The 106968-nt window shown below is 46.7% G+C and overlaps 2 protein-coding genes across 5 annotated transcripts; both read left to right on the top strand.

The window, feature by feature from the left end:
• Positions 1 to 28400: 28400 nt before the first annotated feature.
• On the top strand, positions 28401 to 66696 carry SUSD3 (sushi domain containing 3). Its single transcript, XM_068419992.1, has 5 exons — positions 28401 to 28485; positions 48571 to 48759; positions 50281 to 50428; positions 54057 to 54224; positions 66089 to 66696. The coding sequence occupies exons 1-5, from the start codon at positions 28401 to 28403 to the stop codon at positions 66300 to 66302; spliced, it is 804 nt and encodes a 267-aa protein (XP_068276093.1). The 3' UTR covers positions 66303 to 66696.
• Positions 66697 to 75043: 8347 nt separating this feature from the next.
• On the top strand, positions 75044 to 101201 carry CARD19 (caspase recruitment domain family member 19). Of its 4 annotated transcripts, none has more exons than XM_068419811.1 (6): positions 75044 to 75178; positions 85651 to 85793; positions 88420 to 88573; positions 92955 to 93014; positions 94875 to 94946; positions 96628 to 101201. In XM_068419811.1, exons 1-6 carry the CDS (start codon positions 75160 to 75162, stop codon positions 96738 to 96740), a joined length of 561 nt encoding a protein of 186 aa, XP_068275912.1. In that variant the 5' UTR covers positions 75044 to 75159; the 3' UTR covers positions 96741 to 101201. The 4 variants fall into 4 exon arrangements, with proteins under 4 accessions (XP_068275912.1, XP_068275913.1, XP_068275911.1 ...); XM_068419812.1 differs by lacking the exon at positions 75044 to 75178 and adding an exon at positions 79277 to 79351; XM_068419810.1 differs by lacking the exon at positions 75044 to 75178 and adding an exon at positions 84126 to 84414.
• Positions 101202 to 106968: the final 5767 nt, after the last annotated feature.

Genomic DNA, 106968 nt, shown 5'->3' with positions numbered 1-106968 from the left:
CTCTCTTCTCCACCTGCATTTGGGCCTTTGGTACTGTAATAACTGAGCTCTTTATACCCACGCTGTGATCTTCACAGCTTGGACAAGACCCGCTGTCAGCACCAAGACTGCAGAAAATCAATCACTGAAGAGGTTTTTTTTCCAAATCACTGTCACCACTCAAAATGATGAAGAAGGAATGAGAAGCGGTCAGGGTAGAAGTTTTTTGCTAAATGATGTGCGACCTTTTAATACCTCTGGCCCCAAATTACTTGATGGTATCCACGTGATCTGATATATCGTGCGCAGGGTGCAACGGGGCTTGGGCAGGCACAAATCTGATGAGAAATGGGAAACGTTAAGATGGATGGTCCCTGTCTACTGTGCCAGCTGGGGACCATCAGCACAGGGTAATCTGGCCCAGGTTTGATGGAGGCAAATGGGACTCATCCATTCAGCTGGATTATTTAGTATTCACCTTCATCTTTTGTAAAATGTCTAGATTTCAGTGTGCTGCTTTGGTTTATTAATTCTCCAGCCTCTGTGTTGCCTACTAGGGGGAACACAAGGTTCGTTTGACTTTTTTTTTCCAAAAAGAGAAGAACAAATCTGAGGTTTTAGGATAACTAGTGCCACCATTTCAGAGCTCCGTTGTGAGCAGGTGAGGCCTTCTGCTAAATCTGAGCAACATGAGGCCCCTCGAAGTGAACACAATCACGTAACAGTAATAGCTCCTGTATGTAAAACTGCTTCTAAAGGCGGCCTGAGGCAGGGGGGAATGTGGGTCCCAAATAGTTTCTCCTGTGCTCATAGATTGCCTTGTTACTGACAGATGCTTGTATGATGTGGTGATGTGGTGAATGGAGTTAAATCCAGTTGGCAGCCAGTCACAAGTGGTGTTCCCCAGGGCTCGGTATTGGGACCAGTTCTCTTTAATATCTTTATCAATGACCTGGACCAGGGGATCGAGTGATCCCTCAGTAAGTTCGCAGATGACACCAAGTTGGGCGGGAGTGTTTATCTGCTGGAGGGCAGGAAGGCTCTGCAGGGGGACCTGGACAGGCTGGATCGATGGGCTGAGGTCACTGCATGAGGTTCAACAAGGCTCAGTGTCGGGTCCTGCACTCGGGGCACAACAACCCCATGCAATGCCACAGGCTGGGGGAAGAGTGGCTGGAAAGCTCCTGGTGGAAAAGGACCTGGGTGTGCTGGTCGATGGCGGTTGAATATGAGCCAGCAGTGTGCCCAGGTAGCCAAGAAGGCCACCAGCATCCTGGCTTGTATCAGCACTAGTGTGGCCAGCAGGACTAGGGCAGGGATCGTCCCCCCTGGACTCGGCACTGGTGAGGCTGCACCTCGAATCCTGTGTTCAGTTTTGGGCCCCCCACAACAAGAAAGACCTTGAGGTGGTGGAGCGAGTCCAGAGAAGGGCAACGAAGCTGGTGAAGGGTCTGGAGCACAAGTGTGATGGGGAGTGGCTGAGGGAACAGGGGGTGTTTAGCCTGGAGAAAAGGAGGCTGAGGGGAGACCTTCTCGCTCTCTACAACTGCCTGAAAGGAGGGTGTAGCGAGGTGGGTGTTAGTCTGTTCTCCCAAGTAACAAGTGATAGGACAAGAGGAAACGGCGTCAAGTTGTGCCAGGGGAGGATTATGTTGGAGATCAGGAAAAATTTCTTCACCGAAAGGGTTGTCAAGCACTGGAACAGGCTGCCCAGGGCAGTGGTGGAGTCCCCATCCCTGGGGGGATTTAAAAGCCGTGTAGATGTGGTGCTGAGGGACACGGGTTAGTGGTGGGCTTGGCAGTGCTGGGTTAATGGTTGGACTTGATGATCTTAAAGGTCCTTTCCAACCAAAACGATTCTATGATTCTATAGCCACTTCAGAGAGGAAGACGACAAAACTGTGTATTTCTTGTTTCAAGAGAGGAAATACAGCAGTGAAAATGAGGAATGTGCCTTTGTGTTCATTATAAACATCTTTACAGATGGAATGGAATAATTACTGTGCACGTTGGTGCTGTGTTTGTGCCGGTCCCCCTTCCCTGACAGTGATGTGGAGATGAGTCCAGTGGATTTGAGAGGCAAGCACCAGCGTCAGCATGGGGCACAAAGCACAGCCAGGTGAAGAACCTGTCTCCAGCCGTGGCCAAGAGCAGATGTGAAGGATCATCTAGGGATGCACTTTAGTGCGACTGCCAGCAGCCTGATGTTCAAAGACATCCCAAGCTAGAGGCTGTACCTGGCCTTTAATAGCCCCTTAGAAGATTTTTGTCCTAGAACTTAGCTGATGGGTTTTTTTTTTCACTGTATAATTTTTTTTATATATATATCCACAATATCCCGTGTCAAAGACTCATATAACTAAACTCTGCTTTAGGTAGCAAGTACCTTCCTCGTTTTTTGAGGCTGCTGCACCGGCACCTCCGAGGTCTTGCCTGGGGAGCAGCACTGAACGGCACCCCCATAACCTTCCCCAGGCCCCCGAGGCTATACCAAGCTCTCTTGGGTCTTCCCAGGCATCTCTTTTTGGGGCTGAAGACTCCGGCCTGCTTACGTGTCCCTTGCTTGGAAGCTCTGATAGTATTTGCTTCCTCTCTTTGAATCTCCTTTCTTTGAAGCTGCCTCCGTTCAATAATGCTCTTTTTGGAACCACGTGGGGCTGGGGCAGGGGCTGGGGCAGGAGCAGGGGCAGCTACATGTTTCTGCAGGTGGCTCATCACTGGTTTATACAGTGGCATAAAGCTTGTTTCTCGTTTGTTCTCACCCCCTTCCCTGGTGATTTCTTGTGTCCTATTTGTTAAATATGACCTCCCCAACATTTGCTGACATTTCCAGTCCGAGCTAAGTTACTCCATTTAAAGCAGGCATTGGTGTTTGACCGGGGGATGGAGGGAGAAATGTCCATACCCTTGTGACCCCTGTGTGCTGCTGCTGGCTGAGAGCCCGAGGGGGTACAACAGTCTGTTGACGTGGGGAAAGAGAGTAAAAAAAATATCTCTGTGATTTGATGTTCTGCAGTGTATGAAGTGTGGGAAGTACTTTGGAAACCTCCAATATTTCCCTGCTGGCTGACTGCTGTGGTTACCTGTGTGACTTTCTGTTTTTACGTTCCTGGCCCAGGCTGCTTGTGTCTGGGGCAAAGAATATTTTCCCTTTTCAGCGTCTCATGCCATTTTGGCTGTCTTGATCAATAGTGACGTGTCAGCACTTTGCTGGTTGGCGTTATTTCCCTTGTTCAGTCCCTGTAACAAGCAAGAAGAAGAAATATTAACCAATATCAGCTTCAGGCTCTCTTGAAGTTGATACTAGACTTGTGCTTGCGTATCCTTCAAGCAGTGCCCTTTGCTAAATGAACAAATTGATGATGCTACAAGCATCTGCACCATTATATTTGAATACGCCACTTAGAGACTGTGACAAATCCGTTGCACAAAGTGAAAAGGGCAAAAGGTTAAAATAAAAAGGGCTTAATAAAATGAATCATTGCAATAAGCCATTTAAAACTGCACGAGGGGAATTGCAGCACTGTGAAAAACATAGAGCATTCACTAAGAAAAAAAATAATCCTTATTTGTATAAATAGAGAGTGGGCAGCTCCTTGGCTGGAGGATGGATTTAGTTACAACTGCATCTGTTAAATTAGCTGAGGATCTGACCATATACCTTTGTTTGATCTTTAAGCACGAGATAATTTCTGCCTCCTGCCAAGCCTTAGATAATCAGGGATTTACATCCCAGCTTTTGCTGTCCCTACATGTACAGGAGCCTTGGTGCAGTTGTTCAGTTTCATGATACGGTTTCCCTCTTACCGCAAAGATAATGAGGTTTATAATTTCAGATATTTTTTTTCCCTCTTGAAAACAAATGTGAAACTTTCTGCCGGGAGAGGCTGAGGGTGAGCTGGTACAAGCAGCTCAGAGCAGGGACCATCACTGCTGGAATCCATATGCAGCGTGGTTGGAAGCAGCAATTTCTCCCCTCCTGTACAAGCTCTGGGTTGGCCAGTCACGTTCCCATCAGCTTCAGTTAAAACACACCCCGCTGCAGTTGTGCTGTGGCTCGGTATCCCCAAACCCTGTGCCCTGGTCTTTGGTTTGCTGTGACTGCCAGCAGCACAGAGAGACGGTGAGCTGGCTCCGTGGTGGCCACGGTAGGCGGTGGCTGAGATCAGCCTTGGCATGGACTAAGGAGAACAAGGGGATGGACATTTTCTGAAAGAAAAAAACCCCTACGTAATCTAATAGAAATTGCTAGCGGATGTGACAGATAATTTTTGCATAATCTAATCTATATGAATGTTGGGTTTATCTTGCTCAAACTCATGTCAGTCTGCCAAATTATCATATTTGATAATTATCATGTTCAAATTATCATTATTGCATTACATACCCTATAGAGTGAAATCATGGCTGTTTGTGCTTCAGTTCTTGTGTTGAGTGTAATGGTGTGCTAAGTAAAGCTGTGGGTAGGAGTGATAGTACCTGGATATGAATAAAAATATATTTTAAAAAATTATTACTTCAGTAATAATAATAAAATATTATTTAAAATTATTATTATTATTAAAATATTATTAAAATATTATTATTATTAAATGATAATAATAATAAAAGCTTTTGGGACTAAACTGAGCTGAAGTCAAGCTGAGCTTAAACAGCGCAGCAACGCGCTTGTAGGGCTGAGTGAATTTCATCGTTGTGGCAACAAAAAAAAGCCAGCCTTGTGATTGAATTGTGCTTTGTCTTCCCCAAGAGACATTTAGTTTTAAATTGTGAATAATAATTGGAAAGAAAATGTATGTCCCCCCTCTTCCCATCGTCCTTGGCTCCGTTAGGAAGAGTGTGGCCAGCAGGTCAAGGGAGGTTCTCCTCCACCTCTACACTGCCATAGGGAGGCCATACCTGGAGTAGCTGTGTGCAGTTCTGGGCCCCACAGTTCAAGAAAGACAAGGAACTACTGGAGAGAGTCCAGCGGAGGGGTATGGAGATGGTCAGAGGACTGGAGCATCTCTGAGGAGAGGCTGAGGGAGCTGGGGCTGTTTAGTCTGGCGAAGAGCAGACTGAGGGGGATCTTATCAATGCTTACAAATACCTTAGCGGGGGGTGTCAAGGGGATGGGGCCAGACTCTTCTCAGTGGTGCCCAGTGACAGGACAAGGGGCAATGGGCACAAACTGAAACATGGGAAGTTCCATCTCAATATGAGGAAAAACTTCTGTACTTGGAGGGTGCCAGAGCACGGGAAGAGGCTGCCCAGGGAGGGTGGGGAGTCTCCTTCTCTGGAGATATTCAAGCTCCGCCTGGACACGACCCTGTGCAACGTGCTCTGGGTGACCCTGCTTTGGCAGGGGGTTGGACTGGATGATCTCCAGAGGTCCCTTCCAACCCCAACCAGGCTGGGATTCTGTGATACCAGCACCCACAGCTGCCCCTCAGGATGGGGGTGCCCGCTCTCCACAGGGTCATTTAGAGACCAGGCCTCATCAGATTTCCATTGGTCTTTGCCTGAGAATAGCCCTTTAGTTAATTTTCTCCCTCTTTAGTGAATTGTCCTCAATTTCCACTAACACAGAGATAACCAGACACTACAGTATTATTGCAATACCCACTTTTTTTTTTTTTTCCTGAGCGAGCATTTTTGTGTCATATCTGTGGCGTATTAGGGCTTCTTCCCAGATTTCCAAAGTAAGCACTAGGCTTAGGATAATAACGCATTACTGTAAGTCTGTAATGGTGTCATCACTCAGAACCAGCACGCTAATGCTGCACTGTGTTTCTTAGAGATTACTTCCCGTTGCTGTTTTGAAGGGATAAAGCAAATCCAACACACAGCTCCTGAAAGTTTCTAAAGCAGGCGCTGGTATCACATGGGTTCAATCCTCTTCTGAGTTACACAGATCAAAATCCCCAGGACTCATTTGACCTAGGGGCTTGGCAGTCGCATGCATGCCAGCTTCGTTACACAAACGTTACCCCAGCGCCGTGGTTTGGGACAGACTTGTCCACAGATGAAGCAGGTTCCACTAAGTGAATGGCATTTCTTTGAAAGCAGGCCGACATAACTTGATATTGGGGCAAGTTGCTCATGTGTCACCTTTGGCTCTCCTAAAAACCTCCCCAAAACAGAGTAAAATTTGTAAAAAATTAATGATTCTTACATAAAAGAGAGGAAGTTAAAAAATCTCGTTTCTGTATCCTAACATTGGAACAATACTTTGGTTAAGAATTTCTGAGAAAATTAAGACTAGTTTTCACCCGGAGGAGAAACTTCAGGCAGACACTAGAGTTGAACGAGTTTTAGGTAGATAAAACCAGAACCTAATAACGGCAAGTGTCAGGGCCAGTAGCCTTTGCCTGTGAGAGACAGGACAGGGACTCAGACAGTAAATGCCATGGCTCTGGTGGCTCTTCCAAAGTAAGATGCTCAAGTTTTTTCCAGAAGTATGAACAAGCTATGGTGAGTCTTTCACCGACCCAGACCAAGAATGAGCTTAGTGGGAGTGAAGTGGAAATGTCAGCATGTGGAGGCAACATGGCACTTTCATAAATTTAGCTTTTTTTTTTATCTTATGGGCAATCCATCAAATCATTATTTGTAGAAACTCAGGCTGGAAACAAAATTATAAGTGTATTGGTCCAAGAGACCAGATAGCCTATCTATTCTAAAAATATTAAAATAATAATTAAAAAAATTGACTTTTCTTGTCAGCCAGTGTCAGAATGGTTTATAAAGTGATGGACCATGGCTCTTGAGATGACAAGATGACAACTTTCCTACATATTATCATTATAAAAGCGCTCTGCAACCGAATTTCAGTGGAAGACTGAGGTTGCTTGAGGTTATCTGCATTTGCTTTAGAAATAGGGCATCATTTTAAAGGGTGCCTGTGTTAATATTATGACCTGCATTTATTGAGGAGAATATCATCACCTCACTGTTAAGGGTTCAGTGTGTCCTCATTCCTTATTCAAGGCAACACAAAAAGCTATTTTCAATTTTAATAGCAAACATTTATGAAAACTGACATTAATGCTTTTAAAATGGTACTCAAAAGCCATAGAAATTGGAATGTAGGAAAGCAAACACTGAATAATATGGTTTAGCAAGGAACAAGTGACCTATGTCACAGCACTGCAGGACCACAGCAGCAGGCAACTGGGAATAGCTCGGTCAGGGTAGGAGCACCCCAGCCCAGTTGTTGCAGGGCAGGATCGATATTCCCGATAAAACACTGAGCAAGAGAGAGAAGCGATTATTGTAGCAGTAAAACTGTAACACCTGGGTGACCGTTTGTGTAAGGATTCTCCTGGACTATGTTTAAAACCAGAGTCTCCAGCTCTTTCAGTGCCGACACCATCGTCACGATGTCATTTATACGGAGTGTTTTAAATACGGAAATGCAGAAGCATGGTCTCGCAGTTTTGTGAGGCTGGAAGGGAGTACTATCATCATCTGCCTAGGCAGACACAAACATCACTAGACTTCCCTGAGTTAATTTATCCTAGGAAAACATCCCCTCCTGATGTAAAGATTGCTAGAGTTTGCAAATTCGTCTCCAAAATCGGGAATAAAACCTCTTAACACCAATGTAGCATTAATGAGCAGGCACACCTTTATTGCAGTGCTGGGCAGCACGGGGGGTAGCCCCTCCAAAGCCGTGCGCGCCCCCCTCGATAATTCACCTTGTATTTATGTAGTAAAATGTTACATATTCATCACAATTCCAAGGACTCCTATACATATTCATAACTTCTCCCCGAAAAGGCGGTCTTTATTATAATGAGTTCTGGGAAATCATTTCCATAGTCTTCACCTGTAGCTCCTCCCGATTGCGCACGTGCAGTTTCTTCTGGTGGTCGTGGGCAGGGGTCTCAGGGATGAAGGCTGCATGTCTTCCTCGCTGTGCACTTTTCATCTTTCTTCCTTGCGCAGGCGTAGTAGTTCCTTGGCTCTCAGTCAAACCTCAAGACCAGTCCTGTCTGGTCTTAAAGCAAGAAGTCTAGTAACTCTATTGTATTCAACTAGTGTCCATGACGGTCTCTAATAAGACAAGAAGTCCATAACTTACCTAGTGGGGTTTCCATAGCTACCTGTTAAAATTTAACAATCCTATAGCTAACTTCACAGACTCTAAGGCAGAACACAGCACCCCTTCCCCCATTATACCTATTCTACGAAACTTATTTTATGATTAAATTGAATTTCATTTAATTTCAAATATTTGTAACAAATTCACAGCCAAGTTTGGCAAAATCTCACTTGATGGTCCCCGAGGACATGTGTGAGGCTTTCCAACATCCCTCTGTGGGAGCTCATCTCGGGCCATGCTGTGATATAGTTCATTAGACCAACAAGCCAAATAAATGTTTTGTCCCTCACCTTAGGTATTTATAACCATCCATGAAGTAATTCCCTTACTCTTCTCTCCAGTAAAACTATGAGATCTTATTTTTTTTCTGGTATTTCTGCCGCTCTTCCCCGAGTCCTTTCCAAACTAGCTGTCTGCCTCTCACGTTGATGCCAGCACTAGGCACAGTAGTTCAGAAGCTGGCAAATTTTTGCCAGTTACAGAAATATTAGGCTTTTCCAGCCATTTCTCAGTATTTCTGTCTCCTCAGTCACAGGCACTGCTCATCCTTCTGGCCCCATGCAGTGCTGGGAACACAAGGTCAGGCGTTCCTCTACTTGGATGCCCCAGCTGCCTTCAGCCACAGCTTCCTGAAGTTCCCATCCTGCGATGCTCTTCAGTCACTGAGCTGACACTCCACTTTTGGCTTTTTTAAAATGCATGTTGTTAGCCTACATGCAATTTACCAAATGAACTGGATTTCTCTGCACCAGTTACCCATTTCCTCCTATCTTTGTGCCATTAGCAAACTTCATCCATGATGATTTTCTATTTTATCATCAGTAACAATATTAAATTGTTCCAAGCCTGGCACGGCAGGAATGCACTGGGAGCAATGACGTGACACCGATGATCCCCCAGCTGCGGCTGCATTTTGAAGGCTGTCAGTCTGCCAGTCGTTAATCCGTGTTAATCCTCCTGAAAGGAGGATTGTGATTCAGGAGTACGGCTCGCTGTGAGAGGGGGCACGTGGGAATTCTGTGTGCTTTAACTTCTGCATGCTGACTTCATTCCTTTAATGGGTCTGTCTTCATTTTTCCAAGTGTCCCTACAGAAGTAGACTGCTCTGTGAGATATCTGCCCCTCTGCTCTGCTCTTCTGAGACTCCACCTGGAGTACTGCATCCGCCTCTGGGGCCCCCAACAGAAGAAGGACATGGAGCTGTTGGAGTGAGTCCAGAGGAGGCCACAAAGATGCTCAGAGGGCTGGAGCCCCTCTGCTGTGGAAACAGGCTGAGAGAGTTGGGACTGTTCAGCCTGAAGAAGAGAAGGCTCCAGGGAGACCTTCTAGCACCTTCCAGTACCTGAAGGGGCTACAGGAAAGCTGGAGAGGGACTTTTTACAAGGGCATGGAGTGATAGGACGAGGGGTAATGGTTTTAAACTGAAAGAGGAGAGATTGAGATGAGATCTTAGGAAGAAATTCTTTGCTGTGAGGGTGGTGAGACAGTGGCCCAGGTTGCCCAGAGAAGCTGTGGCTGCCCCCTCCCTGGCAGTGTTGAAGGCCAGGTTGGATGGGGCTGGGAGCAACCTGGTCTGGTGGAAGGTGTCCCTGCCCATGGCAGGGGGGTTGGTACTAGACGGTCTTTAAGGTTCCTTCCAACCCAAACTGTTCTATGATTCTATATTCTCTTTCTGGAGTGGCTGTGATAGACTGGGTCTGAGAGAGGCTAAGCCTGGAGGGGAAAGAATGAAGCTGAACAGGAGAACAGTGTTTGGATAAACTTTTTCTTTTGTCTTTGTTTCTGTTTAAACAGTGCAGCGCTGGATTAGCTCTGAAGGATTAGCTTTCCAGAAAAATTAAGCTTAAAAAAAATTAACCATGCTTTCCAGAATTACTGTTACCCGTGTTTCACAGATGGAGGGGCGTAAAGCTCAAATATTCAATCCCAGATTTGTGGAGGTGTTTACATATGTAGCTCCTATGTAATAAGTATTAGATACTTAAATAGGAATAAGGCATCCAAATACCTTTGTAGAGTTAAGCCCAAATTCTCACCCTTGACTGTAGAAAGAAGACTTCTTTGATTTCTAACTTCTTCACTTGACCAGAAATCTAAGTTTTGAGGTGAAATGTAAAACTTTAATATTTAGACCATACACCAACCCAGCTTCTGTGGGACCCACCAGATGCGTCTCAAACATTGTCCTGAAAGATCTCTGACTTGGAGAAATATTTGGTATGTGTTATTGATGTTGTCCACTACCCACTCATTTGCCCACATTAATTGAAATAATTGTTTCAGCCTGCACCAAATATATTGCATTCTCAGAAGGGGAAAAAAAATGCGTATGTATGTGCATATATATATATAAAAAGAAATATATATCCATAAATATGTATAAAAATTTAAAAATATATATACATCTATACATATATATGTATCTGGTGCTCTGTGTGTTTGTGTATATATTTTATATCTATATATTATATATATAATGTGTATATATCATGTGTATAATTAATAAATATAAACCATATATGCACGAACTCACAGCGCACCAGACAGAGCTGATGCGCTGAAGTGTTTTTGAAAGATTAGCGAGCTCCTGAGCACGGTCCTCTAATGTCTGATATAAATCAACCCCGTGCTAGGCAGATGCAGCCATCTAGAAAAAAAAAAAAAGGGAGTTAAATTGTTCAGTGTCTGTCGGGAGGGAAGGGAACCTGAAAGGTTCCGGATCTTATCTGAACTCCCTTGTGTTCTCCAAGTGCAAGGAGGATGGGGATTTGTAAGGTGGAAAATGGTTTTAAAATGCATTACGAGGTGGTTCTGCTCTTTTGTGAGCCTTTTTCTGAATTCCTGTGTTAAAAACACAAACGCAAAAGTCAACAGCCTCCAGGATGACATGTTGTATAATGCACATATACTAGGGAAACGCCCGGAGGCGTGAGTTAGGGTCCCACAGTATTACGCACGGTGTGCTGATGAAGAGCCTGTGGCTGGAAGCATTTGTGTTCTACATAGACACGGTAGCAAATGAGAAGGCAAACGGGGACAAAAGGAGGCACATTAGTCTTTGTCTCTGCCATTTCCCTGACATTGTCACGTTATTGAAGGACTAGAAGCCTGAGGAGCGATTGGAGCATCCCTAGCTCCGTTTGACTGGTACTTGACCAAGTGATCCTGCTTCTTGCAGCTCTGAGGGTAACGCACTTCTTTGGGTTAGACAGGGGCTTCTGGCTGAGTCAGAGGTGTCTCAAGAAGAACATTTTCCTTCTACCCCCCAGGTAAAAAACCTGGAGTTTGAGGCAAGCGTAAATGTAAATCACAACAGTACGTTCATACACACTACGTCTATACAGACACTGAAATTTTTTCCCTTTTTTTTAAGGAAAAAAGGTCTTTTTTTTTCTTTTTTGAAAAAAAAAAACCTCCCCAAATGAAGCTTTGTTTGAGATGCGTGCAGGCTGGTCCTTAGCTGAGTTATCTCTTTGCTCCAATGTTGCGTTATCGCTTGTGTTTGGTGCAGGCTGCGCCCGTATCTCAAAGCATTGCACATTGTGTGCTCTATTAGAGAAGATAAGATAAGCTGCCCCCGAACACATCTTCCCTAATATTCAATCTATTAATGGAAGAGCGGACTTTGTAACTCCTGCTATTAAAAACCAAACATCTGGGGCCCAGGGAAGGCGCCCAGCTTCCAAGCCTCCATCACAGGGACCTCGAAGCATGGCTGGGATGGGGATCCAGAGGGGCACCTGCCACCTGAACATCCCCGGCGCGAGGCCCCGGTGAGGTTCTCCTGGGTTCTCGCTCCGCCATGGGGGATATAGGAAACCCAGAGCTATCCCTAAGGAGGACAGCGGGGTGGATCAGAGGAGATGATGACAGTACACTTTTATTTTTAGTTTAACTAAAGCAGCGAGAAGGAGTTGTTTGGTGTGTGAAAGGGGAGTGAAATTGCACTCCCCCTTCTCAGTCCCTTTATGTGGAGCAGTTGTAGCTCTGCAGAGGTTACCTGTCACCTTAACTGCTCCTGACTTCCTTAGGAGACAGGCACCTACAATTCTTCCAAGGAAAACACACAGCCAAGCCCCATGCCTTGCCTTGAAAAGTGCAGTTTTCTTCTTCATCCTGCTACTTGTACCATTTTTTTTTTTTTCTCACCCTGCCTGCCAATTGTGTTTTATTGCAGCGATTTGGAAATGGACTCCTTAATCTTTCACATTGTTAAGAGGATGATGGTAACTTCACTTCCCACTTCATAGAGAGCAAGGGGAAAATGATTGCTGCACTATAATGTGATTCTTGCTAAATAGGGACCAGATCAAACCCCTGTCAGCTAGAATTTCTCCTCTTAAGCTGAGGGGGTTGGGGAGACTGAGGCTTTCTTAGCTGTTTTGTTACTTTCTGATGAGATTACTAGTATCTAAAACTATCACTGGTAAAATGCTCAGAGTAAAACCCACAGATTACAATTTCTGTTCCTAAGGTGACTCGGTATTCAGAACAACCAGTGCTTCTCTAGGCATAAGGAAAGCCTGCGTCTGCTGGTGGACTATGCAGAGCTCCTGAAGAAAAGTGGTGTGAAATCTAAATAATTGGATCCACTGTAATTCAGATATAGCAGTTGCTGGAGTGATGACATATCCAGTTGTAAGGAAAGGCAGTGATTTTGTAAGGTAGAAGAAAAATGCCCTCATTTACTCCTTCTCTCCACCTCCAACGTAACCTACTGACAATTTAGATTCCTGACCTGGAACTGTAGATCGGTTCCCAAATAACTGTCTCTGGTAGGAGGGGAATAGAGATGAATCTTAAGTAACTAATAAGGGCAAATAACGCGTTTAGGAAGAAACTTTGTCGTTAGTGTCTTCATCCCATATAGCTGGAAGTAGCTGAGTGCATGCTGATGCTCTTGGGGATATTATTCTTTTTGTGAGGCAGTCAAATGCCTGCCTTCATCGTCAGTAATTTATTTCATTGTTTTCTCAGCACATAAGCACCTCCATAGTGTGTTTTCAGCTTCATTAGCAGAATTGAAACAAGGCTGCCTTTTAAGGCAGAGATGAGGTGCATGACTGGGTGAGGCCAGGAGGAGTAAGACAGTTTACATCAGTTGTGAGCACTCTGGCCGTGGGATACATTGGTTAAATGATACTGGTTTTAGTAGCTGTAGTACATGATATTTAAGGTTTGAATTGGTTAGATTTCTTCTGGCTTCTGTATTCCTTGCACTTTTCTTAGTTTTCTGTAACACTTCATCCAGGTTTGGATGAAGGGAGTGTTAGGGGAATGTTGATCAACTGGAGCAAGTCCATCGAAGGACAAACAAGATGGTAAGGAAATTAGAAGAAGCAACCAAGGGAACTGGACTTGCTTAGAGGGGACCTGATATCCACTTTCTGGTACCAATGAGAAGAGCCAGGCTCTTTACTGAGGTACACAGCAGAAGAAAAACAGACAGTGGACATAAATTGAAGTAAAGGACCAGAGATAAGGAAAAATAATTTTCATTTAGAGGGTAATTAATCACAAGAACAGAAGCCCACAGCACTCCAAAGACATGACTGACCTTGGAGGTCTTCACCTCTGGTCTGGGTAAAGCACTGAGGAACATGGTCTGAAATCAGTGTTCACCCTGCTCTGAAAGCAGGAGGACTGGAGATACCTCAAGGCTCCTTGCAAGCTGGAAGAGTCACTGGTTCTACAGTGGTTTATATTTAAGCTTGGCTCTGTTCAGCGTCACTCAGGTTTAATCAGGATTGGGGTCAGAGTTAGAGCAGAAAGGAAGACAGAATAACAAATGCTGCTTGTTGCTGTATCTCCTAGGGCTTGCACTGTTAGGTATAGGCTGGCTTTTGATACTAATATTATGTGTCTGCCAAAATAAGAGAACTTAGGCCAGTTTGCTTTAAAAACCTTGTGTGGGAGAGTGCCTAGCTGAGCTTCCCACATCAGAATTGACGTCTTTGTTTTGCTGATGGGTGACCGAAATGGCAGGATGGAAATGTCATTACTGATTGTGCGAAGTTACCTGGTTTTTAGAATAATACTACGAATGAAAATCTATATACAAAATACAAGGCAACGCACTGTGGGAGGAGCAGGATCAGTCCAGCGAGTTGCCTTGGTAGAATTTATCTGAATGTTTCAGTGGGATTAAAGAAGCTGGCAAAGTTTACCTGCAGCAATATGGACAGAAGAACTACTCCTGACCTTGCAACCATTTTGCGGGGAGGCTTGGGTTATCCCTGCAGAGCCCTGCTGCCAGCATCAGCAACTGCAACGTGCAGAAACCAGCTAGAGTTTGGGACTTCATCTTTTATTTCCTATCTTCTCCGAGGGTGGGAGTCTCTTTCCCATGAACTCAGGGCAACAGACATACAAGAGTGGTCTTCAGAGAACAAGCCTCCTGAGAAGTAAGTTTCCCTTCTTATTGATTTACATAAGGAATAAAAAGCAGAAGGTCCTGTATATAGCTAGAGCTCAGATCTCCTCTGTCACACACTGTACTACAGACCTCATTAATATTACGTATGTGAAAGTTTGATTCCAGAAGAGATTTTATGACCGTGAAAACTGGAGGTGACTGTAGTCAACAGAGAAACTTATGCTTATGGTACCTAAATACTGCTGGAAAACTGTCAAACTTTGGGACTTGGCAGGGAACATTTCCTGCAGGACTGAACCCACATCTGTGCAGAATCCCGTGCTCCGAGTGAATTCTCTGCAAAAAGCACTCTAGAGCAATATCATATGGGGTCTCCTTTAAATCCCATTTCTTTTAATTTTTCATGTAAATACAGTAAACAAGTGCTGCGGAGCTGCGTTGGTGTGTGCAGAGCACCTGCAGTGCTCTTCCCTCCCAGGAGCAAGAAAAATTATTCTAAATATCCTGTTTTGTTCTTGCATCTTCCAGATGTGCTATCATACCATTCCCGGGGATCCGGAGAAACTCTGCGGATACAAAAAGCTCCCACAGAACTCGCTTTAACATGTGTCCCCTTTGTTTTACTGTAGTGGATTAGTTAAAATCAAGAGAGCTCTTCTGGGGGAAATACACATTTTATGTTCTACTTGGTTTTAAAATAAAATATGAAATCATCTCTTAGTTCTCTCCAGTTTATTGTTTCTTACATGTATAGAACAGCATCTTACAGAACATTCATGCCAAAGTGAGAGGGAATTTGCTTTCATGCTCTTTAAAAACCTATTAATCAAGCACAAACTGCGGCCACACTTATGCATTTAATCTGGATGTGAGGTTTGTATGTGATGCTGCTCTGTGCGTATGTATTTGTATCCATGTGTGTGCATCAAGCTTTAGAGAAAATTAATACTTACCCATTTATAATTTTAGTCTTTCAAGCATATAGGAGTGAGGCTGATATAAAAGCTGAAATTACATAAAGAAACTATCTGCCTAGATTTGGGATATAGATTGAACCTCCTGGTCTAGAGAGACTGTGCTGATAAGGACTCTGATTTTGCTGTCATGGAAGCAGCATGATATCTTGCCCAGGCTGATGGTCTGGTACAGCAAGCAAAGACTCTCTGTTTCTTTCTATGAGAAGAACTCTAAGGTTTGTAATTTGGACTTTTTGCTGCACTAAATTTTATGCCAAATATTGAATATGGAGGTTAGAACCACTGCAGAAACTCCTAAGGAGAGCATTATTGTCAGACACAGGAGACAGACTGGCTGCAAGCTGGAGGCAGCCTGGCTATGTCGAAATATTTGAGAAGTCAATCTCCTGCTTGTGCTCAGTACTCAGGCGTTTGCATTCGGTGGTGAAGCTGCATCATCTTGAAGGTTAAATGCTTCACCAGTCAATAAAACATCAATATTTCCAGAGTTCATTTACATCCATTGATTGTTTTTATACTCCTCTCAGACATTAAGATCCTTGGGTGGCAGCAGTGGGTGACAAATGTACCTGTACAGTACAAGAAAATGGATAGTCTTGTGTTTTCTTGGGAATACCCTCAATCCCTTCTATACCTTATTTTAGCTCTGATTAGCTGCAAAGGCAGACCTCTCTGACTTCTGATTTGCACTGGTCAGGGCCCATTTTTTCTCAGCTGTCTGTTGGCATTGTACTCCCCAGAGCTGCCCGCTCTGACCCGCCGGCGTTGAGGAGCTGAGGGCTTTGGTGATGGCTCTGCACAAGCCATGGCTGTTAAGGGCTGCGTACATTGAGGTGGCTGAAGTTTACTTCTGTTACAGCTGAAAGAGCTCTTTCCAAGAAAGCAATGACAGCAAAAAAGAAATATTTGACCAGGGGATAAATGAATTAAGGTTTTTTCCGTCACTTTTTCAACACAAGGAGGAGACATGCTCTGGAAATCCTCTGTGGACTTTCTCATTTGGTGAAATGTTCCCTTCCCTGTATTTTTTATTTGATCATATGTACCCTTTCTATTTTTAGGTTATGTTTTACTTTCATTACTCTGCAGGTTCTCATCTTTTCCTGAATTGGAAGACTAATTTAAAAGAACAAGACATCATTAAACTCCATTAGGTCTAGAATTCTGGTCAAATAATTTTGGATTTGTAGGAAATTATGTTTTCAGCTTTAACTTTCTAAGTTCAATGGCAGCAACAAGTCAAATACTTCTGACAGCTCTTTTCAGATTATGTTTATTCCCTTTTATGTAGTTATTTTAAAGATAAGCTAATTTAGGAGATAGGGATCTCAGCCTGTGATCATAATCCATCCTAAGATGAAGTCACTGTGCCATTCAGTAGTTCTTTCCCTTCCAATTTCTGTTGGGCCAACACCTGAGGAGATAACATATGGTAGCGTTGGGTACCATCTATTTTGTTGGCTAAAGAATACATTGGGATTTTTTCCATGTCCAGCAGCTAGAGCAGAATTTTCCTTCCAGCTGTGTTGATCATGTAATAGTCCATTGCGGTATTCGTGGTGATGGTGTTATGATGGGACATCACGGTGAACTAACTCCTACACAGATCAACACGCATGGGGGTGGTTTTTAGCAGAACACAACCCACAGTACAACGCAACTTAGTAAACAGATACAGAAATTAGAAAGTAAGCTTCGGATTCTCAGAATTTTGTGATCGTGGTATCAGCAATTTTAGACAGTACTTTTTGGATTTGAGCTATAATTCTCTGCTAATTTGGAGTCAGGTTTCTGAGCTCCAGCAAGCTTGATTATTTATATTTTTTTCCAGCTAATTGCTTGCTAGATTCCTGATTTAGGAGGATCATAATTTATGGTTCACCTGTGTGAACCCAAATTATTAATTTGTAGGAAAGTATGAACACGTACGGTGTTTCCACATACTCCATTGCCATAATGGTTCAGTCCATAGACAAGTACTCGGTGATGAGGAACAGGCTATGATGGGAATTGTGCCATTGCCTTCACTGAGTGCAGGATCTCACTACATAAAACTTCAGCTTTGTCATTCATGTGTCTGCAGAACGAAAGGAAGATGAATGTGCTACTTCAACTGTACATGGCTTTTAAATGGCAAGTTTATCATTTTGACTGAGTAGCCTGAAATGTGTCCAGTTCATGGTATTTTTAGGACATATTCACTTACCGCTCAGCTGTGAACACAGCCTCCAAAGATGTGACACAGTTGTATTGCTTTTTCGCTTAATGATGGATATTAAATACTAAAGCAAAACAGACACCAAGAAATTATGTGTTCTAGTAACCAGATAGCTGTGTGTGCTTAGAAAGCTCGCTTGCAATTTTAATATATCATAGAGTAAAAGCAATTCGTAATTAATGTAAACTGGTGTAAGTAATTGCCATTAAAGATCACAAATTGTACATGGGCAAGTTTCTCTCCCTTTCTCATCTTTTTCTCCCTCATTTCAATAATTTCTAGAGCTAGTCTCCTTATTCGTTGCTAATAAGATACCTTCGTTGTCAGTTAAGCTGCAATGGCTCTTCATGGCATACTCTGGATTACAATTTTTACTAAAAAAGCTTTTGTACAGCTTCAAGAACACTGCACATATCTACAGATACCTTCACAAAGCTCTGCTGTCTGGGGAAACCCTCGCCAGCAAGAGTAGGAGCATTCTCCATGCTTCAGCCCCCTGAACTCTGTGCTTTTCACATTCAGGGAAATATTTTTGTATTTGTTTGTGTACTTTGCTACTCAACCAGCTCCGGCTGACATTGACCTCTATAGCAGAGTGTGGTTGAGTGTGGTTGATCTGAACCCCCGCGTAGGAAATGAAACAGCAAACCATGCATGATTTCACATCCTCATGCCTCTTTTTCTCTCTCTTTGGCCAAGTGACTGGGATCCTCCAGTCTATGGGGCTGGAGCAGTTTTATGCATCTGCGTACTCAATAGCTGTGTTTGTTGTCCTTAATTACTGTGGAGCACCGTGCTGAATATCTTGTGCATTGACACTAATTTTCCTCATTACTGGTATTGTCTGAAATGTAACTTTTCCTCCTGCCTGTCAATTCTGTCATTGTGACAACAGCAACATTATTTCTTAACTATTTCAGAGCCTTGAGAGATGCCCAGCAGGAATGAGTCACTCCTTCTGGCTAATCAGTTTAACAGGATGGCCTGCCTGCCTTTTGTGGGGAAATAAGTTCAGCAAACAAGTTCAGTTTTCATTTTATTATTTGATTTTCTTAACTTTCTTTTTATGTTATTTCTGTTATATTATGTTTTTATGCTAATTCTGTTCACTCTTCTCTCTCTCATGTGCTGCTATCCTTCTGTGCTGGTTTTGGCTGGGATAGAGTTAATGTTCTTCACAGTAGCTGGTACGGGGCTGTATTTTGGATTTGTGCTGAAAACAGTGTTGATAATGCAGAGATGTTTCCGTTGTTGCTGGGCAGTGCTTACACAGAGTCAAGGCATTTTCTGCTTCTCACCCCACCCCACCAGCAAAAAGGCTGGGAGTACACAAGAAGTTCAGAGGGGACACAGCTGGAACAGCTGAGCCCAACTGACCAAAGGGATATTCCATACCATAGGGCGTCACGCTCAGCAATATAAAGCTGGGGGAAGAAGAAGGAAGGGGTGGACACTCAGAGTGATGGCGTTTGTCTTCCCAAGTCACCGTGATGCGTGATGGAGCCCTGCTTTCCTGGAGACGGCTGAACATCTGCCTGCCCATGGGAAGTGGTGAACTAATTCCTTGTTTCGCTTTGCTTGTGCACGTGGCTTTTGCTTTACCTATTAAACTGTCTTTATCTCAACCCACGAGTTTTCTTGCTTTTACTCTTCCAATTTTCTTCCCCATCCCACCGGGGGGGAGTGAGCGAGCAGCTGTGTGGGGCTTAGTTGCCAGCTGGGGTTAAACCACGATACCTTCCAATGTTTAGGTTGGAAGCGTCTGAGATCCTGTGGGTGTCTGGCATGGGACTGCGGTCAAGAAGACCACACCGGATAAAGGTGAGTCTTCTAACTCCGCTTCCCTTGAAACTCAGTAACAATCTCCTGGAGGCTATGGGCAAGTTTTTCCAGAGACCTTTTTTGCCTTTCTCAGCTTTTAATAATTTTTTCATGCCTGTGGTATCACTTGCAGATCCACCCTTTATATTGCTCTGGTATTGACACTTTCCTGTTTGACTTTTGGGGTAGCAGGGAGCGGTTTCATCAGCTGTGATCAGAGGGCAAAAGAAACTGGCTGACCATGCACAACAGGTCTTGTAGTGCTGCTAACAAGTGAATAAGTTGAGTTTTCTCTTGACAAACAGGTTAGACCTCCTGGCAGTGCCTCCACACATTTGTTTGAGAATGGAGTTGTTGGAGGGCTGTAGCCAAAGCCCAGTAATTCTCAATGAGCTCACGTAAGCCATGATATGACTCGCAGAATGAAGTATTTTCTGTGAATTGCACGCCTGGCAGGCTTGGGTCAGAAAGAGTGCTGTTCTTCTTGTCTTTTTTATTAGAGGTAAGTTATTATCTGATGAATCAGATGGACTTGAGACCATCTCACTTAATACCCTTGTTAATATAATTCAACACACAGCTAATTCTAACAACAATGCACATCAGTAATAGCACAGGTTTTCGCTTCAGGCCAAATATTTAAGCTATAGTTCTTCTGTTCATGCTATTACAGGGTAGGCTCTTACAAATGGTTATTACAGAAAACTGCCTGCAAAAAGCGTAACTATTTTATACAGAGTAATAAACAGAGAGTAAGTAGGTCCACTTGACTTACTCCAGCCACCAGCAAATGTATAGCTTGCACTTCCAGAAGTTGCTGATGTCTCTCTTCATAACTCCTGTCAGGAATATATTTTCTTCATTGCTGCACTCATTAAAAATAAGCACCTGAGGTTTCATGGAGATTCAAGGTACAAAGACTGAGTGGATACAATGAAGCAAAAGGTACTAATTGCAGGAGGGAATTCAGCGGAGTTTGGAGAGCTGCCAGATCACAGGATGTTTTTTGACTGTAGCTCCAGGGGTCAGTTTGTGCTGGGAAAATAAAATTAACATAAATATCTTAATAATTACTTTCCTTGTCTGTGAAATCAGATTGACAAGTCCTGTGGAGGGAAATAGCCTCTTTAACGAGGCTTTGCAAAGGTGATGGCTGCTGTGCTTGTTCTTGCTGGTATAAATTTGAACTTTCGGGAGTACATCGTGTCTGTCCTGGCTACTTTTTGTTTTCAAGAGAAAAAAGGGACATAGAAGTGTGTATTTATTTCCAGTTTAAGCAAATTAAGTACATTCAGGAACACATTTCATGCCTTTGCTCAGAATCTTAGTAGAAAATGTCATACATGGGTAAGATGCACAGGTTCAAACTCAACTGCAGTTGGAACTCAAGCTCTTGCTGACTTCAATATTTTTTCACTAATACGTAACAGGAATGAACTCTGACCATCTTCTTAGGGATAATTTACAACTTATCACTTGAACGTCAAGTTTATTTGTGAACCTGTCAGCATTCTTCTCTTTATATGCTTTAAAACAGGCCATCTCACTACGGCTGATAACATTATGAACCTATATAAACCCCGTCTGTGGCATCGGACTCAATATCCTGTCGGCCTTGTGTATTGTGTCCGTAACTTCTCCATCTTAAACTCTCGACATTTGCTCACGTTATCTCAGCCCTGAGGCTGGAGGAAGAAGCAGTGGTGGTGACTGGAAATGCAAAAACCCAAGCTCAATTCTGAATATTGAGTACAAGGTGTCATTGAGCACCAGATGTCATTGAGCACGGTCATGGTGATTTCTTCTGCCGCTTTTTTGGTAGCCCATAAGGAGGGAAGGGATCGTCCTTTCTGAGAAACGAATCCCCCCTTACAGGGTGAATTCTGCTGCTTGTTGACAATGCTGGGAGACGCGGCTCTGCAGAAAGCTGCTTCTGTCTAAAATCCGCAGTGCTCTGATTTTTCCCAGCAGATCTGCTTTCCAAGAGCTCTGGGTCTTAAGCAGAGAGGAAAATCCCCCTGCTTACTTACATTTTTGTTCTGCCGTACAATCCCTCTACTTAATGCCTCACAGCACCTTTTCTTTCAAATTGGGTCCTGATTTTTGGAACTGTTTTCACATTCAGATCTTAACTATGAGAGAAAAAAAAAAAAAAATTCTTATTTGTTAGAACAAGTCTCAGTCTGAACTGCACCCCAAAATCTGAATGTCCCATGTTTTGGGGTGTTCATACCAAGGACACCTAGTGTGAATTTAGCTCAGCTCCAAATCCTGTGGGAATGCAAACAGTTTTCTACTTTGACATGTCCATCTTCCAGCAGATGGGAGTGAGGGAACCTGAAATTCATCCTTTTCTCCTTCGGGTTCTCTCTGCTGGATCCCCCCAGGCCTTGGTGTCCACGGGGGCTCCTATCTGCTCTCCAAGTGTTGCACTCCTCAGCTTTGCGGTTTTGCTCTGCCCCAGATAAGGGCCATCAGCTCCCAACAGGCGTGACCCGCTGGTTGTGAGCCTCTGCTGCTTTCGTATCCCTCGGCGAGGCACCATCTCATCCCCTGCAACCTGCTGTCAGACACGTCTACATCGACTGTCCTCTGACTTCTCTGTCCTGCTGGAAGCCTGGGAGTGTCACACATGCACATTTTTAATTTTTTTTAAGGAGTCACTTGCTTTCTGTCTCTCCCAGTCCCTCCAATAATTCTTTACTATTTATTTCCCATTCCTTAATTGGAATTAATATTCCAATACTGTACCTCTTAAAACCATCTCTACCAGCTCAAAAGCTGGTATTTGAGCTTAAATGGGGATCACAAACGCTCAGCAAGCCCCAGGCTGCTTTGAAGCACACTCTCACACGTTTGCAGCAGGGCCCAGGGCTGTCAAACCCCACGGTGTGATGCAGTGGGCACGTTTGTAATGTAGGGATTTGCATGTTTTTACCGTTTATTTTGTTTCCTTATTCCTATAATCAGCACAAAGGATTAAAATGGGGAAATGAAATTATCATTATTTGCTTTCCATTATCATGCTAAGAAATTAAGCCGGAGAAGAAAGTGTGACATATGCCCAGATTACCACAGGCACCAAATCCCAAACCAAACAGGAATTTGTAAGGCCACGTCTGCTTCGCTGTAACCGTGCTGATTAGCTCCAAACAATGCTGGAGGAGAGAGTTTGCTTGCAAGCCTACACAGCAACATTTTATCTTGTATTGAAGACATAAATGGTTGTTCTCAGAATGTTTGTTTTTCCAAGCTACTGGCAAAACAGCGTGTATATTGATGCCACTTGGCCTGTCACACTGTATTTATTCATTTCTATTACAGAGGGAACAAAAATGTTCCCTCTTCAAATTAGCTTACCGTTTTCAGGCTCTGATGGGACAAACATAGCTGCATGCTGCTGTGGTTTTCTATACTGTGGCACCACACTGTATGTAATAATAGTACAAGAAAATACATCCTGAGCTATGGCCCCATGCTGAACCCACCACCTCCCCAACAACTGGCTACCTCTCTTGGGGGAAGGAGTGTAGGGTCACTAGACAAAAGGAAAATGCATTGGGTTTTTTGCAGCACATGAGCGGGTCACTTATCATCAGCCAGGAGCTGTCACTGCATGAGCAGCAGAGCTCTGCACCCTTGATAGCCCAAGAGAGTCGGTGGAGGAGCCGAATGGAGTTGGGCATGGGCACGCAGATTGGCTCCCCTGGCAGAAATGACTCTCTGGGTCCCTGTGTGCAGTATTCCTTGCTCCAAAACCAGATTGGTTTTCCCTGCCCTGAGCAGTTCCCGTCATCGCCTCCCCTCTGCTGGGAAAAACAGCTCTTTATTACCACTTTTTAAATTTGTGTGAGGTCCTTTCCTGTTACGCATAGCTGTTTGAGGTCCTTTGAGAAGAGATTTTGCTGAAAGCCCTTTTATGAAAACCCACGTAGAAAATATCAACTAGATTTTTCCCTATCTTCTGGCCTGTCGGCTCCTTTAAACATCTCCAGAGGATTCTTGAGGTGTAACTTACTTCTGTTCATAAAACCCATGTTGACTTTTCCCCAGTATATTAAATGTATTAATGTGTTCACTGATCTTATTTGCTAAAACAGTTTCTATTATTGTGGCTGGTACAGATTTCAGGCTTACCAACCAGCAGTTTATGAGGTCTCATCTGAAATAAATGCTTTTAAAAAGCTGGTGACACATTTCCCCTGTTTCAGACCTTGGGTAATTAAGAAGATTTTATGTGAGAGGTTATGTACCATCGTTAAAAATTAATTTGGTTATTTCATCTTGAGTTCTTTTGCACTCTTGCTGAACGCCACCTGCTCTTGTTCTTTGTCTGCATGTTCCACAGCATCCTCTGCCAACACACAGACCATCTTGTGCATCCCCTCAAAGAGGGGCTCTGGCTTTCCTGTCTGCTTTCCTCCAGGGTAAGCAAAGAATTCATTTAGCTTTTCTGCTATGACCTTATCTTCTCCGAGAGTTTCTTTCAGATCCTGATCAAGGATGCCACCAGTTCTCTGACAGACAGACCTCCTGCCTGTAGGGCATCCAAAGACAAATCTGAGATTCATTTTGATGCTTTTTGCAAATTGTTCTTCCACTCTTTGGGCTGCTTCTTGTGCCTTTCACATTTAATCTGTCAAATTTTCTACTTTACTCATTTGGGCACATCTTCAAATTTTCAAAACGATACCTACTTGCTTCTAACAACCTTTTCTCTCTGCTGCTTGGTCCTGATGGTTTTTCCTTTCTGATCCTTCTCAAGTCCTTGCTGACAAGCAGATGTGTCCTGCCTTTTCAGCGCTGTGACCACCAACAGCCTCTGGTCTGTCTGGGAGGATTTGACTCTCTTGGCTTTTCCTCAGGGGCTGTTTTCTAACAAGGTCCTTTTACTCAGTTCCCCTTTCTGAGGTCACAGAATCATAGAATCATAGAATGGTTTGGGTTGGAAGGGACATTGAAGACCATCTAGTCCCAACCCCCCTGCCATGGGCAGGGACACCTTCCACTAGACCAGGTTGCTCACAGCCCCATCCAACCTGGCCTTCAACACTGCCAGGGAGGGGGCAGCCACAGCTTCTCTGGGCAACCTGGGCCAGGGTCTCACCACCCTCACAGCAAAGAATTTCTTCCTCATATCTAATCTCAATCTCCCCTCTTTCAGTTTAAAACCGTTCCCCCTCGTCCTGTCCCTCCATGCCCTTGTAAAAAGCCCCTCTCCAGCTTTTCTGTAGCCCCTTCAGGTGCTGGAAGGTGCTAGAAGGTCTCCCCGGGGCCTTCTCTTCTCCAGGCTGAACAGCCCCAGCTCTCTCAGCCTGTCTCTAGAGCAGAGGGGCTCCAGCCCCCTGAGCATCTTCGTGGCCTCCTCTGGACTCGCTCCAACAGCTCCATGTCCTTCTTCTGTTGGGGCCCCAGAGCTGGACGCAGCACTGCAGGGGGGGTGTCACAAGAGCGGAGCAGAGGGGCAGAATCCCCTCCCTCGCCCTGCTGGCCACACTGCTGGGGATGCAGCCCAGGGTACAGCTGGCAATTATCTGGCTTCTGCTGCTCTTGCAAAGATATTGGATCTAGAGTATGTTGTGGTGTGTGACACAGAGGTTCGAAGGTGGCAGTCTGAGGTAGATGGTGTTCTCTGGGCCATTTCTCCTCTGGAATGTTCATTAAATAGCTGCTCCATGCAAGAGCCCTTGATTGTTTCTGAAAGTGCAGTCTCCCAGGCAGACCTTGAGCCACAGAGGGGTGGCTGGAGCCATCAGTAACTGTTGTAGCTGAAAGAAAAGGCGAAGGCTTCAGGTTCCCATTTCACAAAGCCTGGGTCAGGACAACAGCCCCCTGCTGAGGCAAGAGGTGGCTTCCCCACTCTGGTTTTGCTGGGTCAGCAGGCTCAGCTGGCACACCTTGCTGTCAGAGCCAGCAGAAGGGCAGGGGTGAAACCTATAGCTGAGAGGAGGAGGAAGAGAAGCTGAGGGGCAGAGGGCAACCACCTCCTTCGGGCAGCCACACACCATCAATTCAGGAGCACCCTGGGGATGGGAATGGTTCTCACAACCCAACACATCATCTCACTGTCACTTCTAAGGGTCTAGTTTTATTTTCAGGCATCTGATTGCAAAGTCCGAGGAGGACTTTTAGCAATAACACCTATGCGTGTGTTATCTGATCAAACAGAAACCCGTGGCTGAGAGCTACTATCCTGCTTTTCAAGAGTTATTAAACAAGAAACACGACCCGCTCCAGGCGTCTGAGCAACGTAGGCAACACCAAGTTTCATTGCCTGGGGGCTGAGGGGCTGATGCTCAGCTGAAGCCAGACAGCTCCTGCAGCTCAGAGGGAGAAGGGGGACAAGGAGGAGGTGGCAGCGGGGCTGGCTGCAGGGAGGGAGAGAGCCAGAGGGCACCTTGTTGCTGCTGGAGGGCTGGGGAACATGTCCCTGCCCCGCAGACAGTCCCTGTCACTTCAGCAGTCTTGTGCCCTTGGCATGCATTGAGCTAGCCCTAATAACTAGGATTAGGAGAAAGACAGTGCCTGAGGGCAGCTTAGCAAAATCCAACAGTTAACCAATCCCTATGCAAAGGTGACAAGGGTCTGGTTGGGGTCGCCCAGCTTCCCCTGACACTGAAGGCAAAATAAGGGGCCCAGCAGCGAAAAACTGGGTGGCAGCATGGAAACCTTCAGCATTTTCAAGATGCACTCTCTGTCTTTCCCTTCTCTCTCATCTTTGGTTCTTGTGTTTGTTCCCATTGTACCAATGAGATTTTTTTTTTTGCTAAATTCAAAGCATATTTGCGTGGGAGGGGTGGCTTTAAAAGCGAAATCATTTCTCTATTGTTGGTGATGGCAGGTGACAGCACCTTACTTGGGCAAAATTCCCTTTTATTACAGCTGGATTTTAAGTCAGGATTGTAGACACTGGATCAGTGGAATTGGTCACCTTCTTCAGTAAAGTCATCAGCAAGACTTCCACTGATGGCAAGCACTCAGTCCCCACGGCTACCCCACAGGGCACTCGCCCTGAAGCCAGGGAGATGAGTTACCTCCTGGGAGGTCACAGTGGGAGCCCGGGCTGCTCTGCCTGTGGTGCTCCAGCGCACACAAAGCAAAGCCACCTCTGTTGGGTTACTCGTTCGTTACAATGAAAAAATAAATGTTGACGTGCGGGGAGTGGGATTCAGCTTCTGCTTCCAAACTTGCTTCTGTAAGTGCCCGGAAGAAAAGATTTGACTTGCAACAAGTTGTGTTCAAATTTAATTGTATAACAGCAGTTGGAGCAACGATGGGTTAAGGAAAAAAATCACTTACATGTCTTTGATGTTCCTCTGGCTTCACAGACATGAAGGACTTGATTGGGGGAGCGACAGCTCCTTGCTGACTTAAATTAGATTTATGAGTATTTGGCATTACTGGAAATACTGACCTAGTTCACAATTTTCAAAAATGCTCTTCTTTTGCTATAACGTGACTAAGTATTACTTTTAAAATGTGGTTTAGTTGTAGAGATGGAAATAGCTGCAATATTTCTATTGACTCCCTGCCAAATAAGCTCACAGGAAAGACTGCTATGTCCAGTAGCACAGAGTAACTGTGTCACCACCCATGGGTACGATCCCGCTCCATTTGATGTTGCCAGAAGAGCCTTAGGAGACTTTTCTCAGTCTGTTTGGGTTTGGTGCATCTTGGAATTTCATCCCTGCAGACGTTTTTTTCTTCTAATTCCATGTGAAGAAAAAAATAATAAGGGTAAAACAAGCGGAGTGAGTGTTAATAGCCACAGCGCTTAGTGTGGGCCCCAGCCCATATGCTCAGCACCAAGAAGCAGAGCTCCTTCAGAAGAGCCTGCTGTTCCTCCTCTTGCTTTTCCTGGACGCACAGTGCAAACCACTGAAGGACTTTTGTGAATCTACTGCTGGTGTCAGCAAATCAATGATCTCACCAAACACTGCTGAGACCCAGACTCCCTCGTTTGAGGTAATGCTGCTAGGGTAAGAAGTGACCGTGGGTAAGAAGTGACCGTGGGTAAGAAGTGACCGTGAGTGATATGGCCAGGATGCGATAGCACAATATTACACACGAAGTGAGTGCAAGTCGCTTGGATTTCACCGAATAGCCTCTGCATGTTGGTGGGTACCATCCAGCTCCTGGGTAGGAAGGTCATGGATTTTGGCACTATCCAGTGAGTTTAGTTTCAGATCCCAGTGAAAATAAACACAACTTTGAAGACCGTAAGTTGCACGGATGTGAGAGATGCAGCTCCTGGCATATAATGGCACAAGGAGCAGCAGGCAGCATGGTTGGAATGAGAAGACCAGAGCCATGAGACCAGCCTGCCCCACCAGAGGCTCTGCGGGCTGTGAACACCGGCCCGGCTGCACTGGGGGCCGAGGGCAGGCAGGACAGGGCAGGGGGGCGGGAACGGGGGGGGGGGGCAGCAGGCAGGGCAGGCAGCGGGGGGGGCAGCAGGCAGGGCAGGCAGCGGGGGGCAGGCAGCCCGGCGCCGCGGGGCCGTGCCGCATCCCTGCCAGGCCGCTGCGGGGGGGCCGTGCGGGTCGGGAGGGAACGGGCCGAGCCCCGGGTGCCGGTGGGTGCAGCCCCCGGCCCGCGGGGGGTGACCCAGCAGGGCGCTGCCCGGTGCCCCGGGGCCGCAGCGGGCTGGGGCCCCGCTCCGGCGGCCGCCCGGCTCCCGCCAGCCCCGGCAACCGCCGCCTTCCCCCTCCCCCCTCCCCCGCTCGGCGGGGGCCGCGGAGGGGCCGCTGGGCGGGCGCCCGGCGCGGGCTGGCGGGGCCGCAGCGGCGGCGGCTCCCCCGGGACGGCGCCCACACCCCCCCGCTCTGGCCCGGCCCAGCCCGGCCCCCCCGGCCCCGGCGGAGGGCGGGCGGAGGCGGCGCGGGCTGCACCTGCCGGGAGGCGCGGCGGGCTCGGCGCGGCGGAGCCGGGCTCGGCGGAGCCATGCCGGCAGCCACGGCGCCGGGGCTGGACGTGCCGCGCACCGCCGCGCCCGGGCGGGACAGCGGTGGCCCCCGCGGACACACAGGTACGAGCCCCGCAGGGTCCCGCGTCGTTCCGCGCACAAGTTCCCTCCTGCGGCGCACCGGGAGGGGGGATGCCAGCGGGGGCAGCGGCGGACCCCGGGCAGGGTGCGGGGTATCCGGGGCAGGATGCGGGACCCCCTGGACAGACGTGTGTGTCCCCCGGGCAGGGGCGCGGGACCCCCGGGAGGGTTGCGTTACCCCCGCCCCCTTCAGCTCCGGACCCCCCTCTCCAGGCAGGGCACCCTGCCGTCCTGTGTCCCCGCGGCCGCGGAGGGCAGGGGGGCACCTCGCCCTCACCCAGAAGTTCTCAGGGACCCAACGCCTCGGGGCGAGTGTCCCGGAGCCGCCGCGGGCACGGCAGGCACTGGGCGGGCTCCCGGTGGGCTCCCGGCGGCCCTGACACGGCTCTGCCGCGGCGGCGTTCCGGCTGCCGAGCGGGGAACGACGGCTCCTGCGGTGCCAGCCCCGGGGGTGCGGGGTCGGGCAGGGTGAGGACCACGCCGGGCACCCCCAGGGATGGGTGTCCGAGCAGGGCTGCGTCCGGCAGCCCGCTCCGCAGGGCCGCCCCGGGGGGTCACCGCAGGCGCCTCCGGGGAGCCGAGCAGCCGTGCCCGGGGTGCCCTGCGCTGGGGGGCCTGGCGAGGCGGCAGCTCCTGCCTGGGGGTTAAACCTCCGCTGGGGTTTAATCGCTCTTAAATAGGAAGCACTGGGGTTAATTTATGGGGTTAATTTATGGGAGTTCGGAGCCGGCTCGCCTGAGTGAACGCAGGGCGCTGCAGTGGCGAGCGACTGGGAGCGAGGAGGGCTGGGCAAAGGGGAGATCGGGTGGACTTTTAAAGAGGAAAGGGGTACGGCACGTATCTTCTTGCAGCCTGTTGGAAGCTGCTGCTCCTCAAAGAGAAATAATCTCTGGAGAAATATAAATTGGGTAGAAAATGAAGATAGCGGTGTTTTGATGGAATAGGATAATACAGTGAGGAGTGGAATGAGAAACCAATCAAAGCTTTTTTCGCTTCCTTTTCTTCCTCTACCCCCTCAGTTTTGTTGTTCAATTTAATTGCGTAGATCATAACATCCTTTCGAAACCTCTTTGAGGTGAGTGGGTCTGATTAACTTGATGATAATGGGAGCTGAGAGAGGGTCTGGCCCTGACACACTGCATGGGCGCTGCAGCCTCTGCGAGTTTCGGGGTCCGGGAGGGAGGCAGAGCAGGGTATACAGGGTTTTTCCCTGCCTTCAGTGCAAGCAGGGCTGAGCACTCTTGAAATTCAGGGACCTCCTTCTCCTTTCGCAGCCTGTCCCTGAGTATCCCTGCGATTTAATTTGCTCGTGGGGTTCTAACAGACGTTATCAATGACCTGATTTTGTGATGCTGATAGAAATGAGCAAATGTGTTTGGGCTAACAGTGAGCGATGCTTTAAATTGCATCCACTGAATGGGCTTAACTGTGCATTTAATTTGAATTTAATAGAGCAGTTCATTTTAAAAATGCAAGACAAGTTCTTGGAAACCTATGTAGAGAATTAACAACTCAAGCACAAGTGTAGACCCTGTTGCTCTAGTTTGATGCTAATGTTACTAATTATTGACTTTCTGCTTTTGTAAAATTGTGTATATTTGGCTGCTTTTATTTGTTGTGTCAAATTGTCTTCTGGGGCTGGGCTTGCCCATAATTAAGGTGAGGTTTGGAAGTGACGTGTCCCGTGTTACACTCAGCCTTTCTGTTCCTGCCTAGGCTAACCTTGCCCTACGTAGATCTGTGGCAAAAGTCCCAGAAATGTGGGATCCACCAAAATAATTTGGCATTCAGACTAGAAATCCCCCCTCAGTTAATCCCTCAGATATGTACAAACCTGGCTTCTCTCAGCCATGTCTCCAACCACAACAACAAACACCATTTTTTTCCAAACTGACTACACCAAAACCGTGGAGTAGGAGTTCTCAGTAAGGTGTTGAACTGGAATAAGAAAGGGAGTATGCAGCATCAGGGCACGGCTACTCCTGCACGTAGCAGCTGTGTCTGTCGTAGGACCAGCAGAGATGCAGAGATGGCTGCGGCACGCGGGGCTTTGCCAGACCTTTGCTGAGTGTCCTGATCCCTCGTCCCCTCTCCTCTCATTGCCCTGCTACTTTATGGAGGTTTGTCTCGGCCTTCACCGTCTGTGCAGGTTTCACCTTCCTTGAATCTCCATTTGTTACTACGAAGGTATTGAGTTAGGTGGACGTGCTGCTGTTAAATCTGAGTGGCTTAGCTAAAATTATGACTACTTGTTGTATAATTATAAATTAAACTCTCGTTCAGGATGCTTAATTTAAATACGACTGTGTTATTTATGCAGCAGGATTTGCTGGAGGAGTGACCTCTAGAGAAAGCTGATGACAACTGTTAGACAGTATCTTTCATTGTATCATGTTATTATCGGTGATCATTTTTCACGCTGCTTTCATCAAGTGCCCCCCTTGTAAAATTGCAGGCTGTGAGCAATAGGCTGATAATAAAGATTTGCACAGACAGGACTCCCTCACGCACATTCCTTTTGCAGAGGATGAAAAAAAGTGGCAAGATTTCCATTTGAATTTGTGGGATGGAGTACACCAAGCTGTGTGGTGTGGTTGACACTCTGGAGGGAAGGGATGCCATCCAGAGGGACCTGGACAGGCTGGAGAGCTGGGCCTGTGAGAACCCCATGAAGTTCAACAAGACCAAGTGCAAGGTCCTGTATGTGGGTCAGGGCAATCCCAAGCACAAATACAGGCTGGGCGGAGAATGGATTGAGAGCAGCCCTGAGGAGAAGGACTTGGGGGTGATGGGTGACGAGAGGCTCACCATGAGCTGGCAATGTGCGCTTGCAGCCCAGAAAGCCAACCGTGTCCTGGGCTGCATCCCCAGCAGCGTGGGCAGCAGGGCGAGGGAGGGGGTTCTGCCCCTCTGCTCCACTCTCGTGACACCTCCCCTGCAGTGCTGCGTCCAGCTCTGGGGCCCCCAACAGAAGAAGGACATGGAGCTGTTGGAGCGAGTCCAGAGGAGGCCACGAAGATGATCAGAGGGCTGGAGCCCTTCTGCTATGAAGACAGGCTGAGAGAGTTGGAGCTGTTCAGCCTGGAGAAGAGAAGGCTCCGTGGAGACCTTCTAGCACCTGAAGGGGCTACAGGAAAGCGGGAGAGGGACTTTTTACAAGGGCGTGGAGTGATAGGACGAAGGGGGATGGTTTTAAACTGAAAGAGGGGAGATTTAGATGAGATATGAGGAAGAAATTCTTTGGTGTGAGGGTGGTGAGACCCTGGCCCAGGTTGCCCAGAGAAGTTGTGGCTGCCCCCCCCCTGGCAGTGTTGAAGGCCAGGTTGGATGGGGCTTGGAGCAACCTGGTCTAGTGGAAGGTGTCCCTGCCTGTAGCAGGGGGGTTGGGACTAGATGGTCTTTAAGGTCCCTTCCAACCCAAACCAGTCTGTGATTCTCTGATTCTATGATTGAGTGTGTAAATGAGAGAGAAGTTAAACGAAGCTCCTTGGCGCAGCCTGCTGCTTACAGCACTTAGAGGGCCTTACAGAGGGAAACACAGCTGTGACATTCAAGCCCCCTCTGCTTTTCCTGCTCTTGCCTAATTTTTGAGGGCTGGTTTCTCCCCCTGAGTCTCACCTTGAGCAGGGAGAATGATACCGCGCTGTACTTGGGGTGGTTCAGCAGGGCCCTTGCAAAAGGAGCTGTGGGAGCCTGCGTTACACCTTGGGAAGGTTGTTGTCTTGTGTTGCTTGTCTGTTCTGCGTATCGGAAGGGCAAGTGGGCAGAGCGGGAGCGACGGGGGGGGAAGAGTGCAACAAATGTCTGGAAGCTGAGAAGAAGCCTCCTTCTGTTCAGCCTCTTACATTGTTAAATGATACGGATGGTTTTACATGTTCCATATCGTACTGTGGTGGTTTTGCTGTCACAGCAGCCTTACAGCATTATTGCCTTTCTGAGGTACTTTACTATGGACAGATACTGACCATCTCTTGCCAGGCTCATTATATTATCTGCAAAAGCCTCTGAAATTCTTAAATGCTCCCATCAGTGGTGACCTGAGCGCTTTCCTGCTCTGCAGGAATCGCCATGGGGCTGGGTGCTGTCGTCAGCCCAGCCGCCACGTTGCCACTGAGCTGCTGTTGCCTCTGAAGCCACTCAAATTATATTGGGGGCTCTTTGGGTGAAGTAGGAAAAAGAGGAAGGAGTAACAAAGGCGTATCGTTATTTTTAGTCTCCCTGTTGCTGAAGGCTCTGGCCCTCTGTTTTTCCAGGGTGGTACCTTGGTTTGTGCTGTGATTCCTCAATGCAATCCTGTAGCTCTTTCAGAGCGGGGCAGCACGTATTTCTATACACACACAGATGCATCTACAACACATCAGTGCGGCCACAGACAAAGGGAATGTAGGAAAGAAATACAGAACACGACAGAAACAATCGTTATGCCAGGTTATAAACAAGTAATTCTCTTGCTGCTGGGTTGTTGGCTGTAGTTGTGGTTCTGCTTCGTCCCTCTGCCTTCCCAAACCAGGGAAGAAGAGAGACTGCCTCAGGTGTGGTGGAACGTGCTGCAGGACGCTGTGAATGCTACCTCCAGACCAAGTCATGGAAGAAATTATCTGGCAGATACCATTTAAGGGTAGAGACGTGATCTCTGTCTTAGGACAGGCATAAACTGCGGTTTGCTGGAGGATGGAAGAGGTCTCACTGCGTTATTTGCTCAGTTATACTCTGGATGACTCTTAGTGGCCATGGTGGGATGTAGGTACCAGGCTGGATGTATCTTTAGTGTGACTCAAGGTGTCTGTTCTTTTGTTGTGAGCAACTTTTTTTTCTGAAGTGAGTTTCCTTGCCAGTGCAGAAGCTGTGAAATCATGTCACTGAGAACTTACAGCTCTTCCAGGAAAGCAAAAGCGAAGTTGTTCTTCAAAGCCAAGAGCACTGCTGCTCTGCAGAAAGGCTGCAAGGAGGTTTCTCGCCTTGTGATCCTGAGATGTGGCTCAGCTTTTAGGCTGGGGAAGAAAACATTGATCCCAAATTTCTATTTTCACAGGTCAGAGCATGACACAACTTGGAATGTATGGGCTTGTAATTTCTTCAGGGTTATATCTCCTTCCTTTTTCTCCCATGAAATCAAAGTGAAACCTTTTATTAAATAAGGTGAAGGAAGTTACAGTTGCAGAATTTCAGCTAGTTGGTTTTATCTCCTGCACTGCAAGATCCTGATCTTACTGGTTAGGCATTTGCACCAGGCATTGTTACTGCTTTGAGGGAATGATTTTTGTGCTCGTCATAAAAACTCTAGAATGGTACAAAATAGAGAAGGGAAAGAGTTATTAGGTCTTCTGGCACAGTTCTCCATGGTGCAAGATTGTTCCCTATGGTATTCTCCAATCCTTTCTCCTAGCTACTCTTAAATTGCATAGGTTATAGAGAGGAATTACGTCTAGACTTCTTAATTTCAGCTAGGGAGTGAAGTGAGCTGAATGTTTTGGACCCAAAACACTGATGTTTCAAAAATCAGAAGTCAGCCTCAAAACACAGAAACCAAACCACCCAAATGACAACAGATAACCCAGCACTTGCCGGATTAGATGTGACCAGAAGCGTAGCCCATTTTAAAGGGCCAAAACGCTGCCGGCTTGTCTGTTCCCACCATGGCAGAGCCAGGAGGTCTTTGGACCTTTCCCATGAGAAAGCAGAGCCTCCCAACGCACGTCTGCATCTCTACAGCAAAGGGGATTTTAACTGTGCTGAAATTAGCACTACTCAGCTTATTTAGTCACGATCGCCAGTGACTTTTTATGTGCCTGGCACTAGAGTCTTGCCTTCAACAATTTGATGGGGACAAGCCTACTTGTAGGACAGTTGCTAGTTTCCGTTTAGGCATTTTATTGACACTGTCTTTCAAATGCAGTCGCAGATAAGCGAGCGTGTTATTGCGAGGAGCAGTTTTGACTGGCTCAGTGGATCACAAGATTGACAGAGAGATGATTTTGCAGTCTGGGTGGATGTCTGCCCCTCTCGCGTTTTGCTTTGGTTGAAGATGACAGTGAGAAATGCAGAAGTTGCAGAATGAGCAACCGCTCACCAAAATAAATCAATTCCTGTATCTATCTGTGGAGGGTCTCGGAGACAGGGTTGAGCTGGTGCCTGGTTTGTGTACAAGCTTTTCCCAGCAGAGCTGAGCCTCTATGGCAGGTGCAGAGCTGCTGGCCCAAGAGCCCCCAGGCTGCTCGGGAAGCAGCACTCGCAGCTGCGTCAGCGTAAATCGGAGCAGCGGCGGCTGGTGGAAGCACTCGTAGGGGAAAAGGATGGGTTAAGGGCTTGCTTTTCCTCTAACGGAGTTGGAAGCGATTAGCAAGTTATTATTTCTGGGATGAAATAAAGCCAAACACAATGCTGCTCACACATTCTTTGACTGGGAATGATTTTGAGGAGGGGTGAAAATGGGGACAGAAGGCGGGTTAGGTGAAGGGAAGAGATGGTGTGCAAAAACCTGAGTGTGTGCGTGGGCTGGGAGACGGTGTTTGGGGAGATGTTTTGGGCTGGGGTGGCTGAAGGAGGTGCAAGGGGCGAGTTTTGTTGTTTGATTCCTCCTGTTCAGGAGAGCAGGAATTTGTGCCTTCATGTAAAAGAGCAGAATTATACGCAGGAGAGTTTCTGCTCTGAACTGCAGTAACCTCCAAGACTATGGCCTTTGCTAGTTGGTTGGGTCAGAAGAGGCGTCCGGACTGGACACGCAGGTTTCGCTTTGCTCTAAAAAGAGGTGCCCACGAAGCCGGGGGCAGTTTTGTGTGGGCAATAGGGAGCTCTGGTGTTTGGCCCGTTATCGTTAATAAATGCAGAAATATAGATTGGGACTAAGTTTTTTATTCATTTTAAATAGGAATCAGAGACTATCCCTGCACCATATTCTGGCTGTCCAAAAGCTGCTAGTGATTGAGCTGAGTTATCTGATGCAGATCTTCATTCCTCAGACATACGCAGTACAAGGAGGCGAAGGGCATGGGGCTGCTGTCCTTTGAGCTACTCGCTTAAGCTACTTGTCATTCTGCGTATAACTCACCTGTAATCACTGACTTCTTTAATGGGAAAAAGTAAACACAATGGACTGGTTCCCTGTGCTTATACTGGCATCCCCGTCAATCTTCATGCCATCTTTCGCTTAATTCCTGTTAGCCAGGGAGGCTGAAAGCAGATGTGCTATTGACTCGTGCTGTTAATCATTGCCGTGCTTGAAGGGTTTCTGGCAGGATGCTGCGTGACTTTCGCACCTTGCAGTTTCGCAGGTTGCTTTTGTGTCCGCGGCCAGGCTCTTGGCTGCACGCCCCTCTGCTCTCACGGGGGAAGCCCGGCCACGGGAAAGCCGAACCCAGCAGCAAAAAAAAAAGAAAAAGAGAGAGAGAAAAGAAAAATAAAAAGTGATAAAACCGCAGAAAAGGTTTTTAAATCTGGCTGTTACTTTCTCAGTCCGTGAATGATTTCTATCACCATGATAAATGGCATGCTATTGCTAACTCTTTCAGACTGATGTCTAAAAAAATCAATTATTCACAAAAATTCTTGCTGACAGTTGCGAATGCCGGGTCACAGCTCTGTGGTGTGCATTTAGCAGCTTAACACAGCAAACCAAGTACAGGAACAGCTTCAGTTTGCTGTTGGGAAGGAAAAAGGGCTTGCAGAAGCCAAAACAGGCCAGCCAGGGGGGCAAATGCAGGCAAGGTCTCTAGCATTAACAGGATGGTTGGAAATTCCCCTAGAAAACCAACAAACCTGAATTCGATAGTCCATTTTAAAACAGGAAAATAGTTTCAAAGAGAAAAGGTTGACAAGTTTCTATATTCTTTACAAGTGGTTTGTGCAAACGTAATTCCTACATTTTGGGGCCTTTGGCCAAAAACGAGCGTGTAACCATCAAGTCGCAAGCACTTCTGGTCCACCTAAAGTTTCATATCGGACTGAATTTTCTAATGCCTGAAGCAGTTTTTGGCCAGCTCTGGACCCGTCCCACTCGAGCATGTTTCAGTCAAGGCAGCGTCAGTGCAGTGCTCGCTCGTGTTCCCCCCATCACCGGGGATTTCTGCCGTCCACGGAGGTTGTGCCCAGTCTGGCAAACATCACACAGAAGCAAGAGGCCTCTGGCCGCATCGTCAGGGGACATCTGCTCTTATCGGCGACGTTCATGACACGGCGCATGTTTGCACAAACCAGACCAGACAGTTGCTGCAGGCAGATAACCCAGAGCCGTCGCTGGCTGTACAGCGGCCAAACCCACCGCCGGGCCGAGCTCCGCTCCTCCTCGGCGCCCGCGTTAGTGGCGAGGAGCGGGAGCGTTTCAGGGTGCGGGCGATAGGCACGCGGGGCTGCTGCCCTCCTGCCGGGGGAGTGGTCCCCGGGGGGCTCCCACGGGGCACGAGCAGGGACCTCTGCCCTGGCGAATTGTCTGGTAGAGCATCCTTCACCCTTCACCCTTCACCCTTCACCCTTCACCCTTCATCCTTCACTCTTCACCCTTCACCCTTCATCCTTCACCCTTCACCCTTCATCCTTCACCCTTCACCCTTCACCCTTCATCCATCTATGGCTCCTAACAGAGACGTGCTTTCCCTGTGAAAACAGGTCTGAGGTTTTCTTTTGACTTCTGCAGTGGGTAGCTTTTCAATGAAGCACTGAATTTCTGCCCTGTCTATTGCAAATTAAGTAGACTGTTGAAAACCATGTTAAAAGCAGGAGATGTCTGATGTTGTCAGGGCGTCGTATTCAGACTCATTTTTCCATCAGGTGTGTTCAGATAATAATTTTCTATCCTGTACCGTTTAAATCCTGAGGTTCTTAGCTTAGCTCTGCCCAGCTCTCCTGCTCTCTCCGAGCTCTCCAGCTCACTGCGGGTCACCTGAAGCACCAGTGATTTATATATCAAATGTATAGATCCAGAGCTTAATGGACAACATTGCTGCTGGTTTCGCTCGGGTTTACTTTCCTCATCTGCAAGAAGCAGTAAAATCTGAATCTTGCTCAGTTTACCAAAGATCTATTGAAACGTTTAATTTTAGTGACAAAACTTCAATAATTATTAAGAGAAGCGTGAAAATGTTGGATTTGTTACCAGCTGGCTTTCAGGTTAAATATAAAATTGATCCACTCTAAATGTTAAAAAAAAAATTGTCTGCTCTAAAGAGAAAAAGGGGAAGGATTTGCAGAGATCCTTAGAGGTGCTAAACCATTTTGTAGGTGAAAAGCCACAGAGCTGAAGCTTTTCTGACAGCGAGCCCTTTTCTTGGGCCCTTTGATAGGATGAGTGCTGATAAGGTATTTGTGTTAGAACTGCCCAGACAAGGTGGGTTTGACATTTTTCTTCTTTCTGCATTTTAAAGAGAACAAAAGCAAGAGAAAGGAGTCCATCAGAGCATCCCCTTTCAGACAAAAGGGTCAGGTTTTCCAATTCAAGTTCCTACAAGTGAGTTCCTGCAGCCTTCTCCGGACCCCAGAAATGCCCATCGTCATCCCCGTGTGAAGGGAGGCGGCTGAAATAGTTTTGCTCTTGTAAGCGGTTTTTGGTTCTCTGTCAGGTCAGGCTCCCGTACGAGCACGGAGCAGGGCTCCCCAAAGACAGGCTGCTGGTAAAACTGGTCTGTTTTCCTCTTGAGACGGGATCCGTGTTAGCAAGGTGCTAAATATTGAGCTGGATGCTGAAATCTGAATTTCCCAAAATCGTTGTCCTTCTGTAGCATATTTCTTTAACTTTTGTTTAATTTGCAGTGATTGTTTTCTTGCAGTTATTGTGATGATGAAAAATGCGTTGAGCATTGGTCCACAATAATCTCTTATCTCAACTAGGGCCAAGGAAAAATTTTAACGTTTCTGGTCTTCATAATTTCCATCGGAAAATATACGGGGTCTGGTTAATGGAGCCCACGTATCGCTTTGCACCTTCTGCAGAAATGTCACAGTCGGCTGCACAGGTTTAACGAATGAGAGGTTATGCATGAGCACTGGGGAAATATAATTATGAAAGTAGAAAATATAAACCTACAGACTTCACCGGCCTGGTGTTTCATAGAGGACACTTCCAGCAGCAACGATGTGCCTCTGAAAACCTGGCAGTGGATAGAGAGGGACCTGGCAGCAGAGGGAAGGCGCAGGGATGCTCCTAGTCTTTGTTGTTCCCTGGAGAGGAGGAAAATGATATAGAAACAGATTCCTGACCTGCAAATTTCAAATTCAGAGTAGAGCTGATGGATTCATTTGTCTTGATTTATGTGTGGTGTGGTCGACACACTGGAGGGAAGGGACGCCATCCAGAGGACCTTGACAGGCGTGAGAAGTTGGCTCGTGTGAACTGTATGAAGTTCAACAAGGCCAAGTGCAAGGTCCTGCACGTGGGTCGGGGCAATCCCAAGCACAAATACAGGCTGGGCGGAGAATGGATTGAGAGCAGCCCTGAGGAGAAGGACTTGGGGGTGACGGGTGACGAGAAGCTCACCAAGAGCCGGCAATGTGCGCTTGCAGCCCAGAAAGCCAACCGTGTCCTGGGCTGCATCCCCAGCAGCGTGGCCAGCAGGGCGAGGAGGGGATTCTGCCCCTCTGCTCCACTCTCGTGAAACCCCCCCTGCAGTGCTGCGTCCAGCTCTGGGGCCCCAACAGAAGAAGGACATGGAGCTGTTGGAGCGAGTCCAGAGGAGGCCACGAAGATGCTCAGAGGGCTGGAGCCCCTCTGCTATGGAGACAGGCTGAGAGAGCTGGGGCTGTTCAGCCTGGAGAAGAGAAGGCTCCAGGGAGACCTTCTAGCACCTTCCAGTACCTGAAGGGGCTACAGGAAAGCTGGAGAGGGGCTTTTGACAAGGGCGTGGAGTGATAGGACGGAGGGGGAACAGTTTTAAACTGAAAGAGGGGAGATTGAGATGAGATATGAGGAAGAAATTCTTTGCTGTGAGGGTGGTGAGACACTGGCCCAGGTTGCCCAGAGAAGCTGTGGCTGCCCCCTCCCTGGCAGTGTTCAAGGCCAGGATGGATGGGGCTTGGAGCAACCTGGTCTAGTGGAAGGTGTCCCTGCCTGTGGCAGGGGGTTGGAACTAGATGGTCTTTAAGGTCCCTTCCAACCCAAACCATTCTGTGATTCTATGGTTCTATGTTACTCACATCCCTCATTCTGTTCAGCTTTCCCTAAAGATGGGGTGACAGATCCTGGGGTAACACACACATCTTGTTTTGGATTTGAACCTCTGCAGAGACTGCAGATGCAGAGATGCATGGGGGAGGCTGAGGACCATCTCTAGAAGACAGTAGTATTGTGTAACCAATTACTTCTGTTCTCCTTCTTGTAAATACCAGTGCTTATTGTGCAAGAAGCAGTGCTAATAGACTTTGGAGGCAGGCAGAGCAAGGGCTGGACCCCTCGCTGCCTGGTGGGGATGGCGTGCTGAGACTCAGCTCTCTGGAGCGGTGGATTTCGGTTGCATCCTGGTGAGATCTCCTGCCCATCAGGTCCATCTGCTCCAGGACACTTGATACATTCAGGGTCTCAGCTGAAGCGCAGGTGAAAAGCTCATTTCAAGTTAGTCCTCTTAATTTTACTCTCTTTAGGATCTTTGTTTTAGAATCTAGACCACAAGCTCTGCACTGTGCAAATATGTAATTTATTTATTATCTGCTTTAGAATGACAAAGAGGGGAGACCATCGGCAATATTAACTTCATTCCCCAAACAAGCAGTCACAAAAGCAACTGTTGGCATCACTTCCACGGGTAATTTTTATTTGGGAACAGTTTGAATTAAGGCATAATTCTGGTGCCCTTCATAGTGGAGATAGGTATAGATATAAAATCTTTTTTTTTTTTAATATGGAAGTAATGGTGAAGAGATAAATAGATGAACGCTTCTAATTTGCTTTAGGTTTAAGGGATCCTTCCTGTTCTTGAAAGTTGCACTATTATTAACTGATCAGAAGTGTCATAACCTATTTTTTCAGTTCTGTTGGTAAACAGACTAATAAAGCACAGAAAACCCATCTGTTCTTGCTTTACTGGGGACTTCATCAAATACCTCATTTTTCATTTAGTTCTCATTTCTCATTTAATTGTTCCCATAAGAAGCGAAATATTCAGTGTTACCCTCGTTGCTAGATCCAAGAGTAAAATCTACAGATGAGAATAACCTGACTTTGATGTAAATTGGCAAAAAGGATCAACCACGGAGATGGCAGTACAGTGGCTGGAACCAATATTCTCTTAAAACAGTAACATAAAAGACATGACTAAGAATCATTTTACACCAATCCTACACATTATTTATGTTTGAAATAGGAGTGGGTTGCACATGTTGTGAGCAAACCCTAATCTAGCGCTTGGGTGATATATAGCTTGGATTTTACATGGATTAAAATTGCTTGCAGCCCTCTACTATTTCAGAGTAGAGTTGGGAAGTGGTTAGTGCTGGCTCCTAAATCTTGCTACATCTTGTTCACTACAGTGAGCAGCGCAAAAGCCAGATGAAAAATGCTGGGAGAGAGAAAAACAAAAAGGCTTAGTGTGGCAAAGAGAGATGAACTGAATTTGTCTGCTTCAGATTTGATATAAGATGTTGCAGCAGCGTAGTGCAAGGGTTTCTTTCGGAGACGGAAGCCAAGAATTTGCTGCCATCTGATAATTTTTGCTACCTTAGCAGGCACAAAAAGACCTCAAAGTAGGCTTTACCATCCTTCACCCACCCAAGGGCACTCTGAGCTGTCAAGGGCCGTGCGACGGTCAGTACGTTACTGGGTATTTTCCCGTGTGGTTGTAGGAATTGCAGCTCTATGGGGTGAGTAACGGGCAGCCCCACGTGAATGGGTGCAGCCATCCAGCAGCTCTGCGTTGCACAGGGGACAGCACCAGTGCCTGCTCAACCTCAGGCGTGCTGAGGAGGTGATTTAATGCCTCGCTCATGGCTTCTCACCAGCTTCACATTATCTTTGTCCAGTCGGAGGATGAGGCTTGGGAGGATCAGATTCCTGCTGAAGTGTCCCCGGCATCCAACAGCGGTTGGGTCTGTGCTTCTGCTCGTTTACCTGCAAAGGTCGTGTTGGTGAGCAATGCTGCTCCTGTCGTGTTTCAGAGCTGCTTGGCATTTGACACTGTGCTGTTTCTTTCTTTTCTCTGGATGCAGTTGCTTCTCTCTTCTGTATGTGCACCCTGGACTCCAGTCCAGGAAGGATCCTGCTCTGTCCGATAGCATCTGCTGCCCAAACTCTGCCATGGCTGAGCTGAAACTGCAGAGGCGACAGCACGCAGGATGCTGAGATGTGCTCACTTGTCACAGAATCACAGAATCAACCAGGTTGGAAGTGACCTCTGGGATCATCGAGTCCAACCATTGCCCTGACACCACCCTGTCAACTAGACCATGGCACTAAGTGCCATGTCCAGTCTTTTTTTAAACACATCCAGAGATGGTGACTCCACCACCTTGTCCTGGGGGTCCCGCCTCGCCAGTGACCCTGGACAGGTCGTGGGGAGAAGGAAAGCAATGCTGCCCGAAACTCACCTGATGAGACAGCCTGGCGTGGGGGTCCCAGCACCCCTTCACACTGCAGAACGATTGCATGTTGTTAGTTACGTTGCAAACAGTGTCTTGAAAAATCAGATTTATCTACAAAACACACAACAGCAAAAACCCGAGAGAAGTCGGTAGGAGCAAGCCTAAGGTATCTGCTATAGTACAGGTGTGAGCAGAGGGGTCATTTGAGCATGGATGTGTAAACACAGAAGGAAACTCACTTCAAATACCTTTTTTCTCTCCTTCCCTCCTTCCCTCCTCTTTTAATTGCATGAAAAGGAATTTCCAATGGGAGAATGAGCTTTTTTGAAAAAGCATTTCCACGAGTGTTTAATGGTGGCCTGTGAAAATGATCAGAAATTGGGTTCCCTCTTTCACAATTTTAAAATAATTTTTCAATAGAAACCCAGAATGTTTTATAGGGATTGTTTTCATTTGGAAATGCTGAAACCAGGCAGATGTGAGACCCACGTGTCGTTAACAGGTTGCCTTTCTTTTTTGAGACTATGTGCTCTGACAGATGTCTTCTGTAGATACCTTCAAATTCCACTGTCTGCAGTTGTCCAGATGGTTCCTCCATGGGACTGGCCTGGGGGAACAGCCGTCTGCGTGGCTGCTGTTGCAGTTCTTGCAGGTTGCCGTGAGTCTCTTGAGCATGAAGCTGGGCAGCGGTGGCCAAGCCTGGCCCTGCCTGTCGAAGGTGGTCCTTACACTCAGGTGTGTGCAGAGGGCCGTGTTATGGTGGATGTGGTTTGTGCCACACCTGGAGCTCCGAAACCTCCCCCAGGGGAATAACTTTGCAGGGCCAGGCGTACGTGTTAGAAGGCAGACAGGTCTATAACAGCTTTCCAGTGTCTTGGCTTTATAGTGACTCTTGGAAACCAGTGACATAGGTAGGAAAAGTCAAATCATGCCATTGCTGACGTGTGCTTTTGTTAGAAAAGGTTGAAGCAGGTCACTACCTGGTGCCACCAAGCAGTAGGAAGTCTCCACAGCATGCTTCCCGGTGGCTGTGGCACATCTGGGGGACCTTGTTCAAGCTCTGCAGCTTCAAGAGCCTGGACCTCCCCCCCTTTCTTTTACTAGTGGGTTAGTGTCATGTTTAACACTGATTTCTTAATAAGCCATGCCAGTGTCTGCATTTTCTAGTGGGAGGATAAGCTCTTCCTGGTGGCAGTTTGTGGTTGCAGCACTTCATGCAATTAAGAGCCCAGCCTTGGCACGATTCACGGCCAGCTCTGCGAGGGAGCGAAGGCACGGTCGCGAGGGGACCAGTGCTGGGCCAGGCAGTTTCACTCACACAAGATGCTTTACTACATCGGCTTTATTTTGTATTTCACTTCTAGCTGCTTTTCTTTTGCTTGTTGACGTAGCGAGCTCTTCCAAGAGCTCTTCTGTGAGGCTGCTGCGGATGTTCAACATTGTGCCTGTGACTTCAGGGACACTAATTTCTAAGGCGTGCTTCTGTAGGAAAGGAGCCTTGCAGAAATAATATCAGCATGTTTATTTGCTGCAGGGTTTATAGAACCTAATGTTCTGTCTCTTCCTGGCGTGTGGTTATTCCAGCGTGTTTTAGTTGCATTGAATAGTCAACAATAAGCAACGCAAAGGCTTGAGTTACGTGTGTATGGGAATAATGAGGCGAAGTCATGGATTGCTCCCTTTCTACACAAACAGCGAGCGGCAATCTTGATAACATGCTTTCAGGTAATTATTGCTGTGTGTTAGATCATTTTGGTATATACTTATGTGATGTATTTGGTCTTTAGTCTCTATGTTTCACTATGGAAGGAGCACAGGAAATGTTTATCAGGCAAGCATGCTTAGGTTCCGCTCTCGTTTCTGTTTTCTTGTCAGCAAAACATAGATCTGCAGCTTGCTGACAATGAAACTATATGGTAGCTCTTTCTGACAAATCGATTTTGTAATGCTGGCTGTGCTTGTGAAGAGATATTTTGGATTGTTTTGTCTTAATTCTTGCATTACTCTCTATTATTCAGTGCCTGGAAATTACATTCGTGGCTATTTCTGAACCCAGTGGTTTGGATGAATTAAGAATTTATGGAGTACACTGCACTTTAGTGTCTTTACTTTGAGGACAGTTATTTGTCATATGCAATAATCTGTTTATTTGCAATAGCCAATGCTGCTCTTCTGTGTTGGCAGCAGATTCAGATAGAATCATAAAATTGTTGAATGGTTTGGGTTGGAATGGATCTTTAAAGGTCATCTAGTCCCACCCCACTGCAATGAGCAGGGCCATCTTCAACTAGAGCAGGTTGCTCAGAGCCCCGTCCAACTTGACCTTGAATGGTTCCAGGGATGGGGCATCTGTCACCTCTCCGGGCAACCTGTGCCAGTGTCTCACAATCCTCAGCGTAAAAAATGTCTTCCTTATATCTAGTCTGAATCTCCCCTCTTTTAGTTTAAAACCATTACCCCTACAGACCCTGATAAAAAGTTTGTCCCCATCTCTCTTATAAAGCCCCCTTTAAGTATTGAAAGGCTGCAATAAGGTCTCCCCAGAGCCTTCTCCTTTTGAATACTTTTTGAACACGGGGTATCCTTTTAGTGTAAAGCCAAGCTAAGAAATGCATTTGTATAAATCAGCTCTTGCTTTACAAGAAGCTGCAGAAGTAGCTGTAGGAACTTGGTGTTTGGCTCTTTGTGCCCTAAAGGGAACTGGCCAGCTGATGGGCTCACGGTCATCTTGGTTCACCAGAGCTGACGTACGTTGGTATGGAACGCAAAGTGTGCAGGGCGGTTTGTTAATCCTTTACAATGAGGGAAATGAACAAGCGAGAGTCCTCACGACTTCAAAATAAATAAATAAAAATATTTCCAGCCTTTGCTTCATAGGAATGTATCAGCCAGTGAGTTTTCTTCTTGAGCTTGGAAGCAGTAGCCAGTATCTGGAAGCGTAAGCAGAGCATGAGCCTGGGAGTGGAGAACAACAGTTGAGGAGTAATGTGAACTGGGTGCTGGAAACACGTATCAAGTCTAGGAATGATGCCATGAAGCTAATCAAAACTAAATAACACATCATGAATTTTGATGTTTATTATAAGCTGCATCGAAATGGCTGATAGGGTGTTAATTCCTCAGGTGTTCCTCCCAGCTTTAGGTGCTGGCTGTCAGGCATGATTCTGTGGGGTTTGAGATGCAGCTGTTGCAAAAGCTATGTGAGCACTAATTAGGGGTTTTATTCAATTTTACATTTCTGGGTGTTAACAGTTCCTGCAACGCAAGACCTGAACATGATATTTTTCTAGATAGTTAGAAAAGAAATATAAATCAAGATGTAAATCTGGTCAGCACAAATGTTTAGGAAGCATTTGTGTTTTACTTCGGGAGGCAATGCAGCCTCAAACACCAGCCTCAGATGAAAACAAAAATATAAATATATTTTAAAAAATAATAGTAATAAAATTCTTGGTTGCAGTAGATTTAGTCAGATAAACATGCCTGAAGAGTATTCAAAGGATAAAGCCTTGTGGAACATGTGCTTATATAAATACGAGGATGGAAGCTTACCTAAACAATGATTGTCTGGAGATGGGAGGGTAAAATTAACCTAACAGAACAGTGAATGCAGCAAGTAACCCCAAAAACATTATAGATAGTTCATAGCAAAGGGTGCTAGAGCTTACAGGAGAGATTTTACAAATGAGTTATTAGAAGACCATCACTGATGAAACTTAGGGCAACTTTCACCCAGAGATATTAAATCCAAACTTGGGTAAAATTCACAAAGTCATACTGACAAAAACCCCATCTATTCTTTTCAATAAAAGCATTTGTAAAATGCAGAAAGTAGTGACACATTTAATGGTTTGACCTTGGTGGGAAGAAATGGTGTTGAAAAGCTCTTAGAAGAAGAAGAAGAAGAAATGGTATTTCTACTCTGGCCAAATGCAGGTACACGAAGTGCAGTTGATGAACTTTCAGCTCAGCATTTGTGCAGAGCCAGGTATAGAAGCTTTCAAAAGTTTCACTCTCGTTAGCTGTCGTTAAGATGAGCCTCTGGGGTTCCTGCCCCAATTACACTCAGACGGGAATGATCCTCTGGGGAGGATATAAGGCTGTTACAGCCCTGGCCAAAGTGAGGAAATATCCACAGCTTCATGGGACATTGGCTGTTAGAAATCTTTGTAGTGCTCAAGTGAAGAAAAATATTTCAAAATCCACGGCTGAGGAATAATGCTGACAAGGTCACTGACACGCAGAGGTTTTAATCACTTGACATATACCATCATGGGCAAGGACAGTGCAGGAAGGGGTCAAGAGTACCATAACCAGCTACAGCTGCATGTGTTACTCAGGATGTTCAACGCTAGATTAAATGAAATATGTCTTGAAAGAAAGGATCCAGTGCCAAATGATCTATTCTCTGGAGAGCAGAGGCTGAATAACGAGTCCAGGTAAACTGGCAAGTCTGCTGAAAGCATCTAATGAGGGTCACTATGGTGGCCAAACAGATGTCCTTTGAATCAAATTTGGCTCTGAATTACTTTCTGCATCTGGTGCAGCTGAAAGTGTCACCGATGTGAACTCTTAAATATGTGATCCAGTATCTAAAAATAGCCTTGAAAGTGTAAAATGCAAAAAGGGAGATATTCTGCAGTTTAGGACAATGGTTTTTCACAGTAAGTCTCTGAGTAATTAAGGTAAAAAGACAAGCCCAAACTCATAATGCTCATCTGAAGAGAGGAGGAAGGTTGTCCAATGCGCACATCCCATGTGGATATCAGGAAAAATTTCTTCACTGAAACGGTTATCAAACATTGGAACAGGCTGCCCAGGGAAGTGGTGGAGTCACCATCCCTGGAGGGATTTAAAAGCCACGTAGATGTGGTGCTGAGGGCCATGGGTTAGTGGTGGGCTTGGCAGTGCTGGGTTAACGGTTGGACTTGATGATCTTAAAGGTCCTTTTCAACCAAAACGATTCTGTGTATTCCAGTAACAGGATGTTGGAGGGAAGGACAAGAGATGAATGGAAATGACCCTCAAGAAAATACTTGCTCTCGTTGAGGCAAATTGCTGCCATAGTAAGAGACTGAAAGAAGTAGCAAAGCAAACAGAAATATCTGCATGGCATTAAAAAAGGCATGTTTTGAAAAGCTGGTCCTCAGTACATATTTACTTAGTAGATTAGACCAGTAATTGTCACTGTGGCTTTTGTTTGGTCTTTTGCTGAGATTTCTTTGCGTTTATTTTCCAGGGGGCTGGGTTTTTACAAGCGTAAATTGAAGACAGGTAGTGAGCCTGTCTGCTGTGGTTTGATTGCTGAAGCTTAACGTTAATTAATGACAAGAGGGGGGTTTTAAGTATTAAAAATAAAATAGATTTGCTATCAACATGTGATTCTGTCAAGATATTCTCAGGGAGGCTAGTAAAAAGCTACATTTCTTTTTGCTTGTAGGTGTGGGAAGCATGTTTTCCCCCTTTTAATTTTTGTGTGTGTCATCATAGTGCTTGCAACTCTGGTCTTGCAACTGCAACCCAGTTACCCCTGAGTCTGCTCAAGTCATTTGGGAATCCAGCCAAAGATAGGGAACTCAGACACTGATGCAGAAGCAGTGCTGGTATTTAGTAAATTAAAAAAAAATTATGTAAACCAGTTTCCAGATTCTGTCAGTGCACATGTACAAAACCAGAACAATGTATTTATTCTTGTTATCTTTGAAGTATATCTGGATAGTATATGTTCTCTTAATGACCAGTCATTAAATCTGTGTTTGGAATGAGCGTGAAACAAGGAATGTTGTGACAATAAACCCCAGTGTGTAAAGTTGGTGGCTGACGTTAGGTGGCCGAGAGGAGAACAGCTCCATGACTCAACGAACAGCTGTATGAACAACAAAGAGAAGAGCCAAATGAGCAAAAATGTACTCAAAATTAATTATATACTGTAAAGCAGAGTTTGTCACTTGAAAGTGGAGATAAGTTGATGTAGTTGTGCTGTATGTGTATGTCTGTGTCCCCTCCCTGTAGAGTGGCTTTGGAACCTGCTGGCTCATTCCAAGACCGACAGAGGTGCAGTGATCTAGAAAGACAGGAAGTTTCTGTAGGATCATGGAAAGATGCTACCAAGTAGACTGAAATATATGATCAATCCACTAGATCTTGGAGAGTTTGCGTGGGGGAAGATGTGTTGTGATACCCCCAGCATGGAAGATGCCAGCCTGAGTACTTAATTAAACGCACGGAGTCCAACAAGACAGGAATCCGTAGGAGACCACGCCACTCACAGAATGACTCTTTTTTTTCCCAAATGTTTAATATGTACCAGTCTAAGTAGATAATGTCGCAACACGAGTAAAACCCCGCTTTGTGCTGGGGGTCAGAGCCGTGGGACTGTGGAATGGCACCGAAGGGGGTTTGGCCTCGGGCTGGTGCTTGGCAGAGCAGTCAGCATCGCCCACCCCGAGGTCTGTTACTTGTTTTGCCCGTTAACTTGGACTCATTTACAATCTGATCACAATAAAACTAAAGCAGACCTTCGCTTTTGGCTCTGGCACTGCATTGTCTCGCTTTGTTTCTGTTCTGCAGGGCGGTGCAGCCGCGTCCTCCCTCCCCAGCTTGGCACACTACAGATCATTCACGGCAATGGCACGGCCGTGGGGACGGTGATAATGTTCCAGTGCTCTGCTGAGCACCAGCTGGAGGGACCGGGCGTCATCACCTGCATTTGGAAAGGGAACAGTACCCAGTGGACAGCCGGAGTGCCCTCCTGCAAGCGTAAGCTGCTTTCCAAACCATTCCCAGTCCCTCTGGGCTGCGTTGTGTTTATTTTGCCCTTGTCTATCTCCTACAACTTTAGGGTTCTAGACATCCGTGCAAGGAAAAAGAGAAATTCAGTTTCCTTCCACGTTGCCCCCACTGACTGTAATTGCACTCCAGATGTGTTCTGACATCATCAATTATCATGACACATAAAAGACTCAGTGGGATTTATGCCTGATCTCATGTCACCGGCTCCCTGTGGTTCTGTTGGCTACAAGCTGTACCCTTCTTTAGAGAATGTATCGCTATGACCAACTAATGTGCAAGCGTATTTGCCAACCCTCTAATCTCCTGGAATTCTTTTCTGAAGATATTTTTGCTGTAAAAGAAACACGGCGATATTTTGTGAACAATTTTAGGTTGTTGCCTGTGGGCAGCCTCGTGGGAAAGTTACCGTATTGACAAATAGCATTTGAATGGCAACATTTAACTGCCTTTCACGCTGTGTTCCTTCTTATTTATTATAAGGTTGTCAGTAATTTGACTAGAAGTATGCTCAAGCCTAACATGGTACCTCTGAGCTTTGAGAATCTCAGTCTGTGTCTCAGTCCTTGTATAATTTTAAATCACCGGTAGATGGATGGCTCTTCTAGACACTTATCGCTCTGTCACAAACTCAGCTATTCTTATCTCTCATTTGAGAGATTCCATTAAAGAAAAATGAGAGAATCTTCCAGAGGCTGCAGAAATGTAAAGCTCTGTGTGGAGCTCAGCCAAACCATTTCTGATGCTGGTCATCATGGTGTTGGAAGAACTAGATGAGTTTTGAAGCAGGACATGCTTAGAGCTCCAAATGAGTTGGCAGAGATCGGCGTTAGCTCTGCCACACCACATTCCCACTCCTCCTTTTGTCGGATAATTCACTTCCAACATCAGGATCATCAATTCACTTCCAACATCACAGGGCTGTGAACGCTCAGCCCTGTGGGTACTGTCCCTTCTTCAGTCCTGCATCCTTCCCGAAATAGAGAAAGACCTTTTGTTCGCTGCCTGCTAAATAGGATTTAATTATATGGAACTCTCCTTGTTCTAAAGGGTTTCTTTAAGCTATTTTTCTCTTTAAACCCATTTACCCCTATCAGTATTTGTTTTTGCAGCTCCAGTCCTTGTTAACAATTGCTTATAAAAGTCTGCTAGCTCAACTGCATTTGATGTGCTAACAAAAGTTGTGCTTTTTAGCTACTGCAGCACTAAAGGCGTTGTGTTTAATTAGTTGCAGTGGTGAAATACTTGTGAGCAATTCATTAATAGCTTATAAACACGAGATTTTTAAATAGCCCAATTTGAGGCTTGCATAGCTCTAAGCTGAAGCCAATATACTCTGGTATCTTGACACATACTAACGTGAAAGTGCTCACTGAGCTATTATTAGCAGACGTGTGAAGCAGGTAGGTTTAATCATGGTTTAATGAAAATGTGAAAGATAAATTCATGGGCTGACCTTAGAAATGTGCTTCTGTGTTTGCTTTGCTGCAGCCATATCAAAATATGAGACTTTTGGATTTAAGGTCGCGGTGGTTGCCTCCATCGTGAGCTGTGCCATCATTCTGCTGATGTCCATGGCTTTTTTAACTTGTTGTCTTGTCAAGTGTGTGAAGAAAAGTGAAAGGAGGAGGACTCAAAGGTATGTCAAGACAAGATTTTTAAAACCGGTGTAAGAATGTACATCGTATGGATCCCATTGCTGTGATAGCAGAGAGCTTCAAAGGACTTGATGCTCACAACACCGCGATGATGTTAATTACTTAAAATCCTTAATTTGTAGGTTAGGCTTTAGGCTTAGAAAGACTTGGAATTCAAGACTATTTAGGCACCTAATGTCTGTTAATATCAGATGACCGCAGTGGGCCTGGGCAGATCTGGATTTACCCAGGATTATGCAGAAGCTGAACATAAAAGTGTTATTTGCTGGCCCAGTCTTTCTCTCCTTGAATTATTTAAGATTGGTTGCGTTTTCGCTTCTTCTCTCTCTCTTTCATTTTTTCCTTTGCTCTCCTCGAACACTGCTGGGAAACTTAATTTACCCATGTCAAAACCATCAAAGCTCTCACCCTCTGCAGAGCATACTTAAAGCTGTCACAGTGCTGTGCTGGAAGGACGTAGGATTTTGTCTTCTGGCTTGCAGCTCAAGACAGCGGGCACGATGATAAAACAGGCACGGGAAGAAGCAAAATTTACCAGTCCAGTCCAGTATAAAAACTCAGTGTGAAGGGCGGCTGCGTGACCACATCTGCCTGTACACTAAAGCCGAGCCGCTGTTGTTCATGAGAGCATCCACCCCAAGTCACCTGCTGCAGAAGGCTTTCCACGGGCACCTCTTCTTCATTTCCCTCTCATTTTTTCCTGCTCATTGTTCCCACCGCTGCTCATAACTCGGTGGGGTGGCTGCACCCTGTCCTGCTGATGCCTACTGTGCAGACAGTAAGCTGCACTCCTTGTTGATTTTAAGCCTCTTCTTGCTTCAGAGAACTGTTTGGAGTGAGGTGGGGTAGTAGAGGAGTAGAGGGAGGCTGGGGAGGACACGAGTGAAGGTCTCTCTGCTCTGAGCTGTGTTTTATCTAGAGCTGCGTGGGAACCAGCTTAGGAGGGAAATTCTGTCATGTCAAAATCTGATTGTCACCGAAATACAGATTTTCTATTTCCCTTGAGAGGATTTTGTGAGGCAGAAAAGAAAGTCTTTGGTGTCATTCATAATATTAAGTTTTCACTGATAGCGTGAAATAATTTTTGATGTGAAAGGGTTGATTGGCATTTTTGGAATCGCCGCTTCTCTTTTTGATAAGACTATTCATATCAAAGTCCTTGTTTTTCATTTATTTTAAATGGAGTTTTGTCCAAATTAGCTGTTCACATGACTTTGATGACTTGATATTTTTCTCTTACAAAAGAAAAGCCCTTCACACTGGACATTTTGACCTGGTTCTGTCATTGGAACATAATATGATTCCCTTTGTTGGGAGCTTCTCAGTTCCCTGCTGCCCTCTGTCCTCCCTTCACTGCCTCCTGGAGGAGCTGCTCCAACCTGGCCCGTTCACAACTGAGCCCCGCTCCTGCGGGGGTGGAACCTGGGGGCACTGTAGACATTGTGTGGCTTGGTCCCACAACTAAGATGATGGAGAAACCATCCATGTCACGTGAGAAGGAGTAACACATCCTTGTATGAAACTTGCTCTACCTGCAGCCTGTGCTGCAGAATGCCAGATGTGGCGGTAGCTGGCAGGGTCCGAGGGCGTAAGTGAGTGAGGGTCTGCATGTAGAGAGGACCTCTTTTGCGAGTCCAGTTGATGTAGTTGGAAGATGCGGATTGACTCTTGGATGCACAGAGCATTAATCTGAAGAGAAGCTGCAGGCTTGATAACTTAATACAAAATGAGCCGGCAGTGTGCGCTGGGAGCCCAGAAGGCCAACTATATCCTGGGCTGCATCCCCAGCAGCGTGGCCAGCAGGGCGAGGGAGGGGATTCTGCCCCTCTGCTCCGCTCTCGTGAGACCCCCCCTGCAGTGCTGCGTCCAGCTCTGGGGCCCCCAACAGAAGAAGGACATGGAGCTGTTGGAGCAAGTCCAGAGGAGGCCACGAAGATGCTCAGAGGGCTGGAGCCCCTCTGCTCTGGAGACAGGCTGAGAGAGCTGGGGCTGTTCAGCCTGCAGAAGAGAAGGCTCCGGGGAGACCTTCTAGCACCTTTCAGTACCTGAAGGGGGTACAGAAAAGCTGGAGAGGGGCTTTTTACAAGGGCATGGAGTGACAGGATGAGGGGGAACGATTTTAAACTGAAAGAGGGGAGACTGAGATTACATACTAGGAAGAAATTCTTTGCTGTGAGGGTGGTGAGACCCTGGCCCGGGTTGCCCAGAGAAGCTGTGGCTGCCCCCTCCCTGGCAGTGTTGAAGGCCAGGTTGGATGGGGCTTGGAGCAACCTGGTGTGGTGGAAGGTGTCCCTGCCCATGGCAGGGGGCTTGGAACTAGATGATCTTTAAGGTCCCTTCCAACCCAAACCATTCTATGATTCTATGAGAATACTTGGTAGGGGATTAGTTCAATAAGTATCTCTTAGACCATCTCTGAAAGAAAAGGTAGACTGTACCTGTGGGGTAGGGAGGATGTTCTCATCTTGCCTTTAGCTTTGAAGTCTGCCTGTCTACATTTTTTGGCTCTTTTAGTTGGGCTACTAGAAGAGATACCTCTGCCTACAAACCTGTCTCGGAAGGTACCTGTTTGAGGATCTTTGAAATGCCCTTTTGTGTTTTATCCTTGCATTTGGAGAGAAAAAGGACAAGGGCTGCTGAAAATCCTCACACAATTTAGCCTTCTCACAGACCTTGTCCCACTGTGTGAGCGTAGCTGCCGTCTTCTTCAGTAGGAGCAGGATTGCATCCTGAGAGGATGGAAATGACACCAAAATCAGCATTGCCAGCCCTCTCAATTTAATCTTGTCCCATCAGCTAGTGTGAATGTCTGTGATTATGTGAATCTTGGACTTCTTTCAAAAACAAGAAAAGAAATTGTGATTTTTTTTTTTATGCCCCAGAGTTCAGGAGAGCAGCATGAAAAACACCTTGAGCGTTTCCAAAAGGAAATCCTGAAGGCAACTGAATAAGCCCTGCTCTTAACAAAGGCAACATTACCTGTCTCCTCCATATTTAAGTCGATTCATCTTTTCAACCTGCCTGGTGATTTTTGAACCCTTAGGAATGGCAGTGCTGCAAAAATTCACAGAAATTACTTTTTTTTCTGAAATAATTTATTCCATGAAATGAGGATGGTCTGTAGTCTTTTCACATACAACAGGATCTGGCAAGACGTGTGTCACTGATGAAGGTCCATGAGAACATTGACACAACATCATGCCTTAAGTGACTTTTCCTATTACCTGCAGTCTCCAAATCCACTGAATCAAATTGACTTAATTATTTGTCCCTTTGAACTATCCACAGGTGCTCATAAGAAAATTGCTCTTTTTTTTTTTGTTTTCTTGCTTATTTTTTGAGGAGTGCTGGATAATACTTAAAATAACACGATTTTAGAGAATAATATTTATGCTATTTAAGAACTGCCCACCTGACGGTACTTAGGCAGGTATTTAGCTCTCTGGAAATTTGGCTTACACTTGGAAGTTCAGCGTGTGTTTAAGTGCTGTCTTCAGTAAACCTGGATTTAGGTGTAAACTCTAGTGAGTCAGGGCTGTGGTCAGATGAAAGCTCAGCTATACGGCCGTTTCTCACACTAATGTGTTCTACCCCTTGCTTTATTCACAGAGATATGCAGCTGTGGTACCAGCTCAGAGCTGAAGAACTAGAGCACATGCAAGCTGCTTACTTCGGTCTTAAGGGAAGGAACAATAACAACAACAATAAGAAACTCAGGAATAAAACTGTATTTGATGATGTGACTAACATGGCATATGATAACCAAGGCTTCCACAGGTAAGGCTATTAAAGTATAGCGGGTTTGGATGAGTTTGTTGAACAAATTTTAGCAAGAGATGTCTTGAAAATGCATTTTAAAGGGATGCCCCTGAACAGGGCGTGATGCCAGCGGATTATCAGGGCTTGTCCTTGAACTTGCCTGTCTTGTGGGGAATTAATGTTGCCAAAAGGTGAGACAGCAGAGAAGCTGAGCATGACCTCCCTCCTTACAGCTTCTTTCGTTTATCCCCAGTAGGGCTTGGTTAAGCCTGGTCTGTCGGGGAGATTGCATCAGATTAACCGGAGAGAGGTTTTTAATTGGCTTTGTTAAATTGATGCTAAACTGCAGAAGGGAAATCACTGCTCTGTATTGGTGGTATCAAGGTGCCAGCTTGCCTAAGAGCCTTAGGAGAGGAGCCAGACGGGGACACCTGGGGCTGCGGTACGGCTCAAGGTGAGCATCGAGCGTTACCGTTTATCCCTCGGTGACCGCGAAAGAAATACCGCTGGTGATGGGGGTGTGCAGGGCAAACACAACGGGATCCTCAGCCGCAAGGTGCCCATGCTGTGGGAACCCTGGCCTGGGGCAGTCCCCAGAAGTGTCCACGCTGAAATAAAGTGTGTCAGTTCAAAACCACCTCTGAAAGTACCCAGATGTGTTAGACTGTCTGTGTAGTTGCCAACAAAAGAAAAACAGAATAATGAATACGTGTTAAATTCTAATCGCTGTTTCGCTATTACCATTCATATAAACACATGTCGTTGTGTCTTTTATATCCTTTGGGTTCTGCTTCGTCGTCACGTACGATAATATATAGCACAATCCTTGTTTGCTTTTAATTCACTGCTCACTTGTACAGCTTTTATGCAGGGCAGCGTCTGTGACTTGTAGCGGGTACCTGCAGAAAACAATTTTATGAAGAGTATAAACCTCCTTGCCTGTCACAGTGCAGCTGGAAATTATATTCAAATGGAGCACTTGCACGAAAGTCTGATGGCTGTTTAATCAATTCCTGGCTTTGGGTGATTTCAGAAAGATGTATAAAGCTCATTAATTGCTGATTATAACCTAAACGGTTTTTAGAAGACTCAGGATGCGATTTTTAATTTTGGGCAACTTCAATCTGCTACGACGGTAATGTTTTGTATAAGTGTAATCTGCTTTTAAAAGAATATGGATAAAAGGGCTGTAAACAGGTTAGTGCTCAGCTGGAGCCTCGAGCTCCTTCTGGGTTCTTATCTGCACCACTCCACGCAGCAGAAGCTGATGTATTATGTTTACCAAATTCTGTATGCTTTTTCTTAACTGAACGTAGCAGGGTATATACAATTCTTCTGGATAAGCAGCTTCTCTGGGGCCAGAAATCAACAAGTTTATTATTTCTTCAGAAAATTGGAGGACGTATAAACTTCAGTGGGGAATTGCAGAGGGCAGGAGGAGGAAAGCCCGTGAGCTCTTTTTTTCCTGCGTAGAACAGTACACATGGTGTGTTAAATCCTGGTGCACGTACCCACCGCCTGACGCATGAGGTCCGCTATTAATCAAGGTCTACTTTATTTCCAGCATGCAGAGGTGATGTGATCCTGGCTAATCACTAGCCAGAGCAAAAATCAGCTAGGAGAGCAGGTGCAGTAGTCTGCATCCCAGAGTCAAAAGTCCAGCCGTTTCTCACGTGGAGAACGGGCGCCACTTCTAATCAGAGATGGCGATGGCATTGACGCTGTTACAGACCCTGAATAAAACTGTCTGGGAATTGCTGTAGGTGTGACCCTTTATCAGTTTGTAGTTTGTTGCCTTTCTTCACTCAAATAAGATCTATTTAATCAAGATTAGTAAAAGATGCTAATTTCTGCTGGTTAATTCAGTTAAAGGGATATACACGCAGGATGAGATGAGGGAATTCTGCTAACATATTTCATGCCAGCTCTTGAAGACAACAAATGATCTGGCAGCTTTGTGTTTCACTTGCAAGACTTTTGTGCGTAGTGAATTAGGCTAAGTTTCATCCAGCTTACTGGGAACAGCAGGACAGTGTAGGCAAATCCCTAGGGAGGTGCAAACTGAAGCTGGCTTATGCTGGGAAGACTGGTATGAAAGGACGTTTACTACCTGGGTGATTTCTGCGGTACCTTTCTCCATTTAATGTGAAGTGGACGTGTTGGCAGCCTATGCTTGGAGGAAATTTCTAACTGTGTGGGTGTTGCTGTAGTGGTGGAGCTGTTATAGCATTGACTGGCCGAGGAAATAAATAAAGGTGGTTGGAAAAAAGCGGCAAAACTGAGGGCAAGCAAGCCCGAAAGAAAGCTTCTCTATATTGCTGCGTGCGTATGAACCAAAGTGTGCGTCTGTGGTCATGAACAAGCCAAAAGGTAATTTAACCAAGCTCCTCAAGGAGGGTTCAGACTTGACATTAGGAAGCATTTCTTTACCCAGCTGGTGATCAAACCCTGGAACAGGCTTCCTGGAGAGGTTGTTGCCCCAAGCCTCTCAGTGTTCGAGAGGCATTTGGACAATGCCCTTAATAATGTGCTTTAATTTTTGGTCAGCCCTGAATTGGTCAGGCGGTTGGACTAGATCATTGTTGTAGGTCCCTTCCAGCTGAACTATCCTATCCTGTCCTATCCTATCCTATCCTATCCTATCCTATCCTATCCTATCCTATCCTATCCTATCCTATCCCGTCCTATCCCATCCCATCCCATCCCATCCCATCCCATCCCATCCCATCCCATCCTATCTTAATGTTTGGAGGAATTTGTGCAATGCATCGCTAAGGCCTCTGAGCAAATCAGGAATTCTACTTTGTTTTTCTAATGAGGAGCTCTCCTAAGAAGCATGGGAGGCTGATGGTTTTCTCCCTGCCTTTTTCAGGGCTGGGGTACGCGTGGTTCTCTGTGATACAGCCACGGGAAGTAGCTCTGCGACCCACTTAGAAGGGGAAGGCTGAGAGATGAGTGGTGCCCTTGTCTGAGAAAGGAGTGGGTGGAGACTTGGCAATTTATGTCGTTTTTATGACAGCATTTCCGTTTCTTAAAGAAAACTGTTCTGCTGCTTCTTCAAGTAACATATGAAGTAGCTGGAAGGGTGAGAACTCCTCCACCCTTGAAGAAGACTTTGTTGACTATCTTAGCCTATTTTTGACTAGAAAAGGATGTAGGTCATGCTGCTTTTCAGACTTAATTGAAATAGATGTAGAGATTAACTGGAGATTAACATTTTGATTCAGCACTTTAAGGATCAAAAATACTGTAAGCACAAATAAAAGAAGAAGCCAATTCTTTCAAGCAAGCCAATATAAAAAAAAAACAAAAAGCGAATTCTTTCAGACAGGTATTTGTTATGGTTTACAGAGTAATTTAGGATTAAAAAACTATCATCTGTTAAAGCAGTGCCTTAGTATGCTGATGAGATAATTTTGGCTGTAACAAGGTGACATAATGTGGATGCAGAATGCTGATGTATAGAAGTTATAAATAATGTAGAAGCCCAGCTGTTGGACAGCAGAGGCTCCAGTGTGCGGTTCTGGACCTGTCTGCCACAAAATGAGATCTTTTTCCCCTGGTGTTTAAAGCATAGAACAAATGTGATGAATATAGAGTTTTGCAGGGAAATGTTGAATTTGAGTGGCAACTACTCTCATTATAATGAGCCCCATTCTGGCTTCTTGGCTGCTTGAACAAATTGCTTTAAAACACTGAGAAATATGTCTACAAATACCTGGGATCAACTACGGAGTGCAGTCACTGTTGATGCCACCTCTTTCATTTGGATGTAAGGAATCATAATGAGGATAAAAATACCAATTTTTAGCAGAAAGTCTGATACACAGGAGTTGCAAGCATTTACAGCATATTTGTTCTTCTATACTGTTTGAAGAGCTAACTAATCTTGAGCGGGGAAAGCCAAGTTCCAAGGCATGGGGCCTCTGGGAGGGACGTGTTTTCCCCAGCGTCGCTTCTCAGAAGCTTAGAGCAGAGATAGCAGGTTGCTGCGCGATGCAGAGGTTTGAGACAGATTAGCTGAAGAAAAGGGTCTGTCGTCTATGGGAGGGAGATTAGCTGCAGCTCTGGGCCACGTAGTTAGAGGAGAACAATGTGCGTGAACCTCCAAAACAGCCCCCCGGGAGGATTGCTAGGCAGAGGCAGGGCTTGTCAGCGCGGGGATGTATTGGGAATAGCTCTCACAGCCTGACTGCAGTATGTAATAGGAGAAAAGCCTCAAATCAGTAAATTATGTTCTGCTCTCTTTAACATTTCAAGATTTAAAAGTCTTCCTGTTCTTCATGAGAATGAAACGAGGACTGTTGGCATCGTTTGTCCAAAGTGAGAGACCTTCCTCAAAGCAGCAGGGAGCATCACACCTGCTTAGGGTTAGACAGGCACGGTGGGTCTCCCCAGGGAGAGTCCTGTGCATTGGGGACGTTTGGTATTGCCGAGGAACTGGCATTTGAAACGCTGTCCTGGGTGTAAGAGGTTTTTTGAAAAGGGAACGTTCCTGAGCAGAATATGTTATTTTTGAGTCAGTTGTTTCCTGACAAAGAATAATACCTGACCCTGCAGTAATCCTTCTCTGGAATAATTGTTTGGGCAACCACCACCTGGGATGAACAGTCCTCATCCATCCTCAGCGAACAGCCATGTGGGAGAGCTTGGACGTCGTTAGCTGCCTGAACAGGCAGGTTGTCCTCTGCCCCGTGACAGGCAAAGGGTAAAATATCAGTAAAGAGAATCATAGAATCACAGAATGGTTTGGGTTGGAAGGGACCTTAAAGATCATCTAGTTCCACCCCCCCCTGCCACGGGCAGGGACACCTTCCACTAGACCAGGTTGCTCCAAGCCCCATCCAACCTGGCCTTGAACACTGCCAGGGAGGGGGCAGTACCAGCTACTGTACCAGCTACTGGTAATGTCTGAGAGATGGAGGTGAACATCAGTAAGAGATGAGATTAAAGAAACTGGTGTCAAAAAGAAGAGTGGGGTCACCCTAATGCGGGTGCGGGGGTATGCTCACCCGCTGGCATGGATCAGCTGTAGCTGTTCCCCAGGTGAATGGTCAGTACAGGTGGGTTGAGGCCAGTTTGGCCTCGGGATCCCCTGCCTGGAGTAAGGTGGAGAAACTCCAGTGGCTTGCTTGTGACTCCCAAACTGAAAGAGCAGCCTCCTCTTTTCCATTAAGTAATCCTAGCCGTGCCTCTAGGAAAAATCATTAAAATATGCACAACCTAGTGTAAACATCGTGAGAGCAAACAGCAAACCCTTTTTGGCATGCAAAGACATTAAAGAACTGGGCACTCCACTGTTTGAGCCGTAGCATATTTATACATCAGCATGCACAGAAAGATAACTGTCCTGGGAGAAATACAGATAGCTAGTAATATGAAAAAGCTGAGAGAGCTCGTTTTGGTTTGCATCAGCTTCCTAATTGTGGTAAGAAACAGCCACACCTACGGCAGCCTGTGTTTGCTTTGCTTTTTCAGCATAACAGTCCTGTAACCTGTGCTGGAATAGATACTCCCTTGACTCAGGGATGTGCTGTTATTTTGCAAAGGAGAATTGATGGTCCAGTATTTTCCACACTCAGGGAGAACTGAATTTAGCTGTAGCCTAACTCCTTTTCATCCTCTGTCAGCTAAGATGGCAACCAGAAAGAAACTAGTCCAGCTCAAAAATACCTCTAAAGAACAGCAAAGAAACTTGGTGATTTTTTTTTTTCCCCATGGTGTGGAAGCATTTGGAAGTTGTGCATTCCAGATTTGGATTGTTTTGAGGTGAATTATTTCACACAGCTCTAGGTCAAGTTATAAAACATTCTCTGTGAAGCAGCTGATCTGACTGCAGGAGTGAGTCAAATGGAAAAGCCCGTGTCTCTGTAGGTTTAAAGTCCTCCTTTCAGATATCCACTACAACTGGAGCATATTATCAAGAAGAAAAAATCTCTTCTGCAGAGAAACAGGCTAGTATATTCTCCCACAGAAGATATTTTTAGTACCTGAAATTTTTGTACTGGAGCCCTTTCTGACTACAAGATGCATTACCAGTGTACCTGGCAAAAAAACAAATCAGGACAATCCAACAACAAAGATGTCCAAGTGAAAAGGTTTTGCAAAAAAAGTCAAAGCCAGCATGCTCTTAGGAGAGGCAGCTCGGCATTTTCTGTCAGTCCAAGAAGTCATACACAAGGTTGGTGAAATTAGCTCATAGCTTTGGCCGGCACAGTAAAATGAAATGTATTTTCTTTTTCTCTTTGCTTTAGTGGCTATAATGGTTGGTGTTTTCCACTGCCTTGTGTAAGGGGTTACAAGAAAGGCGCAAATCAGAAACTCGTGTTGCTCTAAAAAAATGTTCATGTCTGCCCAGGCTTGCTGAGGAGCATGGCTGTAAGCCAAAGGACCCTCTAGAAGTATGGACAAGATGGGGTGGGACACTTGGCCACATTCATAGAATCATGGAATCATTTTAGTTGGAAAAGACCTTTAAGATCATCAAGTCCAACCGTTAACCCAGCACTGCCAAGGCCACCACTAACCCATGTCCCTCAGCACCACATCTACACGGCTTTTAAATCCCTCCAGGGATGGGGACTCCACCACTGCCCTGGGCAGCCTGTTCCAATGCTTGACAACTCTTTCAGTGAAGAAATTGTTCCCGATCTCCAATCTAAACCTCCCCTGGCACAACTTGAGGCCGTTTCCTCTCGTCCTATCACTTCTTACCTGGGAGAAGAGACCGACCCCCACCTCGCTACACCCTCCTTTCAGGCATTTGTAGAGAGCGAGAAGGTCTCCCCTCAGCCTCCTTTTCTCCAGGCTAAACACCCCCAGGTCCCTCAGCCGCTCCTCATCACACTTTTGCTCCAGACCTTCCACCACCTTCGTTGCCCTTCTCTGGACTCGCTCCAGCACCTCAAGGTCTTTCTTGTCGTGAGGGGCCCAAAACTGAACCCAGTATTTGAGGTGTGGCCTCACCAGTGCCGAGTACAGGGGCACTGCCTTGCTCTTGGGGGCACTTTGCCAGCTGCTTTTTTCCTCTGACCACCTAAGTAGAGGAGATGAAAAAAGCTGAAGGATCTGATGGCTTTCTACTAGCAGGGTAGTGTGGTGTAGATTTACCACAGTGAAAGGGGACAGCACTTGAATACCCATGTTGAGAGAGAAGCTGCTGCAAAGCTCAGTGGAGAACATAAGTAGAACAAGAAAACCCCAGCAGGACTCGTAGACTGACTGCCAGGAGATGCCTCAGTGGGAGAGTTAAGGGGGCAAAACATCTTCTAACACAGTGACTTAGTGCAAGACTGTTAGAGGTCCTGAGGAAACTGATTTATCTAGGGGCTTCTGAAGGTCAGCAGTCTCACCAGAGAGCTGGACCCTTCACTCCCTCCAAAAGATCCACGCATTTTCTTTTACGATCGGCCTCGCTGTCAGAAATTGCTCTTGTTTGTCGGAAAGCTGAGGCGTACAGAGCTCAGCCCTGCTGCCTCCTGCTGCCCAGGGCCGTGGTACGTGTGCAGGATCGTTTGCACAGCGTCCTTGAATGTCTGCGTGGGTGTGAATGTGCCCCCCCAGCTCAGCTACAAGGCTTAAATTGCAGAGAGCCGCCAGTGGGCTGCCCCCAGAGCTGCAGGGAGGGCTGCAGGACCCACCATGCCTGTGGTGTTTAATGCTTCGCTACATAAAGCATCCAGTGAAACGGCTGCAAAGAGCAAATGACCTGTTGGATACAATTGTACGTAATTAATACAGTTCCCTACACATGCAATGTTTGACTGTGTGGCACTTAGGACCGGAGGGGAGGAGACCCAGCACAGGAGAAGGGCACAGAATCACAGAGTCGCAGAATCAGGGATTCTGATCCCTGACAGATGACATTCTGATTCTGACATCAGAACGTCAGGGATTGGTAGGGACCTCGAAAGATCATCTAGTCCAATCCCCCTGCCAGAGCAGGATTACCTAGACCATATCACACAGGAACGCGTCCAGGTGGGTTTTGAATGTCTCCAGAGAAGGAGACTCCACACCCTCTCTGGGCAGCCTGTGCCAGTGTTCGGTCACCCTCACCGTAAAGAAGTTTTTCCTCATATTTATGTGGAACCTCCTGTGTTCCAGCTTGCACCCGTTGCCCCTTGTCCTGTCAAGGGATGTCACTGAGAAGAGCCTGGCTCCATCCTCATGACACTTGCCCTTTACATACTGATAAACATTAATGAGGTCACCCCTCAGTCTCCTCTTCTCTAAGCTAAAGAGACCCAGCTCCCTCAGCCTCTCCTCATAAGGAAGATGTTCCACTCCCTTAATCATCTTCGTGGCTCTGCGCTGGACTCTAGCAGTTCCCTGTCCTTCTTGAACTGAGGGGCCCAGAACTGGACACAATATTCCAGATGCGGCCTCACCAGGGCAGAGTAGAGGGGGAGGAGAACCTCTCTTGACCTGCTAACCACACCCCTTCTAATACACCCCAGGATGCCATTGGCCTTCTTGGCCACAAGGGCACACTGCTGGCTCATGGTCATCCTGCTGTCCACTAGGACCCCCAGGTCCCTTTCCCCTACACTGCTCTCCAACAGGGCAGATTTCCTTTTCAAGCTTTTACATAGATTGTCCCACCCTCCAAGCTGTCCCACCTTGAGCTTCTCCATTCACGGAGAGGATTTTTTTTCCCCTCTAGGTTGTTATTACTGTGCTCTGTGTGCCCCACCGCCACCTTTCAGAGATCAAAATCTTCCAGTACCTTTTGACGCGCATGTTTCAAAGAAAGATCAGGCAGGGGAAGTGAGCTGTGGTTTCATCTGGGGGCCCTGTCACACAGGGTAGGAGAGCTGGCTGCCAGATTATACCAGTTGCTGAATTTCAATCCTAATTGTCATCACAACAAGCGCGGAGGGGGTGTGCGCAGCAACATGTGCTTTCAATAAAGCTGTTATTATTGTTTTCATAACGCTTCCATGATTACCCCAGGGTCTTGTACCAAGTCACCAGACATACAACAACAAAAAAAGTCCCCTCCCACCCTCCGGTGTAAATATCTCTTTTCAGAGCCAGTGCCAGCACTGGGCAGCGCTGGGGCGGCCCCACGGCTCTGAGTTCTCACACTTCTCACATGTCCCATTAACAGCGTTTTCCCCTCCAGCTAGGAACAGCTCTCAAGTCCCACAAAGCCAAATTCTTGTGAATCCTCTAAAACCCATCGACAGAAGCTATGGTGGCTGTTCTTCTCCCCAGATGGGAGCTCTGACGCTATCTGTCAAAGAAAGTGCGTCCTTGACAAATGCGTGGTGCATCTAGCTAGGCTGCTCAGCACCTAGCGTCCTTGGGTGGGCTTGCATGTCCAGAGAAGAGTACAGGGAGGTCTTCTGATCCTCTTACCGTGATGTTTTCAAGTAGCCCAGCTGGAAACTGGAGTTAAGGAAAGTTGAAGTGCTTGGAAAAAAAGTCACACTGATTCGGGATGAAGTACAGAGCTCCCGAGGATGAAAGTGCAAACTGAGGGCTGTGTCTGACTGACAGCTGTGCGTGCAGAGGAGAGCCCACTGCATGCACCGTTATCTGTCCCATGTCAACATGGCAACCCTCTTAATAGCTCTTCTCAGCCTCCGCTTAGGTGGAACTCCACTAACTTCACTGTCCCTCTAACGTCCCCAGGGTTCGATGGGCTGCAGCAAATGGACGGTGGGAGGGGTGCCTACTGTCACCTCATCCTAGACTTCTTTCAGTCAGTGGAAGCTTAATAGTTCCCGAAATGGGAGGACGAGGTTGCTTAGTTGTCCTCCGAGTACAGTTTTAGCCAGTTTGGCTTTCTGAGTTGGTGGTGGACTGTGGGTAATTGCAGAGTTTCACAGTGCAGAGCTTTACAGGAGAAAAATGTCAGAATGGGATGAATTCTGCCCAGGAAAACTGTATTTATTGCACAATAACCAGAATACCTAGATTTGAACTATAATCCTGGCAGGGCTGTTTGCAAAGGCTGTGGCTACCCCATGCAAAACTTCATCCCAGTTCTTCTCCCTGCACACGCTCTGGTGATTCGATTCTTGTTTTGTAACTATTGACTGCCACCTCAAGAAGACAGAACTGAGTTCCTTGTACTATAAAAAAAATAAATGCACTGTAGCGAGTATCTCAGAAGATTTTCTTTCAGCTGTGAGATCTGCAGCATTACTCCACGTAGCTTCTCTTCCCTGATGGCCGCCACAGGGGTGCTCAGATGAGTGTGCTGGTGTCCAGCACGAAGACACTTGAGGGCTTGTTGACACACCAGGATTAAAAGGCACAGTTAAAACAGTATGGGTCAATACAAAGTGGGTAAAGTTATCAGGCTGGGGTTTTTTTGAGAAATAAATGAATTTGTTGTTGTCCAAATTACAGGTGGGTAAATTCTGCTCGTCTGAGCACCTCCTTGAGGCATGTATTCTGACCATGCTGATACAGTGCCTTCTCGCATCAAATGCAGAGGTGTTTTAAGATGCCTTTACACTGACTGTAGCTCATGCCCGAAGCAGTTTTGTAGTACAGCTTTCCAGTGAAGAGCAAGATTTATTCTCCTTTATAGGAAAGATGTATCTGCAGTGTACCTTCTCTGTACCAGAACAGCAAGACTTCAGTTATTTGGTTTCATTTTCTGTTATTCCCCTGCGGTTCCTATACGGATGCACATTTTGTGTACGAGCATTTCTGCTGGCTTTCTGCAAATGGTAATTGCAGAATGCAGCTTCTGTTTCCTGACCAGCTTTTCACGTACGAAAGGGTAAGACCACGTTGTCCTGGATGTGGGTGTGCAGGCTGCTGTGTTCAGTGGCCACCATCGACAGCTTCAGAGGAAGCTAGAGGAGCCACATGAGCTAGCTCACCTGCAGTGAGTGTGGGGCAAGCAACCTCGGCACCTGCCCTGTGTGCAGGCAGCTGCTGTGGAATAACTGATCGTAGAATCACAGAATGGTTTGGGTTGGAAGGGACCTTAAAGATCATCTAGTTCCAACCCCCCTGCCGCGGGCAGGGACACCTTCCACTAGACCAGGTTGCTCCAAGCCCCATCCAACCTGCCCTTGAACACGTCCCGGGGGGGCAGCCACAACTGATGTTTTACAGAAGCCCACACACTCAGACTGCACAAATTTGGTACAAATCCAGAAGGGCTGTGTCTTACCTGCTTCTGGTTCACAGAGCTGGGTGCTTAAAGCTCACTGCATCCATCACGCCTCTTGCAGCACATCCACTGCTGCGTTATTTGCTGTCTGGGTCAGTAGCTTGTCCTGGCTTACCCCAGAGCTGGGCAAACCCTCCTTTCCTGATGTGGAAATGTGGGGTGCAGGATGGATTGGTGACCACCAGTGCTGGCAAACACAGAGTCCCAGCCTGCGGTCCCTTCTGGGAGGGCCAGGCGGTAGCCGGGTTGGGCAGTCAAGGGCTAGCACAAGCCACGATGCGCCTGCACTGCATCTGCATCGCTGGCAGCTCTGCAAATAACACCTCAAATCCCACTGAGCAAAACTGGCTGTTGTGCTCCCAGCAGTGCTCCACTAACCAAGCAAGGACTGTCCTTCTGCACCAGTCTCAGCATTCAAGTGCTCTTAGTAATATTCTCCGGATAGCGTAGCGTTAAATTGGAGCTGGGGACTTGTTTGATGGAGAACAAACAAAGAACATCTGCCCCAACCCCAAATAAAACCAACCTCACCAGTCTTTTCAAGGTCTGCGTCAGCTTTTACAGAGACACAATTATTTGCCCAGCTGATGCCAACTGGTTTTAATGCTAGGAGAAGTGAGTCCATATGTTACAGCACAAGTTGTTTGCAAAATGCCTGATGTGCAAATAAAATGGCTTAGAAAGTTCTGTATCTTCACCAGAGCAAATGAAACAGAAATAACTTTTTCCTTCATGCTTACAGGTTCCAGGAGGAGTGGACTCGGGACATGATAGCTCCTGTGTGTTGCAAAGACCACAATCATCTGCCTGACTTCACCAAGAGCAGTGGTGCTCCTGTGAAACACGCCGTGCCAGGACACAGCGCTGCGGTACAGACAGTGAATGTCATACATGTCGTTGAAGTCTATGGACCTAAGGAGAGTTATAACAAACCGAGCTGTCAGATACCTGGATAGCTGCTGTCTGAAATACAATTGTTCCTCTGGACCAAAATGAAATTTGGATAGAAATATGTGCCTTAAAGACAACACAGAAAGTTAATTATTCAGACGGATTGGAAAGTTTTCTATGTTCCAAGGTGGTTATTTAACAGAAATGCTTCAAGGTCTGATACAAATAAAAAAAGGAAGGCTGGCAGCCTGTAGCCATTCTCTACAGTGTGCTATGTATTGTGACCGTGGCAAAAGCATAAAATCATTCATCTGTACATCTAGAGAGAAATGGTGGCCAGGTTGTATCTTTGAAATGGTGGCCAGGTTGCCTCGCACAAAGTCACAGATGATAATCACACATTCGTAAGATTGCAACCTTCTTTTAACCAGTGTTTTTTGTAAGCATTCCGGAATGAAAAATCCCCCATATTTTTACACAGTAGTATGATAGAACTACAATAAAATTTTGTTTTTAATTAAAAGCCCCAGTTGTTTTGTATCAGGAAGGCCTTTTTGATTAATTCATCTGCTCCTCATTTAGAGACGCCGTGAGACAGGGTGCAGTAGAGGCACATCTCCAGATCCAGCAGCCTGTCAGAGGGATGTGCTGCCTTTGCTATGGCACGCGTTGCCCCTCGAGGGAGCATCCCGTTGACCTATAGCTGGTGTACGTGTCCCGGCGTGAGAGAGCAGCAGGCATGGGGGCTCGCAGGTGGGGAAGGCGGTGCAGCCTTCCTGGAGCAGCGGGGCTCAGACAGGCGCTGCAGCGTTCCTGTAAGAGCACGCTAAATAAAGGGGTGATGCAGTTTTTTGGAAACCTGCCTTCTTTTCCTATTATTAATCTGTTCACTGTGTGAGGAAACAAAGTCCCTTTTTTTTGTTCTGTCCATTTTGAATAGTTAAGTAACTGATACGGCTCTTATTCTGCTGTTTATATGCACACACATGTATATCATAGTATAGTTATTTTTGTTCACGTCGAAGCCTTATTTATTCTTCTGTCATCAGCTGTCCAATGGGTATTGTCACATTCCTGTTATGATGGAAATATGATCTTATAGCAAGCTCCAGTAATTGTTTTATTGTATATCCTGCTTGTTATGAATCAGGTATCCTCTTAAGACCTTCAGTTCTGAAGTTTCAGTTTTGAAAGTCAAATTATTGTACCTTGCTGGCACGCCTAGAAATGCCCTGTTCCCTCCTGGCCGTACTCGGCAGAGATCAAAAACATGTGCTTGAACTTCAGCTATGTGGAAGTTGCAGCAAAGGAGCTTTTATTTTCATTCCTAATAAGCTCAGTTCTGTACGTTACGACAAGCTGCACCCCTGCAATGCACTTCTTAATACGTGCTGCAGAAAGGAGAATGGATATACTTCTCAACACTTGTTCCAATTCAGTTCTCAGTTCATTAAATTAATACTAGCCAGTGTTTATCATGACATATTTGTGCTGTGAACCATTTTGCCTGCAGTTTTTCAGTGCCCTTCCAGACCCAGCCAGCTTCTGTACCCAGATGCGCTCGTGCATCCCACGTGCAGCGTTTGCTTCTGGCTGCGTGCAGGGCTGGTGCCGGCTCCGTTGCCCATCGCGTCGGCTGCAGGCACCGCCAGCCCGGCCGCAGCCGTGCCAGGCAGCTCGCAGGGTCGCTGGTGACATTGGGGAGGATGCAAAGGGGTCAGAAAGTTCTTGAGAAGATGTGTTATAAAGTCTCGGGGTAAGGTGGTCTCTGAGAGGGCCCAGCTGGGGGCCCTCGCAGGGTGCCCTCAAGTGGGAAATGAGATGCAAGGCTGTGAAATCTCTGCACAAAGCTGTGCACTCCAGCGGTCACAGCGGCAGCTCTTCCTCACTGCTGGCGTGGGGCTTTCTGGCAGGACAGCTGGGAATGGCTGCGCTCCATCTGCGAGAGAAAAGCACTCCTGGATCCTGTCTGAGAGCGAAGGCTTGAGTGGCGTCAGCGGTGAAAGTCCGCAGGTGGATGGAAATAAAAACAAAATGTGTGAAAGGAGCACAGAGAGGAACGAGGGCTGGGAAAACCAGCCAAACATCCGAGATGCTGCTATACAGATGGCTGGTACATTAGAATTAAATGCAAAGAAGTTAACGACTTTCCACGTAATAAAAGGTACAACTTAGTAAGAATTACTAGTGCTTGTGGGACAAATGATAGGACTAGGATCTTGGCATGGTAAATGATCGCTGGTTCCAGGTAGGACACATGAGAAGAAAGGTCTATACGTTCTCTGAAGTTCAGCATGGGGTGAAATGCTCATTAATTAATGTCTATGATTGGAGAACGAAGGGCAAAGGAGCATGGAGCACGGGCTGCTGGGCGTTCAGCGCTGGCTCTGCAGTTAGGAGGAGGAGCTGGCAGAAGTTTACTTGGGGAAATAACAGAACCATCTTTAATATTCAGTGACTTTATTTGTCCAATTCTCTGCTGGAAAAGTGTACAGCCATCAGGAGTTCGAACATATGTCTTGGTGACTGCTTTATTTCTGAAGGTGGTGGGAAGTGGGGTGGCAGTTGCTTCCAGTCTATAGCAGGGAAAAAACTTGTTAAAAATCAAAAGTGCCATTTGGGTGAATGTGAAAATAAGTGACATCACATTTTTAAGAAGAGGAGGAATATCAGCAGAATAAGGAAAATGGACTTCAAAAAGGCAAACTTTGACATACCGAAATAACAAGTACAAAGGATCTATGCAGAAACGATCTGATAGATGGAGGACAGAAGAGCTGGCAGTCACTAGCAGAGACTGTTGAAAGGCATGCCAGACAAACCCAGCAAAAATCTGATACAGCTGCCTCGGGAACTCTGAGGACATGAAAATCAGAGCAGAAAAACTCAAAAAAATGGAAATGTGGCAGGTGACTGAGGAGCAGCACAAAAAGAGGTGAGTGGAGCTGTTCAGAAAAGTAAGAGGTAATGTGAGTTACAGCAAGCAAGGGAAATGAAAGGAGAGAAAAATACAGTGGAAGAAACAAAGAGTAAAACTACAGGTGTTGTATTTCTGGGGAAAAGCAAAAACAGACCCAGAGATGACAACCACTTGATGTCTACTTTGGATCAGGCATCACTGAAAAGTTCACTGGTTAATGCAATGAATTTTAACACAGGACTAGGGTTGCAGTTGAGAATAAAGCAAGAAAAAGATCACAAATATGAAGATAAATTTGATTCCATGATGAAATTCATCCTAAAGCACTAAGGAATTAGCTCAGCAATACTTGAACCATCATTGATACAGCTTCAGGAAACTGTGAAGGGACAAGGGAGGTCTTAGAAGATGGGAAAGAGAAAATCTAGCTTTAATAAGGGGAGAGTAGAGACCCTCAAGAAGTATCAGAAGGAAGGTGCTTCTCTGATACCTGGAAAGAGTGTAGGACAAATGATTAAACAATCAAATTGCAAAGGCGGCACATCTCAACCTAGGATTAAACAGAGGTGTAGGCGTGGGACGCAGCTGTTCTGGTCTGCTGTAATACCACACCTGACTTTTTAAAAGCAGGTAAGGGTCACATGTGAAGGGTGGCCCAGCTACCCTTGATCCTGCCTCTCTGCAGCTCTTTCGGATTTCCTTCCTCTTCCACATCTCTGCAATTATGTTAATTGGATTTCATGATTTTCTGGCGTTTTAATTTTAACGTGTGACTTTAAAATGTGATAATATGATTGCAAGTCACCAAGTGAAATAAATTCACTTGTTGGGATGTCTGGGTCAACACACTGCGTGAGAAGGGAGCCCGGTTACCCTGTTCTACAGAGGAAGCCAAGCTGAGTAATATTTGATGGGGGAAAGTAAAACCTTGAGATGACAAGAACATTGATAGCCGTGGGAAGCAACAGAGAAGGTAGGTAAATTTATTGTCTCTGTGCCAGAGCATTGGATTACTAGCATTTATTTAGGCGTCGAACACAAGAGGCAGCAAAGTTAAAGAAAATAGGGAAACAACACCCATACTGTTTTTATAAGATTTGTGGCTCGGTTCCCTCTGGGACTGTGCTTCGTTTATGACGGCTGCACCCCCTGGAGTTAGCTTTATTGCTCATGTAAACATTATTTATTGTCAGGAGGAAAATAAGTGCTGTGCAGGAAGGAGATGAAAGAAGCTGAGAATCTAAAATAGACATTTAAAAATGTATTTATTAAGTTAACCCTTAAATGTGTGCCAGCCAGTGGTTTCAAATGGATTCAGGCTTCCATTTCTGCTACAGAGGACTTGCATTTCCTTGTGTATTTTATGGAACTGATGGCTTGCACTTAAAGAACAAGTTAAAATGCTACAAATTACATAAGCAAGCACAAGACAGCCCGCTCCCTGCATGGATGCTCAGAATTTAATTGATGTATGTTACAGGATGACGGGATAATTCTTCACGGATTTAAAAACTGGCAACAGTGTTTATCAGAGCAATTGCTTATTTGCATTCCCCCATCCTGTATTTTAAAACTGTTTTCCTAGAGCAAGCAGCTCTGCACTGCTCTCTTGTTAAGCGTTCACTGCTTGCAGAAAACCAAAAATCAGTTTTTAAGATCTTATGCTAAACACTAAGCAGGGAATGGTTTTCAAGCCAGCTGACAGCCTGTTTGCTATAGGAAGGTATCTGATCCTTAGTTCCTTTTAAATGAAAATTCATCCTTTGAAACGAAGGAATGCATTTGCCATGCTGGAAACCTGGAGTGCCCGAGCCTGGGAAGTGCTGAGTGCTCTGCGTGGGAAGCCACTGAACCCCATGCCTGCAGCAGTAAGTCCTTACAGAAATCTCTCCTGTGGGGAGCTCCTGCTTGTATTTGTGGGATACCACAGAGGATAGTGCTGCCAGATCCTGGGATTTTTGTCACAAGTCTCGTGATATTTTCTTAAGCCGCAAATGGTGAAGGGTCTGGAGGGTCTGACCTACGAGGAACGGCTGAGGGAGCTGAGGGTGTTTAGCCTGGAGAAGAGGAGGCTCAGAGGTGACCTTAGTGCAGTCTACAACTACCTGAAGGGAGGTTGTAGTGAAGTGGGAGTCGGCCGCTTCTCCCAGGCAACTAGCGATAGGACAAGAGGACACAGCCTCAAGCTTCGCCAGGGGAGGGTCAGGTTGGACATTAGGAAGAATTTCTTCTCAGCAAGGGTCATTAGCCATTGGAATGGGCTGCCCAGGGAGGTGGTGGAGTCACCATCTCTAGATGTGTTTAAAAAAAGACTGGACACTTAGTGCCGTGGTCTAGTTGCCATGGTGGTGTCAGGGCAATGGTTGGACTCGATGATCCCAGAGGGCTCTTCCAACCTGATTGATTCTGTGATTCTGTGAAATGGTAGAATTGGATAAATACGTGAAAATCACAACTTCTGTTTAAAAATAAGTGTCTCACACTTGTATTTGAAGGGAGAAGTTTCAATCCTGAAGTGTCAACAGAAAAAAACACACAGTTCTCCTAAGCTTCTTTGATGGCAATTACATGATTCGAGGGAGGCCTCACTCATGATTCGCGAATGCTTGAAGCTGTCAGATGTATGTATGACCTCGACACGTCTTCTATGGTTGAAAGAAATGGAAAGGCTACATTTTGATCTGGATGGAGCAATGAAGCTTGGGATGGACACCAGAGTATCTCCTGTAGAGTTAACATTGCTTTCATGGAGGCTTCCACATGGATTTTTGGCCATGCAGGCTTTCTCCTGGACACCTGGCCCTTGGGTATTATCCTGGAAGTCTCTAAAGATGCTGTTTTCCTCAGCATGCTCTGCTGCTGTCAGTCTAACTTATGGTTATGGGCTGGTATTGTTCAAGGTTTCTCTGAGAAGCCCCGGATGCATAAAAGAGGCAGGACTGCGAATCTGATGGAACGTGACAACATGCAGGAGCTGGCCGATAGCACCGCTCCAAAACGGCATGGCACGGGGAAGCAGGAGCCCTCTGGTTACAGCAGCCACCAGCTGTAAGAACAAGGATACAAAGGACTGATGGTTTGGGGTGGAGAGGAGGCAGAGAGCTCCAACAATTTTGCTTCCAAAACATCCCAGTCATCAGCGATGTCTTGGAAGCAGAGTAACTAAATGAATCTGCTATAATTTATTGTCAGATGTAAATGGCTTTTGCAACTATTTATTTATTCAACAATGTCACACAGCACAACTTTTTAATAACTTCAATTAAATGGTAGATGTAATTAAATCTTCTGCTTGGAAGGACCAAGAAGAAAATTTGGCAACGTGCCAGCTGGTAGCTTTTGAGATGACTTACAGTTGCATCTTTTCATAACGTTGATAGCTCAGCAAGAAGCTGTTAAACTGTGATACATATTTTATTTTTTTTAGGGATTTCTGAAGTGCTCTGTGAAAGTTTCAGGGAAGATCCACATAAACACTACTTGATGACACCCGATACAGTTTACAGGTTATATGCAGAATTTACACTATATGTAAATACCGTAGTGCAGTGGTTCTTGTGCCCAGAAAAAACACCTGAGGAAAGAGTAGAAAGCAACATCACAATGAGCACCTTGCAGGTGGAGGACCTCCAGCCAGAGCTGAGACCTACATGCTCCTCTGGCTTACTTCAGAAACGTGGCTGCACTTGACTGTGTCTATAGGACTGTTTAATCTTCAGCACATTTAGTAACTATTAAGAAGTTTAAGACCTTTTTTTTTTGTTTGGGAGTGGAGTAGGGTAACTCATAGATGAGAAAAAGTCCAGAAAATCTAGTGATACATGTTTAAAATATCCTTGGGACTTGTTTCACCTCATCTTGGGCTCATTTCTCCACAAGAAACAGTGTGACAAGTCAGGCCACAGGCGAGAGCCGGATAACAACCTCCAACAGCAGTAAGGTCAGGTTCCTCGATGACATTTTAATAAACTCTTGCTGCGGAGTGGAGCAGTACCTTTCAGATTTAGGGTGGCATTTTGAGTTACACCTCATAACACATGACTAAGTAAAATCTGATCAAATCCTGTCCCCCTAAAAGTGATACAAGGAACCTCATTTGCTTCTTCCTTCAGTAACAGGAGCAGGTGATCTTTTCTACTTATTTTTTAAGGACTATTATGAAGAGAGAGACAATTGACAGGGTTGAAAGGCTCTTGTATAATTATTCCACAACCAATAGCCATTTCTATTGTCACTGCCCCGGAACGTATCAGCTGGTGGGAACACTGTGTAGTCCCCATCACCCTGCACATCAAGTTGTTTCAAAAGCCAGTCTCCATTCGTGGTAGCTAATGCTAACGCAATGATGGAAACATGAAACTCCTCTGGCACAGCAGCAAGCGAGGCAGTGAAAGTTCATCTGGTGTGAAGCAGAGCAGAAGCAGCTTGTTCCCTGGGTCCCCGGTGCTATACTTAAGCATGTGTGTGTTCAGGCTGCTCATGTGTTTCAAGGTCACGGTTATATGGAAATGCTCACAGTAGTGTTTCCCACAGGAGGTGTGTTGCATCTATGGGCTGGAGTCTGCAGTGGCTTCTAATCCATGCCCAGATGCTGGCCTGTAATTCATCAAGCCCGTGGGCTGCATGTTGGCTGCACACCATCCTTCCTGTCCTATGGTGGTCAGGTGAGGCACGGAGCTGGCAGGGTGATGACTTCCATGTGAGGACACTGTAGACAAAGTGGCTTTGTTCTCTCCCGGAGCTCTGCTGAACGTCGGCTTGCCAAATCTGTCAGCTGTTTATTTATACCTATTTTAAGGGGAGGATGCTCAAATGGCTTTATTTGCTTCCTGCCTTCAAAGAATTTCAATGTTTTGTTTTTTTAGAAAAAAAGAATTAGATAAGTGTTTTTTTCTCGTGTGTATGATTTGAACTGTACTTTACAAGGGATCAGATATTGAGCTAAGTGCAGTTTTGAACATGCATGTGAAGCTGTCTCTTCATTATCCCATGCACAACTACCAGCCAACACAGTAACTTCTGTAATATTTATCAAGATGATTTATGATCAGTGTACAGGGGCTTATTCTATATGCTGACTTTTCCATTGTGTCAGGAACAAGAGGTACTTGATTTTTCCGTTACCTGCATCATCTTGTTTTACTAATGCCGTCAAAATTTCCAAGGGTAGGGTGTCATACAGCAGAATCGGGGTGTGTGTAATTCACTCTTGTAACAAATACAAGAAGTTAAAACTGACCAGGGATTTCCAGACCTGTGGATGCTCCAGGCTATGATTTTACCCAAGTCTGTTCACATCTAATAGTTTCATAGGATCATAGAATGATTTGGGTTGGAAGGGATCTTAAAGACCATCCAGTCCCAACCCCCCTGCCACGGGCAGGGACACCTTCCACCAGACCAGGTTGCACCAAGCCCCATCCAACCTGGCCTTGAACACTGCCAGGGAGGGGGCAGCCACAGCTTCTCTGGGCAACCTGGGCCAGGGTCTCAACTTGCAGCACAGTTTCTGCCTTTGTGTTTGGAGTCAGAGAATTGTTTTTCTTCATCTCCTTCTACCCAACAAGAAATAAAAGGTGATTATACCAAGAATAATACTATGACTATACAAATAAGAGTGGAAAATTACCTATTCTATACGCAAAGCAATCCTAGAAATTATTAGCACACATAAAAAGAATAATCCCATAACTCTGAGTAAACAAACATCTTGGTTTTCAGAGCTGATGACACATCCCTTAAAACCAGCAGCAAACGGCCGCTGGCTCCCAGGAGCGAGGGAGCAGCCCCACATTGGCACTGCTGGGGTCTGTGCTGCCGGCAGCCGTGACCCGCGCTCCCGGCAGGCCTTGGCCGGCGCAGCCGGACACGCTCCCTCCCAGTTTACTTTCGCTTCTCTGACTTGCCAGTGACCTCTGCTCATCCCGGCAAGGAAGACAGCCCTCCGCCTGCCCTGCTGCTCCACGTGTACCAGGCACAGCACAAACCCGTGAAACCTATGGATGATGATCTACAAGACATGTAAGTGCGTATTTGTAATGAGGAACTTGGGCAAAATGACCACTTTGAGAAGTCCGAATGTGCAGGAACAGAAGTGGGGAGCCAGGAGAGGCAGCGGCTCTGATGGGTCGCTGCTTTCCCATTTTTTTTTCCTTCTTAGAGTCTGTTTTTATAAACGATTAGCTACAACTTGCTGAAGGGAGCTTAGTGTGTAATCTGAGCTTTTAAGAAAGATTTCATTGTATTTTCTTAAACACTCTTCCCTTTGTTAAAGGAACCGCCTGCACTATCTGGATTTAATTTGTTCTTAAAGAGATCCAGTGCTCTTCAGCTGTGGGAAAATAAGAAACCATATTGTGATTTAACAATTAACAGACAAAACAAGAAAACACTACATGCCAATGCTGCCAGGACAAGGGTAATATTTAGTAAAGCAAATAAGTCATTCAAATAAACAAATCAGTTGGTTTAGCAGGGGGGAAACAGCAATGGCTGTTGAGATTAGCTAACCAGGAAATACATCTGCTGTCCTTTAGAGGCTGGGAAACAAAACATTGTTGGGCCTGTCACTAAATGAGGAGATAGATAGAAATCTGAAATGCATCAGAGGGTTTCGGAAATGAGTGGGGCTCTGTCAGTGTGGCACGCCTGCCGTCAGCAGGACGCGAGGGCTCCGCACGCTGCCGCTTGGTCTGGGAGCAGTTCAAAAATCGGCGTTACTCGCCCCAAAGGGCATAAGGGTTTCATAGCACCGTCTGCATACGGCTCATCGCCATCACCAGTACGGAGCGTGCCCCCTCCCTATCCAGCTGTGCTCTTTCAATGTCACGGATCATACCGTGGGAGGGGATTTGGTGGCCAAGTATGTGCCCCTCCAGGGACATGCCCCGTGCAGGCGGATGGGTGTCCCTCTCCACTGCCTCTGCCGCGGCCCGAGGAACTGTGTTTCCAAGGCAAATGTAACAGTAATACGGCCACAGGAGCCTTGCGTGCCACGGGCATGAGGAGGAGATATATTTAACCCTCGATTCTTGTATCATTATCTGAGTCTATAGGACAAAAATATCTCCAGGCAATGTGGCACTGTACACCGCAGCACTCCGGAGTGACTGGTTTTCACTTCCACTTCGCTCACAGTGCTCAGAAACACCGTCTGCTAAAAAACATTTAAGATTTATATCAGAGATTTCAGTCTACGTCACATTATGACTACCAGGTTTTCAGTTTTGTGGTTTAGATTCTGGTAGCGATTCCAGAGAAACTTTTTAGCAGAGCACAAAATGCAGTGAATTCACAACGGTATAAAATGGTCATAAAAACAACTCCTCAGCATGCCGTATTACCACTGCTTCTTACTACGAGGCAACACCTCTTGCTGTAATATTTTAATATAAATATGAAATAGTCTTAAAAATATATGATGAAAGGAGTTGTAAAATGACAATTTCCTTCCCACAAGGTGCCTGTTTCTGTTACTACAAAACATTGCCAAAAATCCCTCTGATACGGGCATGATCAAGGTCTCCATGTGCAATAATAATAATTTACAAATCTGTTTTCATGCTGTTCAGAAGATGCAGATTGCTGAGGGTAAATGGAATAAACTCAGGGTGTTTGTACTATACTCATCTTCCCAAGGACACGTACCATAAATGCCACAGCATTTGACAATACTAAAAATATTCCAGTGAGGTTTTTTCCCCATGTTCTTACACTTTCTAGAGATAACGAAGCTGCTTTCGTCTGTAGTACAGAGCTATAGACCAACGTTTTCAAGAGTAAATGTGGGGACGTAGGTTATGTCACTTGTTAACGGAGGTGCAAGTAATCGTGTGAGGTACAGCGGTTCTGGCTGTGCTCACCACGAAGGTCTCCGCGATGAGCTCAGGGGTGTGCGATGTGGCGCTGGGGTGGGACGCCGCTGTCTTCGGAGAGCTGTGCCAGGCCAGAAACTCCACCCTGGCAGGGGCGGCCAGACGCTGAAAACAGAGGTGAGAGTATCAGAGAAAGAAATTAGCCAGAAGAAAGCTTCAGGACTGTGTTGGGTAACCCTGCTAGCCAAAATGCTGCCCCAGGACATGCTAGAAACGCCCGGTACACCCCAAGCACCATCTCGGGGGTTGTGCTGGGTATGACACTTCCTCTGTGACACCACGAAGTGGCAGCACTCGCAAACTTCCAGCAAATTCTCTTTTTTTTTTTTCATTTTTTTTTTAACTCCCAGGCTAGCTGGAGCTGTCTCTCATAAGAGGGTGTACAGCGTGTATCCAAGCGCAAAGTCAAGTCCTCACTAAATTCTTTCTTACCTCCCATTTGGCAACTCATGCCTACCTTGTAGGCTTCAGAAGGCCCAGCCTGTCGGTTGGGACATGCTGACTTCCAGCTTCAGTGCTACAAGTTCCCAAGACACCACACCACTCAGAGCAAGGGGCTGTACGTTTTATTGTCTTGCTGTTTAACCAGTCCTGGTGTATGGGTATAGATTTTCCACACGGCTGGGTGAAGGAGGAGGCAAACCAGGGCAAACCTTTCAGGATCTTGTGGACCAGTGGTCATCCATGCAACGCTTGTGTTTCCTGGGTAAGGGTGTGTTTGGTGCTCAGGGACTTGCTACTTAAGAGAAGCAAACTGTTTCAATCAGAAGTGTCTGTGCGAGGGCACTTGTGTGGTCGAGGCATTTTATGTACCAGTCCGGCAGCAGCTTTGCCTACTGTGATTTTAATCCCTCCGGAAGATTTCTGTCCCTCTTCAACATAAACAGTTTCTTCATGGTTTCAACACAAGTCATAATTACAAATCACCCTGTGTCTTCGCCATACTAGAAATCTGCCTTTTCCAATACATTATAAAAATACCAGATTTTGTAGTAAAAACAACCTGCAGTAATAAATAATGTATCCCTTTATTTATCACAGTTTGCAAAGCTAAGGTTCAGCCTCGCTCCTCTGCAGCATTTACACCTGGGAAGGCACGTTGTCCTCCGTACCTCGCTGGGTAATTAAATGCTGATGAAATTTTGTGCAAACGGGAGTTTTTAAAACACGCAGATTTCCTTTTCCCTGATGAAGTCAATATATTCCAATTAATTAGATGCTTCACTGCAAGCTTTTCTCTGATTGAGAGAAGTTGTCCTTGCCACACCTTGAATACTGTGCCCAGTTCTGGGCCCCGCACTTCAAGAAAGATGTTGAGGTGTTGGAGCGAGTCCAGAGGAGGGCGACCAAGCTGGGGAAGGGTCTGGAGGGTCTGACCTATGAGGAACGGCTGAGGGAGCTGGGGGTGTTTAGCCTGGAGAAGAGGAGGCTCAGAGGTGACCTTAGTGCAGTCTACAACTACCTGAAGGGAGGTTGTAGTGAAGTGGGAGTCGGCCTCTTCTCCCAGGCAACTAGCGACAGGACAAGAGGACACAGCCTCAAGCTTTGCCAAGGGAGGGTCAGGTTGGACATTAGGAAGAATTTCTTTTCAGCAAGGGTCATTAGCCATTGGAAGGGGCTGCCCAGGGAGGTGGTGGAGTCACCATCTCTGGAGGGGTTTAAGAAAAGACTGGACATGGCACTTAGTGCCCTGGTCTAGTTGACATGGTGGTGTCAGGGCAACGGTTGGACTCGATGATCCCGGAGGGCTCTTCCAACCTGACTGATTCTGTGATTCTGTGATTCTGCTCCTTGGGCTTGAGTAACTACCTGTCAAATTTGCCTTATACACCGTAGCTGCATTGAAACAAACGTGTAGAGTGCTGCAGCACAAGAAAAAATATACACTGCATACGGATACTACGCAAATGTAGACATGGTATTTTGAACTGTTAAATTACTTGTGGAAAAGTAAATTGCGGCATTAGTAATTATGCAATTAATTGCTTCAAACCTGACAGCTGTGGAAGCGTAAATTCACACTTCCACACCGCACCGCGCCCTGGACAGCCACAGAAATGCAGCCATCGCACATGAGTGTGTTTGAGCCCTCCGGGCGGCCCAGGCGATGGGGAAACCCCCAGGAGCGGTGCGGGGGCAGCTGGAGCAGGCCCGGGCACTCCACCGCCACACGCCGCCTCCGCCGGCACCTCCTCCGGGCCTGGGAGGCACCGCCCCGGCGGGCCCCACCGCACCGCCCCGGCCCGGCCCCGCCGCCACCCCCAGCAGGAAGGCCCGCAGCCCGCCGGCGGGCCGGGCAGGGCCGGGGCCGCCATGGCCGGTGAGTGTGGGGCGGGGGGAGCCCGGGGGCGGCAGGAGAGCGCGGGGGCTCCGGCGGCCGGGCCGCCTCGGGCTGTCGCTGCGCCACTGCGCTCCCGGTCCGTGACTGGAGACTCTCAGGCGCTGCCGCGGGTGTGGAGGCGCCTTCGGCGCCCCGTGCTCGGCCGCCGCCAACGCGGCAGCTCCGCGGGAGGGTCTGGCTGCGCAAGCCGGGGCTCGGCCGCGGGGCCCGGGCGGGGCTCACCGCCCGCGGGTGGCAGCGCGGCGGGCCCCCCGGCGCTGGGGAGCGGGCCCGGCCGTGCCGCCTCCGGCCTCGGCGCCGGTGCTGGGCAGCGCCGCGGCGTCACGCCTCGGAGCCGGGCCCGGCGGCACGGGGCTCGGGGCACGGCGGCTGGTTGTGCGGGAGCCGGGCCTGGGGTTTGGGGCCAGCACACACAGCGAGGTGCGTGTCTGAACGGAGGGTTTGCGTTCCCCGACGAAGGCAGGGCGGCAGCGGGCCTGCGTGGGGGCGGGCGGTGCTGGGCCGGGTTTCACACCTCGGCACGCTGTGTGGCACTGACGAGAAATTTTAGTTAAAGGTGAGTTACTGAACTCTACAACTACCTGAAAGGAGGTTGTAGCGAGGTGGGTGTGGGTCTCTTCTCCCAAGTCCCTCTTCTCAACAAGCAATAGGACGAGAGGAAACGGCCTCAAGTTGTGCCAGGGCAGGTTTAGATTGGAGATCAGGGACAATTTCTTCACCGAAAGGGTTGTCAGGCACTGGCACAGGCTGCCCAGGGCAGTGGTGGAGTCACCACCCCTGGAGGGATTTAAAAAACGTGTAGATGTGGTGCTGAGGGACATGGGTTAGTGGTGGGCTTGGCAGTGCTGGGTTAACGGATGGACTCGATCATCTTAAAGGTCCTTTCCAACCAAAACGATTCTATGATTCTATGACTTACTGTGAAAGACTCTTGACTTCTGTTTCCTAACTTACCAGTAGCACCAGCACATGGGTGAGCGCGGCTGGGGAGGGTGGCACGTTGTCTTTCACCTCTGCATCACCACTTCCAGCTCGGAGGAGCAGACCAGTTGCCCTTGATCAGGGGTGCATTTGGTAACCAGTGCAATCTGATCATCTCAGACCAGTTCTCTGCAGTCAGATTCCTTCTTAAATCCTCAGCATCCCTTTCCTGGGCTCTTGAAAGGGAAAAGCCAAAAACTAAATTAGCGTTAAGCTGATATTTTGTTGAGAGAGACTTTTTCAGCCCTTTCCTGAGATGCTTCAGCCGGGAGTTTGCATGGACACGTATAAATGGCAGGTCACGTGCCTTCAAGGTTTTGGTTGTCAGCTTGGCTTTATAAAGTTTATGAAAATCATCCAGAGTTTTACAGGCAGTTGCAACTTGTGTTTGCATTGCAGAGCAGATACTGCTGAGGTTTCTGGAATGGGTGTTTACAAATGATGTGTGTTGTCGTGGAGAATGTCAGAGATGTGTTGGGTTTTGTGGCTGTTGTGTTTAAATTTGTTCACTTGTGATGATTCTTTTTGCTTGGTAAATTGAAGGAGGCTTTTGAGGGAAAAACAAACAAAAGATGAAACCATAATAAAGATGCAGTGTCAGAGAAGGTATCAAGAGTCCTTACGTAAATATTGGTGGGGTTATTAGTTGGAAAGCTCTACCCACCTGACTTAAGGTGATGGGCAGCATTTATGCTCCCAGGGCCCAGGCGTGGATGAGAGCTGTTACGTGTTGCAGCGTAGTGAGGAGGGGCTGATCACAGCCTGCGAGTTTGAAATGCAGCTGGATTTATTAATTTAGTGTCATAAACATGAGGTGGCAATGCGGACCATTGCAGGTCCCTGGGGCCGGGTGGTTCTATCCAGAAGGGCAGCGAAAGTGGATCGTGGAGGACCAAATGCAGGGGGGGGCTGCGAGAGGCAAAATCCCATTTGATATTCCTTGTACAGAAAACAACATGGGGTCTTTTATGGTAAGAATAATTAAGCAGAATCAAAATTACAAAGGGGTTTTTGACCGCCACTGTAATCTGGAAGTTGGTGTTATCAGTGTGTTGTGCCACTGGCTAGTGACACCTTCCAGGGACCAGACACGTCACCACAGGCGTATGGAGCACGAGTGCCAACGCCACAGCGCTTGTCTGACGTCCTGGCTGCTGCCAGGGTCTGGCATAGTGGTGCCTAGGTGAGGAGTTGTCTCTGAAAAACTCCCTGTGAACCCACTCTGCTGTTAAATTAGGAGGAGCTTTGGGAAGGGTGGCTCTGTCGCCCTTGACGTTTTTCCTGCAGGTGCTGTAGAACAGTCTGGCACGTTACGGTCGCATATGATCGGATTTTTTATGAGCCTTGTTATTCCAAGAGCAGAATACCTTTGAGTAGCCTTAAAATACCAGCACTTAATATAATGGCTGGGTCATTCTGCAGCTATCACCAGAAACCTAATTGCCCGTTTGGAAGGAAGGAGGGAGGTGTGTCATTTTATGAAGGGTTGCAATGGGGGTTATTTTTACCTGCTGGTGAAAAATGATGAGTAGGTTGCTTTGTTACTGTCATTTGCTGCTTGCACGTTTATCATCACTGATTTTATGTATTTTATTCTCTGTTTGAGGAGCTGCTGGCTACAAATAACCAATAATCTCTTGCTTTTCTCTGATATCTCTTAATTATACTTAATTTCCTTCTGGGTGTACGGTCGGGTGCAGGCTGTGTATGGTAGCGTGGTGGGCATATGCTGTATGCCAGAGGCCTCTTGTACTTTGGGTAAGAGAAGAAGAGCGGTTGTGTATGATGTGTCATGGGCTTAGAGTAATTGTAAGTCAGTAACATGAAATTATTAGTCATGTTTTTATTAGTCTTCTCAGCTGTTGAAGACAGTTCCTGAGTTTCCTGTCTGTCTCTTTCACAAGTTTACATTTCCTCTGAGTAAGGAAGAGACCAACCTTTTTTTAAGCAACCTTTAGGCCAGCCCTCCAGCTATGCCTGCAGACTCCTCCACGGCAGCTGCATGCTTGAGCAAACCTGCGGCTGGGTCCGAAGCCTGGGGACAGGATTAAGCCAAGTTACATTAATGTTCTGGTGGAGGAGAAGGAGTAACTGCAGTAACATCGAGTTACAAATTCGGAGTTAGATGCAATCCTCGTGCAGTCTGAGGGTGTTAAAATGCCTGGCAATGCCATGCCTGTGCTGTAAGCTGTGGTTAGTTGACCTGGGCTCCCCATTTTGCTGCTCTGAACTTTCTAGGCAAGTACTGGCTGACAGCATGACAGTCCTTTTAATGCTGGGGTGACTCCTGCTTAAAAATAAAGTCGTCTTAGCATAACTATTTTAAATTTTCTTTGCAATAACTGTTGTCTCTTTGAGGGAGTGAGATAAAAGGTGGATATGCAAAATATCCCAAACAACCACTCCCTAAGTTCTGAAGACCTGACGGCACATCAGTAGCCTTCCTGCAGTCGTGAAGTTACCTGGTGTGGGGTTTCTGTTACTTTAAAATGTAAATAACAGGCATGTTCAATATTAAAAAGCTGCTGCTCGTGAACAGTGATTATAAAACTTCATAGCACGGTCATGTTTCTACATCACTAACTGGGCTGTGACTGGCAGTGCATGGCAGCAAGTCCATGCCACAACAAAGCTGCTGGAGCTCCTGGGGCAAGCTGGGCCCGGGAGCATCGTGTGGTGGCTTCACATGCACACGTGTGCTTTCCAGATACCCTTATCACTCCAAAGCAGGGTGCCATGTTCCAGCTGCTGGGATTGGTGGGGCTTTGTTAGTTTGTTTGTTTTCTTTAAATTTAGTAGCTGGAGCACAGTTCTGCACTGGTGGGTGGTGTCAGTGGGAAGTTTCACTTCTCTGGTCTAGCAGAAGCCTGAAGGCAGTTCCTTGTGTGGTTTGGGCAGAGATTTCTCAGAGGAAAGATGAAAGATTTCAGAAGAGAGAAGGGAGATACTGGAAGGGTGAGGTACTTAGGCTCTGCTTTTATTGAGCTAGTGTTGAGCTTGGTAACTGCTCTTTGGGAAATTTTGATTCTTGCACCCCATCCTAAATACTGAACTGATGTAATTTGGAGGAGGTGAAGGTGCAGGCAGGTGAAACTTCTCTGTGGGAATGGGGAGGAAGCAGACTGCTTCATGGGTGCCTCTTAAAAATGGAGCATCCCATAGGATGGGAGAAGCATCTTGCAGATGCCTGAGCCAGGGATAAGACCTGTCCTTGGCAGGCACAGTTTAGCAGTAGCCAGAGAGGCCAAGAGCATCGTCTCATTCTCTTCTCTTACCTTTTGGCTTGGATGGGAAGAAAAAGTAGCCACCCCTGAAATCTCAGAGAGGCTTTTACCCCGTAACCCAGTGCACCAGCACACAGCTTTCAGGTGGCAGCAAAAAGTCCTTGGTAAGACTGGTGATGGTTTAATGAGTGTGTGTAAATGAGAAGTGCCATGAGAACACGGAGTGCTCCTGACTGCTCAGAAAATGATCTTGGCATAAACTGATCTTCAGTTGGTCGCAGTTAACTTCACTGCTGTAATTGCTGCTGATAGACTTCTGCATGCTGCCTGTGCAGGGTCGGTAATGACAAGGCAGGAACAGAGCAAGAAGCAGGGAGGAAGATGATACTTTGAGCCTGCTTTTATTTTACTTGGTATGCTCGTTCTGCCGGATCCTTGTCATGCTTTTAGCACTTGCTGTGGTTTGTTGTTTGAATGTCACAGTGTTATTTGAAGTTTAATTGCTCTGCTAGCTGTAAGACCCTGGTTTAATGCATGTTTTTTCTAAGTTTGCAGAAGGTACAGAGTTGTTGGTGACAGAGAATCACTACAAATCATGTAGCTGAGGCAGACGGAGGAGGAGGATGCTGTAGGGAGTGTGGCACTTCAATCCCCAAAAAGTATTTGCATGAACAGACAAAACTTCACAGTCTCCTGCTCCTTGCCTCAGCCTTTTGTGCACGCCAATGAGTTGATTTGAAGAGAAGTTTGATCTCAGCCCTGAATCAGATAACGTGGAACTTCTTACAACAAAAGGGAGTTGCACAGCAAGAATGTCAGGGCGGTTTGTTTCTGACGGTAAGCTAAAGAGCTGCCTTGACAGCGAGCCTTGGAAAAGCGAGGCATTGGAAACCCATGGAAATAATATGGTGTTTGTATAAAAAGTAAGAGTGTAACTGAAATCCTGTCGTGCCTGTAGAAGCAGCTCTCTGTGCAGTATCAGTTGCTGTGTGTTCCTGTTTGAATAGGGGTGACGCTGGCACTGGAGAAGGTATTAGTGCGTCATGGTCACACTAAGAGGTTTTCCTGAGCCCTTTCCTGTAAATGCTCGTAGCGCTACACAGATACAGAAAAACCCAACCGTGATACAGAAAGGGCAAGGGCTGTGTGTAGGTGCAGTGCATCGTGCTGAAGTTTTCTGGTTCTTTTCCTTCAGTCTTTTCTTTATCTTCTCTAAATTGCAGGGCCCAAAGGGCTGATGGTTATGTATTTTTTGGTAGCCAAAATACCATAAACCCTATGCATTTGCTTTACATGGGGAACGTGCTGGGGGTGGGGGTGTTTTGGTTTTGTTTTCTGTGCTGCTTGGTTATAAAGTGCTGTACTGACATTTTAGCACTTACTTCAGACACGGTCATAAACATTCTCTTTTTAAATCTGATAAGGGCACAGTAACCCGTGGAACCACCCTGGGCCTGTATCTTAACCTAGGGACTATAGACAAGCAGCTGTAGGGAAAGCTGTGCTCCTGCAAAATCCATTGCTCTCAAGCTGGAAATGGTGCCTCAGACAACAGCAAGTCTGGATTTGTGTATTTGCAGAGGTTGAGGTTAACAGAAAAAGAAACGAAATTTATGTCCTTTACCATTCTACGTCAGAGAGAACCTCTCTCTATGAAATACATATTTACATCAAAAAATTTATAAAACACAGTGGTTTTAAACTCCATAATCTGACTTCATAAATGATAGAAAATTTATCTTCAGTGATTTAACAACTTTAGGACTGTATTTGATTAATCCATCAGTGATTGACATCTAAATAATTTAGAACCTTCTCCCTTTGGAAAGAGAGAGGCAGCACGAGTGACCAGCCAGGAGTTCAGATGTGTGTAATTTTAAGTGGACAGGTCTTTGAAAGCACATCACTCTTGTAGTGTTTCCCTAATAGATAGTTCAGCTTTCTAAAGTTACGTGATGGTGGTAATTTTACTTTAGCTATTTAACCTCTGTTAAGAAAATGAAATGTGCAGAATTTAAAAATGGCTCGCTAATTAACTGCTGTGGTTTCTTCTTTGTATTATTTTATCTCTAGATCAGTCGTATTGTCATCGGCTGCAACACGACATGTATTTTCTTACAAGCAACAGCAGACTGAATGAGCAAGTGGTTGATAAAATTATTCTTCAGCTTAACAGAGTCTACCCCCAAATTCTTACCAATGCAGAAGCAGAAAAGGTAATTTGATGAATTTTTCTATATCTCTGAATGTTGTGTTGGTTTTGCGGGTCAGTAGCTCAGCTGCCCTCTTCCCGACTTGACTCTTTGTGCCACATGCAGCCAATCTTCCTCACCTCTTACTTGCTGACCGGTTGTGTCTGGGATCTCATATCAGAGAAGTCACAGGGCTGGCACGTTCCCTGTGCCAAGTGGTTATGAGAGAGGGCAGTCTCTTCAGCAGCAGCTTAATGCCACGGTCCTTGCCATGACGTCTGATGCCGCGCGTGCAGCAGCACACTGTCTTGTAACCACTCCGTGGGCAGAATTGCACCCATCGTGTGACCAAATGCCCTGCATGCCTGCCTCCTCACATGAGCTGGTGTGGGGTGTCATGTCAGATGATCTGTGCTGTGTCCAGCTGTGTCCACAAAATAGTCTATTGGCTTAATCAGTTTTAGTTGCTGATTAATGTGATTAATAACTCTTGAGTATAGGTAGAGAAGGGGGGCATTGGTCCCATGTGTAAGTGTGGGAGCTGTGGGAAGTGGATGGAGTTAGTAACACCTTGTAGTGGTGCCACTATGTATAGAGGAAGGCCTCCCTCTGTGTCATGAAGATTTCAAAACTGGGTAGCTGTTTCTAGGGAAAAAGATCTTTTAAACTTGTGTGCAGTGAAAATTAAAGTCAGTTCGAAGCTTCCCAGATCCTACCTATTACAGTTTGTACTTGCCCTCTGCTGACTTCATTGTCTGCACAAGGCTCGAGGATTTGGCATATCAGTATTTTACCATTAGGAAAAATGGGTCTAATTCTGTCATAATGAAAATCCATGGGGATGAATGGTGTTTTGGTGGTGTAGAGCAGTGCTAGATCATCAGCTGAGCCAGTCTAGCCACTCAGTTATGATAAACATAGAATCATAGAATCGTTTTGGTTGGAAAAGACTTTTAAGATCATAGAGTCCAACCGTTAACCCAGCACTGCCAAGCCCACCACTAACCCATGTCCCTCAGCACCACATCTAGCCGGCTTTGAAAACCCTCCAGAATCACAGAATCAACCAGGTTGGAAGAGCCCTCTGGGATCATCGAGTCCAACCGTTGCCCTGACACCACCCTGTCAACTAGACCATGGCACTAAGTGCCATGTCCAGTCTTTTCTTAAACACCTTCAGAGATGGTGACTCCACCACCTCCCTGGGCAGCCCCTTCCAATGGCTAATGACCCTTGCTGAGAAGAAATGCTTCCTAATGTCCAACCTGAACCTCCCCTGGCGAAGCTTGAGGCTGTGTCCTCTTGTCCTATCGCTGGTTGCCTGGGAGAAGAGGCCGACTCCCACTCCACTACAACCTCCCTTCAGGTAGTTGTAGACTGCAATAAGGTCACCTCTGAGCCTCCTCTTCTCCAGGCTAAACAACCCCAGCTCCCTCAGCCGTTCCTCGTAGGTCAGACCCTCCAGACCCTTCACCAGCTTGGTCGCCCTCCTCTGGACTCACTCCAACACCTCAACATCTTTCTTGAAGTGCGGGGCCCAGAACTGGACACAGGATTCAAGGTGCGGCCTCACCAGTGCTGAGTACAGAGGGACGATCACTTCCCTAGACCGATGCACAATTAAAGATGTTCTCATTCCCTCAAGAGCTTCAAAATATGCATAAAGAATCTGTGAAACATCATTTGTGACTTCTGCACTTAGCAGACAGAAATGAACTACTTTTGCATAGGTCCAGGCCAGTTTCTGTCAACTCTGTTGAGTGTTTAGGAAGCTTACAATCTTGGCTAGATCCGGTAGACCTTGTGGGAATTTTGTCAGAATAAGGAGTGTTGTGTAAGGTTTGTTGCATTCCTGTCCCCCTAGAGCAGGGATTTATCCTAGGTAAGTATGCTAAAAAGGTTATGTACTGTACTAGTCTGAAATATAATGCTTTGCTGAGAATGGCTTTGGATGTTTTCCAGGTAAGCTGAGATGAGTTTGATGTAAGGCTAGGTGCGTGTTTTCATTCGCTGTGTAAGGTCTCCTAATATTCATCACATTTTCGACTACAGAAAAAAAGTGCTTTCTTCTGCAGCTGCCTGCCATGTTGCCTGGGTAATGGGGATTTGTGTGTGTTGCACTGGGTACACAGCAGTTAATTGTGCTGGAAACAATGAAACGTGTAATCTTGGGATGATGAACACTCCAATCTTGGGACTAATATAAGCAGTATAGAGTACCTTTTTGGGTGCTCATTACTAGGCAGCTAAGGGAAAACTTGAAAACATAAAACTTTATAATAAAATTTGTTGATATTTTCTATCAACAGCTGTCAAAAATTGTAGAATAGCCAGTACTGTGTTAGTTTGAACGCAGAGAAAACATCAAATGCAGAGTAGCTGTCACTTTATCAGGCCAGAAAAAAGAACGAGGGAAGGCAGAGGCACTATACTCTCCATCAAGCAGTGCTGACCAGATGGAGCTCAGTGTCTTGCAGGCTGCTGTGCAGTGCATGTGTGTCCTTTCTAGGTCCCCCTCGCTTTTTTGGCCCATTCTTTTAGCAAATATAAAACAAGCTCCGTATCTCACTGTCTGGAATGCTGTAAAGTGATGTAAAATTGATCTCCAGCTGTTGCAGTCTCTCTTCTGATGAATGCTTTTCTCTCACAGTTCAGGAATCCAAAGGCATCACTCCATACCAGGCTTTCAGATCTGATAAAGCACCTTCAAAAGAAAGGAGACAGACACTGTCAAGAGTTTTACAGGGCTCTGCAGATCAATGCTGAACAACTGTATAATGACCTGCCAAGCAGGAAAATCTTGAGTAAGTTCATTTCTAAGTTGATTGAGTTGTGGATTTCCTCATCAGTGTATTACAAAACCTCATTTCAGATGAGGTTTAGGTTATTTAAATAACCTGGTTAGGTTATTTAAATAATTTCAGGGGTATAGCTTAATTCCTTCTGACTGGAATTTTCCAAAAGCTGCAAGGGGATTTGACTGTGTAGTTCTTGTTATTTGTTGACTACTGTGGGCAGTCCAAAACATTTTGATTGTTTTGAAACATGAAATAGGTCTTTAAAACAGTGTAAGTGCAACATGTAAGACAGCAATATAACTTGTATGAAGTGCAATTTCTCTTTTCATAACCATTGCTTCTTAATGGCTTGTTTATTTCCTCTGTGTTTATTCTGGCTTGTAGCACATAAGAACATTACAAACCTCAAATTTGTTAAGCTCAAAACTCCGGTGGCCCAGAAGATTGGCTTTCCCTCAATCCATAAATCTCATAGTTGGGTCTAGTTTAACATGAAGCAAACATTCATAGGACCTTGCAATGATGAACTGTGATTTTAATCACTTAGGACTTGTTTTGTGCAGCTGATGGGCCTGACTGATGTCCCCCAAATATACATGTATGTACTTCAGAAGGCCTGAGGCTCAAACAGATTTGATTCTATACGCAAAGGAGCTCACCTCTTTAAGGAAAAGTATCAAGCCTGACTTGCCAACCTGGGATCATGCTTGCTATGTGTTGGTGTTTATTTTTTTTCCTCCCCACCCTCTGCTACCTAACGAGCTGGAGAAAAGTCCAGTGTTCCAAATGGATGGGAAATACCTTCAGGCATCCCCATACTGCAATGACCTGAGGAGCTTGAGGGAAAGCTCCCACATTTAAGTTAATGAAGCTGCAAAAGGGCTGCAGTTAAAGAAATCCTGATAAAGTATCTAACAGCACTAATGCTTCACCGGTCAATTGATTTCTGGTTGTAAGAAACTCCACAGTTAGATGCCAGGGGTAATGTTAGACATGTGGGTTCAAACTCCAGTGAGATTCAAACTGTTACACCAAAAGTCTATAGGTATAAAAAAAACAGACCTCTTTTATTTCTGGAGTGAAAAGAGCATGTAACATTGTAATTCCCTTTGAAGATACTGCATTGTCTAGCTTCGTTTTGACTTTCATTTTGAAAGAAAAGGTTTGTATCTACCCAGTACAAATACACACCGGTGGGAGACTGCACCATTTTCCTGCCTGTACAGGGGGGCTGCAAAGTTACCCCAGGTCTCCACATCTGTAGCTGAACCCTCTTGAACTGGGAAAGTCTGGGCCCATCCCTGCCTCAGAATCTCAGATAAGCACGAGTCCCAATTGATTCAGCCTCGCAGCAGCTTTAAGGCAGTGCTTTTGATCTGATACTGACCTTGCCGAAGTCACGCCCTTTGAGGGAACAGGCTCTTAAATCAAATAGTCTTGGATCTATCATTTTTACTCAGGTAGAGCTCAAGAGCAACAGGTTTTTCTGCCAGGCTGACTAGAAGGCAGCAGACAGCCTTTATTAATTAAGAGCAGCTTAAGAAGTCTTAGTGTAGTCACTAAGAATAAAATTTCAAGAGTGTGTTGATGGTTTAAGAGTTTAAGCTCTGCTAATGTTCAATAACACCTGCAAGCCATTTCTGAAAACATGTCTTAATGTACACCCAGTAGCCAAGGCCTGACTACGTCCCATATGGATAGTCTGAATTCAGTTGAGTGCTAGGAACAGCATAGCTGTGACCAAGTTCATCCGTACCCAGAAAGCTCCTGTTGGAAGTTGTGCAGATATTGTGAAGATGATACACTCTCACACTGCCTCGTGCTGTTGTCACGCCCGGACAAACCAGCTGAAAGGAACCTGAGGTGTCTGTGTGATGTTTTCACTTCTAGCTAGAGCATAAACGTGCTCGTCCTTGCCCCTGATTGACGTGGTTACTTCTGAGAGCTTTTACTTGGGTAGCCACATCAGTAGGCAAGGGTAGGGCTTCTCATGGTCAGACTGCACATAACAAGTACATGTGCTAGAAGAGCTTCACAGAGAAAATAGAGCTGTTTGTGGTGCTCCCAAACTGTTCTGCTGCTGTTGCATTATGCAAAGGGACTCCAGTAACCAGCATAAGTCATGAAATTCTCTGTATCTTGGTACACTCTCATGTTACATCCTCAGAACAATGAGAATAATTTAAATAACTGAGTTAATAAATACTACTACATGCTGAGATTCTGCAGTTTCCTTATATTGACCTGAGAAGGAAATAATGAGGTGATTGTGGTAATATGTTTGCTGCTTCTTATGAGTTCTGTAACTAAAACACATGTATGCATTCTGGACTGAATGGTCGATAATGGTGCAGCATTTTAAGCTAAAACCACAAGCAAGTTTGTTCTTCAGGAGGAGATCCCTTTTCAATACGAGATGTTATTTAAGTGAACTTGGACATTTTGAATATTAAAGGCATTATCCTTCAGACCTCTAACATGTACAATTTTTATGTTACTCATTGCAGTAGTTGTTAAATTTGACACAGAGCATTTACAGAATTGACACTAGAATTTGTAAATGTGAAGGGAAAAAGGGAATCCCTAACATGGGCACTGTTCTAAAGGCAGATTGAACTGAAACAAGCAGTGTTATAAACACCTGGAGAAATTATTGGTGAGGACACTGAACTGTGGCCAGGACAGAGACTACATGCAGCTGTACATATGAAAAATGTTTTCCACAGAGAGAATCCTTTCAAAGTTTTCTTTTTCATTTTAAAAACAACTTTAAAATTTGTGCTGGAACAAAATTTCTTTGCATAAGGTATCAGACTGGCAGTGAAATGTTCAGCAGCATCTCAGCATTCCCGCTAGAGGGTGGGTAAGGCACACGGGCCGCCTCAGCGGCGGAGCAGGATCCTCCAAGTGACTCGGAAATTGTTGTTAGTTCTCTCAATGCTGACACAGAGTGGAAAGATAAAGGATCAGATCAGCCCTACGCAGCGATAGCCTCACAGATTGCAGAGATTTGGCTGTGCTCTCCTGTGAAGCGTGAGGATTTCTGAGCTAGAAATCCCTCAAAATGGGCACGCTACGGGAGATTGCCCTCCATAGAGTGTGCCGTGGAGGCTTTGCAGCAGTCCTTTCTGCTTCAGTGACCCTCAGGCTTTGCAGCAAAGTGCTTCAGATGTTCTGTTCTGCTTGAATGCTGTGCCCTGTCACCCCCTTGACAGGGCCGTATCGAGCATGGGAGGCAGACGTTCGGCTAATGCTGGCTGACAGCAGGTCCCCTCTGCTGGCTTGGCACACAGGGCGGGTTTCCAAGGCACCTCACCTAGCTCCACATTGTCACCTAGAAGGAAATCAGTTGAGACCAGTCTCAATCTCGTCCCTATTGACAGCCAAATGTAGAGTTCTTGCTTTTTTTTTTTCTTCTTCTTCTTTTTTTTAACCCTCTTGACCACAAAGAGGTTTGGCTAAAAAAGTTGTTTTGCAGATTCATGATGCATTAAAGGAAGGCCATTCCTCTGCCACGTACGGTGGCAACGGTGGTCTTTGGTGTTGCACATACGCTCTGCAGACAGAATCACAGAATCAACCAGGTTGGAAGAGCCCTCTGGGATCATCGAGTCCAACCGTTGCCCTCACACCACCCTGTCAACTAGACCAGGGCACTAAGTGCCATGTTGTCTCCACATCTATGCAACAATGACACCTCTAAAAGAGCTGCGGGTCTTTCTGCCCAAAGCAGAAACTGCTTTGTTGCTGCTAACTACGGAGCACCTTGTCTTAAGGTCGACATTTTCTGCTAGAATTTGCAGAAAGATGGAGGCAAAAACTATTTGCACCAAATTTTAGCACGTAATACCTACAGACTTTCAAAGAAGCTGTGCATGTCTTTAGCTGAGACCAGAATTTAGGTAAATAATCTGCGCCGAGCAGTTTGTTCCAAGTGCTTCATCTGCCAGATACATTAATGCCCAGAGATTTACTCACGAACAGAAAGAATGGTGATGCATTAAATTATAGAGGTGTTTTCAGATTAGCACCTATATTAACAAATAGTTTGCGTTTATTACAATGAAAATTTCTGGCATTGTGGAAGGATTAGCTCCTGCTTTCCTCCCTTGGGAAACAAGTGTAATGTTACTGCTGTGGTTAGTGCTTAACCAGATCAGGGGTGTTGCTGCAGCTATTTATAGTTGCATTCAGATGACTGTGTGCCTGTGTCTTTCGATCAACATATATCCAGATTTAACTATACCTTTGGAGGCATTAATGTTTTATGTCAAAATTGGGTATTTTTCTGAAATGTGTTGTTTTGCACAATTTTGCACGCGCTGATGATGTTCGTTTGTTTGCTTGAGCTGAGTACTAACTTCTCATGTGTTGCTTTTATTTCTAGAAACCACAGATTCCACTGAGATAGACACTGACAAGGAGAAATATATGCTAAATGACAGGGGTAAATAAATGCATACAGTGTCCCCGGATGGAATGGCTTTTCAGATTATGATGCAATTTATTTTATCATGTAATTTGCATTTTATGTAACAAATAGTTTGGTTTACGATGCCTTTACTGTCACAAGTTAAGGGGAATTAATGGCAGAAAACGTACTGAGCTGCTGTTGAGGAAACTGGTGCCAGGAAATTCAAGAGACTGTAGGGTTTAATCAATATTTACAATGGTATTTTTGTTTACACTGTTATAGCTAAACTCTTCATTTCCTATGATTTCTTCAATGCTTGAATAATAAGGTCTGTTCAGCTGCTGCTGCTGTCATTTTGCATAAGGCATCAATAATTTTTTAATATAACTTTCAAATTTTTTCATTTTTTTTTTAAGCTTTCAATGTAAGGACAAATCATTTGAAAACAAATACAGAAAGGAAGATGAGCGAAGGTGAACTTAAATTTATTTTCCTTAGGAAAACATGTTAATTTTTTTTCCCCTTCCTCTGTTCAATGCCCAGATTACAGAGGCAAATATTTTATTTGCTGAAAGATATTTTGAAAAGGAATTGAAGATCTGAAAGAAAGCTGGAGAATTTTCAGAATTTATAATGAACTTTTTTATAATTTCATTTTAATTGATATTTTATTTAGAAATTTGGATACAATTATGAGAGAATAGAAGCACCTTCTATGAGCTCTGCCTTTTTGCCAGTTTTCCCCTGAGAGGAAGCTGAAACGAGGGGCAGAAACACAGTTTAACTCCGTGTATATTTTTGCCTGTGGTGTTGTTACTTTGAATGTTGAACCAAATTGCTGTTCAGATTTTGACATCGCTGTTGCTGACTGCAACCTGACAGTACAGGAAGAACAGAGAAAATGCTTGGAAATAAGAAAATTAAATAATTTCTGTTCTTGTGCTGATGAAAGAGCTGGCCTCAGACTGGAGATTGTCCTGCTGCGAGCCACCCTCGCTGGGACGTTACCTCCGAAGGAGCAGCCAAGTCCTTGCTCTTTTGGTGTCTCCAATGTCCTTGTCCATGGGGTCAGCTCCGCTGGTCTGTTGGGCTGCAGTACATTTGTCCTTCAATTGACAGGTGCAGTTTAATTGTAGCTTTATTCATAGTGAAGTAGTGAATATAAATAGAATATTAGATAATCAAGAAGCAGATACAAGTCTTTATGAGGTTTTGTCTGTGGATAAGTATGAATTAGAACGGTTTTATTGAACACCAGCGTTAGACTGCGTGTAATTCCAGGCAGGCACGTGAAGGGAGTGTTTCCAGTGGGAGGTTTGTTTTAGTGCGCGTGTGGCTCCACATTTCAGCTTCCAGCAGAACTGTAAACAGGAGCAAGAACATTTGCTCTCGTCATGAAAGTGGAATTTGTGGAACATCTGCGGGGAAAAAACAAACCCCTCCAAATCTGCTTGTAAGGGACTGCATCGTATGATGTGCTCTTACCCGCAGGCAGTGCAGGGTGGCTCAGTGGGAGCTATTTATGGAGTAAAATGCTACAGTGTGTGGTGAGGTCCCAGTAGTCTGGTTAGTATTTTGTTGTAGTGTTTAAGGGGTTTTTGCACCAAGTTTTAGAGTGAGGAAGCATCTCAGGAAGCTTTCACTTACAGGATATAGCTAGATGAAGAGAGGTGAGCAGTGGATGGTGTCAAAGCGCTGTAGTAAAAATTAATTGCAGTATAGTAAATGTGCTTCATAGTACATTAGCTGCAGAACATACATAATTGTGACTGTGTTAGCTTCATTTGAATACACTTAATTATGCATATTAATAGCAATTGATGATTTATGAACTGAGCTAAACTTCCACTGCTCTGTTCTGTCTTAACGTGTTTCCTTTTTCGTTTTCTTTAGGTCCAGTGTTTTTTCTCGCTTGTTTTAGCGTTGCTGCAGGATTTGCCTTATTCTGGTATTGCTGTAACTCAGGTAAACTCCTCCGGTGTTTTTTCTCTTGGTTGCCTTACTTTAGCCCAGGACAGGAGAGCAGCATTGATCTAACGTGGCTTATTTAATAGAGCAGGTCAAGGCATCGTCATTCATTAATGAGGTTTGGATACAAACTGCGCCTCAGACATGCCGAGATATAAATAATGGATAGTTTGTGCTCAGAAGATGCCACAAATAGGGGCCCTTTGTAAAGACCGTAGTCATGTGAGCTCCTGTTGCTATAGCAATGGGTCACGATTCCCAGGAGTCACGAGACAGACCCAGACCTGGCTTCCACGTGCCTTGGGAGCTGGTTGAAGCATGACCAGCGCCAGGGCCGGAGGACGCTGGCTCCGTTTGCTGAGCCCGAGCAGCTACAACCATTGCCTGTGTTGCAGGCTCTGGGTGTTAGCTCTCCCCGTTCACTGGAAGTTGCCTGCTCCACAGCAGCCCGGGGAGCAGAGCTCCTGCTCCATGGCATAGCCCCACCTTCCACTCGCCAAACGCTGTGGTGAGAGCAGCAGCTCTTAGCAGAAGGCGCATTGATGCATCCACATGGATCAACTTCAGCAAAACAGTGAGTCAGTGCTAGTGGGAGAGATCCACGGGGAGAGAGTAGCTGATTCAGAGGTGTCACTTGATCTGGAGTCTTCGCATGGTGCTGTGGGAAGTGCCAGTCTTCACACGGTAGATGGGGAGCAGAATCCAAACTCCAGTTTGGTTTGGTGCCTTCTGCTCCTCCTACCCTGCTCACAGCAGTAACAGTTGGACATTGTACTATTTTTTTTCACAGAGCTGTAGGCTACAGTAGCGCCAGTTCATGGACATTTCAGGTGATGTGGGAGTCTGAGCTGTGCTATTCTTCATTCCTAGGTCAGAGTCCCTCAGCTGGCCTGTCCATGGAATCAGGGTTTAAGGCTAGAGGGGAACCATTAGACCTTTGAGGCTAACCCATGTGTTTCCGTAGCTGCCATCCCTTCCCTTCATCAGGTTCAGTCACCAGCATTTAATAGAAGCATTTTCAGAAAAGCTTTCAGGGACTGATACAAAAAAAAACAGAGAATCCATCACTTCCCTTGATCCCAGTTAATCGTCCATAGTGTTAGAAGTGTGTGTCATTCCCAGTTTGAACTGGTTTCAGCTCCAGCCTGGCATTTTTGTTAAGCCTTTCTCGACCAGATTGCAGAGCCCCTTAGCCCCTTGTTTCTGTGCCAGCTGACATTCGTATTTTCTCCCTGTGGAGGTCCTTGTGCCTCAAGTCAGCTCTCCATCTTTATTTTTGCTAAAATTACCAACTAATCTCTCCAAGTCTTTCGTTCCAAGGCTCTTTTTTTGTAGTTTTTGAGGCTCTTTCCTGTACCTGTGCAGTATCTCAATGCCCCATGTGTAACAGGGCCACCAGACCTGGATGTGGTGTTCCAGTGCCGTGCTCAGGTGTAAAGCTGCCCCCTCACTTACCTCAGTGATCTCCTCTTTGTGTGCCTGAACTTGCAGCGAAGAATCCCAGCAGATTCATCGTTACCCTGTCGTGGCAGTTGATGTATATACAATATTGAAGGAAATGGGCATTCCCCTAGAGTAATTTATTGATTCTAATTTTTTCTAGATGCTGTTTATTAGCTAGGATGAAACTTAACTGTGCTCACTCTCTCTTTTTCCTCCCATCTTCCTTCTGTTTTAGATACGAAAGTCATAGGAAGAGCCAGGAGAATCTTGGGCTTTTCTCCTATTATCATAGGAAGACACGTTAGAAACATTTGTATGTTGTATTTGGAAGATATACCAAGAAATTAAGGAGAAACTGCCTTTTCACTCGTCTGTACGGTATTCCTGCCACGGGGAGACAACGGTGCATGAATGTTAACGTACTATACTCTCATACCAAAGATTTTATTAACTAGCTTCATCAATAATTGTGTTGCCTCAAGATGTATTCAGAATTTCAGCTATATATGTCCTTCCTTATGGGAACGGACCATTTATTTTTGTAAATGCTTATTTTAAAATATTTATCATTTGGATAAAAAATATTTTTTAATACAAACTTTAAAATTATATCCTAAGTGCTCCTGGGTCTTAAGCCATGTTTGCCTATGTGTTTTATACTGGAATGAAGGATCACAACTGTTTCAAGAACGCTAGCCTGTCTTTTGTGATAATTAATTTAAGAAAAGCACTTAAAAAACCCACATGCACTCGTAGCCTTAAGAAGAACTGGATCTCCATCTCAGGATTGTTTGTCTTGGCTTAGACCCTCTTTACTTACTGCCTGAGCTCAGGTGGGCACTGGCACCGACGGAGCTTATTGGTGCCAGTTCCCTTGGTGTACGCCCAGTACTTGCCACGTTTGCTGACTCTCCTCTTCGTGCCTCATCCCAGCCTGCCTTGTTCATGTGCTGGGGCTGGTGCAGACTGTGGAAGGTTCCAGGGACTGGAGTGTCTAATCTGAAGCACTTGAAACTACCAAGAAAATTTTTGGAGATTTATTTAGCTTTTCATTTTCCACTGTTGCAGTCTGTATGTCTACGAAACTGAAGTAATCCAAGATATTTTGCAGGGACTTAAGTGCCATGACATGGGGCTTTTTTTAATGGCCAGAAATATGTACACTTACTTGAAGAGCCTGAGGTTGTTCAGAATGTTGTTTGATGTTACGTTTTCCTTCTGTGAGTTGAAACCTGAAAAACTTGCAGAAATCATTGTAAGACTAAAATTCTTGAGGGAAATGCAGGGAGTCAGGGCTGCAAGTGAAGCAGCTTGGGGTTTCTGAGCTTTAAGAACTTAACCTTGCTCCTGCCTAGCTCAGTACAAACGGCTTTCCTCTTCCAGATGGGAGGTGTGGTAGTTTGGTTGCCCACTCAAGAGTGTGAGGTGTTTGGGGAGACCCTGTGCCTGTCCTGGGTGAGAATGATGCTTTGTGGCTCTTCATTCACTGAGGGAATGAAGAGGTTTCCAGATCGAATCAAATGTCACCTGAATAAAAGTTGCAGCTACATCACAAGTTACCGTGCACTGGAGGATCCCATGTCAAATTTTAAGTCATTTGGAGTGGTTTTCTCTAAACAGTCAGACTGAAAATTGTCTTCCAGCTTTAAACTTAATTCATGCTATAAAAATGTCATCTTCTGCAAAGTAGAGCATCTTGTAATAACTGTATTTCCCCCCAGGACAACACTCACCTGATATAGTAGCAAGCATAGTCCAGAGGAGATGAGCACAGGGCCAAGTTTCCGAATAAAAGACACAAAGAGTATTTGCAGGAAACATCTTGAGAGATGAAAAAGGGCTCAGAGGACCTTGATTTACAAGAGGACACAGCCTCAAGCTTCGCCAGGGGAGGGTCAGGTTGGACATTAGGAAGCATTTCTTCTCAGCAAGGGTCATTAGCCATTGGAAGGGGCTGCCCAGGGAGGTGGTGGAGTCACCATCTCTGGAGGGGTTTAAGAAAAGACTGGACATGGCACTTAGTGCCCTGGTCTAGTTGACAGGGTGGTGTCAGGGCAACGGTTGGACTCGATGATCCCAGAGGTCTCTTCCAACCTGACTGATTCTGTGATTTTGGTCTTCTGATAAAGTGTTTTTACCTATGGCATTGAAGTGTGGTTGGGCCACGAGCCAGCCCCACGCAAAGGCAGCCACAGTCTTGGTGAGGTCGAATCTCAAGAACAGACGGTGCATCTTCGTGGTCATTGCTGGTGCAAGTGCAGCTCATCTTGAAACACCTGATAAAATCCAACGGGCTGCAGGGATGACGCTGCAGCCACGCTGTGAGTCAGCACAGGGCGTTTGGGTCCGTGTGTGTTTGGGCTCTGGGAAGGCAGCTCCCCGTCGCTGGGGTTACACGGCGCGTGTTGAGGCTGGCTTGGCTGTTTTCCCCGTGACTGCGGAGCCGGCGGTTCCCTAAGGGCTCCCCCGGTGTAACTGCAGCTCGTGTGTCTCTTCGATCTCGTCCCCGCTGGGGCTCTCATTAGGGAGCAAACGGTGACGGAGATGAGCGCATTTCCTACAGAACTGGCTAACCGCAAGGCTCCGCTGCTGCTGCCGCGCTGCCTTCCACCCTGGGAAGTGCTTTAATTATATTCTGTTGTTTTCCCTCTGCCTTGCCTTGTGGTTAAGGTGACAACAGGTTGGGTTTTTTCTCCAGCAACCCAGCTCTCATTTATAACATTTGAAATGAAATGTTCCTTTCCCCACTGCTGCTTACCTCCTATAGCAGCTCCTTTTTAAGGGACTAGAAAAAACACCTCTGAAATCTAAGGGCGTTTTAAATCTTTGCCTTGGAGTCAACTCTGAAGCCTCGTTAGAGGAACAGGATTCCATTTGACACACAAAAAAAACATTATTCAAAGTAACCGCGAGAGTCACATCTCATTTTAAAGCCGAAGCAGAGGCCTTCTTGCTGCTAGGCAGATTCTTTCTGTTTAGATGATCCACTGTGTTACCCTTTGAATAACAGGTTGCAAATCGCTGTTACTGAAACCCACAGACGTTACCGGTGCCTTATTTAATCGGAAGGTGAGAATCTGCTATACTTACTGGTTCAAGGATGCCGTGCAGTGCCAGGAGCCCTCTCGGGTCGATAAAACCAGCCCAGGAGCCCACTGGCTGTGCAGTAGGACATGGTCCTTCCACTCCCGTAAACCGAGTGGCTTTCTGGAGCCTTGAAAACCATATGGGTTAGGAAAGTTTACTAAGGACTCCGGCTGTATTTCTTCCCTTCCTGAGGTTGCTTGAGATGAGACTGCCTCTTGGGATTAAAAAAAATAATCCAGGGTGAGCTATCTCCAGGGTTTGGGCTGGGAGGAGAAGGGAAAAATAGGTCTTGGTTCATCCCAGTGTTAGTTAAAGGACCTGGCAGCAAAGAACAGAAAATAATCTGTTCCTTTATTAGTGCTAGTTATTAATTTAAAAAGTAAAAGTGAGGCAGCAGATGCAGTGGTAATTCCTTCTTCAGCTCCTGGAGGAAGCCCAGACGTCCCTGCGTGGGAGTCACGTCCTTCAAGGAGAGCGGTGTTATTTGCTTGGAAACAAATCATGTAGGGTCTTGGAGGAGCCTGGCTGGCTGCAGGATTCCAGCTTCCCTGTCAAGTCAGGAATAGCTTGGCGTTTGCTGCTGAAACTGTGCTGGTATTGAGGAATGTGCTCTGCTTTACGTGCAGGGGAGTCGTCCTGGCTGTGTGAAGCTCAGCAGGTGGTTATATGTGTGGAGGATAGAGGCCGTTCTCGTGCTGCAGGCAGTAAGTGTACAGGAGCTAACAAAAAGCAGCTGTGTTTTCAGCTCCTCTTGTGCAGCTCTCGTTGAAGAAGTAAAGTGTTTGTTTTTCCCTACAGCACAAGCAGCGTTGTGCCTTCAGCAGCATCAACAGCCAAACGGCTCTCGTGTGAGCGATGCTCTCCTGGAGGGCTGGACACGGCTCTTGGGCCAGAGCGGAGCAGGGAGCAGCTGTGGTCTCTGGAGGGTGGGAGCGCTGGGGAGCAGGCAGCTGGCTCCCCTGCCCGCTCAGGCCGGGCTCCGCAGCCAGCGCCTCGCACACGGACTGGCTGCAGCTCCCACCAGGGACCGGCCGCCTCCCGTGCATGAATCCGAGGGGAGGGGAGCGGGGATGAGCCCTGCGCTCGTCAGCCTGGGTTGGCTGGTGCTACCCCCCGAGCAGGGTGTGCAGGCGGCTGGGCCGAGCCGTGTCGAGTTCAGAGTGGCGGGGCCGGCTGCGTGCAGAGAGCGTGGGACGCAGAGTGACAGCTCACACAGTGAACGTGCACCATCCCCTGCAGAGACAGGCCGCTACGTAAAGCCCGTCCGTGAAGTGCGAGGTGCCTGCGAGCCGGAGCGGGAGGAACGTGCTGGTTCATTCTGGGCCGGACTGGGCTCCTTCAGAGCTGCTGGCTGGAGCTGTCAAAGCTGCTCAGGCAAAGTTACTCATGTTGTATCATTCACTTGTGATTTTTTTCCCCTCATACTGTAATAAATTGAAAACATACTTGGTCACATGCAGGTGTGGATGCTTTTTGCTCTGTTCTGTACGTGCAGGTGTTATTCCAGGGGGATGCCGTGCCGTAGCTGTGTGATCAGCGTTGCTGTTACACCCAGAAATGCAAACAGTTGCTGTACTTCACAGGTCCTGTGTTTCGTACTCATTTATCCTAACGTATGTTGTCTTGAATTCTGTAGAAATCAATGGAATTTGTTGTTTTTTTTTTTTTTAATGGGGTGAATCTGGCAATTAAATTGAAATAAAATCTGTACTGAGAAAAGAATGTTGCTCTTTTTCTTGTAGTTAATGCTTTGCACTTCCTTCCAGAAGCGCCCCACCTCCCATGGCTGCTGTCTCCCTCCTCCTCTTTGCTTCATGGTGGTTAAATTTGGGGGGTTTGGTATTTGTGGCAAGATTTTTAACATTTTCATCTGCTTTCAAAATTCTTTGCGGTTTTTCTGCTTCACTTGTTTAGCGATCTGAAGGTAAACAGGACACATTGCTGCAAAGACCAGGTGTCTTTTGGTCAAGCCTCGACTTTGTGTCGTTTTGGTAGTCCAGTGACTCGTTGCCCACCAGGACTTGCGTGGAGGCCTCCCTCTTCTTGCTATAAAGTGACTTTGACACAAGATTGATTTTTTTTAAGGGTTGCTTTGACCACCCAAAAGGGGACTTCAGGTAAGAAAAACATGCCAACAAATTTGTTACTCTCCTGTTCTTTTGGGTAAACTTGGAAGGGGGATCTGCTGGCCCAGGTGCTGCTGTGGGCAGCGTTAAGGATCCAACGTGTCGCTGTAGCAGGAGAAGCTTCATGGGGAGTCGCTGACCCACAGCCTGGATTGCGTCCCCAGCTCCAACACATTCTGTGGGAGCCAAGAGGAACCCCAGAGCCTCGGCGCCTTCCCATAGCATGTGGAGCAGATGCTGGGGTGTCAGTGTCAACGGAGGAGGATCTCTTGTTGAGAGAATTGTTCATCAGCAAGAGAGATCCTCTTGTTCCTTTGCCCTCCCTCAGAGCGTCTCTGCCTGGTGCGCTGGAGTAGGAGCCTCTGCCCCTCTCCTGGTGGGTGGTGTGTGGCTCTTTGGGGGAAGAGGGAGAGGAGCAGCTTTATCACTGCAAGGACGTGCTTGCGGTGGGGCCGAGCAGGCACGTGGTGCCCAGACCCTCTGCCACTGCAGCAGAAGTCTTGTGCCTGGTGCCAGGAGGAGGGACCGGCGCAGAGCTTCTCTCCATGGACGTAACCAAGGTTTTGATGTGAGTGAAGAACCAGCTCGATTGAGCTACAAAACTGTAGGATTTGGGGAAGGGGGTAATTTTCATTATAGCTTCAACTCGTCCACTTCATAGGGATACTGTTAATGCCAAATGCCAAAGAAACCCGTGGCTGGAGATAAGGCATCACTCTGTTTAATTCATGTGGCTGTTCCGGCATAAAAGAGCATTTCAGGTGAATCCTGACCTGCCCTTTCTATTTTGGAGCACAGGCTGCTATACACTGTGGTCCCAAGGAAAAGCTTTCTGCCGTGTTGCTGTCGATAAATCTTTAATAACATTGTGCCTAGTAAAGCAAAAACCTTTCAGACTCGATCTGCGCTTCCTGAGCTGCTAACAGGGGAAGTCAGATGGCAGCAGCTGGAGCACCGCAGCACCCAAAGCCTGAATAAATAATGGGCAAGATGTGTCCTCATGACGTGACTTGTAGCAAGTCATCTCTTTTCGGTAGCAAAATACTTCATCATGGTACTCGGGTGGGGTTTTCTTTCCTTTTCCTTTAAGCCCAGGTTTTAGCTGCCCTGGGGGTTTCGCAGCGCTCAGGCCCCGCAGCCCCTGGCCGGAGGATGCTCCATGCAGTGCAGTTGCTGTCTCACACCCGCAGGCTCCAGCGACGGCCTCGGCTGGCAGCGCTGCCCGGTCCCTGCGGCTGCCTCCCCGCTGAATGCCACAGCTCTTGTGTTAACAGAAAAGGAGAGACCTACAGTTATTTTGCGCTGCCTGCACTGGGCTAATTCATGTTAAAAATCTCCTAGCAGAGGTTGAAAACAGGATGCCTGTGCCTCTTAAATATTCCTGATCCATAACGGTTGCGGACAGCCGGGTTACGCTTCTCATCTCTCTGTGGAGGAAAAACCCACTGAGACCGAGATTTCCAAATCTACCCGGGGCTGAGAAGCACATGGGAACCTTTGGGAGAGGTGTGGTGCCCTGGTCCCATGGCTGCCCAGGGAGGGCTCAGCCCTCAGTCCCTCTCCCACCCCTCCCATGTCCTGGGGTGACCTTTCCACTTGCCTCGTTTAATAGAGATTTATTAAGAAGGTTTCCAAGCTCACAAAGTGGATTCCAGGTGTTTTCAGAGAGGGAGAAGAGGAAAAAAAATCTGCACTCTCCATCCTTCCAATTCCAGCTTGGGGCTTGTCCTCGCTTGGAAGGACAACACATTTTTAAAATTCACGGGTGTCAAAGCCAAAGGGTTGCTCCTGAGCAGAGCTGGTGCTTCCTGCCCGTCTCCTGGCAGAGAAGACGGCGGGAGCGCACAGAGCTGGGTACGGTGACCCAGGACCTGGGCTGGTGCTCAGGATGCTGACACGGGGGAAACGAGGGGTGGCACAAGGGAGACAGGCACCGTGCTGCAATACCCAGGAGTGAGCAAATGTGTGAGGAAACTCTCACACATTTCCCTGCACACCAGGAGAGGAAACTCCAGAATTCATCACTGCTTTCAAACACAAAATTGAACCTGTTGCACACAGGTGAGCACTGACCGCTCAGGAGCTGTGCTGGGCGCTCTAGGTGTGTTACAGACCCCAAACAGGCACCTTCACACGCTCTTGGCAGTTCTTGCTCTGCTCCACACCTTACCCAAGCAGGCTGCGTTCGGGTGGATCAAGGGTCCCGCAGAGGGAACGGTCTTGTCCCATCGCTGCGCGCATGGGGCTGGACCTGCTTCTGAATCTCTTGCCTGGAGGGTTTATAAGGCAAGTACAGGAGCTTTTCCTCCTACCCTGAAATCCCACACCACTCCCTGCCTGCTTTGCTTTAGTTTTGTGCCGTTTTATGGTTAAGGTGCAGTTAGAGCCTCCGGAGGGGAGAAGAGGCTCATCCTGCACTCTGAGGTCCCACATGTGCTACTCAGGGTCACCTGTTAAAGAAAATCGGCAGAGTCCGGGTCTCCGGGTCTGCTGATTCTTTCTTGAAGCAACCCAAAGTCGGACCCACCACCGCCGTGCGTGCGCCTGGCGGGCTGTGCGCGCCGCGGAGCGCGGTGCCGAGCGAGGCGGCTGCCGGCCGCGGAGCCCCGCGGCCCGCCCCTGCGCGCTGCAGCACAGCCCTGCCCGCAGCGCCGGCCTCCCCTCCCCTCCCCTCCCCGCCCCGCTCCCGGCGGCTCCGGGCTGCGCCCCTGCCCGCCGCCAGCCCTGCGGCAGCCGCCTCCGCCGCGCCCCCGCGGGCGATGGCCGCCCCCCGCCCGGCCCCGCCGCCGTTGTCAATGGGCAGCGCTCCCCCGCCGCCGCCCCATTTAAGGCACCGGCGCTCGGCGGCCGCCAATGAGGCTGCGGAGGGCGGCCCCCCCGCCCGGCCCGGCCCGGCCCCCCGCCGCCGGGGACAATAGGAGGGTCCCGGGCCCCGCCGCCGCCTCGCCCCGGGGCGCGGGAGGGGCCTCCGCACGGCCCCGCACCGCTGCTCCGAGCAGCACCTTCCTGCCAGCCCGGGGGTGCGGGGTGCGGGTCCCGGCGTAGGATGTGGGTCCCGGCGTGGGGTGCGGGTCCGTTCGCTCTCTCGATCCGCCTACAGCGAGGAGCGACTGCACCAAAGGGCCGGTGATTCTTCGGTGTCATTAAAAGGAAGATTTCTTAGCAGAAACCAAATATTTGTCGTCATCTGTCAGGATCCTTCAAACGTGAAAGAGGAATAAGGACGAGCTCACACTAAGGACGAGCTCACACGGGAGCGTTTGATCGTACAATAAATACAGCCCCTGCGCTTCAGCGTTGGGGGGCTGAACACACCGGCCGCCACACGCACCTACCTGGGATTTTCTTTGTTTGGGTTTTTTCCTTCATTCCTCGCAGTTCGTGAATCATTCAACGCACGTTGACCTCATGGGTCATTACGACCGACACTCGGTGTCAGACGAGACTGAGGGACACCCGGATCTGAAGACCAGGCTGTGCTTCCCCGCGGGCTGGGTTGGAGACGCGGGACACGGGCTTGGCTACGGGCTGCGCCCGTCAGCAGCTGTGACGTTTCTGCTCTGGAAATTCATGAAAGGACTCACAGAATCACAGAATCACAGAATCACAGAATGTTAGGGATTGGAAGGGACCTCGAAAGATCATCTAGTCCAATCCCCTGCCGGAGCAGGATTACCTAGACCATATCACACAGGAACACGTCCAGGCGGGTTTTGAATGTCTCCAGAGAAGGAGACTCCACACCCTCTCTGGGCAGCCTGTTCCAGTGTTCGGTCACCCTCACCGTAAAGAAGTTTTTCCTCATATTTATGTGGAACCTCCTGTGTTCCAGCTTGCACCCGTTGCCCCTTTTCCTGTCAAGGGATGTCACTGAGAAGAGCCTGGCTCCATCCTCATGACACTTGCCCTTTACATATTTATAAACATTAATGAGGTCACCCCTCAGTCTCCTCTTCTCTAAGCTAAAGAGACCCAGCTCCCTCAGCCTCTCCTCATAAGGGAGATGTTCCACTCCCTTAATCATCTTCGTGGCTCTGCGCTGGACTCTCTCTAGCAGTTCCCTGTCCTCCTTGAACTGAGGGGCCCAGAACTGGACACAATATTCCAGATGCAGCCTCACCAGGGCAGAGTAGAGGGGGAGGAGAACCTCTCTCGACCTGCTGACCACACCCCTTCTAATAGAGCCCAGGATGCCATTGGCCTTCTTGGCCACAAGGGCACACTGCTGGCTCATGGTCATCCTGCTGTCCACTAGGACCCCCAGGTCCCTTTCCCCTACGCTGGTCTCCAACAGGTCTGCCCCCAACTTGTACTGGTACATGGGGTTGTTCTTGCCCAGATGCAGGACTCTACACTTGCCCTTGTTATATTTCATTAAATTTCTCCCCGCCCAACTCTCCAGCCTGTCCAGGTCTCTCTGAATGGCTGCGCAGCCTTCCGGCGCATCAGCCACACCTCCCAGTTTTGTGTCATCAGCGAACTTGCTGACAGCGCACTCTAAAGCCTCATCCAAGTCATTAATGAATACATTGAATAGTACTGGTCCCAGTACCGACCCTTGAGGGACTCTGCTAGACACAGACCTCCAACTGGACTCTGTCCCATTGACCACCACTCTCTGGCTTCTTTCCTTCAGCCAGTTCACAATCCACCTCACTACCCGATCATCCAGACCACACTTCCTCAGTTTAGCTGCGAGGATGCTGTGGGAGACCGTGTCAAACGCTTTACTGAAATCGAGATAGACCACATCCACAGCTTTACCATCATCTATCCACCAGGTTACGTCCTCATAAAAGGCTATCAAGTTGGTTGAGCATGACTTCCCCTTGGTGAAGCCATGTTGACTGCCCCTAATGATCCCCCTGTCCTTGATGTGCCTAGAGACAGCACCAAGAACAAGTTGTTCCATCACCTTTCTGGGGATGGAGGTGAGGCTGACCGGTCTATAGTTACCCAGGTCCTACTTCTTGCCCTTTTTGAAGACTGGAGTGACATTCGCTTTCCTCCAGTCCTCAGGCACCTCTCCCGTTGCCCACGACTTAGCAAAGATGATGGAGAGTGGCCTAGCAATGACTTCCGCCAGCTCCCTCAGCACCCGCGGGTGCATCCCATCAGGGCCCATGGATTTATGGACGTCCAGATTGCTTAATTGGTCCCTGACCCAGCCCTCATCTACCAAGACAGATTCCTCCTCTATCCTGACTTCTTCTGGGGCCTCAGGGGTCTGGGGCTCCTCAGGACAGCCTCCAGCAGTACAGACAGAGGCAAAGAAGGCATTCAGTAACTCCGCCTTCTTTTTATCCTCTGTCTCCAGGGCCCCCACCTCATTCATCAGTGGGCCTACATTGCCTCTAGTGTTG

This window comes from Nyctibius grandis, chromosome 29 (assembly GCF_013368605.1).
Source record: "Nyctibius grandis isolate bNycGra1 chromosome 29, bNycGra1.pri, whole genome shotgun sequence".
Classification (NCBI taxonomy): domain Eukaryota; kingdom Metazoa; phylum Chordata; class Aves; order Nyctibiiformes; family Nyctibiidae; genus Nyctibius; species Nyctibius grandis.
The sequence above is the reverse complement of the archived record's forward strand: the minus strand, read 5'-3'. Positions and strand labels throughout refer to the sequence as shown.

Coding starts and splice junctions, on each gene's coding strand:
- SUSD3 (XM_068419992.1), top strand. CDS start 28,401: ATGCCGGCAGCCACGGCGCCGGGGCTGGACGTGCCGCGCACCGCCGCG. Junction 48,760..50,280: donor CGGAGTGCCCTCCTGCAAGC/GTAAGCTGCTTT, acceptor GCTTTGCTGCAG/CCATATCAAAATATGAGACT. Junction 50,429..54,056: donor GAAAGGAGGAGGACTCAAAG/GTATGTCAAGAC, acceptor CTTTATTCACAG/AGATATGCAGCTGTGGTACC.
- CARD19 (XM_068419810.1), top strand. CDS start 84,390: ATGTCAGGGCGGTTTGTTTCTGACG. Junction 93,015..94,874: donor ATATATGCTAAATGACAGGG/GTAAATAAATGC, acceptor CGTTTTCTTTAG/GTCCAGTGTTTTTTCTCGCT. Junction 94,947..96,627: donor CTGGTATTGCTGTAACTCAG/GTAAACTCCTCC, acceptor CTTCTGTTTTAG/ATACGAAAGTCATAGGAAGA.